General features: G+C 39.4%; 2 protein-coding genes and 1 pseudogene across 8 annotated transcripts in view; 2 read left to right on the top strand and 1 right to left on the bottom strand.

The window, feature by feature from the left end:
* Positions 1–7503: 7503 nt before the first annotated feature.
* On the top strand, positions 7504–82232 carry LOC140236852 (general transcription factor IIF subunit 1-like). 3 transcript variants are annotated; one of them, XR_011901800.1, is made up of 14 exons: positions 7504–7539; positions 14536–14612; positions 18329–18401; positions 26817–27022; positions 31795–31965; positions 33365–33476; positions 43077–43143; positions 45077–45260; positions 51183–51361; positions 64500–64585; positions 70106–70235; positions 73967–74072; positions 75440–75744; positions 81938–82232. XR_011901800.1 is itself a non-coding variant. In XM_072316787.1 (13 exons), the coding sequence occupies exons 1-13, from the start codon at positions 7528–7530 to the stop codon at positions 75651–75653; spliced, it is 1617 nt and encodes a 538-aa protein (XP_072172888.1). In that variant the 5' UTR covers positions 7504–7527; the 3' UTR covers positions 75654–77419. The 3 variants fall into 3 exon arrangements, 2 of the variants coding, with proteins under 2 accessions (XP_072172888.1, XP_072172889.1); XM_072316787.1 differs by lacking the exon at positions 81938–82232 and having other exon boundaries at positions 75440–77419; XM_072316788.1 differs by lacking the exon at positions 81938–82232 and having other exon boundaries at positions 64503–64585; positions 75440–77419.
* On the top strand, positions 55075–58071 carry LOC140236853 (ATP-dependent helicase wrn-1-like; annotated as a pseudogene).
* A 5546-nt stretch (positions 82233–87778) lies between the features above and the next one.
* The window catches only part of LOC140236943 (SET domain-containing protein 9-like), a 58875-nt gene continuing 2474 nt past the window's right edge, over positions 87779–144179 (bottom strand). For 2 of the 5 annotated variants that reach the window (XM_072316887.1, XM_072316883.1), the window contains exons 2-7: positions 132265–133100; positions 131725–131848; positions 127711–127826; positions 122450–122570; positions 110823–110969; positions 100487–100583 (exon numbers count right to left, since the gene is read on the bottom strand). In XM_072316887.1, coding sequence (XP_072172988.1) covers positions 110882–110969; positions 122450–122570; positions 127711–127826; positions 131725–131848; positions 132265–133063 — 1248 coding nt within the window. In that variant the 5' untranslated portion in view covers positions 133064–133100 and the 3' untranslated portion in view covers positions 100487–100583; positions 110823–110881. Of the gene's footprint in view, positions 88086–100486; positions 100584–107880; positions 108038–110822; positions 110970–122449; positions 122571–127710; positions 127827–131724; positions 131849–132264; positions 133101–144179 lie in introns of those variants that run through there. The other 3 variants (XM_072316884.1, XM_072316886.1, XM_072316888.1) reach the window with 3 other exon arrangements.

Below are 144179 nucleotides of genomic sequence, written 5' to 3' on the forward strand. Positions count from 1 at the left end.
TCAAGAACTATTATTTATTATCAATTTTTTATTCAAAACATTTTTTTTTCTTTGGATTTCAAAAAAAGGTCAAAATATTTCATATTACGCTTCTTAAATGTATTATGAATATAAATAATTATGAAGAATTTTTATCGTGATTTCATGAAGAATTAGAATTATTATGAATATATAAATACTAGACGGGCTGAACAATGAAGTCTAATTTTGCCCCAAGAATTTGCAGCCCACCGTACGTGCTGGTGGTGCATTCCTAGCGTTCTTGCCGCACTCTCCCAGCCACGTGCAAGCATGCATGCAGCAGTCACCAACAGTCACATAAGGGCTTTTTACACTTGTAAATTTTTGCTTAGCCCCGGACTATCGGTGGGGCTAAGGGGGGGCCTTAGCCCCACCGATAGTACGGGACTATCCTTAGCCCACTTTCTGTTTACACTCGTTTTTGCCAAAGTGGGCTAGCCCCACCGATAGTACGGTACTATCTGGCCCTGCAAAATAGCAGGGGTTAGCACCGCAATTGCGGTGCTAGCACCGCAATTGCGGTGCCAAGCAAGTGAGTGTAAACAGAACGAAAAAATAATCCTGGGCTAAGCGACGGAGACGAAGTGCGACCCTCACTGACCAATCAGAAACGAGGTAATCAAGTGCTGCCGGTGCGTGCGTGTACGTGTACAGTACACAGCGTAATTATGAATATTCATGTGGTTTGGAAAGTCCGGGGCTAAGAAAGACGAGTGTAAAAAGGTCAGTTTTCTCCTTAGCCCCGGACAAGAGATAGTACGGGACTAATTGGCGAGTGTAAAAAGCTGAAAAAATTGGTACGGGACTAACGATAGTCCTGGGTCAGAGAAAGTCCGGGGTTAAGAAACACAAGTGTAAAAAGCCCTATAGAGTACATGTTTAGCTACTTCACCGCTCTCACTCCTGATCTCTTGCAAAGAAAACCTTTACAAGTGTAGAAAATTCTCTCGAAACTAAGCCACACATGAATTTGGAACATACATTACAGTGTCAAGACCTTTTCAGTGGACTTTGTTTTCGCTATTTGTCTGTTTAGCTCTCGAATGTACGACTTCTTACGTCCGATTTGTTTTTTACCTCACCACGTGGTACTGTTTTTTCAGCCCCATGCTTCCTCCATATGCACACATGTTGTAAACACACACAAGCCACCGGCACCGCGATCGAAGTTTGAGCGATAGCGATAACATGTGTGGAGCAGACATGCGGATTTCAGCACAGATGAGTAGTTGAACGTATCACGATTGTAAAACAAATATTTTTCTATGTCTCTGCCAATTTGAATTAGGTTATCTAATCATAGATGGATTACGATTTTATTTTAAAATAGATTAGCTATGGCAAGAATTTGCTTACATGAGAGTTATTTGATAACATTGCAAAATAAAACCCCCGTCATTGAATGGAATGTTCCAGAGCTATCTCGGGGGGGGGGGGGGGGGGGGGGGAGGGGGAGGGGGTGGGAGCATGAATACCCTTCGCGTGTAGATCGCGCCGTAGGGAAGATCGCGCCCAAGTTCACTGCCGACTTACTAGGCAGGCACGAAGATTACTAGTACACAGAGGCCCGTACGTGGATGGGTTAATTAGCTGAAAAAAAAAAAAAAAGGTACTGGAAGCCCACGTAGTAGCAAGGCCTACACGTGGATGAGGTTAGAAATTGCCGCGCGCCTCCGGCTCACCAGCTCCTGGCCGCCTCTTATTGGCCGGCCTTGAGCGCGACGTTCGACAAGCCATACCATAGTCTTGAATATTCATTAGCACAGTAGCCAATAACAGACGCCGTCTCATGAAAACTGCCCCGTGTACAAAGTGAATGGCAAAAAAAGTGTGTCAGAAAGAGTGTGTCAGATAAAGTGGGTCAGGAAATGGCGTAACCCGAGAAGCGGCCCTGTAACGACTGAGGTCACTATGCCATTTCTGGCAACTTGGGAAAAATACGTCCCGCAGACATAAAACCTATAATCGGCTGGTTTTGATACCTTGCCTTTAATCACAATTTTCAGTGTAATGACGTCATCAAATTACAAAACAATGACATCGTCTTGAAAGACAATTGTTCAAAGTACAACACCTCAGTCGTCGTCATTACATACTATGATCGGTTTGACAAAGTCAACCTGCAAAATGTTGCTGCAGTCGAAGCAATGTGGTCTCCAACACACAAAAAAGAGGGATATGGCGTGTGTGTGTGTCTGTGTGTGTGTATAGGTGCGTTTATATACGAACGTGATTTCTACATGGACGAATATGTAATACAAAATTGAAGAAAAAAAAGTAAAATAAAAAAAAAATGTTTCGTGATCTTGTGGGGTTTGAACCCGCAATCTCACGTCTCTGAGACGGCGCCTTTAACCACTCGGCCATACCTCTCGACGAGAAAATATGGGGAACGTAAACTTATGTATGTGAAAGATACATGGGGAATCGTTTTGTCCACATTCCATTTTCATTTTCAGTTTTAAACTGCAAAATTGTCAATCTGATGAGGAGATTTAAAAGAATAAAATGCATGATTACTGCAGCTTATTGTCTCAGCTACAACATATTAAAGTTTCAGAGGAAATGAAGCAAAATCAGCTCAGATAAAGGTGCTTAAACGTTGTTAAGTCAATTGATGCTTTTAAAAAAAATCACCTCCCATAGACAATACACGTAAACTTGTCCGATTTTGCGTGTTTACCTTTAATCACAATTTAAGGTATGATGACGTCATCAAATATCAAAAGCATGACATGGACTTAAAAGGCAAATGTTCAAAGTACAACATATCTGAATTTGGGATAATATTGAGCTTAAACAACAGAGATACGAGCAAATGAATGTCAGAAACAGTACCTTAAAAAAATTAATTCCACTTTTTTGATTTCAGATGACGATATGATGACGTCATATTGTAATTATGGAAATAATGATACTTGAAACGTTATTTTCAATTCATATGCTTTTGTAATATGCAATAAAAACATAGGGTCACCTGACGTTTTAAAGAGCTATGGCGAAATAAACAAAGACATGTTTTTTCACTATATTTGCACATAGATGCGCTCGCGAAATTTCAACTTTGACGCCAGTGCATTGCTTTGTTATTTGTCAAAATCGATCAGAAATCAATGGATATTGTTACTCAAAGTATCAGGAATCCAGATCAGTCAAAAAATGTGCATTTTCATGTTACTGACGCGCTGTGCGCGCGAAAATGCGCGGACGGACGCGCACGCGCAAAATTGTTTGAAACGCTTAAAATTGTCTGAAACTTCGAGATTTCCCATTGGAAAGTTGTTTTGAGCCTTTTAAATGTTTGACGCGCGCTTACGCGTCCTAGATGACGTCCTAGGTAATTAGCATCAGAGAAAGAAAGATAGAGCGTGACCTGAACTTTATGTCCACAAAAACTGATACAGAAAGGACCTTTAGTTATGAAGTTATGATCGATCATGTAACATGGTCCGAAAATCACAAAATGGCGCCTAGATGACGTCATAGATACGTTACTGTCATGAAAACCTTATTGTGGCTAGATATTGTCATGAGACATGTTGACTGAAAATGTCATGTTACTCCGTAATGTCATTCTTGAGATATTGACGACACAAAATAGGCCAGAAAGAAAGAAGAATAAGAAAAAAGACAGATTTTGACAATCACAATAGGTGATACGCTAAAAGCGTATCACCTAATAAGAAACGAGACATGAAAACTCGTCACATTGAGGACGAGTTAGGTGATACGCTTGTGGTCATCAGATGGCGGTCATCTGTGATCGACAAGAAACGAATTTGATATAGGCACCTTGAAGTTATATTGAGCGTGCATGCGAAACTGTTTCTGTAACCACTCGGCCACGGGTCATCCACGGAAATGGTAAGACAAAAAACAACAACAATGTATAGATATAACAGGGGGAAAGTCAATGCCCACTCAACACAAAAAAGAAGGATATGGCGTGTGTGTGTGTGTCTGTGTGTGTGTATAGGTGCGTTTATATACGAACGTGATTTTTACATAGACGAATATGTAATACAAAATTGAAGAAAAAAGAACAGTAAAATAGCTAAGTATATTGTTTCGTGATCTTGTGAGGTTCGAACCCGCAACCTCACGTCTCTGAGACGTCGCCTTTAACCACTCGGCCATACGTCTCGACGAGAAAATATGGGGAACGTTATGGACTTGAAAGACAGTTGTTCAATATATAACACATTCATCGTACGTTGTCAGTTTGCTATTGACATGACGATCTATCGCACGATTATGAGGCAGATATTAGTACCTGTATGAAATTATTATAGGCATGGTTATCAAATTCCCCTAAAATTTCCTTATAATTGCCTTATTTTTACACACAGTTACGCTATCCCTTTAAACTCATCACAGTTTAATTAGAATCATTAACATCATACATTAGTACCATATTCAGTTCCATAGCTGATCACGTTTGCTAATTAATTAAGATTATTTGTCTAGAATGTGTCATATGGCCAACCTGTATACACACGTATATACACACACAATGCTAAATGCATGTATCAAACATCTGTAACACAACTTTGAACTAACTGTAGGAATTATCGCTGCACTTATCATCCATACTTTTTATCACTATCTGAAACTCCACAAAAACCACTAATTGACAAATAATCATCAATACAGAAGACTGACTTAAAGGAACAATGCAAATACCTTTTTTACAATGTATAGCTTGTTACATGTATAAATCAGCACAAAGTAACCACGACTACATTGTGTTACTGAATTGGTATGAACAAATTTCATTTTGTTACAATATACTATATCAGTTTGAAAAGCCCAGCCTCCAAAATTTTGCAGCAGTCGAAGTAATGCAGTCTCCAACGCAAAACAAAGGTATACTGTGTGAGTGTGTGCGTATAGGTGTGTTTACATGCAAATGTGATTTCTACATGGACGAAAAGTCCAGCCTGCAAAATTTTGCAGCAGTCGAAGTAATGCAGTCTCCAACGCAAAACAAAGGTATACTGTGTGAGTGTGTGCGTATAGGTGTGTTTACATGCAAATGTGATTTCTACATGGACGAAGGTGTAGTACTCCATTGAAGAAAAAAAAAGTAAAAAAAAAAATAATTATTTTCTTTCGTGCTCTTGTGAGGATCGAACCCGTACGTGTGCAACCTCACGTTTCTGAGACGACGCCTCTAACCACTCGGCCATATGTCTCGACGAGAAAATTAGAGGAACGTAAACTTATGTACGTGAAAGACGAATCAGGAATCATTTCGTCCGCATTCCATTCTCATTTTCAGTTTTAAATTGCAAAATTGTCAACCTCATGAGGAGATTTCAAAGAATAAAATGCATGATTACTGCAGCTTATTGTCACAGCTACAACATACTTAAGTTTCAGAGGAAATGAAGCAAAATCAGCTGAGATAAAGGTGCTTAAACGTTGTCAAGTCAATGCATGGTTTCTAAAAAAATCACCTCCCATAGACATAACACGTAAACTTGTCCGATTTTGCGTCTTTACATTTAAACACAATTTAAAGCATGATGACGTCATCAAGTTTCAAATCTATGACATGGACTTGAAAGGTAAATGTTCAAAGTACAACATATCTGAATTTGGGATAATATTGAGCTTAAACAACAGAGATACGAGCAAATGAATCTCAGAAACAGTACCTTAAAAAAATCAATTCCACTTTTTTGATTTCAGATGATGATATGATGACGTCATAATGTATTCATGGAGATATTGATACTTGAAACGTTATTTCCAATTCATATGTTTTTGTAATATGCAATAAAAACATAGGGTAACCAGACGTTTTAAAGAGCTATGGCGAAATAAACAAAGACATGTTTTTCGCTATATTTGCACATAGACGCGCACACGAAATTTCAACTTTGACGCCAACGCATTCCTTTGTTATAGGTCAAAATTGATCGGAAATCAAAGGATATTATTGCTTAATGTATCAGGAATCCAAATCTGTCAAAAAATGTGCATTTTCATTTTGTCTACGCGCACTACGCGCGAAAATGTGCGGACGGACGCGAACGCGCGAAACGCTTAAAATTGTCTGAAACTTCGAGATTTCCCATTGGTAAGTTGTTTTGAGCCTTTTAAAAGTTTGACGCGCGCGTACGCGCCCGTAATAATGTCCTAGGTAATTAGCATTAAAATGTAAGATAGAGCGTGACCTGAACTTAATGTCCACCGAAAATGATACAGAAATGACCTTTAGTTATGAAGTTATGATCGATCATGTAACATGGTCCGAAAATCACAAAATGGCGCCTAGATGACGTCATAGATATGTTACTGTCATGAAAACCTTATTGTGGCTAGATTTTGTCATGAGACATGTTCCCTGAAAATGTCATGTTATTCCGTAATGTCATTCTTGAGATATTGATGACACAAAATTGTCCAGAAAGAAAGAAGAATAAAAAGAAATAAAGAGAGATTTTGACAATCACAATAGGTGATACGCTGATAGCGTATCACCTAAAAAGACAGATTTTGACAATCACAATAGGTGATACGCTAAAAGCGTATCACCTAAAAAGAAATAAAGAGAGATTTTGACAATCACAATAGGTGATACGCTGATAGCGTATCACCTAAAAAGAAATAAAGAGAGATTTTGACAATCACAATAGGTGATACGCTGATAGCGTATCACCTAAAAATAAAGAGAGATTTTGACAATCACAAAAGGTGATACGCTGATAGCGTATCACCTAATAAGAGTAGAGGAAGTTTCAGTTATCCTAGTGGGTTTAGTTATTAAGGGCATAAGCGAGAAGGCCTCCATCAAGTTCAGAAAGTCATTACATTGATTATTCACATCACATTGTAATAAATCTATATTATAATCACCCATTAAAAATAGATCTTTATTACTAAGTAAAGGATTCAGCAACATATCTTGCAATTCACTCATGACAAGACTTAAATTTCCTTGGGGTGGTCTATGAATTACTCCTAGAACAATTATGAAACATTTCATCAAATATGCGCAAACAATGCGCAAAATTAAACTCCCTCGAAGATGAAATTAGTTATAGGTACCCTAAATATACTTTCATACATTATAAAACTGATAGTTTTACGGAGATTTACTGACAAAACGACAGCTAAAGTGGGCCGAGTTAGCTCATCGCGCAGAAATGAACGTGCGCCTATGGAGATTGCGAATCGCGAAAAAAACGTCTGAAATGTCAGTTTTACGTCGTAATACCCCCAAAAGTTAACCGAACACATTTTCATCAAAATTACGGTGAAAGAAAAGACGTCATAAAGACAAAATGAACATAAACAGAGACAAACAATATTGCTAGCACTATCAATACCAACGAGCGGGACAACTCGGCCCACCATCGACGGGTGGGACGAGTTGTCCCTTGGGCCGAGTTTGCCCGGATCTGATTCACAGCACACGTTGTTACGTACCACTAGCTAGCCACAGCCAGCTAGCTAGCACAGCTCAGGACTGATGAACCTGGAACGTGGAAGCAAATCATGGCGCAGCCGGTTAGTAGTCATCACTTCACCTGTTTCTCACCAAATTGCTCACCCTTTGATCTAGTCTAGATAGATAGAGAGTCTAAAATTTCCAAAATTACCCTTATCTTAGCCCGATCAGACGCCTTTTTACAGCGAATCGACTGGGCTGTGTAAAGTAGAGGCTAGAAACTTCGAGATCTAGACGAACGTTAACCATTGTTAACTACGACCAGCAGCCCCAACGTACAACGTACAGTGCCCGCCGCAAAGCGGCGGGTCTCCGGGGCGCGTAGACGAACGTTAGAACCCAAAAGAATGACCTGCCTAACCAACACACATAATAATGTATGGGACTACGCAATGTGCCAGTGAGCAACTCTTCTTCTGGGGGGCATTTCATGAACTTTCATGAAGCATTTTGTCCGACAACTTGTAGGACAAATTTGCTCTCAGCCAATCAGATGCATGGATTTCAGTAGCTTTTAACATTTTGTCAGACGGAATATCCGACAAAACGCTTCATGAAATGCCCCCCCTAGCCCTGTTCTGGACTAGTCAAGTATCTCTGGCTAGTTGAGTAAAATTTTAGCTAGACCTAGCTAGAACAATATAGATTTCTACCTATGCGTACCCCCTAGCTTGACAGCTTGACAGCTCGACAGCCCTGTCGCTGTAATTTACACAACTTGTGTTGCGACCTCGTTAAGTATAAGTAGTTGCAGAAATTAATATCTCAAAAAGTGTAATGCGTGCGCATGCGTGTAATGTATAGTGAAAATTTACTCGCCAACTTTAAATTAATGCCAGTAATGGACTAAAGAGGTCTATTTCACGTAACGGTAGGGCTTAGAGTCTAACGTTGGGGGGGGGGGGGGGGGTAGCCTGACCAGACCGCTGTGCAAACAGCAGTCTGACATGTATATTTACTAGTGAAGTGTTTAAACGTTCTTAACGACCGTCGCTTTTGACGGCAAGACCACAAAAATGTCTTTTATTTTGTTTGATTTAAACAGTAATACCACCCACCTATATCGTATTTTGTTGATGGTTGAGTTGAATTTGGTGTTTTGTTGGTATCCAAACCTTATTGTTGAATTTTTCGGAGTAGATTGTGCGATGATTCACAAAATCAACAAACTATCACGAACGCTCAACCCGAGGTACCATGGTAGCATTTACGTACGCCCGTGCGTTTCTTGTGTTACGTAAAGCTTGTCGTCTTCTACGTACATGTATTTCCGCGTGTGCTGCTCTCATGATTTGACGTCACTTCCGCTCTGACTAGCTCATCCACTTCCGCTCCGACTAGCTACGTTGTAGTATAGGAGAGTGATTGCTATTCAATAACACGCAGAAGATGAGGAGTGAAGCTATACGGACGCTTACAGACCTGATTTTAAGGACGGATTTCGGTGGGTTTTTGACGTAATTAAAAAAAATACGCATACCGATTATTGAATGATTATCATAGATTATGGGGATTCCTTGTATTTTAGTTTTCCACGATTAATAAAGATATTCATGAAGGAAACGTACACCCACCGCTGAAAATAACAACGTCTGCGAAGGAGTAGAGGTGCAGCCGCTGTCGCAAAGCGACAGCGGCTGCGTGTAGTTAGGGGGGGGGGGGGGACTATTACTCTGCCAGCGATTGATCCTAATTTTTGTGCATACTTTACTTTTTACAGCCAATTGTTTGTCGTAAAAAGTTTAAGCGATAATGCCATGTGGCATGTCATTTCCTTGCCTCCAGTCCAACACTAAGGCAAAATCATGCAATCTGCCCCACCGACACCGCAGTGCATGAGCATCCGTGGCCGTGCATTGCCATTAGGCTGCGTTCACATAGAAGTATTCGGTATTCAGTATTCGCTATTCGGTATTCGCTATTCGGGCCCCGAATACACCATCACCCGCGCCGTCAACTCACCATCCCATGCAGTGAGGATTTCTTCCTCCTACATCCTAGCAAATCTTATTAACAATTTTTAAACTGCATCAGAATGTCAGTCTACATGCCTATTTTTGCTAAAGGGCAAATCCAGACCAAAATTGTCATTATTTCATAAACGAGAGACGGTATACGCTGCAAGAAAATCGAACAAGTTCGATTCCCACTTTGCTATACTTTTCGCAGCTATTCGGTACTTTCGAATAGTGCCCTCCTATGTGAACCGGTGTGAGGAAATCCTATCGTTCGATTCAAGCTATTCGCATGCCCTCGAAAAACGAGCCCGAATACCCGAATAGTATACTTCTATGTGAACGCAGCCTAACGGCATTACTTAGCAAGCAAGGGTAGATCTAACAATTTATAATATCTATAGGTTAGGGTTAGGGTTAGGTTAGGATTGTTTACAGAGACTCCAACCCCAAGCACCTTTTGATCTGGAGATTCTCCCGCTTTCTAAACCCCTAGCAAACGAGAGACTGCATCTTGATGTGCGGGAATCGCACATCACAAGTGCAAAACGCGAAATTCATTGCGGCCGGGATCCAGGGCCCATTCAAGGGCCCTGGCAGCTCTAAAGTTCAAGATGGTCTTGCGAGTTGTCTAAGGCTTACATTTTAACATACGATGGCAATAAGTAAGAAATCATTTCAAGCGGGTGACACAAAGCCAGGGCAAAGTGCACATCATGAGCGCAAAATGCGAAATTCCTTTCGGCCGGGGTCCAGGGCCCACTCAAGGGCCCTGGCAGCTCTAGAGTTCTAGATGCTCTCTCGTGCTGTCTATAAAAAGGCTTATATTTCAACATACGATGGCAATAAGTAAGAAATCATTTCAAGCGGGAGACACAGAGCCAGGGCGAAGCGCACATCACGAGCGCAAAACACGGAATTCCTTGCGGCCGGGATCCAGGGCCCACTCAAGGGCCCTGGCAGCTCTAGAGTTCTAGATGCTCTCTCGTGCTGTCTATAAAAAGGCTTATATTTCATTATACGATGGCAATAAGTAAATCATTTCAAGCGGGAGACACAGAGCCAGGGCGGGAGAAATTAAATCTCAAGCGGGAGAACGGGAGATTTTGCAAAAATTGGCTTTCAATGGGAGATCTCCCGTTGAAAGCGGGAGAGTTGGAGTCTCTGATTGTATTTACGGCGGTTAAAGGTGCATGGTCCCGGTGTTTTAGTCAAATGCGTACGTGGGCGCATGGCGCAAGTTTCCTATAGAGACCTACGCTATTGACTCCTCTTTAGCGCTTACGCTTTGGCCCACTTCCCCGAGTCCGAAGAAGTCCGATCCACTGTAGTCAGTGGTCCGATCACAGTTCGGCTCATGATTCGGCTGAGGGGGATGACAGCTTTAGCAAACTTCTTTTGTTATGTCATAATAACAAGCACATATGCACGCACCCTGGCGTTACTACAGACTACGCGATGCGCAGAGAAGACCACGAAAGCAACGTTACTTAGCAACACCAGATGCACTTTACTCTTGACAGCTCAACTTCGGCAGTCTTCGTATCAGTGCTAACGGTGATCAGCAGTATCATCAACAGCGCCCTCTACACTACCGGGACTATGCCCCTTTAAATTAGTCGAGGGACATTAGACTCCAGGAATTCCTTCTGAGAATAAATAAGTTGAAGACAAAAAAAAAAACAACAAAAAAAAAACAACAAAAAAACGGGAGAAAGGGAGGAAGAAAGATGGTATCCTGGAAATCGGCCCCAAAAAGTTTCTTTTATTTATTATGTCATGTTTATCTTTACAGGTACGATGCAGGAACTGGAGATGGCGATCATCAAATGGAGAGACAGACAGAAGGAGACAGGGAAAGAGAGGAAGAGAGAGAGAGAGAGAGAGAGAAGGAAGCAACTAGAGAGGGGAGAAAATATTTTGTCAACATTATTTTTTTTCTTTTGTAAATAACCCCCTCCCCCCCCCCCCAAAAAAAAAATAAAATTTACTCAACCTCCATCAAAATTATCGCCCTCTTTTAGAATGTCAACCTTGAGCTATTTTCACACAATTTTAGCAGGGGGTACATAAGGAACTCTTTCCAAAATTTTAAAGACCGCAGTTTGCGTATTATAGTACTTGTGCTGGTCAAGTGTCCAGATGAAAACTCGCTGTCAGCCACTGATCGGTGAATTAATCAGTCCTATTTCTACATACAGTCGACAATGCTGTGTTCCCCTACTCCACACTGCCGCTACACTAACCGGCCCCAGGGTGCTCCGTGTCGACACAGACTCACTTATACCAAGGAGGTTCAAGAGAATGGAGTCACAACTGTCTTATTTCCTTTGCTAGATGTTCGATGCGGCTGCTCAAAAATATTTGAAGCATGTGCCAAACAGGATCTGCCCCGCAGATAGGAAGACAATTGACTCGTGTATCATTGCATAATCACTAGCCACTTTCTAAGGAAGATATGTCTTTGTGATGGTTATTACTTTTCTCTATCCCTTCTTATAAAAGGTAGGTGGTACAGACACGAGGATGCGCGAATAGAAATTGCGAAAAAAATGCTGAAATAAAGATGAAAATTACTCGACTGGGCATACCGGGCACTATTCTGATATATCTATCAATAAAGAATTATACTTGAAGATTATTCCATATTAGTTTTATTTGTGGAAATTAAGTGGAAAAGTGATAAAACTGGCTTTCCAGGATGGTACAGTTTGAAACATTTTCACATAATACATCTCTGATTTACACTTTTGCACAAATTTCTGGACATGATTGACTTTTGTTTACATGTTTTATCATTAAGTGAAATTTCATTTTGTTTGATAAATGAATAAGCAAAATATGGCCAACACTATGTTAACGTTCAAAATGAATCTTCAGATTGCTCAGCAAGACGGCGCCGTCGAACATTGATCATCAAAGGCACAAATGCACCTGTGAAATTCTTTTGTACATCAATAGAAAACAGACAACAGTTTGAATAATTACAGCCAGTTGGAACTCCCAACTCTTTTAAAGCCTTGGTTATATTGTGGATGGGAGCACCCCAAGTTGACAGAGTGCTGTCACTGAATGATGGAAGAGAAACCCACATTTTGCCCCTCTATAAGTTGTGTATTTCACCAGCAAAAGGCTTGCGGAAAGACTTCCATATGTACCCCCCCCCCCACTAAAATTGCATGAAAATTACAGTAGGTTGACATTCTAAAAGAGGGCAATAATTTTGATGGGGGTTGAGTAAAAAATGGGCATGGTATATGGGTGGGGGGTACTAATTGAACAAAAAAATATGCTCAAAAATTGTTCTCTCTTGCGTTCTCTCCTCTCTCTCCCTCTCTTTCTCTTCCTCCATCTTTCTGTCTCTCCTTCGACGATCTCCACCTCCAGCGGACTTTACTGCAATTAACCTGTAGAGATAAACATGACATAACTAATCGAAAAATGAACTTTTTGATGTAGCAAACTTGCCCAGTCCGGGTCTCAAACTCCATATGGGCAATTCCGCGGTTAGTAACGTTACATTTAAACAAATTTAGATATTTATTTTTACTACTAAATCACCATTTATTCATTTCAAGTCAAAATCATGTTAAAAACATGTTCATCCTTCCCAGGTTTATGATATAGAAAACAATGAATACAATCCAGTAGATATTAGAATTGCTATGGCAACTTAAAGGGCTTGTTAGTAAGGTTATGAAAAAAGGACATGACAAAAAAATCATTGTCTTGTAACAAAAAGTGTGCAAAAATTCAAGTTACTTCAAACAAAGTGTTGCATTAATTTCAATTATTGCATCATGACAAATGTTCACACAAATATTTTTAGCAGTTCGACCGATACTTTATTAGCTAGACCCCCAAAAGCATGGTTAGTAACGTTACATTTGTCCGGAGTAATTCCGCAGGTCATTTCACCCTTTTGTAATTGAAAAAAGGTCACATGACTTCTTGAGTATTTAAATGTATTCATCTTTTACCCTTTAGCAAAACTTTGAGAAAAATTTTCAAAGGAATCCACTGTAGTTTGCATTCAAGTGAATTTCAGCACCCCCAGTCCCACATGTACATTTTAAATGATGGTTTTAGATCTCGCAAAATCAATAAATACGAAAAATAAAATCTACTGAATTTGAAAGACCTTAATGATTGGTGAACATCCATGGTATTAGTTGATACCCAAATTAAAGAGTAAGATAAAGAGGCACATTTCTTTTATCCATGTCATGTCCACCTAACTGTGGAATTGCCCATATCATGAATTTACGAGCCCAGTGCGCTCACGATCTTGCTGTACGAGGAGTTGTGAGGCAGTGCTAATCCAAAAGTAATATATGATGCATCAACTGTACTATGCTCATCATAAATGGCGCTATTTAAAAGGTCAATGAATTTTCATTGAATGAACTTACATTGAAAGACACTCTACTCACAAATTATGTTTGCAGACGAAACATCGCTTGGTGTTTGCCTTCTTTTTGTATTTTTAGCAGATTTGTGCCATAGCATATGTGTATCGGGTGCGTTGGTCTACTTTTTTTCCCCTTCTTACCCCAAGATGTTTTTGGTATATTTTTCTCTTGCCCTGAGGCTCCATGCTAAGTGTAGATTTTCTTGTGATGGTGGTCTTGCGTGATTTATTTCTGTTTTTCGTAATCTAAAAAAAAAAAGGAAAAAATCTTTGTGATATTGTAAAAGGACTGAAGAATTCATATCATGAAGGGAGGAATCGTGAATTCAGGTAAATACTGCTTTATATCCATATAATCACAACACCGTTGTGTGTGTCCTTTCATTATGTTTGTGTTCATGTTTATTGAGGAAAAAAACAGAAATCACGGCCTGTACAATTCAACCTTTGCTTTCCATGCATGTTCCAATATGCACAGTTTCATTTGTCTCACTATATGGAGATGAAACCAACAGCAACAGGAATGTAATCATATACCACAGTTGCATTGTTCTGTCCCAATAAAAGCTGAGATGAGAATGATGCTCAAGTTATTTCTTGCATTTTCTGAACAAAATCAAGTCATCTTCCACGAAGGTATAGATCTTCTTTTCCCAAATAGAATTAATTGATAATTGTTTGTTTTCTAGAACACAGCATCACCTGCTCCAGGTACATCAAGACAGAGCGTGATGGAGGTCAAGGAGTACCCTTTCAGACTGCCTCAGTGAGTTCTACTTTAGTTGTTTCTTTCTAAGATAACAAGACTCGTATTAACCCTAATTGTATCTATCAATCAGCATTTCATTCCATATTAGATTTTGTTGTTTGTTGTTGGTTTTTAACTTTGCTTGCTTAGCCTTGGCTGAGGTAAGCTGTTGCAAGTGTTATTGTTTCTTACCTATTCTCTATTTAATAAACTTTATGTTTGTCAGTCTTCTTGGAAACTATATTTTTATGACTCCGCCACGAAGTGGTGCCGGAGGCATTATGTTTTCGGGTTGTCCGTCCGTCCGTCCGTCCGTCTGTTTTCGTTTTCGCTTTCGTTTACGCGATAACTTGAGTAATATTGACTGGAATTTTACCAAACTTGGTCCAAGTATAAAGTTTGATGGGGCAATTACTTGATTAGATTTTGGGCGAAATTGGTTAAAGGCCAAAGGTCAAGGTCAAATCGTGAAATTGTACCCGTTTACGTGAAAACTCAAGACTGGATCAAGCAAATTTCACCAAACTTTGTCCGAGGATGATGTATGATGGGACAATTACTTGATTAGTTTTTGAGTGAAATCGGACAGAGGTCAAAGGTCAAAGATCAAGGTCAAATCCTAAAATGTATCTGTTTATGTGATAACTCAACACTGGATGAAGCAACTTTCACCAAACTTGGTCCAAGGATGATGTAAGATGGAGCAATTAGTTGAGCAGTTTTTTAGTGAAATTGGCAAGAGGTCAAAGGTCAAAAGGTCAAGGTCAAATGCTAAAAATGTTGCTATTTCCCCCATGTCTATGCAATGTCCGAAGGTATTTTCTTGAAACTTAGAGTAGACATGTACTATGCGTAAAGATTCTCCAGAGAGAGTTTCATGTCATAAGGTCTAAGGTCAAAGGTCAAAGGTCAGGTGAAAATGTTACAATTTCACTTTTCTCGCAAGTGGTTCAATGTATCTTCATGGAACGTGGTACATACGCATGTACTGACTGGCAGGGATTATCTAGGGAATTTAGGGGTCATGAGTCAATAGTTAGGGGTCAAAGGTCAAGGTCAACTCCTCAAAATTTTACTATTTTCCTCATATACAAGTATATGTAGGCAATGCTTGCAGGATTATTTTTAAGACTTAATATATACATGTGTTACCTAATGGAGATTCTCTGGGAAATTCCTGCCCGAAGGTCAAAGGTTAAGGGTCAAAGACCAGGATTAAATGCAAAAAAAGAAAAATTCTATTTTATACTGTAATTACACTCTTTCTTCATACCTTGAAAATTACTCAGTGCATAAACTTATAAAAGGGTCGGTCAAAAGTCAAGTGAAAATCCTCAATTCCCCAAATACATGTACCTGCACTCTTAGACTATTATAGCAAACCTAGTTCAAGGAAAGTGAACATTCAAGACATTTCTGACAAACCTGTCATTTCATTATTTTGCCAGTTATGTGAAACTGTCATCACACATTGTGAAGACATTGTACTATACACCTATTGGGAGAATCATGCATTATGACGGAGGCATCAGTCGCCATAGCGACATTTCTGGTTTCTTTTTTTTTTTAGCAAGTGTGGCAAGAATCACTTAGGGGTAGAGGATACAAAGTTGGTTGTATGGGAGTGATACTCCTGGAACTTATTAGGCTAAAAAGAAAACATACAAATATACATTTCAAATATTTTCTCTCAAGTACATAGCACATGTACATCAATGTTATGTTACAAAAGTCATGTGACAGCTCAAAATTTGGCACCTTCTGTAATATACGTATATATGAGCTTTGGTAATGACCACTGCATAGCAGCAGTAAAATCTCAAATAGTGGCAAGCATGGCATCAAAGAATTCTTTGAAATTAATACTTTTTTTCATTTTCAGCATCCCAATTTGTATCAAGTATACACCTGTAGATACTCACTGTGGACAAAAGTGGTGCATGTACATTGTACGTGTTCATGAGGCCCTATGAAAATTAAGTCTCAGTGCCATGTAATTGACCTACATACCCACAACAGGCAGCACAAGGAAGTTGATCAATGGTTAAGGTTGAATTTGTCTTAGAACTCGGGTAAAAATCAAGTCCCCTAGGACTCATCTTCAAAATCCATCAGGTTTGCAGAAATGTTGGGAATGCAGAGTGAATGAAATGCACGTGAGAGCCATAAAACAGGGCTTCTGAAGGCTGACACACTGACAATTTCAATCTTTAATAGGTCCATTCACATATAAGAAATATAAGTTTTTAGCTCACCTGAGCCAAAGGCTTCAGGTGAACTATTGTGATCATTCATAATCCAGCATACGTCATGTGTCTTGCAATGCGTGTCAAGCATGAGACCCCGTGACAGATTTTCACCAAACTAGGTACGTAGCATCCCTTTGGTAATAAGATCTAATTTTGTGCTGCTTGAAGGTTGGCACAGTGATATACACATTAACTGTAGAAGAGAGATTTGTGATAACACAATTAGTTTGTTCAAATTTTTAAGGAATCTTGAAAAATCTTCTTTTCAAGAAACAGAGAAGGTAGAGGGATCATATAGTTTTGGTTAGGAACTTCATGTTTCTAACTTTTTTTGTGTGTGTGAGATAACAAGAAACCTCTCATGAAATATGAAAGAGCATATGATTTCAAGGGAAATTCACCATTTATTTGATGAAAATTGGTTTTGAAATGGCTGAGATATCCAAAACAGAGCACTCCTAATAAAAGGTTGGACCCACCTTTTATTACAATCACTTTGTTTTACTTTGTTTTTAGATGTCTTAGCCATTCCAAAACCGATTTTCATCAAATAAACTTTGAATTCCTCTTAGAATGGTATGCTCCACTATTTCATAAGTGGTTTCTTGGTATCCCGCCAAAAAGTTAAAAGCACAATCCTCATCTCCACCAATACTATACCATCCCGTTAGTTGGTACTATGTGTACACCCATTGGTGGCTGCAACTTTGCAAGTTTGTGTATGATGGATCTTGAAGGCTTTAAATAAAGATCCTTGTGAATCAGAAGGGACCAAGGGGTTGGGGGGGGGGGGGGTTCCCCCCTCTAACATGAATGAGCTCTTGCATTTTTGGAATAGTTATTCAGCAATCTGGTGTACACCTCTGGTAGAATTATTTTGAACATTTTCAATCAAAATTTGTTTGCTTGTTGAGGTTTGCATATCAAACTATCAAAAATCAACCCTATTCAGGCTGAGATTTTGTTGTTGTTTGTTTGTTGTTGTTTGTTTCTTTGTTTCTTTGTTATGCTATTTTAACCATAAAATGCCACATGGTGCAATAAATTTTAGTCTGAATTGTGAAAATTTGATATCAAAAGATCATGAAAAGTCATGACAGGCCAAAGCACAAATTTTCTCAGGTTCAGAAATGATTGCCGAAATTAAACCACCAGGGAATCCCCCCTCCCATTAGGGGGTTAAGCTTTAAAAATTGAGAGTAGGAAGATTCCCATGTAAACTTCTAGGAGGGACATGTCTCCCGTTTCCTCCGAGATCGCTGCCTATTGCCGAAATTAAACCACCAGGGAATCCCCCCTCCCATTAGGGGGTTAAGCTTTAAAAATTGAGAGTAGGAAGGTTCCCATGTAAACTTCTAGGAGGGACATGTCTCCCGTTCCCTCCCAGATCGCTGCCTATAACATGCAGTACACCAGTTAGTTAAGTGGCTACTGGTGTCTTCTTCTACATTCTATGACATATAACTATATAATCTGTTTCTGCAGGAATCAAAGGAAAAAATACAGTGTCATGCAGTTCAAGAGATCTGACAATGTGGATATGACCAAATGGAAACAGGTATCCTGCTTTTCTTGTTTTTTTTTTTCCCCCATGGACACTTTATACACTCTCATTCCATTGTTGTTATTTTTTTTTTGGTCGAGCCCACCGGAGGTGAGGGGAGACTAAGGGATCGCCTGCGGCGTCGTCGTCTGTCCATCCGTCGTCCGTCCGTCCGTCGTCTGTCCGTACTGCTACAAAAAACTTCAATAACTCTTTACTCTGGGCTTCAATTGCAATCAAACTTTAAGGGAAGAGGGGTCATTCAAAGTTTCACATTTTACCATATATGAAGGTCACCTCAAGGTCAAAGCTCACAGGCAGGGATCAATGAACTTTAGGGCCCAATGTTAAGTTGTTATGGCGCGTTTCTATTATGGGTCATAACTTTTGATCTATATCTCCATTTGTGACCAAACTCGTATGGTAGATGTCCCTTGGGGAGTGGATGATCACCACAAGGTCAATGGCCACAAGCATGGGTCAACAAACTTTTAGAGCCCAATGTTAAGTTTTTATGGCGCGTTTCTATTATGGGTCATAACTTTTGATCCATGGTCCGTTTGTGACTAAACTTGGATGGTAGATGTCCCTTGGGGAGTGGATGATCACCACAAGGTCAAAGGTCACAAGCATGGGTTAACGAACTTTTAGAGCCCAATGTTAAATTTTTATAGCGTGTTTCTATTACGTGTATGGGTCATAACTTTTTATCCATAACTCCGTTTGTGACCAAACTTGGATGGTAGATGTCCCTTGGGGAGTGGATGGTCACCACAAGGTCAAAGATCACATGCAGGGTCAACGAACTTTAAGGGCCCAATGTTAAATTTTTATGGCACATTTCTTTTTTGCCATAAATTTTTACCCTTTTATATCTCTTTTTATCTGTTATATCTCTGTTTTTACATGTATCTGTTATATCCCATTCGCGTATAATTTCTTGTAGGCGAATGGGCGAGACACATTATGGCACTTAATTGCCTTGTATTCTCTGAGGAAGGGGAGCCAAGAACTGATAACCAATTACAGTCTGGCCTCTCCTATCCGGACATGTTGGGACCAGTGCTCATCAGAATATTAAAAGGGATTTGGCTGGATATGGGAGACTCAATGTTCAATACATGTAGCCGATTACCCAATATTGGTAGCTACACATGTACACTGTAAATATGCATGATAGCTATTGCAGGTACAGTAGCATACACTGAAATTCTTTCTTTGACGTCAGCACAAAACTATAAGCTTTTTGGTTTTACCAAAATGAAATCAATTTGTTGTCAAATTTACCTGTCAAAATATTGAGAAATGTATCAAGCAGGTCTTGGAAAGAAACAGAATGAGTCGACAAAACTACAAAATGTCAAAATTCAGTCATCACTGCTCAGTGAAGTTGACCATTGTTGGACTGATGCTCAAACATGGTAAACACCTACTGTACCGGGCCTGGTGTTTGGAGCATTTGAAATGTGGCAAAACTTGTGTGTGATGAAAAGTGTGTGTACAAATAGTGAATGTTAATGTCATTCATCCCCCAGCCAATGAACTTGAACTAATGCAAGTCTAGTCATATCGATGGGCATGTGGCAGTGAGAATGAGAGGAACACATAGGCTGTACAGCGTATCAATTTTGTTGTGAACACGCCACGTCCTCATGTGATCACCAGCTGGTGTGCGTTTTTTTGTTTTTTTTATGTGAATGTATGTTAATTATGTTGGGAAGAATATGTAGTATACAAGTGTGTTTGTGTGGGAATATTGTTCTAGTTTGAAATCCCCTCTTCCCCATAATTATTAGATTGAAGAAAAAAAAAAACACACACTGAGATTGCATCCAGAGAATAGTGAGATCCAGATAGAGGGAGGCCGGATAGGAGATGATGGACTGTATGAGTGTCCCATTGCAAATTTCCCAGAGCAGTCCTCTGCAGTGTACTGGAGCTAACCACAAACCGGTAGTACATTCATGTTTTTAAGTTTTATAGTGGAATCTCATTATAGCGAGATCGGATTCAGTGATAATTTGCATTATGTGACAAGATAATTGTTCGGTTCCAACTAACTATTCATGTTATTACCTGTGGGAGTTGAAAGTTGATTTTATTGCAAGATAGATTTCCACCCTAAAAAAAAGCAAAAAAGAATTTGTGCAGATGTAACATTTTTTGTTTTTTTTTTAACTGAACCAAACAGTGGGCAAAGGCATGCATTGTGTCAAAACCAGAAAACTGTTGAATGTAACCTTTCCCCATACTTGTACTTGTCTGCATTATCGATACATGCTTGCAGTGACCATATATGTACTGTTAGTTCCAAACAGACCGCAAACAAGCAAGAAGTGCCTCAACTTCATAAATTCTCTTTCCATAGGCTGTGATGTGAACAGCATCAGAATATCTAAACGTTAAAGCCTTCTGTAAAGAATATGTACCATGATCACACATGCTACAGTTTGATTTGTTGTGTGATTTTTTGGAAGGGGTGGAGGGGGCTTAAACAAGGAAAAAAAAATGGTCTATTTATATGTAGAATATTTAGTTAAGCTTTCAGAAGCTTACATATCAAATGATGGGAAGAACTGAAATTTATGTCAAAAGTGAAATATGATGAGGTTGTATGGCAAAATTTGAATCAACTGTATCAAATATAAATGCTATCCTAGGGGATTTTGCAATATATTCTCCTATAAGCGGTGCTTTGTACACTTCGCCAGGTAGTCCAGTAGACGGTCTCATTGGCCATGTACATGGCCCAAAATATTGTTAAGTACAAGGTTTTTTTTGGGTTTTTTTTTTTTTGTTTTTTTGAGGGGGGTGATTTATGTCTTGATGTAAATTTAGCTTTGTTGCCACCTGGGCAACTTTAGGCAACTTTTTTATTAGCGTAATCTTTATTATGATTAGCATGTGTACAATATGTAATAAATTGCTCATTTTAAACCAGGAAGCCAGAAAACAAGGATAATGCAACATTACAAGGGTTTTCTATGAGGAATCCATTTGTAGCAACAGTTTTCATTTTGAAAAATATGGATCTTAATCATGCAAATTTAACATAATGAGCTAATTTGAGTATGTACAATAGTCAAGAGAGAAGATAGGGTATCAGGCCTCGAATTAACCGACGGCCACCGACGGCCATGGCCGTCGGTGCCCCTCTCGTTGGCCGCAATGCCCTTTCTTCCGTGATCAAAGTTACGGCCAAAAAAAATGTGCCCTTTTTCTTGTGGCCGTGGTGCCCTTTTAGAATGAAAGTTGTTGTTTATGACGTATAATATGCCCTTTCTCAAAGTCTACACTTCAATAAGCTTGAACAAATTTCCTCATCTCAAATATCATACCTTCTGTTCAGTTCACTCGCGTCCCAATGTATCTGCTGATTCAAACTCAACGAGACAACGTGTACGTACACTTGTACTTATGTACGTACGGTACGGCCGACCGGCTTTGACCGTTCCGACTGCCTCCGAGTCCGCAGCGCAGCGGCCATAGAGTTACTAGCTAGGTAGTGTGTTCGTAGTGTGCCCGCGCGTACATACGGAAGTACGTTGATGGTGTCTGTACGTCGAGTGTCGCAATCAGCGGTTGAGCGCGTTGGGTGGGTGCAGTATGTGCATGCGTGTGTTACTGTGGGGAATGCGGCTATTAATCGTCTGGAGCAAAATTAGTGGTCGCAAGCCATGTGCCAGGCATGTCGGACGGCTACGAGAATTGCCATCTCTCTCGCTCTGTTCATGCCCGCATGCTCAAAGTAAATGTGATCGAGGGCACGCATGCGAAAAAAAGTGAAATGAAATGTAAAAAAAAATTGTGCAGATCCCCCACCCCCGTAACACTGTATGTGAACACGGGTTGGTTGGTTAGTTGAAAGTGTTCCTCAAAGTGCGCTTTTTGTTCCTCAAAGTGCCCTTTTTGTTCCTCAAAGTGCCCTTTTGTTCCTCAAAGTACCCTTTTTGTTCCTCAAAGTGCCCTTTTTGTTCCTCAAAGTGCCCTTTTTGTTCCTCAAAGTGCCCTTTTGTTCCTCAAAGTGCCCTTTTTGTTCTTCAAAGTGCCCTTTTTGTTCCTCAAAGTGCCATTTTCGTTCATCAAAGTGCCCTTTTCGTTCCTCAAAGTGCCCTTTTCGTTCCTCAAAGTGCCCTATTTGTTCCTCAAAGTGCCCTTTTTGTTCTTAAAACTGCCCCTTAGGAAAAAGTGTGCCCGCCTTTACAGGAAAAAAGGGGCACCTTCAAAGAAAAAAGGGCACATTTAGTTGATCCTCCAAAAGGTGGAGGGGCACTGTGTACCCCTGCCCCCCCCCCCCCCCGAGAGCTGCCCCTGTGCTCCTTCCAGGCCCTTTTTGTACTTTCAGTTGCCCTTTCTAGTGCAAAATCGGTCCCATTCTCCTAAAAAGGGGCATATTCCAGAAAAGGGGGCACATTTTGATGGTGCCCCAAAAAGTATGGGGGGGGGGGGGTATGTGCCCCCTGCCCCTGTTTTTGTAAATCTGAATATTCTAACGTTGATTATTCCGAAGCGGTATGCAGGGCCCTTTCTAAAAAGATTTATTACAATGCAACTAATGATGCAACTAAAAAATCAAATGCAGGTGATATCAAATCACACGCAACTTTTGCATTTAAACGTAATTGCGTTGCTGAAAAGACTTGCGTTTGATAATCATATGAAACTAGAAAATAATTGTTACGAACCTGAAACTCAATTGCGTTTAAACGCAACTCTAAAAATCAAATGCAAGTCTATCAAATCACACGCAACGATGTATTTAAACGCAAGAGCGTTGCAGAGAAGACTTGCGGTTTTTGAACGAAACTAGAAACTGCGTTGAAATAAATCTCTATACATCTACGGAAATGACGGAAGTGCGTTATTGTTGAAAAGACTTGCATTATTTTTTTCATTTCGTAAGCAAAATTAAAGATTAAACGCAACTCTGAAAATCAAATGCAAGTCCATCAAAACACATGGCACGCTAAAAAGACTTGCGTTTGATAATCGCACGAAACTAGAAAATTATAGGAAACTTAAACTCAATTGCGTTTAAACGCAACACTAAAAATCAAATGCAAGTCCATCAAATCGCACGGAACGCTGAAAGACTTGCGTTTGATAATCATACGAAACTAGAAAATTGTAGGGAACTGTTTTTTAAACTCAATTGCGTTTAAACGCAACTCTAAAAATCAAATGCAAGTCCATCATATCACACGTAACGCTGTATTTAAACGCAAGTGCGTTGCAGAGAAGACTTGCGGTTTTTGTACGAAACTATAAGAAACTGTGTTTAAACGCATCTCTAAACATCTACGGAAGTGTGTTATTGTTTAAAAGACTTGCATTATTTTTTATTTCGTAAACAAAATTACAAATTAAATGCAACTCTATGCAAATTGTAGGGAACTTTTTTTTTTTTAACTCGCGTTTAAACGCAACTCTGAAAATCAAATGCAAGTCCATCAAAACACATGGCACGCTGAAAAGACTTGCGTTTGATAATCAGACGAAACTAGAAAATTGTAGGAAACTTAAACTCAATTGCGTTTAAACGCAACACTAAAAATCAAATGCAAGTCCATCAAATCACACGGAACGCTGAAAGACTTGCGTTTGATAATCACACGATACTAGAAAATTGAAGGGAACTTTTTTTTAACTCAATTGCGTTTAAACGCAACTCTAAAAATCAAATGCAAGTCCATCAAATCACGTAACGCTGTATTCAAACGTGAGAGCGTTGCAGAGAAGACTTGCGGTTTTTGTACGAAACTATAAGAAATTGCGTTTAAACGCATCTCTAAACATCTACGGAAGTGTGTTATTGTTTAAAAGACTTATCGTAAGCAAAATTAAAAATTAAACGCAATTCTGAAAATCAAATACAAGTCCATCAAATCACACGGAACGCTGAAAAGACTTGCGTTTGATAATAACACAAAACTAGAAAATTGTATGAAATTTAAACTCAATTGCGTTTAAACGCAACTCTAAAAATCAAATGCAAATCTGTTTTTAAAACGCAAGAGCGTTGCAGAAAAGACTTGCGGTTCTTGTCCGGAACTAGAAACTGCGTTTAAACGCATAAAAATGTACGGAAGTGCGTTATTGTTGAAAAGGCTCGCATTATTTTTTATTTCGTAACGGAACTTTCGCCGTGACCGAACTTAGTCTGCACTTGCAGGGGAAAGACATCGCAACATTTACACGTTTCAAACTACCGAAACGCATGCTGCTTCACAAAATGTCAATGAAAAAAATGATAACGAATTATTGTTAAAGTTCGTTATGCCGAAGTTTTAAATCTCAGTCCAAAGTTAAATTAGTCCGACAATGGTAAGAGGTTTGTTTTTACGAAGGTTATAGTAGTCCGAAAGATGTCGTTTTCGGATGAACAAACTTTTCTTCTTCTTATTTCAGACAGGCCCGCGCCGTACAGAGCGGTAGTTATAATGTTGCGAATTGGAGCGCGAGAACAATTCATTTTCAGAGTATGGCAATACAAATTTAAGCAGAACAAATATGGCGACTTAGGGAAGGAAAATCACACATATTTCAACTCAGTCGGCACTGAAAAATAATCTCGACAGAATCATGCGAAATCACACTCATATCTTCCCAGCAACGCACATGAATTTAAATCGCAAAGTTTAATTCAATTTTGGGGAATTTGCCTTTGATATTTCAAATCAAGTTTAAAACGTTAAGTGTCTAGAAATGGGCCTCTATAGGTTTCCGATCCCGCTCCCAAAATCTCTCTAGAGATTTGGGAATTGTGCGTTGTCATTACTAACCCGCGCAAGATTTATGCATGAACTAAAACATTATTGTTGCTCATGTCAGTAGGCATGTTTTGGCGGCAAAAGGAGTAAGATATATGGGTAGCGATCCGCATCGTGATCCAAATCTTACTCTGTACAGAGGAAATTAATTTTCATTTATAAGTCGACAAAATGTCGACTTACGCGTAAGTCGACATTCGCGTAAGTCGACGTGTTTTGCTCAGTCCCGATTATGTCGACTTACGCGAGGTTGACTGTATATATATTATGTATTTGGGGGGGGGGGTTGTTGTTAGAATATGAAAAAACAAACAAAATTCTTGCAACGTGGCAAAAATCACCCTTTAAAAAAACACCCAACATGCCCTTTTCAATGTGGCCTCGGTGCCCCTCTGACTGACCTAAGTGCCCTTTCATGGCTGGCCTCTTGGAAAAAGTGCCCTTTTCTAAATGGCCTTGCCCCTCCAAAATCCTATTTCAAGCCCTGGGGTATACTATACTATGTATATGACTTGGAAAAGTTGTTAAGTTGAAGCTTGAAGGTCCTTTTGTTGATTCAGATCCTAGATAGGGTATTGAAGTATTAAAATTAAGCTGGGTTGCCACCTTGGCAGCCTTGGGATATTAACTATGTTGGTCTAATCAGCATGAATTCAGCTCATTAACCTACTAGTAATACACTGTACATAATAAGTTGATAATTTGCTCCAGGAAGCCTAAAAATATGGATGATACAAATTTCCAAGGGTTTTACACACAGACATTCCATTTTGAAGTGATGCAAGTGTCCTATATGTCATCATTGACATAATGAGCTAATTTGCATGTACATACAATGGTCTCGTAGATGGTACCATATGAAATTGTCATGATCTGCAAAAGTTGTTTCGCACAAATTTTTTGCTAATTTGAGTTTAATTACTGAAGTATATTATGCTTGAAGATGTAAGCTTTAAGATTGAATTTCAATTGAATTTCAATTCCAACAATACCCAGACAAACACTTTTGAATTAAAAATTACAATGACCCCGTTTACAGTGCAGGCTGGGCTGCGGCTTGGCCGTGGCCGAGCCCTCCTTCATTTCAGTGTAAACGCGCAAAAGGCCAAATGCGGGGCCAAAATTGGCCACGTATTTGGCCATGCTCTGGAGGTGGTCTCGGCCGCGGCCGAGCTGCGGCCGAGCCTGGCCTTTACTCAGTGTAAATGCAAACTGGGCCAAATGCGCGGCCAATTTTAGTCTGGCTTCCAGACCCTCTGCTCGTACTATTTCGCCATTCAGGATATTAACCCCCTCAATGTCGAAAACTAGTATAGTTTAAGGTGGTTTTGTCCTGCAAAGGATTTTTCCTTTGGCAAAGGCCTTTGCCGGAACGGTGACTTCGTCGCCACGGAATCCAGTGGGCAAAGGGTCTGAAAACCAGACTATACCAAATTGCATTTGTTTACAAGCAGAGCGCCACTATGACAAAATATTGAAAGGTTTGAATTAAAAGCGCGGCCGAGCCCGGCAGTGTAAATGGACAAAATTGCCGTGCTCGGCCCTGCAATTGAGGCTAGGCTCGGCCGTGGCTTGGCCCAGCCTCGCACTGTAAATGGGGTCAATTGTACCTTTACAAGGATTAATACCGGGTCATCACTTGTAACATTCACATCATCAGGCTTGTATGGAAAGAGAGAACAATAAAATGCAATACAAGACAGACCTGGATGACCTACCAAAGTTTGGGGCAGGCAGTGAGTTCGGCAGAGAGCGTAGGGAAGAAGCACGACAGAAAAAGTATGGTATCACAGCCCAGAAGTACAAAGAAGAGGACCAGCCATGGATACTGAAACAAGGTGGAGGGGACAACCAATCAGCAAAGAAGTAAGTCAATTCTTGGGCTTCATAACTTATGAAACTTCATACAGGGATTAGCATGACTAGTTCATACAAGTTGATGGATATAAATTTAGTGTTGTATGGTGCTAATCTTGTATGGTGAGACAGGCAATGCACACCCAGGCAATTTGGCATTTTTAATTCTTTCCTTTAGTCTCAACTCATGAGGTAGAGTACCTGTTCAGTGGATGTTTAAAGAACTTCACAATTTTATGTCTCTGCAAGAAGAACATTTTGTGTTGACCTTATATTTACACACATGTGGTCACTGAAAGTGAAATCACATTTTGTGTAAATTGGATTTTTTCTTCTTTTTTTTTAGGTGAAAGGGCACATTTTTAGGGCTCCTACACATTTGTAGCCTCAGTAAGGCCATTCTTGTTTATGAGTGTTGCAACATGAACACTTGCGATGTATTACACTTCATGTACACACTACTCAAAAAAATTGTGATGTTAGCTCCAACTAAAAAAAATCACAAAGTTTCAGGAAGAACTGTTTACTTTGCACTCTGACTAGCAAATTTGTGAGCAAAGTGGTTGAATTTGGTATTAATGCGTGCTGGGAACTTTTACTGTGTAACTTCATGAGTTTCCTACACTTACAGTGGTGAGTTCTAGAGTTCACTAACAATGGCCCTGTTGTTAAAAAAATGCTCAGGACCAGATTTTATGGGCACTCATGGATTTCTACCTGCTTCTCAGACATACCAAACATATTTACAATTGCATCACATGCAAAGCACCCTGAATTTTTTTATTTTTTTATTTTTTTTTGGTTTTTTTTTTTTTTTCCTTAGCTACCAAGTTCAAGGGCCATCCTTCATCCCATTTAAAGTACATGAAGCAGGTACTGTCTGGCAGTGATCTTTTGGGACTTTTTGGGTTAAAGGTCAGGTTGAAATGCTAAAGCTCTACTACGTAATGCTGAAATGAAACTATTTTTCCATACCTTGATTACTCGATACACTTTATAAAACTATATACATGCACACATTGCTGCACTATGATTCCGTAGGGAAAGATTTTTGCCGTAAGGTCAGACGTCAAGGGAAGATGTTCAGTGTCAAAATATTACCCAAGTTTTGACCTACTTAAGTAATTTAGCCATCCATCCAAATGAAACCCATTTCAAGGAAAGTAAACACTCAACACATTTAAGACAACCACATCATTTCAATTTTTTGCCAGTTGCACACGTGTGTATGTGAAATTGTCATCTTACATTGTCAAGACGTACTCTGGACCTGTTGGGAGAACCATACATTATGACAGAGGCATACCAGTTGCCATAGCAGCATTTCTAGTTAAGAAATGAAAAGGAGACTCTGCAACACAGCAAATCACACTATTCTACCAAAAAGTGTTAAGAAAAACTGCTAAAATCACAATTACCCATTTGTCTTTTATCCCAAACTTTAGAATAATGTAGGAGAATTGCTCTTTCAGAGAATATGAAAAACTCAAGATTGGCTAATTTGACCCATTTCCCCTATTTTGAGTCCTCACACAAAATCTGTGAGTTTGACTTTCTGTTGGTTTTGTGATGTACAATCACATGCTGTGTGTAAAGTATACATACATAATTTTATATATATGTATATATATGTATATATATATATATATATATATATATATATATATATACATACAGTCAAACCTGCCTTAGCGGCCACCTGTCTATAGCGGCCACTGCAAAATCCCCCCGAGAGAAAAGCCCTGTTAAAGACCCTGTGTATAGCGGCCACCTCTCTAACGCGGCCAGCGGCCACAAATTTTGTTTCCCGCGGGAGATATCAACCTGTCTATAGCGGCCAAAAACCCAATGGAGCCGTAGCCAAGCCGATAATTCAGCGTATTTTTCTGTTTGGTAGCCGTGCGAGCAACGTTCAGTGATCGCCACCGCTGCATTCATCCCTCATTCAGTCATAATAATGCACGATTCTTCACGACAATAAACATGCTACTGTGCAACAATATCATATACACCGGCATGGTTAAATGCATGAAACACGGTGTATGCATACGTACACACATACACTGTGCATGTACATGTAAGGATACAACGATGATACATGTACATGTAAGCAATGCACACAAAGTTGGATTACCTGTCTATAGCGGCCACCTGTCTATAACGGCCACTTTTTCCGTCTCCCCTGGGTGGCCGCTATAGACAGGTTTGACTGTATATATATATATATATATATATATATATACTTTTTTTTTTCTGGATTTCCCTTTGATGTGTAAAACCAGCTCCCAACAACTCAGGTGCCCTGTATAATACTGGATGTTGCTTGGATGTTGACTAAATCCAGTAATATTGCAATTGATGTAAAACTTACACAGATAACAGCTTCTCCATCCTGGATCTCATCCAGTCCCACCAGTTGTACTTAGTGCCGGTGCAGATTACTGTAAAACACAATATTTTCACAGTATGAAATTTTTGTGAATTGGAGCCGACGGCTTTTTTTCGCGGCATGACATTTTCGCGAGTTGCCTCTAACATTCAATGCATATAGTGTAGACATGAACTTTTGCATACATAGAAAAGCGTAAGATGGGGTGATTGGAGTGAGAAGGTTTGAAGATGATTTTTTAGAAACATGTTAGTGTGACTGTGATTATGAGGTTGCTGCCTAAAGTACAGTTTTCTTGGTCCCATATGTTACCACATTCAAGGTGGTTGTGGTGGGGGCTGGGGAGGGCCAACAGGGCCTGATGCACTGCTTCTTGTGCAGTGCTGCAGATGCGCTCTCTTACCTCGACTGAATTGCTAGCTGATGATGAGCATGAGGTCAACTCCATGTCTATACATGTACGTCATCACAAATTATGCCTGAAAGTACACCACAGGTAGTTAAGATATTAGACTCTTTTCTTAAATCATGGAAATTGCCTCTTAGATAATTATCAAAATAGTGCATAATTCCAACAACCCAAGAAGTTCTCACAAAATAAACATTTCTCAGGAATGAACACTTTGTATTATCAGATTACTAAGAAAATAAAATGAAACGGAACAAAACTTCAACTATTTTGATAGGTCATTCAGTCATTGGATATTATAGCATTGCTCATTGGTGTATTACGTGTACATGCCAGTAATCCAATATACACATTTTGTATGATTTTTAGCTCACCGGAGCCAAAGGCTCAAGTGAGCTATTGCGATTGCCCTTCGTCTGGCGTCCGTCGTGCGTCGTGCGTCGTCTGTCGTCCGTTGTCCGTCGTGCGTAAACTTTTTACATTTTCATCTTCTTCTTGAAAACCCCAAGACCGATTTTCATCAAACTTGGCAGGTAGCATCCCTAGGGGGTTAGGAACTCCATTTGTTCAAATGGGCACCATGCCCCACCCAGGGGGCCCCCAGGGGGGCCCAAACCCCTCAAAATTAAGGAATCTGTAAAAATCTTCTTCTCTAGAACCAGAAGTGATAGAGCTAAGTTAATACTATGAGTTAGTACATTGATGACTGTAGTTTCAAGTTTGTTCATGGCAGAATGAGAGGTGCCCCCCTTGGGACCCAGGGGAGGGGGGTGGGGTGGGGTCCTAATGGGGCCTAAATTATACATTTTCATCTTCTTCTTGAAAACCCCAAGACCGATTTTCATCAAACTTGGCAGGTAGCATCCCTAGGGGGTTAGGAACTCCATTTGTTCAAATGGGCACCATGCCCCACCCAGGGGGCCCCCAGGGGGGCCCAAACCCCTCAAAATTAAGGAATCTGTAAAAATCTTCTTCTCTAGAACCAGAAGTGATAGAGCTAAGTTAATACTATGAGTTAGTACATTGATGACTGTAGTTTCAAGTTTGTTCATGGCAGAATGAGAGGTGCCCCCCTTGGGACCCAGGGGAGGGGGGTGGGGTGGGGTCCTAATGGGGCCTAAATTATACATTTTCATCTTATTCTTGAGAACCCCATGACCAATTTTCACCAAACTTGGCAGGTAGCATCCCTAGGGGGTTAGGAGCTCATTTGTTAAAATGGGCACCATGCCCCACCCAGGGGCCCCAGGGGGGGGGGGGGGGGGGGCAAACCCCCCAAAATGAAGGAATCTTTAAAAATCTTCTCTAGAATCAGAAGTTATAGAGCTAAGATAATACTATGAGTGAGTACATTAATGACTAGTTTCAAGTTTGTTCATAGCAAATCCAGGGGTGCCCCTCTTGGGGGCCGGGGGGGCCATCCCCTTTAAACACCCCCTTTAAACACCCCCTTTTAAACCCTTTTAAACCACCCCCTTTTAAACCCGTTACTAGCCATCCCCTTTAAACAGGTATTTCACTTGGTTAGAAAGATTGTACTTGGTTGTGGTACAACGTAGCATAATGAGGCCAGAACCATGTTGACTATTTCCTTTTAAAAATGGTACATCATTATTGCCTACAAATGCAGTAATCAAACTTGTACACTGTATGTGGATGTGTGGACACCCTTCATAACATCACAATGTGAACACATGTTAGAATCAGTATAGCTACTTGTACATCCATGTACCTGTAAATCCTGGTCAGTAAAATCCTGGTCAACACTTGTTGATTATATACCATCAGTTTTGCTGTTGCTAGTTATGTAAATTTAATTTTTTATACAGTGCTATTTGGTGATTAAAAGTCCAAAATATCTTCTTTTTTGGATATTGTCAGTTGAAATCAAAGTTTGTAGCAAGCGTTATGAGCAACCAACATGTGCTAAAGTGAGAAAAATGTGATAACTGAATAGTTGTTATCAACATTTCTCCATTAAAGATTCAAGGGCAGAAAGGAAGGCAGAGTGAATGAGAACTCCAGCTACTTCATACTTGTTCAACTGGCTGATGGGACCTTTGAGGCATACCCTGTTGACTCGTGGTACAATTTTACAACCATGCAGACCTACAGGACTCTCAATGCTGAGGAAGCTGAAGAAGAGTATGGAAGGTAATCTTGTGCTTAACTTGGAGCCACAGAGATCAGTTTGTCTAAAAAGCATAGAAAATAAATGATTCAATATTTTTTTGAATAAAATTATAACACTAGAAATGCGGAGGCAAGAAGTTTACAAAATTCCATTATAATAAATGTAGTATACTTCATCAGATGAGCTTTTCACAATCTTTTTTCTTTAAAATACACATCTAATCTGAGATATTTTGTGTACAGTATCCACCACATAATTAGGCACCTGATAACTGGGAGCACTGGCTAAATGATGTATGTCTCCCAGAAATATTTCCAGTGCACGCTGTATTCACTGTATAATCGGATGCAGACCTCAGATAAACAGGACACTATTTTTTCAAGCAATATCTTTTTTTGTGGCATATTTTACACAAAAAAAAAGATTGAAAAAACAGCACAACTTTACAAAGATTCCTTATCAGTTTCAAACTAGTGAGTTTTGCAACCTCCATCCAGCTTCACTATGTGCCTTTTGCAAGCTAATTTGATGAACCTTCAATCAAACATTGACAACATACTACATGGTCGATTGTACACACAAGCGCTAGTCTGTTAGCGCCCAGTAGCATTATCAAAGTTATGATCAAATGCAATCTGGAAAATCAAAAGCTTACCAGATTTCATTGTAAAATATGTTTATTTTTCTTTCACCTGTATTTGATGGTAGCTTTTCATGATCCAACAGGGCTGAGCTTTTGCTTGTTACCGATACATATTAGTCATGGTGATTGAAAGAACATTCATTTGACGTTCCCACATCAATTTTGGCTAATTATTGCCCATAGATACAGATTATATGGCACGTCCTACATGCCCAATGTATGAATCATCTTTGTACAGAAATAAATACAGTTTGGTAAAGGCATATGAGAAAAAAATTAAAATGGCCCTTTTTTATGTCTCTACAGCAAAGTGCCATGATCCGTAGTAATCTTCTGGTCCAGCGGTCTCATCACCAAATTTCAAAAATTCGTAACTTTTGAATGGATTGTCCGATTTTCCTCAAACATTCACTGATGTATTCTACTAATATTGCTACATTCACTCAATCAACATTAAAGTGATTACAACCACATGTAACCGGTAACTTGGCACCAAACTTTGTGCTAATCCAAGAGGTGACTTTGAGGTCTTAAATCTACTTTATCACCAGAACGTGCCCAAAATTGTCCATGACCCCTTCAAGGTAAAAGCAGGTGAAGTGGTATTGAATGAAACTGCATCCACATTGAGAATATACTATACTCTTTGTGTGTCTTGTTTATGATTGCCTAAATGTTCAAGCTAAGAAGTCTTTATTGGAATCATTGTGTAGCTGCAAAGAGAGTCTGAAGTCACAAGAAAATTTATATCGATTAACTTTTGTCCTTCTTTTCAGGAGAGACAAGACAGTGAATTACTTTTCGCTGATGGTCCAGAAGAAGCTTCGAGATCTAAAAGATGAAGAGGAGAAGGAGGAGGAAACATCAAAATCAAGGACCTCAGATTTGGTATGGATAAGAGTGATAGCCATTGCAGTTTTAAACAAATGTGGTATGTCCATTACTTTTTTTGTCTTTGTAGTGTGAATATCAAGAAAGGTAAGCAAAGATAAATAAAAAGGAGTGAGCTTTTTCTTTATAATTGTATTGACAAGGATGAGAAGGCCGGGTGATAGGCCAACTAGAGTTTTTGTCGAGCCCCCCGGAGGTGAGGGGAGACTAAGGGATCGTCTGCGGCGTCTCTCCATCTGTCGTCCATTCGTGGTCCGTCCGCCATCTGTCCGTCGTCGGTCCGTAACACTACAAAAACTTAAATTACTTTGTACTGAGTGCTTAAATGTCAATCAAACTTGGAGTGAAGAGTGTTTATGCAAAGTTCTAAATGTTACCAAACAGGAAGGTCACCTTGATGTCATAGGTCATAGGCAGGGTCAACGAACTTTAAGGAGATAATGCTCAGTTTTTACGGCACGTTCCGATTATGGCTCATAACGTTTGATTGGTATGTCCATTTGTGACCAAACTTAAATGGTAGGTGTCCCTTTAGGAGTTGAAGGTCACCACAAGGTCAAAGGTCACAGTATTGGGTCAACAAACTTTTAGGGTCCATTGGCAAGCTTTTACAGCATGTTTTGATTATGGCTTATAACTTTTGCTGGGTAGGAGTGTTTGCGACCAAGCTTTGGTGGTAGATGTCTCTTGGGGAGTTGAAGATCACCACAAGATCAAAGGTCACGGACAGGGGTCAACAAACTTTTAGGGGCCAATGTTGAGATTTATGGCATGTTTCGATTATGGCTTATAACTTTTGCTGGGTAGGACTGTTTGTGACCAAACTTTGGTGGTAGATGTCTCTTGGGGAGTTTAAGATCACTACAAGGTCAACGGTTACAGACAGGTCAACAAACTTTCAGGGGCCAATGTTAAGTTTTTATGGCGCTTTTCAATTATGGCTTATAACTTTTGCTCGGTAGGACTGTTTGGAACCAAACTTTGGTGGTAGATGTCTCTTGAGAAGTTGAAGATCACCACAAGGTCAAAGGTCACAGACAGGGGTCAACAAACTTTCAAGGGCCAATGTTAAGTTTTTACAGCGCTTTTCAATTATGGCTTAACTTTTGCTCAGTAGGACTGTTTGCTACCAAACTTTGGTGGTAGATGTATCTTGAGAAGTTGAAGATCACCACAAGGTCAAAGGTCACGGACAGGGGTCGACAAACTTTCAGGGGCCAGTATTAAGTTTAACTGTGTTTATACCTAATAAAGTATTTTTTCTCTTTTTTTTCCATCATGTTCTCTCTTACAATCAAATTGTATGTACACCATTTTTCGTCAACTATATGACATTTTCACAATTATTGAAATATACTGTTCCATGTTCTTTTTGGAGCCATTTTCTTTGCAAATAATTCTTGTTTTACAAAGCTCTTGCTGTACTGACACTTTTGCCTTGATTCCACGTTATAGCAATCAAAGTTAAAAGATTTTTACAAATGTGTTGTGGTACATTTGTGGGCGAGACACATTTGGGCACGTGCCCTGTTTAGAAACCTCTCCACTAGCTAGACTCATGTTGACAGTCCTGGCAATCACAGGTGCAACTACAGGAGCACACTCCTTGAGCAGCATCATTGGCACGGGGTTGAGTTCCCTTGACGTTGCCACTGTATTAAAGTGATGTAATGTTGTTAAACATGGTTGGCTCAAAGACTAAAAAAGTTAATATGCTAGCAGAGATCATTAAGAGACATCTGGAGATAGGCTGTGTTGGATTGTGTTAACCTTATCAACAAACAAATGAGTGTATTTGCAAATGACTTGTTACAGGTGATGGATGGAGGTGGAGACGATAGCTTCTGATTAAGAAGTTGATTAGCTTTCTAGAGTCATTGACACAATCATTGATAAGTATGTAGTATGTTACTTGAGTTTTTCTGATTTTTTTTTTCTGCATTTTCACTAGTTTCTGATAGTTGTTGTTGAAGAAGTACTATGAACGCAATGTTCAACAATAGGAAGTGTACACAGTTTTTTTTTAATGTAAAATTTGACAGTTTAAAAATCTGACACGGTATCCACGGCAATCACAAACTGTGACATTTCCCCATCCTGTCCCCCTGCAATGTCTCACATCCATTCTGTTTTGTCCACGGGGGCCTGAAACGTGACTGTTATGGCTGTCGGGAGCATGGTGTAAATGCAGCACTAGGGTGAAATGCATAGGAGCTAAAAGCACACTGTAAGGACAAAGCTCCACTCCAGCACGTCCTTCCTCTGGCACCTCCCAAAATTACTCTCCAAACAGTCATCAGAGATGTTGCTCAACTTTACATCCCTCGCAAAAGATGCTCTATCAATTACCTTGATGTTATGCACAATACATATATTTTCTATCAAGTGGGGGTTTGTCCAAGTTGAGAGAAGGCTTTGTAGGAGAATAGTTGAAAATGCCAGGAATTACTTTGAGATCTGCCATATTTGGCTGTCAGATAATTCTGTTCTACAAAAATTGGTGTATGGACACATTTGTAGGTGGGTGATGTTACCAACTGATCAAGACAACAACTGGCCAGCAAGTCGTTGAACTTTTATTGTGTTGGGAAATGTCGGATTGTTAAAATGTGTCTATGTTTGGGTCTACTCTCCCGTAATAGCTAGGGGAACTTGTCTTACAGTATTCTCTAGGATTACTGGGAATTCTTCAATGAAAATTGAGAAGGTAACATGAGTCCCAGGGGGCCAATATTATACAAATAGTGAATGATCACAAATGCAATGGTACGAGATTTCCCACACGGTGAAAGATAGAGGCACTTTATTCAACGAGGCGAAGCCAAGTTAAATAGTATGTCTCATCTTTCACCAAGTGCGGAATTTCATGGCACGAGTAAACTAAAAAGACTGTACACTTTTTGTTTTATACGACACCTTGGACATCAACAGATGTCCACACAAATCCTTGAATTACAGCACAGAAATTGTAAACAATCTCCTTGAAAGGGGACAGTGTCAATTTTCCATCAAGCATGGCTTGATATGAGTTCCTGATGTGTTCCCAAATTCCACTCAAATTGCACTCAAAATTAAATGTTTACCTACTGACAGCTTGGTTTTTAGTAACACTATGTGACTGCCTTGAATCTGTATTCCTTCGCTGGAGGTCTGTTTGGTGCAATATTCAGCAAAATGATGTGAGTTATCCCTGTGATTTTTGTTGCTGGGTCTGTCTATTTGAGGGATGTCTTCTGACCAGTCCCAACTATTGATTACCATGTGAGTACTCAACCCAATGCATCTCTTCTTGTCTCTAGCCTGCCCTTCTCGCTGGTTCTACGTTCCAACTGGATTACCGGTATGTCATTTGGGTCCTGTTACGTAGTGAAATGGCAACTTCAATGCCAAAGCCGGGTTTAAAATTGAAACAAACAGTGGACAGAGCAAGCTCACGTGACGCAGCAGCTGCTGTCATTAACAGGTGACTCTGCTCCCTCGCCCCCATCTAGAGCGATTGATGACCTCTTGCAAAGTTCAGCTTTTCTCCAGCACATCGATCATGTGATACAGAAAATCATGGAGAGAGAAATGACGAAATATGTTCGAGATATGGCAAAGCGTGAGACCAAATTATCAAACATGATAGAAGAAAAGCTTTCTTGTCTTCATGATGTAGAAATCTCCATGACGCCAAGTTACGAGAGTTTGAATCAGTGAAGGAGTCTGTTGAGAGGGTAAAGGATGAGGTCAAGATGATTAAGTGTGAGGTTGATCACATCAAACAATACTCTCGTAGGGACAACGTTTGCATTCTTGACATCAAAGAAACAGGGAATAAAAGCCGTACGATCCAGTGATACCCGTCCACGCCCAATAATTCTCGCTATCGCCAATGACGTAAAAAGTACCCAGCTGTTGATTTAAGTGTCATTTACGGTGCATTTTGGGGTAGTTCGGGAGCCAAGTCACTACCGTTCGTACGGGCGTGATACGCGACTAATGCTCTTTACATAAACAACCGACTGTATTCTTATGTGTACTTACTGTTTCCTCGACTTGAATTTTAGATTTTATATGATTTGAAATTTCTCCATTCTAGAGAAATTGCTGTAAATATGACTGTATGGGTCATTACTGTGAAGCTGCCATGTGTTGGTCACACGACAATAAACAAACAAATCTACAGAAATATCCCTGGCATGCGAGACGTGACGTGGGTGAAGTTTCCGGGTGACTCCACAGCGCGTGCGACGTGCTTGGACGAAATTGTTTCGGAGACGGGATAAGTTCGATATCATGGTTCGTTCCCGATTGTGTTCGCGGCACTTCGACAGAGAACAAATAAAAAAAAGATGGGCATTCCATTGACGATATCCAGGTGGGTGAAATTTTCCAGTATTATTTTCAGCATATGCAGAGATGACTGATGTGCAAGTCGATCGCAATGATCAAGCAGTACTGGTATGTCTAGTTTGTATGCGTGCGCTGCATGCTATACGCAAGGCATAGACTAGGGCAATGTGGGGTCTATAGCTACAGTAGGTATCACAGGCCTGGCTGGCTCGGGTACAGCCGCCTATCCGTGGCCAGCGCGGCGCTAGGTAAGGTACATGTACGGGCAAGCTAGCTATGTGCAAAATATGCCCCCCCACCGGAAGTGCACTAAATCTTGACAAAAAGGCCACATCTGGGGACTTTTTACGTCATTGGCGATAGCGAGAATTCACTGTCGTCTTACAGGCACAAACAGGCTTTGATGAAGAACAAGCATAAACTGAAGGGAACTCATCGAGTGATTGTCGAGGACCTCACTGGGAAAGAAATTAAAAAAAAAAATGATTTCCTCTATGTCTGACTTGAACACCTTAAAATGGTGTACAATATAATGCTGGGAATTCTCATTAAATGTTTGTTAAGAACAGCCTCCAGTTATATTTTGAATTCATAGTATATCTCATTTTTGTGTGTCTATGTTTATGTTATTTTCTACTCTTTTGATACCTTGGTAGTTGCATGAATGTAATATGTCTCTTTGTCATTTGTATCAATGTGCATTTTTGTATCAATGTGCATTTGATGATCTTGATTTGAATTCAATCTCTCACAGTCTATCTCCCTTGAATGAAACCCCTAATGAAGATGGCATTAATGAGTCATATTATTCTCCTGATGAATTTAACAATGATATCTGAAAATAGATTCTAAAACTTTCTCAATGGTGCATATGAATTGTTGAAGTATTATTAAATAGAATATTGTGTCATTTTTAGCGTATTTATCGTTACAGTTCTCTATGATAGGGGGTACTGAAACCTGGCTGAAAGATGATATGACTGGTAGGTGCAATATAAGGGGATGTTCATTTCTTAAAAGTAATCGAAAGGATTGAAGGGGTGGAGGAGTAGGAATATTCACAGGAGAATTATTGTATCCCCCGAACAGAGTTCGGAGGATACTATGGATTTGGCCTCGTTGCGCCGCGTCCGCCGCAGAGATTTTCTTGTGAGTGCTCTACTGGCTGCAGTTCTTCTTCGATCATTGTCAAATTTGGCATGAAGGTGTATTATGGTAAGACGAAGAAGCCTATTGTTTTTGGTGATGGCACCCTCACTTGTTCCGTCTTTATACATGAAAAGGTAAATTTAACAGGGTCTGCTTGTGTGTGCGACGCTGGCCTCTTTTCTCGACCGATTTTTTGTTTCAAATTTGGTATGTAAATGTATCATAGTCAAATCTGTACACCTAAACCTATTGATAATGCTGCCCTCACTGTTCCACCTTTTACAGGGTCAAAGGTCACCCTGATCATGTCAAAATTTGCAGAAGTGCTTATTTATGCAATAACTTGATTGTTACTCCAAGGATTTTATTCAGACTTGCTAAGGTGATGTATGGGTGTTCATTCTTCATGGAGGACACAACATTTTGTGGTGACGGCGCCCTCAGTGTACTGTTCCAACTTGGATGCCAATGGACATTTCTTGTGTGTGCTCTATCAGCCACATTTCTCATCAGATTTTCTTCAAATTTGGCAAAAAGGTGCATTATAGTGAAATGAAGATGCCTCTATTGTTTTTGGTGGTGGCGTCTGCGCTTGTTCCGTCGTTATACATGAAAAGGTAAATTTAACAGGGTCTACTTGTGTGTGCGACGCTGGCCTTGTTTCTTGACCGATTTTTTTCAAATTTGGTATGTGAATGCATCATAGTCAAGTCTATGCACCTATACCTATTGATAATGCTGCCCTCGCTGTTCCACCTTTTACTGGGTCAAAGGTCACCCTGATCATGTCAAAATTTGCAGAAGTGTTTATTTATGCAATAACTTGATTGTTACTCAATGGATTTTATTCAGACTTGCTAAGGAGATGTATGGGTGGTCATTTTACATGAAGGACAAAACAGTTTGTGGTGACAGTGCCCTCAGTGTTCCGACTTGGATGCCAATGGACATTTCTTGTGTGTGCTCTATCAGCCATATTTAAGCGCTTAGAGAATTTTATTGATAAGCGCTATATAAATACTGAGTTATTATTATTATTATTATTATTTCTCATCAGATTTTCATCAAATTTGGCAAAAAGATGCATTATAGTGAAATGAAGATGCCTATGTTGTTTTTGGTGGTGGCACCCTCGCTTGTTCTGTCTTTATACGTGAAAAGGTTAATTTAATAGGGTCTGCTTGTGTGTGCGATGCTGGCCTTGTTTCTTTCAATTTTTTTCAAATTTGGTATGTAAATGCATCATAGTCAAATCTGTACACCTACACTATTGATAATGCTGCTTTCACTGTTCCACCTTTAACAGGGTCAGAGGTCACCCTGATCTTGTCAAAATTTGTAAAAATACGTGATTATTTAGGCATTGATTGTTATTGGATTTTACTCAGACTTGCTAAAGAGGTGTATGGGTGGTCATTCTACATGAAGGACACAACAGTTTGTGGTGACGGCGCCCTCAGTGTTCCAACTTGGAGGCATGTCACATTTCTTGTATGCTCTATAAGCCACATTTCTCGTCGGACTTTATTCAAACTTGCTATGGAGGTTTATGGAGAGTTATGCTAGGTAACAAAAGTTTTCATTGCCAGCGCTCTCATTGTTCAAACTTTTATAGGATGACATGTCATATTCCTTGTATGTGCTATTATACTAGCCTCATTTCTTGTCGCATTTTATTGTATCCTGCGACAGTTGCCATATTATACAACATTCTGGCCTAAAAAGTAATCCAGATGGGGTATGGGAGATGGGTTCGGGGGATACATGTGCTCGATTGCGAGTGCTCTAGTTTTCATATGTGGAGAAGGGATTTGGATATCCATAATGATTTTGTTGAAAGCATTTTTATTGAAATCAGGAATGACCGTGGGAAGAATGATATTGTAGGGGTTATATATAGGCCACCTGACCAACCGGTGCAATATTTTTATGAGTCTCTTCATTCAATTCTTAAGATTGTAATAATGAGACAAAAAAATGATTTATTTTTGTGGAGATTTTAATATCAATGTATTATCCATTTCTTCCTGTCAATATGCGAATGAATTTTTAGATATGTTCATGTCATTCTCTATGTATCCGCTCATTCACCATCTAACATGTATGGTATGGGTCATCATTCATCTTATTGCCTCGCAACTTTCATCTATATTTGATGTTTTTGTGTCTAATGGTGTTTTTCCTTATAGGCTAAAAATTGTGAAGGCCGTTCCTGTACATAAGAGTGGGAAAGTTGATGATTTAACAAACTATCTTCTGATTTCTGTATTGTCATTGCTTTCTAATGTGAAATGTCTTTATAATAAATTATATGATTTTTTTGTCTTCGTGCAATATTCTGTCAGATAACCAATACGGTTTCAGGAAGGGCACTCCGCTTCGATGGCCCTTCTTGATTCCATTCATAAAGTTTCTTTAGCTTGAGATGATAAAGAATATTTCATTGAATTATTTCTTGATTTAAGTAAAGCTTTTGATATATTAGATCATTGAATTTTGTTGTGTAAATTATATGATTATGGAATATGCAGAAATTTATGGCATTTGTTTGAGAATTATCCTAATCGATATCAGTTTGTAAAGTCTGTTGGAAATCACTGTTCTTTCTACAAACCTATTTGTTGCTGATGCCTCAAGATTAAATATTGGGACCATTTTTATTTTTGATTTACATCAATGATATTTGTGATTCATCTCAGTTTTTAAGTTTTATACTTTTTGCCGATGACACCAGCTTGTTCATGTCAAATAGTGGTATAACTATTTTATTTGATTCATTTAATGAGGAATTGAGAAAATTGAATAAATGGTTGGTTGATAATAGATTAGTTTTGAATAGTAAAAAAAAAAAGAAATATGTTATTCAGTAATAAAAAGGTATATATTGATGGTATAACTATCAATTTCAATGATAACAATATTTCACATGCTGTTCCTACAAAGTTTTTAGGTGTATATATTGATAATAAATTAACACGGCCTGAACACGTCAATGTCGTCTGCAACCACGTAGCAAAATGTGTTGATGTGCTCTATCGTCTTCTGTAAAGACATTTTCCAAAACGCGTATTATGATATATTATGCTTTGATATTTTCTCATATTAATTAATGTATTGTAGCATGGTCTAATTGTTCAGATTGTTTTATGAAAAGGTTTGTATTACAGAAAAAAAAGCAATCCAATTAATTTCAAATGCCCCTTTTATTGCCCATACATTGCCAATTTTCTGTGAATTACAATTATTGAACATATGAAATTAATACATATGTATGTTGAACCATGTTTCTGTACTTATGTTCCACAGGTTTGCTGCCTGTAGTTATGTTCAAAAAAGTTTAACATTGGAGTCAAAGGAAATTGGTGAAGTCAGCCATGCCATGTCCATTTTTGCTGGCAAAAAAATGTCAGCCAGGGTGTGATGCTACTTTGAACTGAATATTACGTGATGGTCAATCAACCAGTCAAATAGCTGCTTTGTGTTATATAAACTGTGATAATGTCAATGGTCATGTTGTTTCTAGATGGTTAAGTGGCAGACATGAACCCAAAGTTCTTTATTTCAGACAAATTCTTGACAGATACCGTCCATCCATCGTGGCCAAGAATGGCAAGCCTACCATCTCTTTTGTCTGCTTTACATTTGTACCTGAAAGTGTTAGCCTTGAAGAAGAAGGTTGACAATAATGCATCTTCGGATGACATTAACCAAGACTCACAGATGCTCACAATGTTATAACTGTGCTCTAACACATAATCTTGGAATTCATCAGTTTTACTCCGTAGGGATTGGGCATTCAACATGCTTGTTGACAGCTGTCTCTAGGTGGAGTCCTTAGGTTGAGGCTGGGGACTTGAGGTGCCCCAAACCTCCCCAAATTTGCTATGTTCTTCTTAGATAATAGTCTGCAAGAATGCATCAATAGTGAACTTGCGATACTCAGATGAACTGAGACCCCCTAGTCTCTTGTTAATGATAGTGTGACTGCAACATAAGGTCATTTGTGTGATGAAACGGTCATAGTAATATGTTACCATTAGAGTGACAATCCAGAATGTGTTTCTTTTGACTCTAATTTTGCTCAACATTGAATGTGTCTTTTTTCTGTTGCAGAGGCTTATGGAGGATGATCTTTACTTGATGTCAGATGAAGAGATGGAAAGTGATGACAGTGATCAAGGTAAAGACAAAATCAACTGAATGTGTGTCGGGGGAGGGGTGCCATTTGCCAAACTTGTGAAACCTGCAAAGAATTTGTCACAATATACTGTGGTGTGATTGAGATCAAATTCAATGATCTTTAGATATTCATCTGTTGTACAGAGTATAGGTCGGAAGCATCTTTTGCGCACATTGGCGAGACCGAAAGTACTGCATGTGATATAACATGTACTCAAGGGGCCTTCATCCAGCAAGCTTAAATTATATATGAAATTGTACATTTCCTCGGAACTCAGCGTAAGGATTATGTTTCCTGTTGCTTATCTTTTTCTTCAAGCATGTGTTGCTTTGTGCAAAGTTGTTTATCATATATAAAAAAAAAATACAAACACAAACAAACAAACAAACACGGCTATAGATTGGTGCAATCTTGACGTTTTGGTACTGGTATATGTTGTATTTTAATATTGTGTCATTTATAACCGCAGACTCTCCTTTCCTCTCCTCTCTTGTCCTTTGAGTTAACCTGTTGTTTTATTTACTATTATGTCATTTTGCCGCATTTGACAGGTGAGTTTCTGATCCCATTGCATGATTTGCCAACTGCAGCCCCCCAAAGAAGTTATGGATTTTACTTGCACTCTATGTATATATGTTGTAAATACACTACTTGTGGAATTTGATTGGTGGAGCCAATCCACAGACGATCTTGACACGATTGCATGCAAACTCTACATTTACAAATTTGAACATTTACTAAGAAACACATTCTTGATATCGTATTTCATTGGCAAAAAAACCCAAACAAACTAATTCCCTCACACACATTGCCAGGTTATCAGTATCAATTGAAACATGATATGTAGTCCTCCATGTACAAATGAATGTCTTTATGTTATGCTTTTTTCATGCCTACTGATGTAACAAGGTATCGGCTACAACAAGGAAAACGACTCAGTCCCACCTCTTTCTCGTATCGAGTTTCCCCTGTATCAGATTGCTTAAAGTACAACTTTTTTAACTGAATGAAAATGCATGCAAATTCATATGCAACGACAAGCGCAACACACTTAGACTTTTACGTCATTAGAATTAACAAACTGATGTCATCAGTTGAGTAGCTGAATTCTAGATGAATTCCAAGGCCAGGAATGATGGAAAATCAACACATGTTGCAAACTTTCAAAAATAATATGTTTAGATGTTAGACTGAAAACCCCCCACAAATTTGTATTCGGTATAACTACTTCTTGCTATTGTCAAGACTAAACAAAATTGGCATGGTAAAAAGTCAGTGCATAGGATGTTAAAGTTGACTAGCTGCAGCTGCTCCTTTTCATTGGACTATTTTGTCATGTCTGAACACTTGAAACCCGTGTATGCTAGAATGTTGATAATTTTCAAATTGATAAAGGCTAAGGAATTAAAAATGGACATCAAATTCTCAGAAGACACTCTAAGTAAAACAGCAAGAAGTAATATATTTTATCTAAATTGGCTAAAGCAGTCATTGAGTTATTTTTTGTTTTTTTTTTTTGCATAAGATAATGATATGATGAATATGTGGTCACCTAAAGCTTCTTATGTATAGTTCACTCATTGTGCCCAAACATTTCCCTGACTTTGGCTAAGGTCATGTGAAGTGTGATTGCACTGTATACCACAAAAGTGAGTTCAGTTGGTCTTTCAGTCAGTTGCATGAAAAAAATCTTGTTACACGTAGTGGCCTGTAATGTAGATGTACAAGACCATCCTACCAGTATGAAATGTAGGGCACTTCTTGTCAATATCAAAGCTGAGTTTGTTTAGACTCTGAGTTGATTTTTGAAGGTCACTATAAATTGCTTGTAATTTCATTTATTCTACCACACTTGCAGTATGATCTGGAACATAACAGCCACATCCTGTGAGTCAAGTGCATGAACACATTTTGTTTCTTTCCAATATCACAGGCAAGGCTAAATCAAAGAAGGGGAAAGGTCATGGTACTAAGCAGAAGGGGAAAGGTCATAGTACTAAGCAGAATGAGAAGGTGCGACGTCCAAAGAAGAAAGCCTCTGACAGTGAGGCAGAGGAGGAGAGTGATGAAGGAGACTTTGATGGTAGAGAGTTTGACTACATCTCTGAGCAGTCCAGGTATGTGAAGGAAGGAATGCCAACATGTAGGTATTATGTGTTCATTGATGTTGTGTATGTCGTATGATCAAAATGTCCTGTAATACTACAATTCTCAGTAACGAGCTGACATTTGAGTTGCATATTCAAGTCAAATCTAGCCTGGAAAGAATTGTTTTGGATCAACACTGTTAACTTCAATTATATCATGCAGCTCTCACTGTGTACGTACATAGTAGATCTCTGACCAGATTGAGATAGTTCACATGTGTAAATATGGTATTGAGGTAAACCTTTCTGATAATGGGAACCAAGCGTGTCTGAGCAGGGTGACTTTTCACTTTTACTCACAAGGGCCCAAGATTATGCATGGTTGCACACCTTCTGCAGAGTGTTTTTATTTCCATTATGCTTTAAAATCATGATCAGCAAAGATGAACTTCATTTAGAATTAAGTGTTCTTCTACCATGTACTTGCCATAAAGGGATTTTTAAGATTCAAGAGGACCCTGCTTCACCAAACATACTAGTGTAACAGTTTTTGCCATAGATAATGGTAAAAGCAATCCACTATTATATGTGTCTGAGAAGCGTTATTCAATATTGTATGGGTTATTCAAATGTTACATTGTAATTGAATATTGCAAGGCATAATTACATGATACAGCTGCAGAAGATCATGTTCTCCTATGTGCAGGACATCCTTGGGATTTTCTCCTTTCTGGGTGAATTTTTTCATGTAAACAAAGGGCAAACAATACTCACTGTTAGAACATGTAAAGTTGCAAAGTGGTGAACAAGTATGGTGAACAAGTATGGTGAACATGTGTAGGAGTATGTGATATAAGAGAGTAGTAAAAATTAAGTACATAAATATGGGTATACACTGTGCCTGAAGTGCAAAAACACTGATGTGAAGTGCTAATTCCTTATGGAAAGCTTGCTCTGTGCTTGTTGCTGATGCTGAAAAAAAAATGGCTACCATGGAAAATTCAAGTTAAAGGTATGATTTACTCTCAAATTACTTTGAATAACCAGAAATTATGATTTTTGTTGTCAGCAATATACAGTGTTCTGACCTCATGATCTTTGGGGAGATTGCATTTGTAGCTTTGCAACCTTCCTCAACAGCCTTTCAAACCATTGAAATTGATTATTTGATATCCTCAGTCTCTCATGCCATGCATCACATACAGCAGTGTTATTATTCAAATGTCGTTCAGGGGCCTGTTTCAAAAAAACTTGTCACATTTCTATGACAAATATGCTCTCAGCCAATCAGATGCAAGGATTTCTGTAGCTTGTCACATCTATGACAATTTGTCCAGGGCCCCTGGTCTTATGCAGCCTTGATAACATGCAGATGTGGTGTTAACATTTAACAGAACATACTACTGTATACGCCATATATTTCGCGAGTCTAAATTTTTGCGAATCGGGAATTCCCGACGATTTCGCGAGTGGTTAAATTCGCGATTGCGGAGTCCTGCGCTGAACGGAAAAATGTAGACGCGTACACAGTCAATATTTTCGCGTGTTTTTAATTTCGCGAATAACATCTGACTCGCGAAATTTGCGAAAATAAAAACCTCGCGAAATATTTGGCGTATACAGTAAAGGTCTTTGTGAATGTTACAAGATACTGAAACAGCTTTTATATGATGGCATGATTTTTGTGAAATAGTCAGTGGCAGTTCCTATTAGTTGACTTTGCAGGAGAGTATTTCATTATACCCCCGCCACACGTAGTGTGAAGGGGGTATATAGGAATCACTGCGATGTTGGTCGGGCGGGCGGTCGGTCGGTCGGTCTGTTGCAAAATCTTGCGTCGCGAACTCCTTCTACAGTTATGAAGCAATTTAAATGAAACTTAGGGTAAATGATGATATTGAGGTATACACATATAGATGTGCAAGACATTTTTTTTGTGTGTTTGTCGGACAATGCGTTGCCATGGTAACCATAATTTTACCAAAACCTTGTGGATTGCATAACTTCCATAGTATTTAAACAGTCAATTTCAAAATTGGTATCTATGATGATCTATAGGTGTAGTTATGCAAGACACTCTTTGTGTTTGTACTTGACAAAGCATTGCCATGGTAACCGCATGTTTTCTTCGAAATCTTGTGGAGTGAACAACTTCCACAGTTTTGAAGCAATTGAAATCAAATTTGGTTGTTGTTGTTGTTGTTCATTATACCCCCGCCAAACGAAGTTTGAAGGGGGTATATAGGAATCAGCGGACGGTCGGGCGGTCGGTCGGGCAGTCAGGCGGGCGGTCGGTCCGTTGCAAATCTTGCGTCGCGAACTACTTCCTCAGTTTTCAACTGATTCCCATAAAACTTGGCACAGATGTGTGCTTTGGGTTGTAGATGTGCAAGACGTATTTTTTGACAGTACCCTAGCCCGACCAGACACTGTTACGCTATGCGAAAACAGCGTCTGACGAGCACGGCATGCAGCCTCGAAGTGAGGAACCTCAACACAACTACAAAACTTAGGAACATGTATACTTTTCTCCTTTAAACAGAATACTTTACTCACGTTAAATGCATGTTTCTATTACAGAAGAATAGTTCGCCACACTGGGTCCATGGAGACCACTTGCGATAAGTCCATGGAACAAATAAATGACACTTTCTGGCGCAATTCCTGACCGTCGGGCTTCGTCGTTGCAGGATTCAAAATGGCGCCTTGACTTATGCGCATGCGTGACCGGATTTGCTCCAGAGCGAGCGCGTGTGCGTTGAAAGTGTCGAACAAACCTTGGCGTCTGCTACACAATAACCGTGGTATGGAGCTCAATGTTCCTCGCCCGACCAGACGCCAGCCGCCGCCAAGCCCAGTACAGTTTATAGCTGTATACTAGTAACCGTGCGTACGCTGCTTGAATGTAGCAGCACGGTCGACAGCGCGACCTTTTGAAAGGGCATTCACATCACGTGACCACCCGATATCTAAACTTGGCCTGGCGTGAAAGATTGTGTACGGTGTGGACATGCTGGATATGATGATCAATTTCGGTAAGTTTCATTACGTACATTTGAATATATATAGCATCAGATGTAGAGTAAATATTGAAGAGTATACTCGATGAGTTTGAGGTGACAAAAATGATCGTAAGTATCAAAAGTCAAAGCTATCGTGATACGATTACGTCGCTCTCCTAGTGATTGGTGGTCGCGCGCGTACAGCCCTGTCGCGACGTACCATGTACAGCGACTGGGCTGTGTATAGTTAACAGTACCCAAAAGTACGTTGCCATGGTAACGGCATATTATGGGCAAAAATGGGTACAAATCTTGCGTCGCGAACTCCTCCCACAGTTTTTGATCAATTTTTATGAAATTAGGTACAGATGTTCATCTGAATTTGTTAATGTGCAAGACACATATTTCCGCAGTGGCAAAAAGTGCGTTGCCATGGTAACGGCATGTTATTGGTAAAATATAGGGCAAAATGCTTCATGGCAAAACTGCTTCATCAGTGTTCTTCCAATTCTCATGGAATTCATATTGAATGTTTGTCTTAGGATATAGGTCAGCATGACATTTCTTGACAGTGACAAAAAGTATGTTGCCATGGTAACAGCTCACATATTATGAGCCAAAATGATGGAAAATTTTGTGTTGCAAACTGCTTCCTCAGTTTTTGCCCAATTTCCATGAAACTTGGTACAGATGTGTGCCTTTGGTTGTAGATGTGCAAGACGCATTTTTTGACAGTACCCGAAAGTACGTTGCCATGGTAATGGCATATTAATGGCAGAAGATCAAGGAAAGATCTTGCGGATTTAACTACTTCCTCAGTTTTTTGACCAAAGCTTATGAAATGTGGCACACACCTTGATCTTGGTGGGAAGATGTGGAAGACATATTTTTCGGACGTGTCGGAAGCTGCGTTGCCATGGTAACAGCATATAAATGGCAAAAGATCAAGGAAAGATCTTGCGGATTGAACTACTTCCTCTGTATTCGACTGAAGCTCATGAAATGTGGCACACACATTGGTCTTGGTGGGAAGATGTGCAAGACATATTTTTTGGACGTGTCGGAAGCTGCGTTGCCATGGTAATGGCATATTAATGGCGGAAGATCAAGGAAAGATCTTGTGGATTGAACTACTTCCTCAGTTTTTGACAAAAGCTTATGAAATGTGGCACACACAATAGTCTTGGTAGGAAGATGTGCAAGACATATTTTTCGGACGTGTCGGAAGCTGCGTTGCCATGGTAACGGCATTTAAATGGCAGAAGATCAAGGAAAGATCATTCCTTGGGTAAGACTGTCGTCACGGGGCGGGGGTATTAATCACCTTCACTGATATTTTTCCATCTATGAAGGTGGCTGGGTAGCCCATATTCAGCTACAATAAGCTGGTCTTCCATGGGGTCCAGTTGGATGTGGGGTGGGACCACTTCACCGGGTTAGACACCCTGCACTTTGCGATGAATGAATGAAGCGGGATCTTTTACGTGCATGAGCTGTGACTCTCTCATACTCGGGACCTCCATTTTATGTCCTATCCGAGGGACAGAGTGTTTTGCCTCTTGCTAGAGGGGACGGTATGTTTACACACAACATTGCTCAGTCCAGACTCGGGTTCGAACCCGGGCCGCGTGATCGTGAGGCAGACGCGCTACCGACTGAGCCAACTCACCGCATTATGTAGGCATTATGGCCTTGAGGCATAGATGTGCAACACATAATTTTTGTGTTTGTCGGACAAAGCGTTGCCATGGCAACCATAATTTTACCAAAACCTTGTAGATTGAATAACTTCCACATCATTCAAGCAATTAAGGTCAAATTTAGTATGTATGATGATCGGGAGGTGTAGTTATGCAAGACACTAGTGTGTTAATATAAGAAAAATGTGTTGCCATGGTAACCACTCATTTTTGTATCATATTGAACCATTTAATCTATGAAGGTGAAATTTGGTGTGTACATGTATGATGCTCTTTAAGCGTATTTTTGCAAAATGTCCTATTTGTATTTGTATCGGACAATGCGTTGCCATGGTAAGCGCATTTTTAAAAAAAAATCCTGTGGAGTGAACTTCTTCCACAGTTTTCAAGCAATTGAAACCAAATTTGGACGGGCATTATGGCCCTGAGGTATAGATGTGCAACACATAATTTTTGTGTTTGTCACACAAACCGTTGCCATAGTAACCACAATTTTACCAAAACCCTGCAGATCGAACAACTTTTCCATCATTCAAGCAATTGAAGTCAAATTTAGTATGTATCATGATCTAGAAGTGTAGTTTTGCAAGACACCAATGTGTTAATTTAAGGAAAATATGTTGCCATGGTAACCACTCATTTTTGTATCAAAATAAACCATTCAAGCTATGAAGGTCAAATTTGGTGTGTATGATGGTCTTTGAGTGTAGTGATGCTGGGGGAAAGCATGTTTCCATTTGCTGTAAGTTTTATACTCGGTGTCAACTCTGTAATTGTACAGTAAACTAAAATTATTCGGTTTCCAATTCGACAAGTGCACAAACTTGGTATTAACGTCATTGCCCTCATAAAGCGACACTAGGGGCGGGGTTATTAATCACCTTCAGTGATAATTCTAGTTCATACTGTGCTCACTACATGTAGGTGTGCACCAGTGTAGGGTTGTCAGAGGAGAGTGGTAGGGTCATGTACTAAAATAGTTGCATTGAATACAATTCAGTTAAAATTCTCAACGACTCAGGTGATAAGATATCAACAGATTTCTTGATAATTGTTTGATTCAAAAAGTAGTATCCTGGTATTTTATCACGAAGGATTGAAGGAATATAGAATGAGTCAGTGGATCACAAGTTATGAGAGTGATCAAAGGTTCTCATTGTCATGAGTCAGACCATATGATTAGCATAATTAATTAGTGTCTTATAGCTTGAATGTGCCCAGAGCCTTGACCAGTAGTATTTCCTCCACAGTGATGACGATGAGGTTGAGTTGGCCAAGACAGACATCAAAGGACTGGATCAGGAACTTCAACAGTTGGAAGAAGAGGAAACAGAGGAGACAGAAGACCTTTCACGAGATGATGATGATGAGACCAAAGACAGAGAAAAACTTGATGACTCTAAAGATGAAAAGGAAAAGAAAAATGATGGTAAATGCCTTCCCATACGTTGCTTTGTTTACTACCCTAACATTCACTCTAAGGGGCAAAGAAAACTTCAGTTACGTTGCACAGTTTAAGAATCACCTGTTTCCTCTTTTCAATTCAACCCTTTTTTGTTGGTAGAGCACCGGGCTAGCAATCCGAAGGTCTCGGGTTTGAATACCAATGGAATCCAATTTTCTTTACTCATTTTTCCATGGTGAATTATATTCATTTCTGGTCAGTTTTCTTCTGTTTCCAATTGTTACACACTCATAAAGCTGCATCACTTTGGTGATCCTTTGCATTTATCCCCAAGTTGAATTATCCTTCAGGTTTTTACCAGGTTTCATTGTGTGCAAGTGTGTCTCACACTATCACATCGCTACAGCTTCTGACAATTCGAGCATTGAGAATTAAAGGTTTCTGGAACAAACTCTGAACTAGGGCTTTCTGTAGCTTAGTGGGTAGAGCACCGGGCTAGCAATCCGGAGCTCTCAGGTTCGAATCCCGATGGAATTCCATTTTCTTTGCTCATTTTTTCACTCATCTTTAACTTAGGTAACACCTAATACCATTTACGTTCAGAAATCATAGAGGTCTTTTTATATCAGGTTATTTAATGAGGTTTATGTTAAAGCTCACATAACTAATAGTCAAGTATAATACATCTCAATGAACTGTGCTGTGTGTAGTGAATGGGACCAAAGAAAAAAAAAAGACAAGATGTATAACTCTGTAGCAAACACATTGAAGGCACTATTAACTTAGATTTAAATTCTACACTTTCTTTGAGCAAATTATAATCATGATTAAAAAGTATTTCAGAAAAACTGTAAATACACACGCACATATACACACACAATATTCCATTCTTTTAGGATTACAAGGCTTAGAATAATGTAGAGGAAGAATGTGCACTCCTAAAGGCCCTGTCACACCTTTCAGGGCAAGCCAGGCGGGCTTGTTGCGTGTGGGGATTTTCCAGCATGCAGGACAATTTTTGCAGGCGGACAAGGCTTTGGGCAAGTTTTTAATGCCGTCTTACCTGCTGGCCCCGTGCTACTTACGTTCTACTTTCATGTGACCTGCGAGTCAGGCGCACGAGGGCTGACAACTCGAAGGAATCCCTCTGAAGGAATGGCAGAAGTCCCACAGAATGTGATTATCTTGGCCACATACGGAGACTGCGAAGTACCTGCGTGGGAGTTGCCTGCGAGGTGCTGCCACTGAGGGCCTCTCCTGGCGTTCTGCGTGGACCTCTGTAAGCAATCCCCACGACTCATCCGGAAAAAGTTTTGGTTGTGCGTGCCACCTTCGGGCAACTACGGGCGAGATACGTGCAAGGTACTGTCAGATGCAGACCAACTGCTGGGCGATCCCGGTAGCAAAAATTTTCCCCTGCAGGTCAACCTGCAACCGGCTTCCCCAGACATGCTGTGACAAGGCCTTGAGCAAGCTCAAAACTCGTTCCTGGTGAGTCGCGGGGGTATGCCCGCAGAGGTTCATGCAGAACACCAGTAGGAGGCCCTTATCACCAGCACCGCGCATACAACTCCCACGCAGGTACTTCGCAGTCCTCGTATGTGGCTCGTAGCTGAAAATGGATCGGTTTCAAAGTTCTCATGCAAGTCACACGGAATACACGCAAGTAATAGGTAAATAGCACACCTCTAGCAGTAAGAATCAAGTATGGAACTCGCCAACATCCTTGTCTGCTCGCAGAAAATTATCCTGCGTGCTGGAAAATCCCTACTCGCAACAAACCCGTGTAGCTTAATACCCGGAAAGGTGTGACAGGGCCTTAACAAATACTGTCAACCATGCCTAGGTCATCCTTGCACAAGTTGAAAACTCCACCAAGTCAAAGGTTCAGAAAAGTCCCAATTTCTCCTTACTTATGTAATCTTTCACTATCGGAAAGTCTACACGTACAAGTCGAATTTTGGCTATGTCGAAGCTGATTTCATGTCCAGATTTGTATGAGTACATATCCCATTGCACATGTCAAAGTTTTTTCCCCCGTACATCGTTCAACCATGGAAATATAGCATTCTTACATTCTTTCATAAATAGACAAATGAAAATACATTATTTTTGTAATAAACACTCCAGACGGTTCAGTCCATGTTAACCCTAATTTTCCCTCTATCCTTGATGTCTTGCTGAGCAGAACAAAATTACATGTACCAGGACAGAGGCAAGCTATGTGTGGGCAGCGCAGCGCGGATTAGGGAAGAAAAAAAACCTCACAATCACTTAATGGCACCAAGAGAAATGTGCACTCTGTGGGAAGGACGTTCAGACACAGCGCTGTAATATCTTATCAAACCGGAACTTTTCGGAAAGCTATACTTAATTTGATCCTAAAATGTGCAACCCTTTCCTCTCAACAAACAAGAACCAAGTAACACAAACCTCAAGCTTAAAACTTCTAGTTTCAGAAACTGCCCAAAGAAAATTGACCCCACACTCCACTAGAATTTGGCTTGCCTTCGATCGTACACCAAGCCTCAAAAATCAGGGAAAATAGCAAAGCTGAAAACATGAACATTGTTATGCCAATTTTGCACCTCTTTCTTCTCATAGAATGATATCAATTTAAGTATCATTGTATGCATTTTAACTAGGATTTGCGTGCGCACCTCCGGGCAACTACATGGGCGAAATACGTGCTAGGTACTGTCATATGCAGGCCATCTGCGGGGACCTCCAGCTAGCAAAAATTGTCCCCCGCTAGTCACAAGCAAGGCTTGCCTGGAAAGGTGCGACAGGCCATTGAGCATACTCGAAATCTCTTCCAGGTGAGTCGTGGGGATTTCCCGCAGAGGTTCATGCAGAACACCAGAAGGAAGTTTGTAGTGGCAGCACCTCACAGGCAACTCTAGTCCACTGCCTGGACTGTTTTGTGTGATCATTTACTGTGCGCGCACACCACTACAGCATGACGTGTATGCTCCACCGTAGGCTCGTGTATTAACTTACCGCGCACGCGCGTATCTCGACCTCCAAAACAGTCCAGTCTGGTTGCCAATGCTTCAAGTTTCCCCAAAAATTTTCGGGGAGAGTTGGCTCCGCCTATATTCATTTAGAGCATCCTGATTGGTCGATGAGATCGCGTCAATCATTTCCACAAGGCAATTTGCGGGATCGAAAAAGTAAATCGTTCTGTAATCTTGTAGTCTTATTGCAAAACAGGTATATTGCATTTAGCAATATAATATACGTATTTTACGCCAACATTTGTATTAATCTCAACATAAATTAATGGAATATCCAAATTATATTTCTTTCAATAGAAAATTGTTCAAATAATATATCTTAGAGATCATAAGAAGAGAATGAAATTAGAACGTGCATAAACCATGCATAAGATTAAGACTAAATTATACTCGTTCCATAACTGTTATGTATTAAATTATAAATATCGCAATTATTAATGTTTTAAATCTATTTTTCAGCAAAAAAATAATAATGTGGAAATTACAAATAAAAAATCTGATAAATACGAATAGAACAGATATTTGCACATTTAAAGCATCGTGACCTTTCGTACATATGTCAATTTCGAGGTGGCTTTTACTTCTCGATCGGGGATCCCCGGATCGTGCGTACAGCTTGTGCAATGTGCTTTTCCTATTGATTCCGAGTTTTGCGTTTTCCGACCAAAATCTGTGCAGTATTTCAAATATTTCCTCCAAATCTTTTTTACATGATCAATGATGTCAACATCAGCGTCTCCGCGTCGCTTTTCTGACAGTGATATTGAAAATAGCATTCAATGTGCTGCTGAGAAGCTTGGATTCATTGACGGTTTCAGGGAGCAGCAGCAGAAGTCCCTACACTCGTTCATCCGTGCGTGGTCATGATTTGTTTATCTCCCTGCCGACTTGTTTTGGCAAGAGTGTGGTGTTCCAAGCTGCACCATTATGCGTTGATTTTCTATGCAAACCAGATCTACATGATGGACCAGACTCTCCGAAAGCTGTGGCTCTTGTTGTCATGCCTTTGAAGTCTTTAATTTCGGACCAGATGAGCAGGGCTATGGATCTTGGCCTGATTGCTGGAGATCTTTCATCAGGTTTGAATGACCCCCTCAGTGAAGGCATGGCGTCTGGCCGATATTCGATACTTTTTGCAAGCCCGGAGAGTTTGCTGGAAGACGACTCAAGAAATCTTCACCTTGCTGAAAGATCAAATCTGTTGCATTTTTGTCGACGAAAGTCACTGCGTGACAAAGTGGTAAGCTAATCATTAATCCAGTTTCTAAAAATGATTTGTCATGACAACTTTCATTGAGTGTCCCTTGTCTTGAATTACAAACTGTAACTGTAGACCCCTAGTTGAATAATAATAATAATAAAAAAAAAAAGGATTGTAAAACTAAATGTAGTTAAATGTCTGGCCTCTGGGCCGGGTAGGGTACAAACATGTCAGGCTTTTACTCTTGTGAGTGTTCCTAGGTGTACTGAGTTAAATCCTGTGTAATTGTGATAAATTGTTAACACCGTCACTGCACTGGTTTAATTGTTTTGTACAGTACAGTAACTACTGTAACTTTCTCGCATACAAATACAATTACACATACCGCATTAGTCTGTGAGCCACAGCCTGTTTCTTGGTCACTATGCTCCTCTACACAGAGGAGCGACCGAGACACAGGCTGTGGCCAACAGACTAATTCTTCATGTGCATGTACATTGAGAAACACTCAAATAGGAACATGCTTCAGTATTCAAATGTACTCATACTTGTTCATAGATTAAAATTATGCAGTCTTATGGCTATGCGGTATGCATTGTAGAGACTGCAGGCATTATTAAAATCACATGTGCAATGTAGAAAATGTTTTCTTATCTTACTTTTTTTTCCCTTATTTTTCAAAGAGGGGGACTGCATCTGGAGACACCAAAGCATTTCGAGCAGCGTATGGAAAATTGGGCGAATTACGATCGAAACTCAAGTCGTCAGTTCCCGCTGTTGCCCTGACACTGCAACCAGAGATGTGCATAGCGGTATCATCGAAAACCTTGGTCTTCGCAATTATGTGTGGGTAAATCAGTCGCCGGACAAGCAAAATATAAAACATGTTGTAATCAAGTCTGCTACAAGAGATTTAGATACAATGTTCAAGTGGCTGGCAGATGACTTGAAGATCCATGGTGTAAGTTGTGAAAGGATGATAAGAAAAATGTGCAGTGATGTGTACGTGACCTTTATGGCACTGCTTCCAGAAGGTTGCCACAGGTATGTTAATATGTACCACCGGAACACGGAAACTGATATCCAAAAGGAAATTGTGGACAGCATGTCGGCACCAGATGGTGAAATCAGAGTTCTGATAGCAATCGTTGCGTATGGCCTGGGCGTTGATGTAAGCAACGTACACAGTACAGTTTTGTGTGGATGCCCAAGTGATCTAGACGATTATATCCAGCTGAGTGGGAGGATCGGACGAGATAGCAAACAAAGTACTGTACTGCTGTAACATTGTGTTACCCCAGGGACAGTGCTGGCAGAAAAATAACTTCTCCCATGCAAGATTTTCTACGTGGAAAAGAATGTAGACGTGCTACAATAAAGGCAGCCTTTGGTGACACCCAACCAAACAGCATTTCACACAACTGCTGTGATGTACAATTATGCCAAGTGGGGATGGGCTGTGTGTTTTGGGGGTTTGGGGTGGGTGTTTGAAAATTGAACTGTTATGCCGGTTGTCTGCACATAGCTTAGTAAGCACATGTAATTGTACATCGCATGTTCATCTATGCATACGTACAAGTGTACACATGTGTAGAATATGTTTGTGAGTTGTATTACCAAGAATTTGTTTACATAGACTTTCTTTACATACAAAGTCATTCATGAGAAGTACAGTAATGTTCTTTGGCCCATATGGATAAAAATAAAACTAGTTCTGTTTATGCACATGAACATTTGTACAGTTTGAACTGGGAAGCAATGAATTTATTTTCTTTTTTGAACTTCGAAGCAATTATTTTTTTTTTCACCAAGAATTGTTGTAAAAGACAAATTAAAAAACAAAATCTGCTTTGGTACCAGGAAGATTTCTTTGTCATAACTTGTAACCACTTTGTGTTAATTCTGTGTTTTTTGATGTGTAATGAGAGTCTACTACATGTAATCAGACTGAAATGTTACATATGAAAATATTTCTCAGACATCAAGATTCAGAGTCAAACAATTTATTTTGTTTGAAATAATGCACTGTTGGGGAACAGTGATCATGAACTATCATGAATATAAATGTATATTACAGTAATTGTACATGTACAAATGAAAGTGTACATGTATAACGAAGGAGTTTCAAGAGCATGGAGAAACAAGTGAAGTATGCCCAATATTTTATTAACTATAGAAAATTTAATTTCAGTTTCTAATGAGTAGTTGGTGGCATAGAATATCCAACTTTAAAGACACTAATAAACCTGAGGAATTATTTTGAACGTCCTTCCCAGAGTGACAACTGTTTGAATTCATTATTGACAGTTGGGAGTGGGACGCTAGCTTTGGAACTTCCGTGGTAGTTGGTACAACATTAACAGTTTGACCATCATGGCCAAATTTTTATAATAAAGGCATAAAAATTATGTGATTAAAAAATGTACAAATTATACATATGTTCAACTTAGACTCTCTGCAGTCCATTTGTTTTCACTTTGCTGTCTGCACTTACTGTACATGAAATGATGAAGACTACACAGTGTATTTAACGGTACATGTATTGCACATGTACACTTCAAAGTACAATAGTGATAAATTAATGATGTATTTCCTGACCACACCTCAACACTGCCAAAAAAAAAAAAAATCAAAACTTATTTACCAATAATCAGCTGCCCTAAACATGGAAACAAGTAAAGTCTACTACACTGTATGAACAATGTACATGTACAATGTTTTAATTTGGATGTGATTTGGACCAATACTGGTTTTATAGGGGGTTTAATTAAATGTGAGTGTATGTGTGTGTGTGTGTGCATGCACATGCACATGTGTGTTGTGTGTAGGTGTGTGTGTATGTGTGTGTGTGTGTGTGTGTACATGTGTGCACATGCATATATGCATTTGTGTTTGTTGTGTGGCCCACACATTTCCCAAGCATAATTTCATGCTGATATCCCCTTAAATGTTTGTGAATTAGCAACAAACAAGTTGCTCTGTCAGACTGTCTTTTGATATGAATACTATAATAATTTATACATGTAGCTACCATTTTAGGCAAATACAGGTATGGTTAAAAAAAAGAAGATATACAATCCATATATATATATATATGTATATAATATATATATATATATATATATATATATATATATATATATATATATATATATATATATATATATATATATATATATATATATATATATATATATACTTATATATACATATGCAGAAGGGCAATTCAACCAAAACGGTTCACTTCTGTAATGCCAGAGACAAATGGACCAATATCTCTGTAGCAAGAGTTGCACATCACAAATCATACATTGGTGAGCTGGCGATTTGTAGCTCGCCATTTTCAATCTCAAGAATATTATTCAAGTCATCGTCGAATCCGGGCACAACGAAGTCCAAAACACCACGTGAAAGTAGGTCCTACAGAATGATGACTCCAAACATAACTTTTAGCCAGTCAAAAATGTTGCATGAATCAGCTGTGCAACTTTAGGTGTTTTCACATCAGCCCGATAAAAATCCAAGCTCGCGATATTTTTCGCTATTGCAAATTAGTGCGCTATTTCATTTTTTATTTACATCAGCCCAAACATTATCAAATAAAAGTCAGAAAGTAGCGCGCTATTTCGAAACATCGGGCTGATGTGAAAATACCTAATAATGCATACAGATTCACTGAAGTATCGCATTGCATTGTGATAATGTGCAGAAATGCAGGTGCAGGCATTTCTGTACTATGTGCACATGTTGTAGATCGCACTGTATTTACGGTGCAATGCACACAGCTGGCTGCAGATCGATCCTACAGAACTCTTTTCTGTGATCGATCCCTCAGTTTTCATGCATACGTAATGAGCTTGCCAGAGATAGGGCATTACATCAGCATACCTAATGTGAACTTTTGACCCTACGCACTGTCAAACCATTCTGGACTTTTTTTTTTTTGGGGGGGGCGTACAGATTTGTGGGCATCGAGTGGTTCTTCTTCTTGCTTATGAGGCAGCAGCATCTAAGTAATGTCCCTCAATTGTTGTAGCCAAGTTACAGTCTGTGGAGTAGGGTGTGTCAGGTCCATGTTGTCAGGAGGTTGGAGATCAGGGCACTCACTCAAGATGTGTTGAGCAGTCTGTTCTGGTGCACCACACTGGCAAGCTGCTGACGGCGTAGACCCCAACGATGCATGACTGCATTGGAACGCCCAACTCCCGTTCGAATCCGATTTAGAGACACCCACTCACTCCTTGGGAGGTTTGCTCCTGGGGGGACAGATGTATCGGGCGTGACAACGAGTTGGGCAGGTCGTTGGGTGTCTTCCCAGCTTGTTCTCCATGTCTGACAGATGTTGAAGTCTGATCCTCTCAGCGTTGCTGCATGGCGGGAGAAAGGGCGGCGAGACTTCAGTCGCTGATGCCGCTGACCCAGAGTTACAGAGCCCTCAACTACGTCGTGGAGGAGGTCGTCTGGGTTGCTGGAGGCCTTGGTTACCAGCCTATGTGTGTGATGTTCTCGGCGCATGGGGGCAGGAGCGATGCCTGAGAGAACAGGTAGGAATTCTGTTGGTGTAGGCCGGAGACATCCTGTTATTAATCTCATGGTGTCATTCAGAACTGAGTCAAGTTTCTTGGTGTGAGAGCTCCTACACCACGCAGGGGAGGCGTATTCCGCGGCACTGTATACCAGTGCTAGCGCACTAGTGCGGAGAGTGGTTGCACTGGCACCCCATTTTGAGCCTGCAAGTCGGTGAAGGAGGTTGTTCCTTGAAGACACTTTTGCACTTATGGCCTTGAGTTGTACCTTGTAGGTCAGCTGCCTATCCAACTTCACTCCAAGGTAGGTTGGTGTAGCATTGTATGGAAGAGGTGTTCCATCAAGAATGACACTGAGTTGCCGATTAGCCTCCTTGGTGTTCAGGTGGAAGGCTGTTACCGTTGTCTTGGACATTCTAATCTTGAGTCTCCAGATCCTGAAGTACTTCGCGATTTGCGACATATCTGCAGTGAGGGTATTCTCTACATTTGACCAGGCTCTGTCAGAGTGAAGAAGGGCAAGGTCATCTGCATAGCCATACTGTCGTGAGGTTGTGAAGGGGATGTCACTGATGTATATGTTGAAGAGCAAGGGGGATAGTACAGAGCCTTGAGGAACTCCATTCCGCAGTTGGTGTGGTCTGCTGGACTGTCCATCAGAACGAACCTCCTGTTGGCTAGAATGTTGCAGAGGAACCTCACCATGTGGCGATCAGGGATTGTCTTTAATAATTTCAGAGTCAGACCCTGGTGCCACACAGTGTCGTAGGCTGCAGTGAGGTCGACAAAGATGGCACCAGCTTTGTGATTCTTCTCAAAGCTGTCTTCGATGTCATTGGTCAGCTTTACAATGTGGTGGACTGTACTCCGACCATGGCGGAAGCCCGCTTGTTCACCTGGTAATTGTGGGTCAACCACAGGTTCTATCCTCGCCAGAAGGAGACGTTCCAGAAGCTTGTAAGGGACACAGAGAAGGGAGATTGGTCTGTAGCTCTTGGGGTCATCAACTGGTTTGTTTGGTTTTGGGAGAGCAATTACAGTGGCTTTTCTCCATATCTTAGGGATGACTTGGTTGGTGAAACAGCAAGAATAGAAATCTGTTAACCACTTCTGACATTTGACCCCGCAATGAATAAGGAATTCCGGTGGGATGTTGTCCGGACCTTGGGCCTTTCCACTCCTCAGTAGGGCTAAAGCATTAGCTAACTCCTCCTGAGAGAAGGGGGCCGACAACCATCCATCCACTCCCGGGGCCTGCCATAGGTTGGTAGTCTCCTGTTTCACAGATCGAGTGTGGGCCTTGTCACAGTCCTTGAATCGCCCATTGCTAACAAGTTGTTCCGCGATGGAGTTGGCTGACACAGGACATGTTCTAGGTTTGGTACTGTTTCCAGTGAGGCGTTTGAGAGTCTTCCAAGCAACTCTGCTAGAGTGAGTGAAGTCTATCCCTTGCACGGTTTCTTCCCAACGTTTACGACGCTTCCTGTCTAGACAATCAGTCAGTTCTGAGGCTTTGGTGGAAGCCAAGTCTCCAGGTTCAGATCGCAAGAACTGGTTGTAGATAGCATCACATTCTTCGTCCCAGGTGGGGATGTAGTGTCGGCGAAAACCGCGCGGGATGGAATTCGTTGCTGCCTTGATAAGTATATTGCAGAAGTCTGAGTAGGCTTGGTCGGTGCCACGGGGAGTTGATGGAGGGAGTGGTTACAGCAGGGAGGTGGGTCTCTTACCACCTCCCTGGTTACAGGGGATAGCGCGATAAGCTATGGAGCGGCGCACTGAGGTGGATGTGTAATGATAAAAAACGTCCAGAATCTGGACTAAGGCAACTCCCATGCAGGTAACACGCAGTTTTAAGGCAGGTACAGTACTTCACAGTGCCTTTATGTCGCCCGTTACTAGAACATAAGTAGAATATAAGTATATAGCATGCTTGCAGCAGGTAAGATGCACATGAAACTCGCCCAAATCCTTGTCTGCCCACAGAAAATTATCCTGCGTGCTGGAAATCCCTACACACAACAAACCTGCATAGCTTGCCTGGAAAGGTGTGACAGGGCCTTAAATAATTACAGTCATTTCATCAAAAAGCACTACTGGTATTTTTGATGTTCATTTTATATAAACATGATTCAATGGGGCGTATGGAGCAAAATGCGTGCAACTTTTTCATATGTGCTAATTTAAACAGTAGCTATAGCAGTTCAGGCTGTGAAGCTGCATGAAATGAACACAAGATCTTGATTGTGTCGATGTGAGTTAATGAGTACAAAACCAACTCAAAACCAGTACAAGGTTCATGTTCACTTGTATACTGTAACTTAATTCTGTCCTCTGCACTTTTTTTGCACACCCGAGCCGAAGGCTGAAGTGAGCTACAGTTGTATTGCGATCGCTCTTCGTCCGGCATCCAATGTGCGTAAACTTTTTACATTTTCATCTTCTTCCTGAGGACCCCATGGCCAATTATCACCAAACATGGCAGGTAGCATCCCTTGGGGGATAGGATCTCAATATGTTCAAATGGGCACCATGCCCCTCCTGGGGGCCCCCAGGGAGCCCAAACCCCCCAAAATTAAGGAATCTTTAAAAATCTTCTTCTCTAGAACTAGAAGTGATAGAGCTAAGTTAATACTATGAGGTAGTACATGTACATTGATGACTATTTAAAGTTTGTTCATGGCAGACTCAGGGGTGCCCCCCTCCCCTTGGGACCAAGGTGAGAGGGGTGGGATGGGTCCAAATGGGGACGTAAATTGTACATATGCTCATATTCTTCTTGAAAACCCCTTGATGAATACTCCACCAAACTTAGCAGGTAGAATGCTAGGGGGTTAACATCTCAATTTGTTCAACTAGGCACCATGCTCTCCTTGGGAGCCCCTAGGGGGCCCAATTCCCCCACCCCCAACATTATGGAATATTTACAAATCTACTTCTCTAGAACAAGAAGTAATAAAGCAAAGTTAATACCATGAGTGTGTATATTGAAGATGTGATGGAATATGCAAATGGACACTATGCCCCCAGCTCTCAAAGCTGCCCCCGCCTCAAGAGTCCAATGTTCTCAGGTAAGAGTCTGCAAGAATGCTTGGAAAGTGAACTTGTGACATTCAGGTAGGCGTGAGACCTCCAGGCCTCTTGTTATTTTATTATACAAGTATTATTGCAGATGAATGAAGTGATTGATGATGATCACGAGTTATCAGAGTGAAGAATTAAGATAAATTGGTCCTACGTGAATTCCCTCGCACTCTTACTTGTCATGATGGTTGTGAACGTGTAAGAAATATTACATGGAACGCATATCAATTAGCGCAGTCCAATGATTTAGCATCACAACTTTTGTACAAACTGAAACAAAACACAAACACTACATAAAAGATATTGCTACCGTAGGATGCAAACATAAAAAGACATTGCATAATGAAAATTCTTCAGGAAATCGGGAAAAAAAAATCAACTTCAAAGTCAAAGTGTTTTCATCAGTCCCAAATGATTCGACGTAGGCAAGGTTTACTGTATTAGAATAAAAAAGTAAAGATATATTGGGTTGACCGATTTCAATCATTTTCAGTTGTCATGTTGAATTGGAGCATGCAACTGCTTGTTGGTTTTGTGATGCATGGTCACATGTGATCCATGGTCACATGTGACCATCCTTAATCTGGAAACTTTCTACTCAACTGTCTTCCTGACTTTCTTTCATCATTTGGGGGTTTGATTTGTTGTTTTTCCTTCAGTATTACCTTTTTCATAGTGTTATATTTTGTTTCACTGCACTCTGGGCCCATTTTGTAGAACTACAACAATCAATATGGGTGCTGTTCATTATTCCGAAGGTTTGTTTATCCGAAACACACAAATTCCCTATACCTAGAGGTTCATTAATCCAAGAATGAAAAAGAGTTCATTAATCCGAACATTTGTGGCATTATTCCGAAGGTTCATTAATCCGAAAATGAAATGGGGTTCGCTATTCCGAAGGCTCGTTTATCCGAAAATGAAATAGGGTTTGTTATTCCGAAGGTTCGTCAATGCGAAAATGAAATAGGGTTCGTTATTCCGAAGGTCCGTTGATCCGAAAATGAAATAGGGTCTGTAACGAACCTTTAATAATGAGCTTTGTTTCATTTTCGGATTAATGAACCTTCGGAATAACGAACCTTATTTCATTTTTGGATTAATGAACCTTCGGAATAACAAAACTTATCACATTTTGGGATTAACGAACCTTCGGAATAACGAACTGTAACCATCAAATATCAGGTGACTTCATTTTTCTATCTATATAACAGGTAATCATTTGCTGTTTACTACCTGGGTATTGATGTCTTTGTTGATGCTCCTCCCAACCCTGCATGTGATTAACAAATGAGATTTTTTTTTTTTTTTTCATTTGCTACTGTTTATTCCAGCAGACAGCAACTCGGACAGCTCTGGCTCTGAAAGTGACATTGATGAGAAGAACATCCAGTCTGCAATGCTTCTCCAGGTGCGATCAGTAAGTGTTTACACAATCTGTGGATCAGTTTTAAACTGCTAAATAACTGTCTCAAGGGAGATGTTCTGATTCCTTTTTTTTTCTTTCTTTTTTTACCTAAAAGCTTGACCAGTATGATGAAATGAATGAAAATTCATTTATTGTGAGATTATCCCATTATACAAAGCAGTAGTATAAAAGATGACTGGATTGCTTGGTACCAACAATTATCAACAAACCAATTAATTGTGTGGAATAGTGAAGGTTATAATGATATCCATGCAAAGTCCATAGTGCATTTCACACAATATTTCTAAACCCTCAATTCTGTTGAGCACCGACAAGTGATCACAACGTTTATAAGAATCACTTCATAATATTGTGTCTCTTTGTCTGATCCTGAAATCCTATGCCTCCACCCAAAGGATACCTGATGCATTTAATTCATCTGAGCCCAAAGGTTCAGTGTTCATCACGCACCTTGCGTCATTTGTTGTGCGTAAACTTTTTTTTAACATTTTCAGCTTCTTGATAACCCCAAACTTGGCAGGTAGCATTCAAAGGGTGTCGCGATATTCATTCATACAAATGAGCTACACTGTATATGCCCCCTTCCCCCTTTGGGTTGTATATTGACTCCTGGGGTACATTTCAAGAAGCAGTTTGGTCGGATATTTTTCTGACAAACTGTTACAAGCTACTAAAATCCTTGCGTCTGATTGGCTGAGAGCAAATTTGTCCAACAACTGTGTCAGACAAAATGCTTCATGAAATGTCCCCCTGGAAAAAGTCCTTAATTTGGGGGCCCAATTGTCCTCGGATGAAGGAATCTTTTAAAAATCTTCAGCAAACCTGGGAGTGATAGAGCTTAATAAGTGCTATGATAAAGCATTGTTCAGTGGTGACTGCGGTTTTAAGTTTGTTCAGGAAGGATTGGGGGGGGGGGCAATTTTCACAATTTTCATTTCCTTGAAAATGCATGGTCAAATTTTTACCAAGCTTGGCAGGTACCTTGCTAGGATGGTAGAATACATGTATTTGTACAAATGGGCACCATTCCCCACTTTTGTGCCCTCATTCATAATAATAATACAGGGTACTTATAATGCGCCAGTTCCACATAGTTAACGTGCTCAAGGCGCAGACTTTAATCCTCAAATTAGAGAATTTTATCTCCTATAAACCAGAACTACTCCGAGATTATACAATACACAGTACCAAAGTGTTTCGGGTTTTGTTTTAGGTTTGTTTGTTTGTTTGTTTTTTCCAGGTTTATTTTGACAAATCCAGGGGTGGCCTCCTTGAGGCCAGGACCAAGATGAGGGCCAGTTTCACATCTGTTTAATTAAACACACACACACACACACAAAAAAAAAAAAAGATTGTCACCAAACTTGGCAGGTATTAATCCCGGTGTGATAGAATAGATGGACATCATGCCCTCATGGAGATCCCCAAAGCTTCCCAAGTTTGCTGCGATTTCTTGGTTAATACGTAGTCTAAAAGGATTGTATGGAAGGTGAACTTGGGAAATTCAGGTGAGCATGAGACCTCCTGGTCTCATGTTGAATTATACTTTGTTCCCTTATCCCACAGTCCAATCCACTTTTTTCTTTTATAACGATACAAGGAAAAAGAAAATCCAGAGGACTTGGCACAGGATTGTTAGGAGGTATAGATGTGTTGATGATATTTTGGCCAAGCCCTGATTTTTTTATTTTTTTATTTTTTTTTTTATTTTCTGGTTTTGTTCTATTTTTTGTCTCATCTGAGGATTTATTCAGGATTCCATTCAAAATGCACAATGAAAGCCATATACTCGCACTATATACGTAACATAACATGAGAGCGATACAAACACAATGAAGCACTATAGGTTCAACAGTTCTGTTGGTAATGTTTGTTCATGTTTGTTCCTAGTGTTCTATATTTTTCTTGACATTTTATTTCTATTCTAATTTCTTCATACAAATGTAAATACACATTTTAAAGAGCAGCTTCTTTTATCATGACTGGTTGTGCTTCTTTTTGAAATTATCTTATAAATACTCCAAAATGCTCTTGTCAAAAGCAGACTACTAGTATAGTGGCTTCAGCGCTCTATTTTCAACAAATATAAAGTGCTTAGTATTTGTTTCTAGTGCCAGTTTCTTGTAAGAAACTCCTTAAGGCCGTGTCACACCTTTCTGGGCAAGCTACGCTGGCTTGTGGCGAGGAGATATTTTTCAGCACGCAGGAGATTTTCTGCGGGAGGATAAGAATGTTTGCAAATTTCGCACTTGTTTCTTACCTACAAGACTCGTGCTACTTAGCTTCTACTTGCGTGCATTCTGTGTGACCTTCGTGAGAGCTTTGAAACCGATCCGTTTTCTGTTACGAGCGACTTACATTGTATGGGTACTGAGAAGTACCTGCATTGGAGTTACCTGCGAGGTGCTGCCGGTAAGGGTCTCCTACTGGTGTTCTGCTTGTACCTCTGCGAGCGAACCCCCACGACTCACTCGGAACAAGTTTTGAGCATGCTCAAGGCCTTGTCATACCGTATCTGGGGAAGTTTTCCGTAGGACTTTGCCATTCCTTCAGAGGAATTCCTTCACAGAGTTGTCAGCCCCTACGTGACTGGTGCACAGGTCACACAGTGTACCCGCAAGCGGAAACAAATTTGCTACCCTGAGCTCTCCGCAGTTGGTCTGCACCTGACAGTACCTAGCGCGTATCTCTCCTGTAGTTGAAGGGAGGTGTGCACGCAAGTCCGATTTAACCGCAGCCAAGTTTTGAGCATGACCAAAACTTTTTCCGGGTGAGTCGTGGGGATGCCCAGAGAGGTCGACGCAGAACACCAGTAGGAAGTCCTTAGTGGCAGCACTTCGCAGGCAACCCCCACACAGGTACTTCGCAGTCCCTGTATGCAGCCAAGATAATGACATTCCGTGGGACTTTGCCATTCCTTCAGAGGAATTCCTTCACTGAGTTGTCAGCCCCCATGCGACTGGTACATAGGTCACACAGTATACCTGCAAGTAGAATTTAAGTAGAACACGTCCAGCAAGTAAGACACATGCACTGACTTGCCCAAATCCTTGTCCGCCCTCAGAAATTGTCCGGTATGCTGGAAAATCCCTTCACGCAACAAGCCCGTGTAGCTTGCCCAGAAAGGTGTGACAGGGCCTAAACATGGTTGCAGGTAAAAAGATTTGCGTGTGCACCTCCGGGCGACTATGGGTGAGATACGTGCTAGGTACCTTCATGTGCGGCTCATCCATTCTGCTCATCCATTCTGTGGGACCTCTGCCAAATAGATAGCCTTCAGAGGAATTCATTCACTGATTGTCAGCCCCCACGCACCTGGCATGCAGGTCACACACAATACCCGCAAGTAGAACTTTAGTAGCATGCATCCAGTAGGTAAGACGCACGCAAAATGCACCCAAATTCTTGTTTCGCTCTCAGAAATTGTCCTGTATGCTGGAAAATCCCCACACGCAAAAAGCCCGCATAGGTTGCCCGGAAAGGTGTGACAGAGCCTAAACATGGCTGCAGGTAGACTGGATTTGCGAATGCACCTCCAGGCAACTACCGGTGAGATACATGCTACTAGGTACTGTCATGTGTCCAGATAGCAAAAAATGCTCTCCACGAATCACATGCAAGGCTTGCCTGGAAAGGCGTGACAGGGCCTTAGAATATGCCTTTCCATTGATGGTTTCTAAGCTGGGCACTGGTAAAAGTAGTGTTCTCTGTGCCACCTTTTCTTTCGATTAGTGTAATTCAATGGAATTTAACCTCTTCTTCAGTAGCAATGAATGTACTTATGATTTATGTTGCTGTCTGCTGCTGTTAGATTGGTCCATTTTTAGCTCACCTGAGCCAAAGGCTCAAGTGAGCTATTGCGATCGCCCTTTGTCCGGCGTGCGTCGTGCGTCGTGCGTCGTGCGTAAACTTTTTACATTTTCATCTTCTTCTTGAGAACCCCAAGACCGATTTTCATCAAACTTGGCAGGTAGCATCCCTAGGGGGTTAGGAACTCAATTTGTTAAAATGGGCACCATGCCCCACCCAGGGGGCCCCCAGGGGGGCCCAAACCCCCCAAAATTAAGGAATCTGTAAAAATCTTCTCTAGAATCAGAAGTTATAGAGCTAAGATAATACTATGAGTGAGTACATTAATGACTGTAGTTTCAAGTTTGTTCATAGCAGATCCAGGGGTGCCCCTCTTTGGGGCGGGGGGAGGGGGGGGGGAGGGTTGGGAAGGTCCAAATGGGGGCCTGAATTGTACATTTTCATCTTCTTCCTGAAAACCTCATGATGGATTTTCGTCAAACTTGGCAGGTAGCATCCCTAGGGGGTCAGGATCTCAATTTATCAAAATGGGCACCATGCCCCACCCAGAGGGCCCCAGGGGGCCCCAATCCCCCCAAATTAAGGAATCTTACAAAAATTTGGGCCCTTATTGTACATTTTCATCTTCTACTTGAGAATGCCTGGTCAAATTTTAGTAGAGCTGTGAATAATTTAGATTAGTGACTGCGTGAAAGGTGAACTTGCGATACTCAGGTGAGCGCTAGACCCGTGGGTCTCTTGTTGACATCTGTAATACCTTCTCTGAATTTCCCCGAATTCATCCGAAGTGCTTGCATTACAGCAGATCTTTGCTCTTGTTGCATTCCCCATTGTGAAAGGAGCAAGTCTTACATTTTGTCCTTAACAAGATTCTAGCATAAACACAGCATATTAATTTGTGCCAAATGGTAATTGTCTTGAATATTCACTTTAATGTATTTGTCATCTCAACAGTCTGTGTCTCTGTGCAAATGCTCATCGGACGTTCAGTATTCACTTTTATATCTATTTATTGCTTGGTCCATGGCTTTTCAATATGAATACCAAATACAGACAAGCTACTGTATTTTTGTGGGTTCACTGGGTGAACTGACATGTAATTATGCAGGAGGGGACACATCTCTATGTAAAAGGTCATGTGACATCAGTCTTCATACCTGCTGTTGCTAATCAAATGACGACACTACCTCAAACTTTCCAACCCCTCATATCATTGTAGTGATTTCGTTCTCTAAACTTGCATGACTGGCTATGCTTCTTTTTATCAACGATATAATTAATCACTGATAGTCTTTCACATTTACAAATAACACCCTTTGGTCTATTCATCTGTTCAATAGAAATTTACTGTAAAAGTGGATATTTTTGTGTGACTAATTTTTCGCGCTCGGCCAGGCAAGATGAGTTTTGCGTTTTTTTAATTCCGCGGAATCAAGACATCAACGACTGCAACATGTGGCAAGCTAATATAATCATGTGCTTTTATTTTTGTGCTAGTTTCTGGTTTGCGCGAAATGCATGAAAATTTCCACTTTTACAGTATTCTCTGAATTGACAATTTGAAACACAATCTGGCAGAGACCTTTGGGTTTTATTTTATTTTTTTTTTTCAAAAGTTACACACCTTGCTTTTTTTAAAAATCACAATACCTTTACCATTTTGTTTGATTTGTTGTTGTTGTTGTTGTTGTTTTTTTACAGAAGAAGAACACCAAGAAGGTTTCTGTGCCTTGCAATGGAGGTCAGAGTAAGTCTGAGACATCAAGTATTCCAGAAGCTTCATCTGCTGGCAGAGATGCTACTTTACCAGATGCAGGACAGAAGCTAGAAAGTAAGAATGTTATTCTCCACTATTACATCCAGAAATATTAGGTCATTGCTGACATTATGCATCTGAAGAGCAAGTAGCACTAGGTGCTTATGTTTCACTGTTCATCTGTTTGTGTGTGTTAATGCTAAATCTTTCAAGGAATATCCCAACAGAACGTGGTACAAGTTGTACCTTTATAGGGCAGGAGTACAACACACAAACAAACAAGATATAATGTTAATTGCCAAGGAGATCATGACACTATCAGTTATGTTGCAAAAATGCACAATGCTGCTTTATAACAAACTTCTATGTCAACACCATGGATCTTTTTCAAATATAGATACAAGACATCACTTTGTAGACAGAACATCCTCACCCCAGCATGCAAATGTTTGCAAGAGGAGTTGTATTTTTAAAGATGTGTTTATGACTGGGCAAGTCCAAACTGATGTCCCCTCAGATGCTCAAACTCATCTTGATCTAATTGAACAATTATTGATATGCTGTAGCTAAAGAGTTAAATTATATGATTCCAATAAAGAAAATATTGAATTTTGCAAATTTATGCAAGAATACTGCCTCAATTTGTATAAATCAAAAACAAACCTTACGTATGGGACAAATAAGATATATTCATCTAAATTCAGGTCAAATTCAAGCCATTTTTTACAGAGAGCTCCCTCAAAGATGGCAAAAAAAGAGAGAAAAATATGTAAAGTTTAAGGTCAGTGTCACCTTTGTGCCACCTAGGAATGGCATTATTTTTTGTGTAATGATAGACATTTACATGATATTATCTTGGGTTACCAAAGAAATTTTGTCCTCAAATGTTCGATGACTAATTTACACCACCGAACATGATTGTAAACAGCCAAAATGCCTATGTAATATCACATATGTGAATTAGAAGACATTCCCATTTCCACACCTTCCAGATGAAAAGCCTTAGCCATGTGATATTTGCAATAGAGATTTGTAACATCAGGAATGGAGAATGATATACAGAAAATATAAATAAAATTTCATTTTTCATAAAAAGTACACATTCCCCTCATATTGTTACTAAACATATGTGTATGTTAAAGGTAATATTATTCCCTGTGTTTTCTAGGAGAGGTAAATCAAGGGCCTTTTCATAATGCTAGAAAAGTGAAAATATGTGGAATTTCTTTGTTTTCTTTATATCATTCCTCATACATGACATTACAAAAACTATAGTAGACTTCTCATCCAGCAGTGGCTTTGAACAGATTATTTGATTACTTTGAACTTTCCTTAAACTTTTGTTTAACTAATATTGCTGCATTCACTTAATCATCATGTGTACTGGGTTTCATTCCCCTTTAAAGAGGAATCAAGCACCAGTAATACACACGTGAATTGAGTGAATGCAGCAATATTAGTTGGACATATCAGTGAAAGTTTGAGGAAAATCAGACAATCTCTTGTGTCTACACAGCTAATGTCTTATGTTGACAGTAATCATCTGCTTCCTACAAACCAGTCAGCATACCGCAACCTCCACTCAATAGAAACTGCCTTGTTGAAAGTGCTCAACAATCTCCTTCTTGCTGTCGACAAGGGCAATGATGCTGCTCTTCTTCTTCTTGACTATTCGGCTGCGTTTGACACGCTCGACCACACGTTGCTACTACAACGACTTAGTGATGACTGTTCCATCACAGGCACTGCCATCCAATGGATCAAGTCATATCTTCAAGATCGCACACAGAGGTTGATAATCAATAGGACCTGTTCACGTCCCAGTTCTATCAGCTGCGGAGTTCCGCAAGGATCCGTTGCCGGCCCCCTTCTTTTTCTCCTCTATACAGGTCCACTCACCAAAATCATCAGTTGTCATCCTGGAGTCAACTATGCTATGTATGCCGACGACACTCAAATTTACATAACTATGTCACCTGGTGATAGGATTGCTGCTGTTAACTCACTGAGAGAATGTCTCAATGACATCAAAGCCTGGTCCACTGCCAACAGACTCTGTCTGAACGAAGACAAGTCTGAACTCATCCATTTCTCATCACAGTTTAGGAGCACAGTTCCTCTACCAGATCTAACTACTCGGGATGGGGTTATAAAGGCCTCTGACTGTGTTAGAGACCTTGGCTTTACTTTGGACAAACACTTAACTCTTAAACACCATATCACAAACATCTGTAAGTCTGCATCTTGGGGTATTTTCAAAATAGGGAAAATCAGGCATCTGCTTGATCAATCATCAGCTGAGCGGCTCATCCATGCCTTCGTCTCCTCTTATCTGGACTACTGCAACTCCCTCCTTGCCGGCCTCCCTCTTTCTCACATATCCCCTCTCCAACGTATCCAAAATTCAGCCGCTAGATTAGTCTCCCTTAGTAGGATACATGACCATATATCTCCTGTTCTCCGCTCACTCCATTGGCTTCCAGTCCATTCCCGTATTACTTTCAAGATCCTACTTCTGATGTACAAAATCACACGTAATCTTGCACCCACATATCTTCAAAACCTAGTCTCTCTTTGCTCCTCTTCTTCTGCCAGACCCCTCCGTTCATCTTCCTCTCTCCAATTAATTCATGGCCCACGTACAAAAACCTGTTATGGTGACCGAGCCTACTCTTCCATTGCCCCCACTTTTTGGAATAAACTCCCTCTTTATATTCAGAATGCCCCATCTGTTGAATCATTTAAAATTCTTCTCAAAACTCACCTGTTTAATCAGTTGTAATTTTTTTTTTCCTGGAGGCGCACACAGTCAGTTATTAATTAGTGTATCATCATTGTATCATATGTATATTTTTTTTTCTTCTTCTTTTGTTACCGTTAATATGCTGGTTTTGTTAATGTTATTCTGTTTTCTAGTTTTCTAGTCTTTTTGTATGAATAGCACAAGAAACACCAGTATGAAGCACCATATAAATGCAATTATTATTATTATTATTATTTATGAAGTTTTGGTGCAGTCATCGCTAATGGAGGCAAATGCTGCAGCTTGTGAAGACACATATGGAAAAAAATGTAATACAGAGATAATTCTACAAAATTGTATATTCCTAATAAAAAGTACACCTTCCCACGACTTACTAGGGAAATATGGGTAATATTCCCTGTCTTCTGTAAGAGGTAAAGTCAAGTGTTCTTGCATTCAGCTAGAAAAGTGAAAAGTTGAATTTTCTATATCCTTTTTCATACATGACGTCCCAAAGTGTTGTAGTCTTCTCATCCAGTGATGGTAGCACATAAACTTTAAAAATTCGAAACTGTGGAATAGATTGCCCCACTTTCCTCAGACCTTTTCTGATGTCTTCTACTATTTAAATATCACAGCAAAATATTATGTACAGTGTATGTTGAATTTTCTCTATATTTTCTTTCTATATCCTTTTCTATACATGATGTCACAAAGTGTTGTAGTCTACTCATCCGGCAATGGCAGCACGTAGACTTTAAAATTCATAACTTTTAAACAGAACTTCTGCTAACATTATTACAATCCCACAATTTATGTGATATTTGGGTATCATTCTCCTTTCAGGGAAAGAAGTTCAAAGGTTATCAAACTCAGAAAATTAACAATATCAGCATACTCACTGTCATTTCATGGTAAAGCCTTTTCTCTAGTCCTGTTCATGTCAACGTATGTGAGGTTTACTCTATTTTCAATAGTGAACATACACATTTATTATTAAATGACTGAATTCTCAAATTACGCTCTTTATGTGCTTTTGTTTCTCCTTTGTGTTTGTGTCAAGGCTCTTCTATGAAGAAACGCCCCATACCAGCAGATTCACCTGCTAACAAGAGGATACGTACAGAAAGCCCTGTCCAAGGAGGTTCATCAAATAGGACATCCTCAGGGTAAGTTGTCAAAGATACTGGGAGATCAGATACATATCGTCGCTGGGGCGACAAGACCTCGTATCTACAAAATGTAAAATGTTCAGGAGAGCCAAAAAACATGGCGGCCAAAGCATTGTGGCGAATGGGATAGCCTTTCCTTTGACATGCCGTGGTGGCTTCATTTCTGGAGTACTGGGTAAGACAGTTGGGATTTGGACAGGATATCACTTAATCCATTATTTGACCATTAATCCAAAAAAGTCATTTTCACCAAAATTGCAGATACAAGGTCTTGTCACATCAGCGACGATATGTGTACAGCTTGTCTTATGAAACAAGTAGAACCGTACAGTAAAGCCAGGGTGTGGTAAGTTTACAAAGAGTGTGATCAGACATTCATATGATGATAAAATCTATGATGATAATGATAATCACGATAAAAGTAATGCTAGCAGTAACTAGAAAAGCACTCTGAGAGCGCACACCTCTGCCAAGCATGCAGCTCATTTCCACCACTGATCTTGTTCTTCCATAAAGATATCAGTGATTTCCACCCATACGTACTTATAGCATTGTGTGCTGAAAGTTGCCTGATTTCCCAATATAGAAGCCTTTGTTACGTCATAAACCCTCAGCTGCACGGCACGCCTCGCCCTAGCAGCATGCACTTTAGTGTGCGCATGCAAACCTTAAATACGCGCAGCCTGAACTCCCAATATCATTGACCCTACCTGCCAAAATATAAAAAATCCTTCATAGATTCCCCCAAAATTCTCGGATCACTACCAAAAGTTGATTGTTTGTTACTTGTGTCATTCTCAACCTTTCCTGCAAGTTTCACCCCAATCCATTAACTACTTTTTGAGTTATTTTGCACAAGGACAAACTAACTAACTAACGAACACACAAACCAACGGTAACGAAAACATAACCTCCTCCTTTGGCGGAGGTAATAATAGTGTTTTGTCTAGGAGGTATCTGTAGAGATTATTTTTTTTTGTTGTTGTTCAGCAGAACTTGACCTAGTCTTGATAGTACTTGCACAAAATCATAGTGGTTTTGTTTTGAGTGTAATTTGGGTGGTGGTGTTGGGTTTTTGTGTTGATTTTTTTGCTGTTTGTTTCATGATTCACTGTTTCTTGATAGAGATTTTATCATTGTATCTACTCAAAAACAACTGAAATTTACATGTAGGCCCCTATATTAGTGGTTATGTTTTAGAACGTTTATACAAACATTTTTTGTCCATGTACATTTTGTATGTCTGCAAATCTGTTGATCTTTGCATTATGGTTATGTGTAAGATATCTAACTCTGACAAATTAGTAAATTTATGAGTGGAAGTATCATGTGTCTGTCATTTCTTGTATCATACTTTGTGGCAGACATGTGCCTCTTACTGAGGAGGAGGTCAAGCGATATCTTATGAGGAGACCAATGACCACCAAGGATCTTCTTGTGAAGCTCAATCCTCGGAGGACAGGCTTACCCAAGGAGACCATTGAGACAAGGCTGGCAGAAATTCTTGACAAACTCAACCCAGAGAAGAGGAAAAAGGACAGCAAGATCTATTGGTTTATCAGAGAACATCGTATGTAGATGGAAACAGCAGCCAGTGGTTTTCCATCTTCCATAGTGCAAAGGAAACCAATGGACAAAGAACACATTTGCATAGCTTTGGAAAAAAAAAGTATGTAAAATTTTTGGGAAAAAAAATAGATTATAATATATTCCCTCAACCAAAAAAGTATGTTCACCTGGCATTTTTTAATATATCTCAAAAAGTATTTTACTGATTTTCATGATTCAAACGGGAATGGATAGGGAATTTTATTATACCCCGCCACACAAAGGGGGTATATAGGAATCACTGTGATGTTGGTCAGGCGGTCGGGCGGTCGGTCGGTCTGTTGCAAAATCTTGCGTCGCGAACTCCTTCTACAGTTTTGAAGTAATTTAAATGAAACTTAGGGTAAATGATGATATTGAGGTATAGATGTGCAAGACATATTTTTTGTGTTTGTCGGACAATGCGTTGCCATGGTAACCATAATTTTACCAAAACCTTGTGGATTGAATATTAACTTCCATAGTATTTAAGCAAAATTGGTATCTATGATGATCTATAGGTGTAGTTATGCAAGACACTCTTTGTGTTCGTACTTGACAAAGCGTTGCCATGGTAACCGCATGTTTTCTTCAAAATCTTGTGGAGTGAACAACTTCCACAGTTTTGAAGCAATTGAAATCAAATTTGGTAGGCATTATGGCCTTGAGGCATAGATGTGGAACACATAATTTTTGTGTTTGTCGGACAAAGCGTTGCCATGGTAACCATAATTTTACCAAAACCTTGTGGATTGAATAACTTCCACATCAAGCAATTAAAGTCAAATATAGTATGTATCATGATCTAGAAGTGTAGTTTTGCAAGACACCAATGTGTTAGTTTGAGAAAAATGTGTTGCCATGGTAACCACTCATTTTTGTATCAAAATAAACCATTCATGTTATGAAGGTCAAATCTGGTGTGTATGATGGTCTTTAAGTGTAGTTATGCAAAATGTCCCTTGTGATTGTATCAGACAATGCATTGCCATAGTAACCACATTTTTTACCCAAACCTTGTGGAACTCAGTGACCTGTTTACAGTGAGGGGCTGGGCCGAGCCGCGGCCGAGCCCAGCCTCAATTGCGGGGCCGAGCCCCGCAATGTTGTCTGTTTACATTGCCGGGCTCGGCCGCGCTTTTAATTCAAACCTTTTAATATTTTGTCGTAGTGGTGCTCTGCTTGTAAACGAACGCAATTTGGTATAGTCTGGTTTTCAGTCCCTTTGCCAACTGGATTCCGTAGCGACGAAGTCGCCGTTCGGGCAAAGGCCTTTGCCGAAGGAAAAATCCTTTGCAGGACAAAACCACCTTAAACTATACTAGTTTTCGACGTTGAGGGGGTTAATATCCTGAATAGCGAAATAGTACGGGCAGAGGGTTTGGAAGCCAGACTAAAATTGGCCGCGCATTTGGCCCAGTTAGCGTTTACACTGAGAAAAGGCCAGGCTCGGCCACGGCCGAGACCACCTCCAGAGCGTGGCCAAATGCGTGACTAATTTTTGCCCCACGTTTGGCCTTTTGCACGTTTACACTGAAATAAAGACGGGCTCGGCACTGTAAACGGGGTCTAAGTCAACTCTGTAATTGTACAGTAAACTAAAATTATTCTGTTTCCAATTCGACAAGTGCACAAACTTGGTATTAACGTCATTGCCCTCGTGACATCACATACTATAAAGCAACACTAGGGGCGGGGGTATTAATCACCTTCAGTGATAATTCTAGTCACTCATGACATGAATGGCATATCATTGCCACCAGATATCATTATTGGTGTGAAAAAAAAAAGCATTTTATGTCAAAATGCTTGGAAAAAATGCACTTTAGTGATTTGCATTGACTTTTACACAAATAATCAAACAATCACTCATTATTCTGAACTTTTAAGCATGGTTTATTGCATATTTCTCTACCTCTTTCTTTTCACGAGCATACAGTGAAGTAATTGATATGTCCACCATCGGCTTCAATGACCAGCTGGCATCTCTTCCTAATACTGTTAACTTAAGTTTGTACTTGGCACTGCTCAATGTTGTCCCATGCTCTCTGCAAGATGTGCTGAAATTCTTGCAGTGAAGTGTCATCTTTCACCTTCTTGCTGAAATTTTGCTCTAAGTTTCCCCGATGGCATTGGGTGAAACCCCTAGTCTCCTGGCCACCTCCTTAACCGGAACCCCAGCTTCAAGGAAAGCTGTAACTGTCCCTCTTTCAATAATTTGCAGATACAGAATGATGCAAAATGGCCATAAGCACATTTATGTGATCCACCCAAATTGGAATTAAAAAGCGCATGGCTTCGACCAACATTTTCATATTGAAAAAGCCTATTGTTTAAAAAGTATGCATAACATCTGTTTAATAGGGAAGCACATTTTACCTGAAGAAATTCCTGAGAATTGCATAACAATTTAAAAAGGTCATTTGCTAACTTGCATAGGAAATGTACACAATATGCTTCATATAACCTTCAGTGCAACTTTTTATGCCTCCGCCAACGAAGTGGCCGGAGGCATTATGTTTTCGGGTCGTCCGTCTGTCCGTAGGTACGTCCGTCCCGTTTTGTTTTTGTCGATATCTCAAGAACCGTGTGGTGGTTTTACATCAAACTTGGTATGAGGGTATATCCTGGGGGGATAATACTTTGTTTGGATTGTAGGGTCACGGGGTCAAAGGTCAAAGGTCACAGGTTATTTTGTGAAAAAAAAAAGGTTGAAATTTATGTTTTTCTCCATATCTCGCAAATGGTTCAAGGTATCTTCATGGAACTTAGTATATATGCTTGTTCCAATGGACAGTGATTATCTAGGGAAGTTGGGGGTCATGGTTCAAAGGTCAAGGTCAAGGTCAACTCCTCAAAATATCACTACTTTCCTTATATTTATGCAATGCCTGAAGATTTTTTATTTTTTTTTAACTTGATGTTTGCATGTATTACCCAATATATATTCTGTGGGAAGTTTCTTGCCAAAAGGTCAAAGGTCAAAAGGTCAAAGGTCAAGTGAAAGTGCTGAATTGCACTTTTTCCTCCATATCTCAAAAGTAACTCAAGGTATCATCATGAAACTTACATATTTATGCATGTTCATCCTAACAGTGATTCTCTTTGGAACTGTGAGGTCAAAGGTCAAAGGCCAGGTTTAGATAATGCTATTTTCCCATTTGATACTGAAATTATACTTTTTCTCAATACCTTGAAAATTACTCAATGCATAAACTTATAAAAGGGTCAAAAGTCAAGTAAAAATCATCAGTTCCCCAAATACCTGCACTCTGACATTTTAATCATTCATCCAATTGAACCTAGTTCTAGGAAAGTGAACATTCAGCACATTTGTGGCAAACCTGTCATTTTAATATTTTGCCAATTGTGTGAAACTGTCATCACACATTGTCAAGACATTGTACTATAGACCTATTAGGAGAACCATGCATTATGGTGGAGGCATATCAGTTGCCGTGGCGATATATCTAGTTTTCCCATGCATTTTGACATAAAATGCATTTTTTTCACACCAATAATAATATCTGGTGGCAATGATATGCCATTCATGTTATTAGTAATAAAATTCCCTATCCATTCCCGTTTGAATCGGTAAAATACTTTTTGAGATGTATCCAAAAATGCTAGGGGGGAACTTACTTTTTTGGTTGAGTGTGTATATATAATATATATATGTGTGTGTGTGTGTGTGTTGAAATTTCACATTTTGACTCCACGAAGAAATTAAGAAACACTGGTAATGCATTTTTGGCCAATAAAGCATGACTTTATTCGACTCAAATTTTCGGCGTCCTACGCCTTCTTCAGGAGTCTTGACAATGACGGTATCAAAACAAAGCAAAACAAAAATTGAACACGTAGAACGTGCACTCATAGACAGACTTAGTTGCTATGAGACATGGCTGGGGGTGCGCACACTTTACAGTGATGTTGCCATGTAGAAGCAATGTAGTCATGGCACCCATAAGGAGGAGAGCATTGACAGGTTTGTTACGTAACAGTGGCGTTCAATTTATTTCATTTCATTTCATTTATTTCCACATTAAAAACAACAATCATTACATTTCAAGTCATAGTACAAACATATTCATTGTGGGGGACCAATTAAAGCCTTTCAGGCTTGTTGGGAATAGGCCCCAAAGTAGATACAAGACTTTCTCAACTTACAATACAAATGGGTACAACATATATAGAACACAATTGGTACACAGTCAAAGCAGGCTGAAGAAGGAAAAAAGAAAAGAGTAAAATACTGGCAGAATATACAAAACTATGTTGGTATTAAATACGGAAAGTGCGTCTAAAATTATTTATGAACTGCTGTTATGATTTGCAGTTCTTCAATTCCTTTCGTATAGTATTCCACAATTTGGGACCTTGATAAAAAATTGTTGACTTGGCTAATTCGGTTCGGTAGAGGGGAGGATGAAAATTTTGCTGGTTTCTTGTATTATAAGAATGAATATTGCTGTTGAGATGAAAACATTATTGCAAGGGGGCTGGTAATGCACCAAATAACTACTGTTGCATAAAAATTCCTGTTTGGAAGCAGATTATATCTTGAATTGGTAATATATTCATGTTTTGGAATAATGCAGAAGTTTGTGACAAATAATGTGAGTGGGTTATGATATGAATAGCTTTCTTCTGCAACAAATGAATACGTTTCACATTCTTTTTAGTTGAATGGCCCCAGACTAGAGTACAGTAACTCAAATGAGATGAAATGAAAGAATGATATAACAATTTCAACACATGTTTAGGTAAAAATTTCAGTTTTTGCAATATACCAATATTTCTCGACAGCATCGATATCACTTTGTATTATTACATGCTATGATGAGATACCATTAAGGTACCATAAGTTAAAGAATAATGGACAAATTCAGGAACAGGTTAAAGAGCGCTCCAACAATTGAGTTGTTTCATGATTTTCACTGATGGAGACTGTAGTATATAATAATCATCAATAGGACCAAATCGGATTAAGAATTCCTGTTGAGAAATAGATAAAATTATCAATTAAAAAAGCCACAATTCAGTGTCTCACTGTAATCTAATCAGATTTGAACATGCAAGTATGAAATTGATTGTATAGTACCAATCATTAATAGGATGGCAGTATGAAGCCATCTGTTGTATATAAAATATAACATAACCTGAGAAAATTGATTAAAAAACTTGAGACCTTAGATTATAATTTTTGCTTTAATACAAACCAATAATTTCACATAACATCAGTGTAAGTGAAACTATTATCAGTTAAAAAGATATTTTGAAAAATATCTTAGAATCGCGCCATGACTAAGTCCTCTAACGGAAGAATGAGTATATCTGTTTAGAATGGATAAATCCCTATTCAGCCCTTCCCCTTTAACCCTAACTAGGCCGGGGGCCTCTGAGGCCCCCCCTCGACGTTCCGCGCGATGTATTGCTATCGCGAAAAGCTATTGCCGCGACGTTTCATGACTTTTTTCTTTCATGTTTCATGACTTTTTTTTTCTTTCTATATATATATATATATATATATATATATATATATATATATATATATATATACATACACATACACACATATACACATACACACACATATCTCCCATTTGATACACATGTTATGACATAGAAAATGTTTGGTACGTTAAACCTACATAGTATTTATTCAGATTGCCACAGGCTTTATGTGCTACAGTATACTCCCGTTAAAACGTAGTCCTCGGTACCAGCGATTTTCTTTCATTATATCGATATTTCGTTATAACCAAACAGTCATAGTGTATAAATGTTTGGATAATTTGGGGGCCTGATTTTGATTTTGTTGGAATGAGAATTTCATTATAACTGTGTTTGTTACAATTAGTGAGTGCACTGTAGTTACTTCTCTGGTTGGGGATTTCTGAGAAACGACATATGTACAATGTATGTTGTTAAACAGCAACTTTTGTGAAAATTGAGTGAAGATCACAGATTAAAAAAAAAAAAAAAAGATTTTTGCATTCAAAACGTGACATATACTCAATGTTTTAAAACTGACATTGTAATCATGAGGGGGGGGGGTTCAAGTGGGGGCCAACATATTTTCCTTTTCTTGAAAATACACAGTCAAAAAGCACTGAATTGATCAGCGTTTTAGATCCATGATTTTTTATCATGGCTACTACTAAAACACTGATCAATTCAGTGCTTATTTACATTGATGTCGGGCAATTTGTCAATCATTTGCAATGAAAACACCTCGATGGAAGAATTTCATGATTCGAATAATTACACAGTACCTGCTGCATGCTATAAGGATTAGAACCAACACTTGCTGTTCGGGGAAAGCTCGGTGGTCTTGTGGAGATGACGCCTGTCCGGTTATCAGGAGATTGCAGGTTCGAAGTAGCTCCATGTTCGAATCCTGCTCGAGTATGTACGCCCATGATTTTTTTATCATGGCTACTACTAAAACACTGATCAATTCAGTGCTTATTTATGTCGATGTAGGGCAATTTGTCAATCAGTTGCAATGAAAACACCTCAACGGAAGAATTTCATGAATTTGAAAACAAAATTGTTTAAACCTGCAAATACTCTGAGAAAATACATTATTGAAAGCACTTTCAAGGTTATTTACACTAGATCAAGGTTTTTTTTTTTTAATTCATTTTTTTTTAGCTGCATAAATAAAATGGAATATACATATAGACACCAGCCACCATAACCCCTCAAAGCTGCTTCCCCCCCCCCCCCCAAGTTTGCAATGTTCCAGTAGTCTGCAAGAATGCGTGGAATGTGAACTTAGGCTACTCAGGTGAGCGCAAGACCCCTGGTCTCTTGTTTGTTTGTTTGTTATTTTGTTGTTGCAAGAAAAATTTTTAACATGTTCAAAATTTCCAACGAAACCAGGAATTCACTATGTTCGCAAACATTCACCCTTCAGCGAGGTACTCTCTTACACTTTTGGATACATTATTCATTATACATTATACATTTTGTTTTTTTGTTTTTGTTTTCCTTGTTTATTGAGGTAAAAAAAAACCCACTATAAGTTGTAGAGTTTGTGATAACGTATTCCTTGGCGAAGGCAGTAGCATTTAGATGTTCCGATGCTGTTCTGTCGTGGCCTCTTGGAAAGAGCTAGACTTCATGAACTTGTGATGCTTCTTGTATGCGTTCTGTTTGGCATTGGCAGTCACTGCCTGCACGCAACGATGATTCAGACAAATACACAGAAAATGGTTTATTCCTCAGTAGTTTCTGGTTTTGAAACAGCGCAAGATTTTGCCCGCTGTATAGTTGGGTTTAAAAAAGAAAGCATTACATCAAAAAAAAAAGAAAAAAAAGTCAAAATCCAGTTGTGTATGATACACATATAATACAAAGTGTTGTTGTAGATCACCCAAGTCAGGTTATTGCCAAACAGCCTTGTACAGGAGAATCCAGTTAAAAAGAGATCATCAGTTCCAGGTGATTTTTCTTGGGATTTTTCACCAAATTGGCAGGTAGCATCCATTGGGTGAAAGGATCTTAATTTTCTTCAAATGAGCACTATGCCCCACAGGGCCCTTAGGGGGCCCCCAAAAGCCCCCAAATCAAACAATCTTTAAAAATCTTCTCTTGAACCAGAAGGGATGGAGCGTACAAGGTGTAGTTAGTCCTATGAGTTAGTACATTGATGACTGTAGTTTGAATTTTGTTCAGGGGTGTCCTTTCATTAAACAGGTTACATTTTCATCTCCTTGAAAATGTATGGTCTAAGTTTCAATGGATTTAGGAGGAATTTTCACAGGGATGATAGAATGCGTATTGTACAAATGGGCACCATCCCCACTTCGGGCCCCCAGGGGTCCCAGAATTTCCAAATTAGAAAATCTAGTCAATAAAGCCAGAAATGTTCCAAGTGTTTACAATGTACATTTAGTGAGATTCAGGGGTCAACCCCTTGGGGAAATGTAGAATACACATTGTACAAATGGGCACCATCCCTACTTTGGGACCCCAGGGGGCCCAGCACTTCCAAATAAGAGAATCTTTCTAGTCATCTTCTATTATTAAACCAGAAATGTTCTGAGTGCTTACAATGTACGTTAAAGGACAAGTTCACCTTCATTAACATAAGGATCGAGAGAATGCAGCAATATTAGTAGAACACATCAGTGAAAGTTTGAGGAAAATTGGACAATCAATGCAAAAGTTATGAATTCTTTAAACTTTTGTGTTGGAAACGCTGGATGAGGAGACTATAGGCTCGTGATGTCATATGAGTACAACAGTATAAAGAAAATGTAAAGAAAATTCAACATATTTTCCCTTTTTTCGCATAATAAAAGAGCACTTGACTTGCCTCTTTCTAAAGGCAATGGGAATAATATTACCCATAACATAACATATATGTCAGTAAAGAGTCAAGGGAATGTATACTTTTTTCAAAAGATGAAATTTTGTGAAATTCTCTTTATATTTTCCTTATATTGTTGTACGCATGTGACATCATACACTGCAGTAGTCTTCTCATCCAGTGGTGACTGCACAAAAACTTCAAAAATTCATAACATTTGAACGGATTGTCCGATTTTCCTCACACTTTCAATGATGTGTTCTACTAATATTGCTACATTCTCTCAATCCTTATGTTAATGAAGGTGAACTTGTCCTTTAATGAGATCCAGGGGTCACCCCCTGGGGCAGGGACTAAATTGGAGGCCATGATCAAATTATCTAAAAACTCAGCAGGTTTTATTGCTAATGTGATAGCTATAGACTAGAAGAATGGACACCATGCCCTCCTGGAGGTCCCCCAAGCTCCCTAATTTTGCTGTGTTCTTCTTAGATTATAATCTGCAAGAATGCATGGATAGTGAACTTGTGATACTCGGGTGAGCATTTTGATAAACATCCATTCATTCACCAAAATTCATTGCTTGTATTGAGTTGTGTGTGTGGATGTACTGTGTATGTCAGGTCAGACCTAGACTTTAATGTTAAAGTCAAAGTTCTGAAACAGTGAGGTACAGTTCAAATGCAAATACAAATAAAATACATGTAACTTTGAACAAAGTCTGACAGCTTGTTCTACTGTTGTTTATTTGCTTGCTCTGGATTTGTTGGGTTTGGTTTGCTTGTTTTTACTCTAGTAAGATGTGATTGAGAGAGGTGTCAATATCATAATCCATATGTTATGCTACAATAAGCCACAAGTAATATCCAAGAAAAAACGTGCAGCCCAATACATGTTTAGATGACTCACAACCAGGCACACATCTTGTACATATCATTTTACACATATGTACACAAACGTGGCATGCATTGTACCTCCTCACACTGAAATGGAGAGAAAACAGGTACTATGCAGAAACAGTGTACTAACGTCGTAGCAAATGATTCTTCAGCTGATACTTCCTCTCCTGCATGGATGGGAGGCATCCTTAGAAAGATCGTCACTTGAAACATGTTGGATGTTACCCCCCCGCCCATATCACTCTCTCTCTCTCTCTCTCTCTCTCTTCATGATGTTTGCACTCGTAGACCCACAAATTGAATAGTGTATTCATATATTCATATTCCTGTATTCATACTGAACAGTAGGGTGGTTTCACTGTTCGCTTACTAATTTACATACATGTATGTGTATTAACAAATTTTCTGTTAAAAATACATGTACTTTGTATTTCATGCAAACATGCCAAATAGAACGACTTTCTATCCTGTGAGTGGTACTAAACATGTCATGACTTTAGACGCATTGTGTGTTTATGTGGCAACGTATGGGTGTCTGTTTTAACAAAATTTAGTTTTTTATAAAAGAAAATTATTGTGGTCCCCACTATTTCATGATGGGGTTCGTCTGTACATTGTTAAAATGCCGATGCCATATAAGATACATATACATGTATCGATGCTAAAGCTTATTAATGCATTTGTTGCACCTGTTGTACAATGATGAGTTCATTTAATTCTCTATTGAGATGTACAATCAGCGCTGCTAGGTCTCTCTAATTCTGCACAAGCCTCCCTGAAACCTGTATTTTTTTTTTTTTTTTTTATCCTTTCAAAAGAAAATACAAAAATCTGTCTGATTTGGGATTTGCTTTTGCCCATACAACACACAAGTGTCTCCATGACAGCTCTTGAATTTCCCTGATTTTGACGAGTGAATGTGAATATATTTTGTAGGGCAACCCAGCGAATTAGAGGCTAGCTTGTTACATCATGTTCAAAACGTGCAAAACTGTGGATGCAAGAGTATCTGCACACATTAAGAACTTAGAAGTTTCAGTTAGAAACAAAGTCTGTCTCTGGAAAAAAAAAGTGTCCTCAGTCTGAGCTGCTATGGCATGGCATGGCTATGGCATGTGAGTTTAAGCACATTATAACATTGTGATAAGGCAATATGTAAAAACTATCATGTGAACAATATAGGTGATGTTATAATCTGAGTCAAACAATCTAAGTCTCATCAGAGGATTTATTCAGGATTCCATTCAAAATACACAATCAAAATAATATAATCATAACGATGTCACATGAAAATGATACAAACATAATCGTGCATTCATTTGGTAATAATTGTTCATTTTTCCTTAATGTTCTTCTGTTTCATATAACATTGTATTTCTATTCTCGTTCTAATTTCTCTCATAAACATATGCTTCACAGAACAGCTTCTCCTATCAATACTGGTTTCATTCCGTTTCAAAATAAGCTTATAAATACTCCAAAATGCTATTGTCAAAACTAAACTATACTGACTCTTGCACTGTATTTTCAACAAGTGTAAGACATTGATATTTGTTACTGATGCATGGTATACATAGAAACAAACCGGCCTTTATGTATACAAAAAAAAAAAAAAAAAAAATATTTGTTAAGTTTGCATTCAATGAAGGCATGAATGATGTCCTCTCTTACATTGCAATTTAGACACAAATCATCATTACTTAAACGCCATTTGAACAGATTGCTTCTCACTGGAAATAAATTATACAACAGTTTCAAATTCTTGTAATTTGTTTTCTTTTATGTATGTGAATTTGCATAATTTATGCATTATCTGGATAATTTGAGCACAACTGATTGTCACATAAACCCAACAAGTAAGATTATTTGGTTATACTTCATCACTTACTGTCTGAAACTTTTGTTCAAAGTAAGTTTTTCATTTTTTTATTGCCCACTGGAAACTATGGTATATTCAGATATTGATATGCAAAATATGCTAATTAGGTAGTATTTGCAAAGAGACAGAATTTAAATTTTATAAACCATTTCCTTTTGATCCAAGAGGTACGCCTATGCATACAAAGTTGGTAGTTTTTATCATAAAACACAGTTCTTGAGCTGTTGAACTGTATAGAAAAACCTCAAAAATCTGTTTCCACTTTATTTTGAATATTTGAATAAAGAGGGCTTACTCACGATTTTGCCTAGTATGCTCATGGGTGAAATAGAACAGGCACCATTCATGTAACAAAACCACTGGATGATCGATAGAGGCGTATATTGCGTGACCCTAGAAGTGCCGTATACGGCACTGGGCCCAAGTACATGTATGTGGACTGATTTCTGTCTCCTTTTCATTTTTCCCCTTTTAGAGAGGCATACAGAGGAACAGATGTACTTAGGGCCTCATTTTGTCATGCAGATGTATTATTCCTCTCTAAGCATGAAATACAATTGAAGAAGTACCCTTTATTTTCCAATCTGCAGTCCCACAGAGTTAAGCTAACAACTAGTAATTACTGTAGGGCGCATTTCTATTTTATAAACCATCGTGTTTCATCAGTGTAGGCCTATCATTCTTGGTGTGCATGGCAGAGCTCAGAGAGCCCCAAGCTTTCCTTCTCCAAGCTTTCCTTCCCCCAGTACCCCCTCTCCCTCTCCCTCCTTTGCTGTCTTAAGCAGTAAAGGAATCTTAATTCCTGAATTCATTTTCTCTCCAAGTCCCCCACTTTTGCCCTCCTCTTTTGGAAATCTTAATTCCACCATTTGTTTCTTGGGGTAGTATGTTAAAGCTCTTTCTGTTTTGTTTTGTTTTAATGTTATAATTACATTGTATAATCATCATCATTGTTATTATTATTATCATCATCATTGTTATCATCATTATCATTATAATACTGTATCTAGGCATACATTTAACGATCGGGACAGAAAGAGAGATCAATGGCGTTTCGCTGAGTGACTACAGAATGAAAAGTAAATGACATTACTTCGTATTTTTTCAGTGTCTCGGGAGAAAAGATGCTTCTGGATGACATTTTCAGGTCTGATACAGAGTTATACCACTCTGCCTCTTTAAAATGGAAAAAATGAAAGGAAGGCAAGAGTTTGCTCCATAGGGGCATGTAATACACTCGTGGTCCAGTTCAATGTCCTCAATGGTTTGTTACCAAACTGACCGCAACTGGGCTCCATGTTGGGCTCCATGGTGTACTGCACCTGTTTGTGTGTGAAATCGCGAGAGTTCACCCTCTTAGTGCTTCTACTGTTTACTCTTTCGTTACAACTGAGCACATATTTTTATGCTGTATACATCTGCTTAGATATACACAGTTGTACAATCACATTTGACATACACAATGTTTTCCTTTACACATGTGTTCATGTACCATGGTCACATGATTTTCATGTACCCAGGGTATTCTAATTCCTAGTTAGTTTATATTGGACTTAGAAAATCTACACGTCTACGTGTTTTAATCATAGACATACTGCTTTTGTTGTCCAAAAATTGAGGTTCATGTCTCGTGTTTATGAAACATTTCTAATACTTAAAAATATACAGTCACATGGTATACTACAGGTACCGTACCTCCTTTAACACAGTCTAGCGGGCGACATATTTTTAGCCTAAAGCAGTCCTTGATTGCCAGTCAATAGAGGGCGCGACGGTGTGGAAGTCTAGTCGACTAAAAATATGTCTAGAAAGAAACCTCAGAATAGAGACGTGGAACCGGGCGTGGCAATACAGTTGCCAGTCTCCAATATCGAAGTTTCATTGGCCGAGCACCAATGTCAATCAAAACACATTGCAGAGCCAAAAGGAATTCTAGTCTACTCTCCTAGGTATAATACAGATTGTCTTTCAGTGAAAATAGAATTCCCCTGTGTCTTTCACATTATTATAGTATTTTGTCATTCTTTCCCATTCATTTTGAGGTATATAACATCTTACCTTACTTAAATAAGAGAATGATAGCAGTCAGTGCAACTACATGCATTTGAAAACATTCACCAGGGTTCTTCACGTGGAAACTACCCTAAAGTTACTGCCGAATGCAAACCTCTCACTGTTGTTGTAAAGTCTACGAGATATTCACTGTGAATGTCGGTTTTTAAAGTGTAATTTATGAGTTTCCCATCGGTAATTTTTATGCCTCCGCCACGAAGTGGTGCCGGAGGCATTATTTTCACTTTGAAATACTTTATATTTTCATATTAAATTTATCAAGACATTTGCTAAACATTAATAAAATCTGCCATCAAGATAACAATCTCTATTGCCAGCACCATCTACATTAAACAGGCATTTCGTGGGTGATCATACACTGTCACAGGAAAACCCGTCCGTGGTACATTTCCTGTGAAAGGGGAAAGAGAGGATCTGCGACACTAAAGGATTCCTGAAAAGCCAAAGGCCAGGGGAAATATGGTGCATTCTTTGCAATCACGAAATTACGAGACGCCAGTCTCACAGAAGGCTTAATGATGGCGGTACAGGTATACTAGTAATTGGAAGTCGATGCTGATTAACATTTTCCACACAAATAATTATGTAGATGAGGACATCTCTTCAATCTGTCCATTCGGAATGCATGCCTATGCAGAAAAATGTGAAGCTAAATTGAATAACACCAACCAGTATGTGGATGATGCACAAAAACGACATGTTAGGAAAGTGGGGCGCAACATGCAAAATCTATGACTGAGTCCAAAGCGCCAGTCAAGATCTGTGTGGCTCAACTGAAGCATCTGGCACCGTTTTCACCAGAAACATCTCGTTTAGAGGAAAGCTATTGTTGATTACATAGATACTTATTTGTTTAGTTCTGTCAGAAATAAACTCTTCCCATCTTTCTTGACAGGATTTTATTATGCCTCTGCAACGAAGTGGTGCTGGAGGCATTGTTTTCGGGTTGTCCATCCTTCCGTCTGTCCGTAATGAATTTTGTGGACAGCATAACTAAAAAACCTTTTGAGGTATCCTAATGAAACTTGGCATGTATGTGTATTAGGGGGTGAAGTTGTGCCTATCAACTTTTGGGTGCACACGCTCAAGGTCAAGGGTCAAAAGGTCAAGGTCAAATGCTTAAAATTTCACTATTTCCCCCATATCTATGCAATGCCTGAAGATATTGTCTTGAAACTTAGTGTATATATGTATTACCCAATTAAAATTATCTGGTGAAAGTTTGGGGTTATGAGGTCAAAGGTCAAAAGGCAAAGTAAAAATGTTAGAATTTCACTTTTTTCTCTGTATCTTGGAAATTGTTCAAGGTATCTTCATGGAACATAGTATATATGCAATATACTGATTGGCAGTGGCTATCTAGGGAATTTGGGGTTCATGGGGTCAAAGGTCAAGGGTAATACTTCAAAATTTTACTATTTCCCTTATATTTATGCAATGCCAGCAGGGTTATTCTTTTTAAAACTTGGTGTATGCATGTATAACCCAATAGAGATTCTCTGGGATTTTTTTTTTTTTGCCAAGGTCAAAGGTCAAAAGGTCAAAGATCAAGTGAAAGTGCTGAACTTACTTCTTTCTCCATGTCTCGGAAGTGGCTCAAGTTATCTTGAAATAGGCTTAGTACATATTTACGTATGTTCTGCCTGACAATGATTCTCTTATGAATCTTAGGGTCAAAGGCCAGATGAAAATAGTAACAATTTACTGTTCAATACAGAAATTGCACTTTTTTTCCATACCTTGAAAATTACTCATGCATAAACTTATGAAAGGGTCAAAGTCAAGTTAAAGTTCTTCAATCCCCAAATACATGCTCTCCTATTCATTCAATTAAACATAGGTCAAGGAGGGTGAACATTCAACACATTTGTGACACACATGTCATTTTATTATTTTGCCAATTTTGTGAAAATGTAATCACATATTGTCCACATGTACTGTAGACCTATTAGGAGAATCATGCATTATGGCGGAGGCATACCAGTCGCCATAGCGACATTTCTAGTTAATACTGTGTTCTTTCATTTTCTTTGTCGAAGGTATTTGAAAGATCGTTAATCCGAAAACGAAATAAAGTTCAAATTCCGAAAATGAAATGAACTTCTTTTAGAAACCGAAGACTGTAATATTTTGTTATTGTTACTCCAAGGTTCCACAATTATATTTTTCTCAATTTACTTAGTTTTGATTATGCAACCTTATTCTCTTTTACAAAAAAAAATGAAATGTTTGTTCTTTTTGAAAAATGAAATGAAATTTGAATTGAATTGAATATCAATAACAAAAGGTATGATATTACGCAGTAAAAATTGAATGAAAACAGGCATATACACCAGAAAAGAGAGAGAGAGAGAGAGAGAGAGAGAGAGAGATGTGGAAAATACATAAACACCCCATGCACTCACTGGCGAACTGAAATACAATGTACAATTGTACAATTTGCAAATATTATTGCATTGTTAATGGAAACATGAACAATTTCTCCCTCTCCGCTGTATGCTCCCATGACATCATTATGAGCCATGCATGACGTATAAATAGAAACAATTATTGCAAGAGGCCACCTAAGGGCTCCCCCCCCCCAAAAAAAAAAAGTCATGCATGCGTGTACTGATGATACCTTTTGAAAGACTACTGTGTACATCCTTGATCATTATCAGCCCCTTCCCACCCTCATATAAGTAATCTACAGGAACGATGATCCCCCCCTTCTCGATAGTCCCGACTTCTCCACAAATGGATATGATTATGTTCCTATGAAAGAACCTTCATTGTGTTATTGACGAGGCTTAATTCAGCTGGGATTCACAAACCTTATTACATTTTTGGATTAATGAATCACTGGAAAACCGGACCTTGTTTCATTTTCAGATTAATGAACCCTCGGAAAATGAAAGCAATTTCATTTTCAGGCAATCACACCTTCGGAATAACAACCCATATCTCATTTTAGATCAACAAACTTTAGGAATTATGAGCCTTATTTCATTTTCGGAATATTTAAAGGGTCTACTCTTTGTGTTATACACACATAACCCTGTTTGAACTCAAATCCTTCACATAAGGGTGACGAAATCAGTTTCATTCAGAATATTGCTATAATACACTTTTTTCCTGTACAGGTTTACCCAACTGCCATACCGCTAGCACCCCTTACCCCTGCACCCTCTCTTTCATCCCTTTATCCATCATCTTCAGTGTTTCCCATTTGTTCCCAATCATCATACCCTAACATACTAGTTCCTCCTCAATCTCAGGCTTCCCCTTCATCTTCCCGTCCTCCTTCACCTTCCTTTCAAACTACATGTATACCATTCGACAATGATCAAACTCATCCAGTTCATCTCCCTGTGTCTGTGTATGTATTTCATATCACTTTTCAGTTGTGTGAGGGGGAGAAGGAATGCCACAAGTACAATAAAACAAGAGACCAGCGGGTCTAGCGCTCACCTGAGTATTGCAAGTTCACCTTTCACGCAGTCACTAATCTAAATTATTCACAGCTCTACCAAAATTTGACCAGGCATTCTCAAGTAGAAGATGAAACTGTACAATAAGGGCCTAAATTTTTTAAGATTCCTTAATTTGGGGGGATAAGGGCCCCCTGGGGCCCTCTGGGTGGGGCATGGTGCCCATTTTGATAAATTGAGATCCTGACCCCCTAGGGATGCTACCTGTCAAGTTTGACGAAAATACATCATGAGGTTTTCAGGAAGAAGATGAAAATGCACAATTCAGGTCCCCATTTGGACCTTCCCAACCAACCCCTGCCCCCAAGAGGGGCATCCCTTGATCTCCTATGAACAAACTTGAAAATACAGTCATTAATGTACTCACTCATATTATTATCTTACCTCTATAACTTCTGATTCTAGAGAAGATTTTTAAAGATTCCTTCATTTTGGGGGTTTGGGCCCCCTGGGGGCCCCCTGGGTGGGGTATGGTGCCCATTTTAAGAAATTGAGATCCTAACCCCCTAGGGATGCTACCTGCCAAGTTTGGTGAAAATGGGTCATGGGGTTCTCAAGAAGAAGATAAAAATGTTCAATTTAGGCCCCATTAGGACCCTTCCTCACCCCCCTCCCCTGGGTCCCAAGGGGGGCACCCCTGATTCTGCCATGAACAAACTTGAAAGTACAGTCATCAATGTACAAACTCATAGTATTAACTTAGCTCTATCACTTCTGGTTCTGGAGAAGAAGATTTTTACAGATTCCTTAATTTTGGGGAGTTTGGGCCCCCTGGGGGCCCCCTGGGTGGGGCATGGTGCCCATTTTAAGAAATTGAGTTCCTAACCCCCTAGGGATGCTACCTGCCAAGTTTGGTGAAAATGGGTCATGGGGTTCTCAAGAAGAAGATGAAAATGTACAATTTAGGCCCCATAAGAACCCTTCCCCACCTCCCTCCCCTGGGTCCCAAGGGGGCTCCCCTGGGTCCCAAGGGGGCACCCCTGATTCTGCCATGAACAAACTTGAAACTACAGTCATCAATGTACAAACTCATAGTATTAACTTAGCTCTATCACTTCTGGTTCTGGAGAAGAAGATTTTTACAGATTCCTTAATTTTGGGGGGTTTGGGCCCCCTGGGGACCCCCTGGGTGGGGCATGGTGCCCATTTTAAGATATTGAGTTCCTAACCCCCTAGGGATGCTACCTGCCAAGTTTGATGAAAATCGGTCTTGGGGTTTTCAAGAAGAAGATGAAAATGTAAAAAGTTTACGCACGACGCACGATGGACGCCGGACGAAGGGCGATCGGAATAGCTCACTTGAGCCTTTGGCTCAGGTGAGCTAACAAGGGATAGAAAGGTAACAAATTTGGTGAGTAAAGTTTTCATTTTGAATCATCAAGGGCGCCATGTAAATCATGCCCTGTCGGAGTCTTTTGAGGTTTTTGTGTTTTGGTGTTGAATTCCCTTTTTTAGCCATGCACTATCTCGACTGTTACTTCATTTTTTGATCGAGACTTAGGTCAGGTGTGGCAAGTCTATGCATCTTTGATATTTTCCTTCATGTACTTCGTTGTTGTTGTTCTTTGAGTTACTTGGTGTGTAAATGCCTCTTTGCAATAGTTGCTGTTGATTTGTCTTTACATATGTCTGCTGTCTACCTTCTCTTGAAATATTTTCTGGTCTGTTTGTATTATTGTCATTCATTTCACTGTTCATTTGGATGTCCCTAACCAGGCCAGGGCGGGGGGAGGGCTGGGAGGCCCCCCTCGACGTTTCAGGCAATACATCCGCAACACAAAAATTTTTTGCTGTGACTTTCATGACTTTTTTTTTTTTTTTCAAATATCTTTTGAAACCAACTTCGCGATGCCCGGGGCATGCGGTTCCAAAGCTATGCCTGATTTTGTACTTGCACGTGGGACCAAAAATTTCCCCTAAACGTGATTTCTTGTACTATAGTGGAAGCTCTCAGTATAAAGAGATCTGATATCACAATATTCCTGATGTGATAGACCATTCCAGGTCCCAGCTCTTTATATTTTACTGTTTTTTAAACCTGATATAGCGAGATTCCTGCCATAATATGGTAATTTCGATGGTTCTAACGACCTCGTTATACCGAGTTAATTTCTACTGTATTTCAATTTCAGAGTTAACAGAATTGTATGATTAACTGTGTCAAATGTGGAAGATAACTCGAGGAGTCAAACAGAACAGTAGTCCTCCTATCATCCATGTCTCTCAATGATCGCAGAAATGTAAACTTGAACACTATGGAGTACGAGGAACAGCATTATTACGGTTTAAAAACTACTTGCTTAACCGCTCACAACATGTAGTGATTGATGGTGTCAAATCGCAGTCTGGTTCCATTCAGTATGGTGTGCCACAGGCATGGGCGTAAATCCCGGGGGGGATGGGGGGGGGATATATCCCCCCCTGAAATGGAGGAGGGGGGGATGGCCTGTACAATCATCCCCCCCCCCCCTGAATTTTGACAAAAAAAATGGAGGAAGCAGAAATGTGATTGTAACAATTTTGACATCATTATTGCATGACGTTTGTACGCCGGCCTTCAGACAGGTAACATAGCTGAACAGTATTCTATCTTGTAGGAAAATGTATACATAATTTTCTCAAGCGCTCGCTCGCTTTGCTCGCTCGCGAAGAAAGTAACATCGACATACAGTCACTGTAAGGTATGGCTCAGACGTTGACAACGTCAAATAGTATAGGTCTACATGTAAACATGCTATGACGCGAGTAACTGGGGACCATCTGCAAAATATGTACGAAAACAAACAAACAAACAAACAAACAATAACAAAAACTATATCGTCATAATTGAACCCCCTCCATTTCCTGATTCATTCCTGAGAAACGACAGTGACAAATCTATCTCGGGGGGGGGGGCAAAGGGGCATTTGCCCCGCCCCTTTGGAAGTGTTTAGGCAGACAAATCATTTATCCCCCAAGCAATTCCCGAGATGAGGACAAATCTCGAACTTTCTTAATGGAAAATTGTCCAAATATCCCCAGAACTATGCACCAGATCGTTGTATTGCAATCATAAGCATGCAAAAGCTCCGCTATACAGGATCCCTTTCGATAAACTTTGCACACTTTTGACATTGACGTATATATCCCTAATTCATCAAAGAGTGTGCAGCAGATCTTTCACTTAACAAAAGCACCCTCATATGCAGAGGCGTCGATCGGGGGGGGGGGGGGATGGTTCTCCCATAAAAGTGGGACAAACAAAAGCGAAAAATATAGCTACAAACGGCAGTTTTTGGAGTGTAAAATATCAAAATTTTAAAGCTCGCTCCCTCCGTTCGCTCGCATTCAACCATAATGCCATTCTCCTGATGTTGCTGCCAGTGACTGACAGCAGTTTTCGGCTGGTGCGCCCCCCTCAATTTCCAAAGCGAAAAATATAGCTACGAACGGCAGTTTTGGGACTGTAAAATGTGAAAATTTTGAAGCTCGCTCGCATTCAATCATTATGCCATTCTCCTGATGTTGCTGCCAGTGATTGACAGCAGTTGCGCCCGGTGCGCCCCCCTTAATTTCCAAAGCGAAAAATATAGCTACGAACGGCAGTTTTGGGACTGTAAAATGTGAAAATTTTGAAGCTCGCTCGCATTTAATCATTATGCCATTCTCCTGATGTTGCTGCCAGTAATTGCCAGCAGTTTTCGCCCGGTGCGCTCCCCTTTATTTCCAAAGTGAAATAATACAGCCACAAATGGCAGTCTTTGGACTGTAAAATGTCAAAATTTTCAAGTTCGCTCGCTCCGCTTGCTCGCATTTAACCGCTATGCCATTCTCCTGATGTTGCTGCCAGTGATTGCCAGCAGTTGCGCCCGGTGCGGCTCCCCTTAATTTTCAAAGCGAAAAAGTATAGCTACAAACGGCAGTTTTTAGACTCTAAAATGTGAAAATTTTCAAGCTCGCTCGCTTCGCTTGCTCGCATTTAATCATTATGCCATTCTCCTGATGTTGCTGCCAGTAATTGCCAGTAGTTTTCGCCCGGTGCGCTCCCCTTTATTTCCAAAGTGAAATAATACAGCCACAAATGGCAGTCTTTGGACTGTAAAATGTCAAAATTTTCAAGCTCGCTCGCTCCGCTCGCTCGCATTTAACCGCTATGCCATTCTCCTGATGTTGCTGCCAGTGATTGCCAGCAGTTGCGCCCGGTGCGGCTCCCCTTAACTTTCAAAGCGAAAAAGTATAGCTACAAACGGCAGTTTTTAGACTCTAAAATGTCAGAATTTTCAAGCTCGCTCGCTCCGCTCGCTCGCATTTAATCGCTATGCCATTCTCCTGATGTTGTTGCCAGTGATTGACAGCAGTTGCGCCCGGTGCGGTCCCCCTTAATTTCCAAAGCGAAAAATATAACTACGAACGGTAGTTTTGGGACTGTAAAATGTGAAAATTTTGAAGCTCACTCGCTTCGCTTGCTCGCATTTAATCATTATGCCATTCTCCTGATGTTGCTGCCAGTAATTGCCAGTAGTTTTCGCCCGGTGCTCTCCCCTTTATTTCCAAAGTGAAATAATACAGCCACAAATGGCAGTCTTTGGACTGTAAAATGTCAAAATTTTCAAGCTCGCTCGCTCCGCTCGCTCGCATTTAACCGCTATGCCATTCTCCTGATGTTGCTGCCAGTGATTGCCAGCAGTTGCGCCCGGTGCGGCTCCCCTTAATTTTCAAAGCGAAAAAGTATAGCTACAAACGGCAGTTTTTAGACTCTAAAATGTCAGAATTTTCAAGCTCGCTCGCTCCGCTCGCTCGCATTTAATCGCTATGCCATTCTCCTGATGTTGCTGCCAGTGACTGACAGCAGTTGCGCCCGGTGCGGTCCCCCTTAATTTCCAAAGCGAAAAATGATTATAACTACGAACGGTAGTTTTTGGACTGTAAAATGTGAAAATTTTGAAGCTCGCTCGCTTCGCTCGCTCGCATTTAATCATTATGCCATTCTCCTGATGTTGCTGCCAGTAATTGCAAGCAGTTTTCGCCCGGTGTGTCCCCCTTAATTTCCAAAGCGAAAAAATACAGCCACAAACGGCAGTCTTTGGACTGTAAAATGTCAAAACTTTCAAGCTCGCTCGCTCCGCTCGCTCGCATTTGACCGCTATGCCATTCTCCTGATGTTGCTGCCAGTGATTGACAACAGTTGCACCCGGTGTGCCCCCCCTTAATTTCCAAAGCGAAAATATAGCTACAAACGGCAGTTTTTTGGACTGTAAAATGTCAACATTTTCAATACAAAAAGATTTATACCCCCCCCCCCCCCCCGTTTGCTTCGCTCCCTCACATAACCGCTCCTCCTATAGGTCAAATCCTGTCTACGCCGGTGATAGGCCCCATTATTTAGTAGGCCTTCACAGTGATGTCGCACAGGCGGAGCAAGAGCTGAAATACCACGATTTAGTCTTTCAATAATATATTGTGAATATTTCATTTTCTTATTTTTCTTTTAAGAAAAGAAAAGAAAATTTTCACCAAAAGTGTGCACCAGATCGCTGAATTTCAGGTCTGAAAATGCAAAATCTTCCTCGTGTGGGAGAGGGATACCCCCCCCCCCCCACACACACCCTCCCCCGTTCGGTCGCTCCGCTCCCTCTCACAGATATTTAAAAAACAAAAAAATGTCTTCATACTTTTAAGGTCTGATTTCCGCCGAAAGTCATCTGATAAGCAAAAAAAAAAAAAGCAACAAGAACAAAAAGTCTTCATATTTTTGCTGCCACTTTCCTCCCACTTTATATTTCATGCAAAAGAGTGGGACATCCGGTCCCTGTAAAGTGTGTGTGTGTGTGTGTGTGTGGGGGGGGGGGGGCACCAAGCTTCTTCCCCCCCCCCCCCCCCAGTCCGGTTATGGGCTTGTAATCGTGGTGATGGTGACCATCCCCCCCACTCCTCAGTACGGATTTACGCCGTTGGCCACAGGGGTCAGTGCTTGGTCCTTTGTTATTTTCAATATATATCAACGATATCATTAACTCATCAAAAATATTTTCATATTCACTATTTGTTGACGACACTAGTTTACTACTCTCTAATAAAAACATTGTTACTCTGATGACGGTTGCAAATGCTGAAATTTAAAAATTATTTGCTTGGTTTTGTTGTAATAAGCTATTGCTAAATGTTCAAAAGACTAAATGTATTGATCTAGAGGTAAAATTATTCCGAATGATATTGATACTTTAAACATCAGGGGACACAATGTTGTCCTTAGCGAACATGTTCAATTCCTTGGAGTTATTGTCGATGAGCATCTGACTTGGAAACCCCATCTAGAATCTGTTTGCGCCAAGGTTTCTCGAAGTGTTGGCGTTATATGTAGATTAAGATATATATTGCCAGAGAGGATTTTAAGAACTTTATACAATAGCATTGTTCTTCCTTACCTGACTTATTATAATGTAACTTAATGTAACTTATAATGTTGCATGGGGCAATACGTTTAAGACCCACATTGATAAATTGAAAGTATTACAAAAGAAAGTAATACATGTAAGGCTTGTCACCAATTCCAACATCCGACAGCCGAGTAAGCCATTATTCCTTCAGTTAAAGTTACTACCAATTGATGAATTAGTATCGTTTCATTGTTTGGTTTTTGTGTTTAAACTTCAGTCTTGTCCACAATTCTGCCAGTTGAAAGGATTATTTGCCCTTAACTCACAGATTCATAATTACAACACACGTCAAAGAAACCTCTTCCATCGTCCTCATGTACAGACTAGTGACTGTTTCCTTGAATTCTTTCTGGACCACTTGTATTAAAGAGTGGAACCAACTACCTGTTGACATTAGGAACAGTACAGCATTTTCTAGGTTCAAAGTTCAGTGTAAAAAATATCTATTAGACAATTTGAAATGAATTTGTTACACTACATGTTAAACATTTATTTGATATTATGTAGATTGGCCAGCCTACTTTAGTTTTGAGTGCTCTGTGTGGTGTGGTTGTGTATGGGGGTGTGAGGGTGTGGGTATGTGTGTGTGTGTTAGTGTGTTTATGGTCTCCTTTTTTATGTAGGTTTATTTGTTGCCATTGTATAATATACATTATGATTGTTCTGATATACATCGTATACTTGCCATGTCGTAGTGTTAGTGTGCGAACTTACGTGGTACCTTGGTCTGCTGTCGGTGGTTTCAGTGACTGATCTGACTGTTCACTCAACTGATTATTATGATTTGGAATGTCACTTTACATCATTGGCGGTTGGCCTTTGTGCTGCTGAGGCCCAACTTATTTGTACCTTGCATAGGGCCCCACTCACAAGCCTTGCTTCTTTCGGGGTCCTAAAAAACCATGTAAATTTTTGTATCAGCGATTTGTGTTATCTTATTTATGTTTGGTTTTTGAATAAAACTGAATTGAATTGAATTGAATTGAAGGAGGGCTTGAGGCATTATGTATTAGGGTTGTCTGTTCATCCATCTGTCTGTCCATACTATTACCATGATCTCAGGAAAGCCAATGGGCACTCCAGGCAGATTTTGTTCATATTTAGCCCAGGGATGCTACATGTACATGAGGTTTAGATTAATGGAATAGTTTGGGGGCAAATATGCCCATGCTCAAAAGTCACAGGTTGCCAAACTTTTACTAAAATTCCAGTTTTCCAGCCATTACTTCAGTTAGAAATGTCTAGAGGTTATGAAATTTGGTAGGTATGATTTATATACGTATTAGAAAGACATTTTCAGGAGGCAAAAGGGTTGGAAAGTAATGGAACCCATTCCTGAAACTGTGACTGTGAGGTTTATTAAAAAGAAAAGGAAGAGTTTAGAACCACTGCTGACTATCTTTTTTAGATTAACACTTTTTACCATAGGAGGCTTGAGAATGATCAAAACTTTTTGTCATGTCATCCTTATCATGATTATAGTTCAGCAAATGTTCCCAATGAAGTTTATATAAAGATTCTTTGATTATTGAACTACATGTAAATATATATATATATATATATATATATATATATATATATATATAATGTGAAGCGGGCTTGGCCTCGTACGTGGTGGGTACTGCATCATTGGTATATGTGAGACGGAAGGAATACTTGCAGTATAGACGTTGCAGTGGTGTTCAGTCTTGCCTTTATTCCCCGAGCTTTCGGCTATTTTATATATATATATATATATATATATATATATATATAAAATATATGAATCGCGTTACTTGATTTGCAGGAAGAGCAGTGTTTGCTGGGAAGAATTTCCATAAAGGTGACTTCCTTCTGTGGTACAAAGGAATTTTATTGGATGCTGCAGAAGGGGAGAAGAGGGAGGAAAGGAAGGAGTCTGTCTTCAGATACTTCTTTAACTGGAAGGGGAAAAAGTGGTGGTAACTATTAATCTCTAAAATATCTCGTAAGAAATTTCAGTTAATACAGCCCGTTTAAAAAGAACCGAGCACTGTATGGAATGTGCATGTGTCACGCAAATCAGAGTCATGGTCATTGTACTGATCGCTCTCATCTCTGCGCTTGATGAACAGCTGTTGCTAGGGGCTGTTAGTATTTTAATGTTATTGCTTGTATGGTGGAAAACTTATCAAGGAAGTAAAACGTAACAAGCAATTTTCTTGTTAAAATGATTTCTAAAAACAATCCGCATGCTCTCTTTTGAAACCTCTGTCATGGATACATTGTCATTGTAGAGCAGGGTTCTTAATTAATTTGTCTTGCGGGCCAGAAATATTTCTGAAATAAAATCGTGGGCCACTGAGTAATAACAGTGTACACAGTAACGTAATTGGGACATCTCTTACCTGAATATTAACTGTTTGGATTCATGGTTGGGTTTCTAAATTGTTTGTGTTAGGGGGCGAAGCGAGCGAGCACAAATGTTGACAATTTATCATATTTTCTTCATTTAATGTGTATTACCATGACAAGACAGAACTAGAAATGTCGCTTTGGCGACTGGTATGCCTCCGCCATAATGCATGATTTTCCCAATAGGTCTTGATAGTACATGTGGACAATGTGTGATTACATTTTCACAAAATTGGCAAAATATTGGAATGACAAGTTTGTCACAAATGTGTTGAATGTTCACCTTCCTTGACGTAGGTTTAATTGGATGAATAGGAGAGCATGTATCTAGGGATTTAAGGACTTTAACTCGACTTTGACCCATTCATACATTTAGGCATTGAGTAATTTTCAAGGTACAGGTGTGGAGAAAAAGTGCAATTTCTGAATTGAATAGTAAATTGTTACCATTTTCATCTGGCCCTTGACCCTAAAATTCATAAGATAATCACTTTCAGGTAGAACATGCATAATATGTACTGAGTTTCAAGATAACTTGAGCCACTTCCGAGATATGGAGGAAAAAGTTAGTTCAGCACTTTCACTTGATCTTTGACCTTTTGACCTTTGAGGCAAAAAAAGAAGAAAAAAAAACTTTCCAGAGAATTTCTATTAGGTTACACATGTATGCATACACCAAGTGTAAAAAAAAAATAACCCTGCTGGCATTGCATGATAGGAGGGAAAAAGTAAAATTTTGAAGTGTTGCACTTGACCTTTGATCCCTGACCTTTGACCCCATGAACCCTACATTCTCTAGATAATCACTTCCAGTCAGTATATGTATATACTATGTTCCATGAAGATACCTTGAACAATTTTCCAAGGTATGGAGAAAAAAAAAGAAGTTTTAATATTTTTACTTGACCTTTTGACCTTTGACCTCATGACCCAAACTTTCACCAGAGAATCTTAATTGGGTAATACATGTATACACTAAGTTTCAAGAAAATATCTTCAGGCATTCAATAGATATGGTGGAAATAGTGAAATTTTATGTATTTGACACTGACCTTTTGACCTTTGACCACATGACCCAAACTTTCACCAGAGAGTCTTAATTGGGTAATACATGTATACACTAAGTTTCAAGAAAATATCTTCAGGCATTCAATAGATATGGTGGAAATAGTGAAATTTTATGTATTTGACCTTGACCTTTTGACCTTTGACCTTGAGCATGTGCACCCAAAAGTTGATAGGCACAACTTCACCCCCTAATACACATACATGCCAAGTTTCATTAGGATACCTCAACAGGTTTTGATAGTTACCTTGTCCACAAAATTCATTACGGACGGACGGAAGGACGGACGGAAGGACGGACGGACGGAAGGACGGACGGACGGACGGACGGACAACCCGAAAACATAATGCCTCCGGCACCACTTCGTGGCGGAGGCATAAAAACAAATTATGAATAGACACCCCACTGCGAGAAATGAACATGATGAAGTGGCGAGTGGCTCAATAATGGTTATTTAAAATTAAAGGATAAGTTCACCTTCATATAATTGTGAATGGAGTGAATGCAGCAATATAATAATAATAATAATAATAATAGTGGCTACTTGTATAGCGCACAGGTCCACTTTACAGTGCTCATGGCGCTTCAAAAATGAAAAAATATATATTTACATGCATATACATATTCAAACATTTCAACAAAGAAGAAAATGGTAAACAAAAGCAAATATATACCAAATAAAGAATACAACATATATCAATTAAAAATACAATATTGATCCAATATTAATGACATACAGCAATTACAGTCCTCAGTATGAAAGGAACAGATAAGTTTTAAGTTTCGATTTGAATGACTCTGTAGATGACAGTTCCCTTAACTGAAGAGGTAACTGATTACACAATTTTGGTCCCATAACGGAAAAAGCACGATCACCATACCCATGTTTTACTCTGGGTGTTTGGAGTAAGAATGCATCTGACGATGAACGTAGCCTTCGTGTCGGATTGTATTTTTGAACAGAATTACTTATGTATATTGGGGAAAAAGAATGAACTGAATGATGTAAACAGAATCTTGAAAATAATCCTTTTTCTACAGGTAACCAATGTAAGGAACGGAGAACTGGTGACATGGAATCAAACTTATTAGTAAAAGTTAACAATCGGGCAGCAGAATTTTGCAACCGTTGAAGTTTTGTGACATCTTTTTTTGAAAGATTACACAACAACGAATTCGAAAAATCCAACTGAGAAGAAATCAAAGCATGAATAAGTATCTCAGCTGCAGATTTAGACAAATATTTCCTTATGAAACTTAAATTACGCAACTGATATCGAACATTCCGCTGAATATGAGTTACATGACTTTGAAATGACATTTCCTGATCAAATATGACACCTAAATTACGGGCTGTTTTCGACGGAGTAATGCAAGTGCTACCGATGTTGACATGACTGATAATCAACTTTGCTTAACATATGCTTTGATCCCAATAACAGAACACATTGGTGAGAGTGTGAGGAAAATTGGACCATCCATTCAAAAGTTATTGATTTTTGCTGCCACTACTGGAGAAGAAGCCTACTACACTTGATGATGTCACATGCGTAGAACAAAATAAAGAAAATAAAAAGAAATTTCAACATATTTTCACTTTTCCAAAATAAGAAAAGAGCTTTTGACTTGCCTTTTTCAGAAGGTAGGGGTAATAATATTACCCTTAAACGTACCGGTACGCCTGTTACAAGTCAAGGGAATATGTACTGTTTAAATAATATGACACTTTGTGAAATTCTCTTTATATCCTCTTTATTTTCTTATATGCATGTGACATCATCAGGTGTAATAGTCTTCTCCTCCAGCGGTGGGGGAACTGAAATTTTAAAATTTATAACATTAAACCAATTTTCCGAGTTTTCTCAAACTTTCACTGATGGCTTGTATTAGTATTGCTGCATTCTCTCAGTTCATTTATATGAGGGTGAACTTATCCTTTAAAGGGATAAGGGGTTTACCCTTCCCTTCATCATTGCTCATATGTGTACAAATGGGGGAGGTGGTCAATTTCACACATTTCCTACGTTATATGGATAATTATCATCCTTATCCTCATTTTTGATGTTCTACAACACAAGTGGTTGGACAACAGAATAGATATCCATTATAACTATGCTTTTAGCTGGTGAGCGGAGCGAGCGAGCAAAAATTTTGAGACCTTTAGTCGATTATATGCATTTATAGCATTAAAAGATATTCCTTTTGTTTTTATTCGCGGGCCACAGTTTAAGAACACGGGTTGTAGAGGAGCTTGAGAAAAAGGTTGTGCCAGTATCTGAATATTAACCACTTCCGACTTTTGGCTCCTTTTGGCATGACAGGTCACATATCTCCTACACCTTCAGTTATCTTCATGAAATGTTATGTCTAGTTCTTTTTTATGCCTCCGCCACAAAGTGTCGCCGTAGTCATTATGTTTTCGGGTCGTCCGTCCTTCCGTCCGTCTGTAATCAATTTTGTGGACAGCATAACTAAAAAACCGTGTGAGGTATCATAATGAAACTTGGCAGGTATATGTATGAGGGGGTAAAGTTGTACCTATCAACTTTTGGGTCCAGATGCTCAAGGTCAAAGGTCAAGGTCAGATGCTCAAAATTTCCCTATTTCCCCCATATATCTGCTATTCCTGAAGGTATTTTCTTGAATTTTGGTTTATACAATGTCATGTATTGCCAGACAAAGATTCCTTGAGGAAAAATTTGGGCCATGAGGTCAAAGGTCAAGTGAAAGTTCTAAAATTTCAAATTTTTCTTCATATCTTTGAAATGGGTCAAGGTATCTGCATGAAACTTAGTGCATATACATGTACTGCCTGACAGTGATTCTCTTTGGGGCTTGGGGTCAAAGGTAAGGGTCAAAGGTGAGGTTAAAATGCAAAAATTCTATTCAATGTTGAAATGACACTTTTTCTCCATGTCTCTGAGAGCTCAATGCATAAACTTGATCAAACTAGGTGTAAATGAGCATTACTGTAAAATGATTCTGTTTGGAAAACGTTTGGCTGTGGAATCAAAGAACAAGGACCTACTATGAAAATGGAAATTTTCGCGTTATTGAAATTGTGCAACCAGAAACTAGCGTGAGAATAAAAGCACACTAATATTTTGCTTTTCCATATGTTGAAAGTGGCTCTAAATATACCCCTAAAACTATATAGTTACCAGATACATGTAATGTTTATTTGCCCATCATGTTTTATAACTTGTGGTCTCACGTTGGCAATATTCACTTTACTTATTAGAATAATGCGATATGGCAAAGGCATACGAGTTGCCACAGCGACATTTCTAGTTGTTCTTCTTACTTTGTTTGTTTGGTTTTTTTTTTTAATTAGCTCTGATGCAACAGAAGAACCAGAGTCAGGACCAAAACTTGCAAGGCTATGCAATCATGGATACAAGAATGAAAGAAACAGCACAATGAAGATAATTCTTGATCAACTACAATGTAAAGCAGCTGCAGCTAGTGTTATTTGCACTTCGGGACATCAGTGAAAACAAGGAAATACTTTGATTATGGAGTGGGAAATAGATATTGTTTCCCCTCACCACCATCACAAAGTTCTGCACTTGCTGCTCAATATCCAGAATGCCTCACTGGCAAGGACAGAGTTGGCCAAAGTGCCTGTGCAGGTGAGCAAACCCCACGAGCATCACAAAGTACTGCATCAACTGCTCAGTATCCACAGTACCTCACTGACAAGGACAGAGATGGTCATAGTGACTGTCCAAGACAGCAAACCTCACAAGCATCACAAAGTACTGCAATTGGTGCTCCAGTTCCAGAATGCCTCACTGACAAGGACAGAGTTGGCCAAAGTGACTGTGCGAGTGAGCAAACCTTACCAGCATCACAAAGTATTGCTCTTGGTGTTCCAGTTCCAGAATGCAGGAATAGCAAGGACAGAGATGGTGAAAGTGACTGTGCAAGTGATCAAACCCCACCAGCATCACAAAGTACTGCACATACTGCTCAGGATCCAGAATACCTCGCTGACAAGGACAGAGATGGTGAAAGTGACTGTGCAAGTGATCAAACCTCACCAACATCACAAAGTACTGCACATACTGTTCAGGATCCGGAATGCCTCGCTGACAAGGACAGAGATGGTCAAAGTGACTGCGTTATGTGATCATACCTCGCTAGCATCACAAAGTACTGCACATACTGCTCCAGTTCAAGAATGCATGAATAGCAAGGACAGAGATGGTGAAAGTGACTGTGCAAGTGATCAAACCCCACCAGTATCGCAAAGTACTGCACCTACTGCTGAGGATCCAGAATGTCTCATTGACAATTACAGAGGTGGTCAAAGTGACTGTGCAAGTGATCAAACCTCACCAGCATCACAAAGTACTGCACCTACTGCTCAGGATCCAGAATGCCTCATTGACAATTACAGAGGTGGTCAAAGTGACTGTGCATGTGATCAACCTCACCAGCATCACAAAGTACTGCACCTACTGCTCAGGATCCAGAATGCCTCATTGACAATTACAGAGATGGTGAAAGTGACTGTGCAAGTGATCAAACCTCACCAACATCACAAAGTACTGCACATACTGCTCAGGATGCAGAATGCCTCGCTGACAAGGACAGAGATGGTCAAAGTGACTGGGTATGTGATCATACCTCGCCAGCATCACAAAGTACTGCACATACTGCTCCAGTTCCAGAATGCATGAATAGCAAGGACAGAGATGGTGAAAGTGATTGTGCAAGTGATCAAACCCCACCAGCATCACAAAGTACTGCACCTACTGCTGAGGATCCAGAATGCCTCACTGACAATTACAGAGGTGGTCAAAGTGACTGTGCAAGTGATCAAACCTCACCAGCATCACAGAGTCCTGCACTTGCTGCTCCAGTTCCAGAATGCCTCGCTGACATGGACAGAGATGGTCAAAGTGCCTGTGAAAGCACACCTTCAGGATATGACAGTGATAAAGATGAAGACCCTGGTAACAATTGTGAAACTGAATGTGACAGTCCTGATATAGAGACAGCACGCCTCAGTGACAAGGACAGAGATGTTCAAAGTGACTGTGCAAGTAAGCAAACCCCACCAACATCACAAAGTACTGCACATGCTGCTCCAGTTCCAGAATACATGAATGACAAAGATAGATGTGATGAAAGTGACTGCGAAAGCACACCTTCAGGATACGACAGTGATAAAGATGAAGACCCTGATTACATCTTTGAAACTGAATCTGACAGTTCTGATGCTGAGACAGAAAATCTACCAGGAATGGAAATTCCTTTTGATAGAGTGAATAGTACGCACTATGATTCTTTTCTATAAATGTATGCCATATTGCAATGAACAGTAACTGATGACACGGTCTATACACACGGTGTGTCATGAACAGCCGAACTGATGACTCATATACACTCCGATGTCATCGGATTCAATGCAAAAAAATATATAAGTCCTAAAATTAAATAACATTTGAACAGATTTTGGGGTAATGAAATATATGTTTATAATTCAACAGAAATGAAAAAATCACATTTTGACACCATAGAGTAAAGATTTATAGTATCATCATTCAACAGGTTTTTTTTCATAGTCATCGTTTGGGTACCCGATACGTGTAAGTATGTGTGTGTGTGTGCACCATCCATATAGGTTAGCTCGTTAATGTTAGGCATGCATTTTGAATGGCCAGAAGACATGTCCGTATCTACATTTTAGTAGAAAATGTTAACCAAGTACCTTTATAATTGAGCCTTCTGTGAGACTGGCGTCTCGTAATTTCATGATTGCAAAGAATGCAACATATTCCCCTGGTGCTTTGGCTTTGCAGGAATCCTTATGTGTCGCAGATCTTCTCTTTCCCCTTTCACAGGAAATGTACCACGGACGGGTTTTCCTATGACAGTGTGATCACCCACGAAATGTCTGTTTAATGTAGACGGTGCTTGGCAATAGTTATCTTGACGGCAGATTTTATTAATGTTTAGCAAATATCTTAAAGGGGAAGTCCGGACGATTATCAGCCGTTTCCTGTGTAAAGAACAATATTTCATGAACCTATAACCTTTTCCCCGATGAGAAAAGACCATCAGATACATTTACTATGATTTTTTGAAAAAATAAGGTAATTCTTCGTGTTCGAATCCGTTGCAAGCAGCCCTTCGTACTATCTGTCCCAGGATGCATTGCGCGTGACGTATCAGGCTCAGTTTCCTCAGCTGAGAGCACCGCGAGCGCAGCCCAGCTACGCATCGATCTCCCATTGCACTGCTGACTGTGGCGCGGTATCTGCATGCCTGCCAAGGGCTGCCTAGTTGGCGCTACCGCAGGAGTCCGTACACCATTTAGGAGTAATGTTGCCAAGCGCTGTATTCCTTTATTCAAATCATCTTCGATATGTATATATTTAAAATCCGTCAAAGATTAATGTAAAATAGTGCAATTTTATGACATTTTCATTCTATTGAAATATTATATGTATTGTAATATTGCCGTACTTAATAGTGTCCATCCCATCACTTACATGTACATTCATCAGCTACTGTATTGTTGCCATCACAGTGATCAGGCATACATTTACAGAAGTACGTCTGCTGCTGCCAAATGCTATCACAATCCGCAATTGTTTTTTTTTTTTCCGACTTCTGAGTGTGAACAATCTGAGTTCAGTCTGTCAATTTCAGAATTATTGCCTCTCTTGTTGTCCGAGACTGTTGAGTATGTCTGACGGTGGTAAATTACGACCGTATACTCAGTAACCTTGAACCGTGGGAGAAACGCAAGTGCCAGTGCTGCTGCTGGTGTGGGGAGTATGACGAGGCTGCATCGAGTAGTATTTGTAAGTTTTGACGTCAAAGTTGTCAATTCTAATATTGGAGAGCCATCTGGCGCACCTTTCCCGCTCATTTTCTGGGTTCAGAATGGCAAAGAAACTCTTCTTCTGGCCAAACTCTTGACACATTGGCATTTTCGCGTGCGAAGTGAAGCAATAACATACACATGTAGATCATGCCGCGTGCATCCGCGGATCCGCTGCATGGCCGGAACCACGCGGTACGCTACTGCTTGCTCGACCCGTATCGCCGTTGCTCATGCAGGGCTCCCCGAGCCAACTGACGCTCCAAACACAGAGCAATGTGGGGCTAATACGTCACGCCGTCACGTGATCTTTCTAGCCGGCGTACAGAAATTGAACAGTTACGATTCAAAATTAGTGATGCGAAAAAATCGATTGTGACGAGTTGGGAGGGTTTTTTTTTAATGAAATTTAGTCATTTTGGTCTATGATTCATGTAGATTATGGTGAAATTTAATCAAAATCGTCCGGACTTCTCCTTTAATAGATTTAGTATAAAAAATATAGAGTATTTCAAAGTGAAAAAAATTACCGATGGGAAAAATTCATAAATTACACTTTCAAAACCGACAATCACAGTTAATATCTCATAGACTTTACAACAATAGTGAGAGGTTTGCATTCGGCAGTAATTTTGGAGTAGTTGCCACGTGCAGAACCCTGGTGAATATTTTCAAATGTATGTACAGTGCATTCCCGTTAAAACGAACACGGTTATAACGAAAATCCGGTTATAACGAAGTAAAAATTTGGGCTGCAATGTCATCCACTCTATGTATTTTTATTGTTTATTTGTTCGGTTATAACGAAATTCCGATATAACGAAAGAAAACTGCCGGTCCCGGGGACTTCGTTATAACGGGAGTCCACTGTAGTTGCATTGACTGCTATCATTCTCTTTTGAAGTAAGGTAAGATGTTATACACCTCAAAATGAATGGGAAAGAATGACAAAATACTAAATAATGTGAAAGAGAAAAGGAAATTCATTTTTACTGAAAGACAATCTGTATTATACCTAAGAGAGTAGACTAGAATTCCTTTGGGCTCTGCAATGTGTTTTGATTGACAGTGGTGCTCAGCCAATGAAACTTCGATATTGGAGACTGGCAGCTGTATTGCCACACCCGGTTCCACGTCTCTATGTGGAGGTTTCTTACTAGACGTATTTTTAGTCGACTAGACTTCCACACCATCGCGCCCTCTATTGACTGGCAATCAAGGACTGATTTAGGCTAAAAATATGTCGCCCGCTAGACTACCTTTAACAGTGCCTTTACTTGTCAGCATGATGAGCCTGCCATGACCTTCAACATTGGCCTACAACAACAGGGCTTGCACTCCAGGGCCAGAACATTGGCTGTATTGCAGAACTGACAGAATGATACATTCAAAATATGTGAAGTGTGTACATTTACTTGTTACTAACAGAAAGGAGAAATAACAAAGATATGTCTTTTAACATATGTTTGTGTGTTTTTGTTTGTTCGTTTTTGTGCATACAACTCCGTCTACTAACCACAAGCAGGTGCATAAGTATTACAGTAATGTTCAAATGTGTGCAAGTTAAAGCATCATGTGCAGGCCAAGGTATCAAGCTTTGTGAAGTGTACAGGTGACTTACAATGTAATATCTGACCTCTTTCAACTGGTACAGTCATTTATTCGAACAAAGGTCTCACTTCGGAGTCATCCCAATTTAGTTGTGGTAACTGTACATCGGTCCTCATTAAAGTTGCTATTACTTTTAAGTAATTTTGATTGTCATAGCCACATCAGGACACAGTACATTCAATGTTCTTATTGCTAGATTAAACAGAAAGTACCTTGTGATAGTTGATGCCTTCCTTGGTGTTTTCACTGGTGCAATTTGGAAAATTAGTCCCTAGTAGACAAGTGTAAAATAGGACGACAGCAGCTCCTCTCCACACTTGATATCCCTCAGAGAAACTAATGCCACAGTTCGCAATACTCTGAAATGAAAGAGAAAGAAGTCTTTCTACCTTTCTTACAGCAATTATGTGATCATTTATGTTCTTATTTCACATACTTTAAATCATTTTCAGACCATTGTACATTAAGTCATTCATGAATTTATGTGAACCCTATTTTGGGTGAGAGATGTGCACACAGTTTCATTACTTACATCAAACAGGAATATCTGCCTAAAATGATTAACTAACTGAAAACTATGAGGTCAGTTTCAATCTAGATAAGGCTTTATTTTGAAGTAATGCCATGTGGAATATTCTGCACATAAGTTCATAGAAATGCTTCTTTCTATAAAAAGGCACAATGTATAGTCCACCTATCTATAGCAGCCACCCTTGGGAAACAACAAAAGTGGCCGCTACAGACAGGGCAGTGGCTATTTTGAATTTCAACACTTGCCTCGTGTAATAGCATAAAATACGTTATTCTTAAAAAACAAAACAAAACAAAAAACCCCCCAGCAAAGAAGTTTTCATATATATGCAGATATATAATATGGGGATTTCTTTGTACAATAAACTCCATTTTTTTTTCTTCTCTTTTTTTGTCCACTTCTGTTCTTTTGATTTTTTAAAATAACATTTCAGGCCTAAGGAACTGCACTGGCTCGTAGTGGTTTGCATGAATGGGGTTCACAAGTGAGTTTGAGGGGATTGATAATGTGCGAAGATGGCAGAAACAACAAACAATACCCAGACAAATACCCTATTGTCCTTATAGAAAGGGACCTTAATCACAATTAAATTAGTCAGCATTTTGGTAACATTCTACGATATTATCAGGAGCTATTTTTGCCTTTGTTATACAAAGATGAACACAATGAGTGCACACATTTAATGTGGACTGAACATTAGCATTTATTCAGGGCCGCATTACTGGAGCCTAGATCTAGTCAAGTTAGTGTCACAGTGAAGAGCTGCATTAATTTTGTCATGTCTGTGTGATTCAGTAACTGAGCTAGGACTTTGTAGAATTCAGCCAACGTATTCATGGCTGGTTTAATGGTGCAGCTAAATTTTTGTGGCCACTAATGCAGGCAGATATTTACCACAGGATACAAAATAAGTGACTGCTGGCCACGTTAGGCAGGTGACCACTATATACAGGGTCTATAATACAGCAATTTCGTGCAGGGGATTTTTCGGTGGCCACTATAAGTAGGTGGCTGCGACAGACAGGCAGCTGCTAATAAGACAGGTTTGATTGTACTTGGTTGATATATTGTTCACTGACTATATAGCTCATCACTTGGGGTAAAATGCAAGAGTTTTGTATCATTTGGCTACAAATGTATTTGCAGCTTGTGGACAGACCAGTTTACCAGACCATTGTGACCTGCTGATAACACTAAGGAAATTTAATACTGTGCAGCTTTTGCTTTCCACAATGAAATAGCAGCTGTTCTGCAGACTTTGTTTAATTTGAATATGACATGTGCCACATTCTGTATGCGGTCAACATGTGACATACAATGTACACTGCTTTGAGCCCTTCAACATTTTGATGAGAATTGTATGAACATTACCAATATAATATACAGTCAACCTCGCCTAAGTCGAGTGTATTGGGACTGGCGAAAAAAATTCCACTTCCGCGGAAGTAGAATTTTTCTTCGACTTGCATTTCCTGACAAATTTTCATAACGCAGTGTCTTTCTAGGTTTTTATTGGCCGTGAAATTACAGTAAACGGTAGTAATATGTTGTAATTAGTGTTTTCGTTTTGTTTAAGTTAAAAACTAGAAATGTCGCTATGGCGACTGATGCCTCCGCCATAATGCATGATTCTCCCAATAGGTGTATAGTACAATGTCTTCACAATGTGTGATGACAGTTTCACCTAACTGGCAAAATACTGATATATGACAGGTTTGTCAGAAATGTATTGAATGTTCACTTTCCTTGAACTGGGTTTGCTATAATTGTCTAAGAGTGCAGGTACACATATTTGGGGAATTGAGGATTTTTACTTGACTTCTGACCGACCCTGTTATAAGTTTATGAATTGAGTAATTTTCAAGGTATGAAGAAAGAGTGTGATTACAGTACAAAATATTTTTTTTTTCATTTAAACCTGACCTTTGATCCTTAACCTTTGACCTTTGACCTTCTGGCTGGAAATTTCCCAGAGAATCTCCATTAGGTAATACAACATGTATATATTAAGTTTTAAAACTAATAATGCAAGCATTGAATATACACTAGTATATATGAGGGAAACAGTAAAATTTTGAGGAGTTGACCTTAACCTTTGACCCCTGACCCATGACCCCTAAATTCCCTAGATAATTCCTGCCAGTCAGTACATGCATATGTACCAAGTTCTATGAAGATATATTAAACCATTTGCGAGAAAAGTGAAATTGCAACATTTTTACCTAACCTTTGACCTTTTGACCTTTGACCTTATGACATGAAACTCTCTCTGGAGAATCTTTACGCAGTAATACATATCCACACCAAGTTTCAATAAAATACCTTTGGGCATTGCATAGATATGGGGTAAATAGCAACATTTTTAGCATTTGACCTTGACCTTTTGACCTTTGACCTCTTGCCAATGTCATTAAAATCTCCTCAACTAATTGCCCCATCATACATCATCCTTGGACCAAGTTTGGTGAAGCTACTTCATCCAGTTTTGAGTTATCACGTAAACAGATAAATTTTAGGATTTGACCTTGATCTTTAACCTTTGACCTCTGTCCGATTTCACTAAAAAAACTAATCATGTAATTGTCCCATCATACATCATCCTTGGACAAAGTTTGGTGAAATTTGCTCGATCCAGTCTTGAGTTATCGCGTAAACGGATACAATTTCATGATTTGACCTTGACCTTTGACCTTTGACCTTTGGCCGATTTCACCCAAAATCTAATGAAGTAATTGCCCCATCATACTTTATACTTGGACCAAGTTTGGTAAAATTCCAGTCAATATTTCTCAAGTTATCGCGTAAACGAATGCGGACGGACGTACGGACGGACGGACGTACGGACGTACGGACGTACGGACGTACGGACGTACAGACGTACGGACGTACGTACGGACGGACGGACAACCCGAAAACATAATGCCTCCGGCACCACTTCGTGGCGGAGGCATAAAAAAGAATCCTGGAGCTCAATTATTGGACTGCGATAATCAAAATGCGTTGCATGTAATGTCTGCAAAAGCTCGCAAAACGAACACGGGAGTTTGGGGGCACCGTCATTTGTTTGGGGATGTTTTTACTTCGGCAAGAATTTCAAAACAATTAGATTTGTGTGTGTGTGAACCTTTTCAGCACAATGAGTCACGATTTGTTTTCGAAAATGTCTTTAATGTCTCTTCATAGCGCAAGATCCTCGCCAGACGTGCGCGATGTTCACGGAATCTTTGTGAAACCCCGAACAGACCCCGAAGCTTCGGAGAATGTCTTGCGCATGTTTCGCGATATTTCTGATGAATTTTTATAATCGATAATGCAGTGTCTTTTTATGTTTTTATTGGCTGTTGAAATACAGTAGAAAGTAGCAATATGTAGTATTTAGTGTTTTTGTTTTGTTTTGAGTTAAAAAAAATGGTGAAGCTTAGTTATTGGACTGCAATAATCGAAATGTGTTGCCTGTAATATGCATTTTTTACGTGGTCACGTCGGGAGTGGCAAAATCTAACATTGCTATTTTAGTCTGCAAAAACTGCCAAACGGACGGTGGAGTACGGAGGCGTCGTCAATTGTTTGGGGATGTCGTTACTTCAGCAAGAATTTCAAACTATTCGGGGTTTTTTTTGCGAACCTTTTCCGCACAATGAGTCATGATTTGGTTGTGATTTGGTCTCGAAAATGTCTCTAAAGTCTTGTCATAATAATGTGTGAGACCTTCGCCAGATGTGCGCTATGTTCGCAAAGTCTTGGTGAAACCCCAAACAGACCCTGAAACTTTGAAGAATGTCTCATGTATGTTTTGCGAAATCCGCGAAGTTCTTCCGATCATTTTACGACATAACTACAATATCTGTTCATGTACCTTTTGAAAGATTCTCATGAACGATTGGCGCATGTTTGATGTATGACCTCTTTAATGCTCTTCGTCTTCTGAAAAACAAAATCATAACACACTAGTACATCCAAACATCAAGCAACTATATACAGTGTATATGAAAACGCAATTTTTGATATGAAAAAATCCCCAAATACACTTTAAATTACTCCAATGCACGCGGAAATTATATTTGAAACTTAAGATAATGTGTGGGGGAACCTAAAAAAAAAAGATGCTTGTGAATTGTGGGGTTGCACACACGGTCTGCACACACATACGCAACGGAGAAATAAAAGGGAAAGAAAGGAGAAATACAGGAAAGAGAAATCTTCAACTCAAGACAGCTATCAATCTCCTTGGAAACATTATTCTCCAATTATTAATGAAAAATGTGCATGGTTGCATTTCCATCGCATGTTTTTCGTTTGTGTAACTGGCTGTATTTTAGCAAAAGTACACGCGACATTTACACATACAACATGAGAACTTAGCACAATCTCAACTGCTCAAGAATGCATGTTTTTGTTTTGTTTTGTTTTTTGCTTCATTGTCGGAACACATTAAAAACTTCTGAATGTTGGATTTTGCCTATGGTGTCCTTCGCAAATTGTTCCATGAAATCTCACTGAGCTGCAAATTTATGCGAGTGTAGCACATACTAGGGAATTTCAGGATTCTTCAACAGTTGCAATCAAATTCGTAAACAATTGCAGTCAAACTCGCAAACTGTCGGAAACGGTTTTTGTTGTCGCATAGAAATTTTGAACACGCTACACTCGCAAACATTCGCCACTCAGCGAGATTGGTGGCTTGTACCGGATTGTGATGGTTTTTTCTTCTTTCTTTTTTTTCCCCCAAACCCTGTTGCGCCGCCCGCACATGGCTCGCCTCTCACCTGGTACATGTGATTTATGTTCTTCTCAGCTGGACACCAAGGATACAAGGGATATTGGGTTAACTTGTATTCTACCCTTGGGAGTATTTTATTACAAAAGTAGTGTGTTTTTTCCTTGTTTATTTATCAGAGAATAAAAGAATGCTTCACTTCCATGATTGAGTGACGTACAGGGAAAAAAAACTTCGACTTGTGCGATGTAAATAACATGTATTTACACAAATCTTGACTCGAAATTATCTTTGATATAGGTGAAATTCAACTTGTAAAACTTTGGCTTGTGAAAGATTATTTCAAAGAGATAAGTAAAGAGAAAATCAGGACTTTTCTGGAGCTTCGACTTGGCCGAGTTTTCGACTTGTGCGAGGTCGACTTAGGCGAGGTTGATTGTAATTGCTTGTCTCCAGCTTTGTAATATTAAAGTGTATCTCTGGCCAAAAAATTATTTTGGATATGTGAAAGAGACACATTTCAGTAATCCACTGCACCATCTTTCAGAGAAAATTGGTCATTAATTAGTGAAATAATGCATCTCAAAGTTTCCAAACACACTGTGTCTGGGAGATTCAGGAACCGCTGTGGTTCCGTAACCCACTGCAAACAATAGGGTTTGCTGTAGTCTTACCTCCCAGACCCATTATGTTTAGAAACTTTCAGATGCATTATTTCACTAATTAATGACCCCTTTTCTCTGAAAGTTGGTGCAATGGACTACTGAAATGTGTCTCTTTCACATATCAAAAATAATTTTTTGGCCAAAGATACACTTTAAGACAATGTACATAATTGTAGGAACACGTGTCTACAACATAAAATGTTTTGTTTTCCATGTTTCATTTTCCCTGAAAATCCTTACAGACAAATCCTTTAAAAGACAAGTTCACCTTCATAGACATGTGGGTTTTGTGAATGCAGCAATGTTAGTAGAACACATCAATGAAAGTTTGAGGAATTAACGTCGGACAATCAGTTCAAAACAATGGCGTAAATCCATACTGAGGAGTGGGGGGGATGGTCACCATCACCACGATTACAAGCCCAGAACCGGACCTGCGCAGCCTTTTTTTTTTTTTTGGGGGGGGGGGGGGGAAAGCTTTGTGCCCCCCTCCTCCCCCCCCACACACACACTTTACAGGGATCGGATGCCCCACTCTTTTGCATGAAATATAAAGTGGGAGAAAAGTGGCAGCAACAACATAAAGACTTTTTGTTCTTGTTGCTTTTTTTGTTGCTTGTCAGACGACTTTCGGCGGAAAATCAGACCTTAAAAGTATGAAAACATTTTTTTTTTTTGGGAAATATCTGTGAGAGGGACCGGAACGACCGAACGGGAGAAGGGTGTGTATGGGGGGGGGGGGGGTTATCCCTCTCCCACACGAGGAAGATTTTGCATTTTCAGACCTGAAATTCAGCGATCTGGTGCTCACTTGTGGTGAAAATTTTGTTTTCTTTTCTTTTAAAAAACAAAAAGAAAATGAAACATTCACAATATATTATTGAATGACAAAATCGTGGTATTTCAGCTTTTGCTGTGCGACATCACTGTGAAGGCCTACTAAATAATGGGGCCTATAATCGGCGTAGACAGGATATGATCTTAGGAGGGTGAGGGAACGAATCAAGTGAGGGGGGAGGGTATGGTAGGGGGGTTTCCCCCTCCTACGGTGAAATCTCTTTGCGTTTAAAATTTTGACATTTTTCAGTCCAAAAACTGCCGTTTGTAGCTATATTCTTCGCTTTGGAAATTAAGGGGGGGGGGGCACACCAGGCGCAACTGCTGTCAATCACTGGCAGCAACATCAGGAGAATGGCATAGCAGCTAAATGCGAGCGAGCGGGGCGAGCGAGCTTGAAAATTTTGACACTTTACAGTCCAAAGACTGCCGTTTGTGGCTGTATTTTTTCGCTTTGGAAATTATGGGGGCACATCGGGCGCAACTGCCAGCAATCGGGCAGCAACATCAGAATGGCATAACGATTAAATGCGAGCGAGCGAAGCGAGTGAGCTTGAAAATTTTGATATTTTACAGTCCCACATGTCCTTTGTGGCTGTACTAGTATTTTTTCGCTTTGGAAATTAAGGGGGGGGGGGGCGCACCGGGCGAAAACTGCTGGCAATTACTGCTAGCAACATCAGGAGAATGGCATAATGATTAAATGTGAGCGAGCGAAGCAAATGAGCTTGAAAATTTTGACATTTTCCAGTCTCAAAAACTGTCGTTTGTGGCTGTATTTTTTCGCATTGGAAATTAAGGGGGCGCACCGGGCAAAAACTGTTGGCAATTACTGGCAGCAACATCAGGAGAATGGCATAATGATTAACTGCGAGCGAGCGAAGCGAGCGAGCTTCAAAATTTTGACATTTGACAGTCCAAAAACTGCCGTTTGTAGCTATATTTTTCGCTTTGGAAATTAAGGGGGGCGCACCTGCTGTCAATCACTGGCAGCAACATCACGAGAATGGCATAGCGATTAAATGCGAGCGAGCGGAGCGAGCGAGCTTGAAAATTTTGACATTTTACAGTCTAAAAACTGCCGTTTGTAGCTATACTTTTTCGCTTTGGAAATTTAGGGGGCACACCGAGTGCAAATGCCGGCAATTACTGGCAGCAACATCAGGAGAATGGCATAGCGGTTAAGTGCGAGTGAGCGGAGCGAGCGAGCTTGAAAATTTTGACATTTTACAGTCCAAAGACTGCCGTGTGTGGCTGTATTTTTTCGCTTTGGAAATTAAGGGGGCGCACCGGGTGTACCTGCTGTCAATCACTGGCAGCAACATCAGGAGAATGGCATAGCGATTAAATGCGAGCGAGCGGAGCGAGCGAGCTTGAAAATTTTGACATTTTACAGTCTAAAAACTGCCGTTTGTAGCTATACTTTTTCGCTTTGGAAATTTAGGGGGCACACCGAGTGCAAATGCCGGCAATTACTGGCAGCAACATCAGGAGAATGGCATAGCGGTTAAATGCGAGCGAGCGGAGCGAGCGAGCTTAAAAATTTTGACATTTTACAGTCCAAAGACTGCCGTGTGTGGCTGTATTTTTTCGCTTTGGAAATTAAGGGGGCAAACCGGGCGCAACTGCCGGCAATTACTGGCAGCAACATCAGGAGAATAGCATACTGATTTAAATGCTAGCGAGCGAAGCGAGTGAGCTTGAAAATTTTGACATTTTCCAGTCCTAAAAACTGTCGTTTGTAGCTATATTTTCGCTTTGGAAATTAAGGGGGCGCACCGGATGTACCTGCTGTCAATCACTGGCAGCAACATCAGGAGAATGGCATAGCGATTAACCCGTTGAGGACGGACTGATTTTGTTACAACACACATTTCCCATAGACACCTGCCCGAGTATACTCGGGACTCGTCCTCAACGGGTTAAATGCGAGCGAGCGGAGCGAGCTAGCTTGAAAATTTTGACATTTTACAGTCTAAAAACTGCCGTTTGTAGCTATACTTTTTCGCTTTGGAAATTTAGGGGGCACACCGAGTGCAACTGCCGGCAATTACTGGCAGCAACATCAGGAGAATGGCATAGCGGTTAAATGCGAGCGAGCGGAGCGAGCGAGCTTGAAAATTTTGACATTTTACAGTCCAAAGACTGCCGTTTGTGGCTGTATTTTTTCGCTTTGGAAATTAAGGGGGCACACCGGGCGCAACTGCCGGCAATTACTGGCAGCAACATCAGGAGAATGGCATACTGATTAAATGCTAGCGAGCGAAGCGAGTGAGCTTGAAAATTTTGACATTTTCCAGTCCTAAAAACTGTCGTTTGTAGCTATATTTTCGCTTTGGAAATTAAGGGGGGCGCACCGGGTGTACCTGCTGTCAATCACTGGCAGCAACATCAGGAGAATGGCATAGCGGTTAAATGCGAGCGAGCGGAGCGAGCGAGCTTTAAAATTTTAAAATTTTACACTCCAAAAACTGCCGTTTGTAGCTATATTTTTCGCTTTTGTTTGTCCCACTTTTATTTGAGAACCATCCCCCCCCCATCGACGCCTCTATACATATTAGGTTGCTTTTGTTAAGTGAAAGATCTGCTGCACACTCTTTGATAAATTAGGGAATATACGTCTATGTCAAAAGTGTACAAAGTTTATCCCATATCCTGTATAGCGGACCTTTTGCATGTTCATGATTGCAATACAACGATCTGGTGCATAGTTCTGGCGATATTTGGACAATTTTTCATTAAGAAAGTTCGAGATTTGTCCTCATCTCGGAAATTGCTTGGGGGATAAATGATTTGTCTGTCTAAACACTTCCTTTGGGGTGGGGCAAATGCCCCTTTGCCCCCCATAGATTCGACGTCCCTGATCTTTCCTTGGTATGCCCATAGATGTATCCTGACTGAGTCATCAGTCACTGTCGTTTCTCAAGAATGATTCAGGAAATGGAGGGCATTCAATTATGGCGATAAAGTTGTTGTTATTGTTTGTTTGTATGTTTTCGTACATATTTTGCTGATGGTCCCCAGTTACTCGCGTCATAGCATGTTTACATGTAGACCTATACTATTTGACGTTGTCAACGCCTGAGCCATACCTTACAGTGTATGTCGATGTTACTTTCTTCGCGAGCGAGCGAAGCGAGCGAGCGCTTGAGAAAATTATATATTTTCCTACAAGATTTGTAAGATTTGTAAGATTTTATTGACTCTATCGACCCCCTCTCGGGGTATGAGAGTACAAACATATTTACAATATATGAATACAAAAATATAAGTGATAATGTACATGTACGTGTGAAAATAACAGATATAAATAAATATGTTTACAAAACAAGGCGTAAAGGACGTTTAACTACTCTACCACTACATGTACAAACATTCACATCTACTTTACTTTCTACAAAAATACTGTCTTTCTTCTTTGGTATTGAAGAGAACTGAAACATAATAATTCTGACAAATTTGGCTAGTTTTTTTCAAATGGCAAGCATTAGTTGAATTGAATAATTTGGCCATATGTAATGCACTTGGTCTACTGGCCGTCAAGCTACTTGGTAAATACAATAATCTCTCTTTGTTGAAAAAGGGACAAACAAAAATATAATGAAATGGAATACTGTTCAGCTCTGTTACCTGTCTGAAGGCCGGCTTATAAACGTCATGCAATGTGCCAAAATTGATACAATCACATTTCTGCTTCTTCCATTCTTTCCCCTCAAAATTCAGGGGGGGATGATTGTACAGGCCATCCCCCCCTCCTCCATTTCAGGGGGGGATATATCCCCCCCCATCCCCCCCCCGGGATTTACGCCCATGGTTCATAAGGTTTTTTTGAAGTTTCTGCTCAGTCACGGCTGGATGAGAAGACTGCTATGGCTTGTGATGTCACATGTGTGCAACGAAATAAAGAAAGAATAAAGAAACTGAACACATTTTCACTTTTCTCGCATAACAAAAGAAAACTGGACTTCTCTCTTTCAGAAAGCAGGGGGAATAATATAACCCTTAAAGGGTGTGTAGGCCTACAGTCCTGGTTGAGGTGAGGATTTAGCTTTTAATGTTTTGCGAGATATTCAGAAACCACTCTTTGAGATGTCAAAGACCATGCAATTGTAAGGGGTATCAAAAGTTCAAAGTTTATTTGATGAAAATCGGTTTTGAAATGGCTGAGATATCCAAAAACAAGGTGAAACAGAGATCCTAAAAAAAGGCTTGGCCTGTCGCCTTTTATCATTATCACTCTTTTGGATATGTCAGCCATTTGAAAACCAATTTTCATCAAATAAACGTTGAATCCTTCTTAAAATTACATGCTCTTTCATATTTCATACGAGGTTTCTCATTTAATAGGAATGTTCAAAACATGAATCCCCACCTCAACCAGTACTGTACAGTCCCTTTAACATAAGTCAGTAACAAGTCGAAGAAATGTGCTCTTCAATACATACACTGTGGTAGTCTTCTCATCCAGTAGTGACTGCGCAGATACTTAAAAAAAAAATCATAACTTTTGAAGGGATTGTCCGATTTTCCCCAAACTTTCACTGCTGTGTTTTACCGATATTGTTGCTTTCACTCAATCCACATGTATATGAAGGTGGACTTGTCCTTTATTTTTTTATTTCATTGTATATTACACTTTGTCCCTGTAGGAAAACTGAACATCAGAAAATTAATACTGTATAAGCTGTTATTTTTGCGAGGGTTTAATTTTCACGAATTTCGTAAATCTCAGTTGGACCGCAAATATAACATGCGAAAATGTCACCATACATTGTACATTAAGGTAGTAATGCGCTGATGTAGGCCTTTGTGTCAATTCGCGAAAACAACATCTTGTAAAAATGTCCCTGACCTCCTCATTCACGAAAATATCTGTACGCGAAAATAACAGCATATACAGTACATATAAAAAGAAATAAATAATAATCCTGACAGACCATACCATAAAGATCACCAACAATTTACAATAGTTTTAGAGCTGAAACCCAACAAAAAATGACATTTTCAGACATTTAGAAATCATAAGCATCAATTAATGGATAAAACTACAATTCCATGTATCAAGCCAGAAACTAGTTTGTTACAAACCTTCCAATGTTGCCTGTATCTTGCAATGTTCCATAAAAATTATTTGGGATGAATTTTCGTAGATTAACTGGAAAGTTGACAGGCACATCAAATTCTTGGTAGCACACATTTGCAGGAGCTCCTTTATTAACAAATTATGAGACATCAAAAGAAAATTGACATGATGATCTGTAAAGACTTACTACATTTCAACAAAAAAAAACAACAACTAGAAATTTCGCTATGGCGACTGGTATGCCTCCGCCATAATGCATGATTCTCCTAATAGGTCTATATTACATGTGGACAATGTGTGATTACATTTTCACAAAATTGGCAGAATATTAAAATGACAAGTTTGTCACAAATGTGTTGAATGTTCACCTTCCTTGACCTAGGTTTAATTGGATGAATAGAACATGTATTTGGGGATTTAAGGACTTTAACTTGACTTTGACCCATTCATAAGTTTATGCATTGAGCAATTTTCAAGGTATGGAGAACAAGTGCAATTTCTGTATTGAATAGTAAATTGTTACCATTTTCATTTGGCCTTTGACCATAAAATTCATAAGATAATCACTGTCAGGCAGAACATGCATAAATATGTAGTAAGTTTCAAGATAACTTGAGCCACTTCCGAGATATGGAGGAAAAAGTTAGTTCAGCACTTTCACTTGATCTTTGAGGTAAAAAAGAAAAGAAAAAACTTTTCAGAGAATCTCTATTAGGTTATACATGCATACACCAAGTGTAAAAAAAATAATCCTGCTGACATTGCATAAATATGAGGGAAATAGTAAAATTTTGAAGTGTTGCCCTTGACCTTTGACCCCATGAACCCTAATTCTCTAGATAATCACTGCCAGTCAGTACATGTATATATACTATGTTCCATGAAGATACCTTGAACAATTTCCAAGGTATGGAGAAAAAAGTGAAGTTTTAATATTTTTTCTTGACCTTTTGACCTTTGACCTTTGACATCATGACCCCAAACTTTCACCAGAGAATCTTAATTGGGTAATACATGTATACACTAAGTTTCAAGAAAATATCTTCAGGCATTGCATAGATATGGTGGAAATAGTGAAACTTTACGTATTTGACCTTGACCTTTGACCTTGAGCATGTGCACCCAAAAGTAAATAGGAACAACTTCACCCCCTAATACACATACATGCCAAGTTTCATTAGGATACTTCAAAAGGTTTTTTAGTTACGCTGTCCACAAAAATCATTACGGACGGACGGAAGGACGGATGGATGGACGGACGGACAACCCGAAATCATAATGCCTCCGGCACCACTTCGTGGCGGAGGCATAAAAAGACAGCCTATTGCATAACTACATCCATTCCTTTGATAATCGATAAGGTTTGTTTTGTGTGAAAGAACGCTAATGGTGGTGAATATGCCACATCTTAATTCATTAAGTGTTCTTTACAGTCCTGGTGCTAGAGGCCAAACCTTCATTTACCATATGCCTAATGTTTTCTTATAGTGATCCAAACATGGATGATGCAACTCTTGCATTCTTGAGGGTTTTGAGCTATTCAAAATGGCCACCTGAGATGGAAATTCCAGTGCATTTCCTTATACCCCTTCTCACTAGAAAGGCAATTATGGCTGTGAATATTGCTGTGGGTAGTTAAGTCATCTATAGATTCGAATGAAAGTCCTAGGGTGAAATGTATGTATAGGACCTCCTGAAGAACCGGCCTAAGAGCAAACTACAAATCGTATCTGACAATGAGCCAATTTTACGAAGGTACATTGTATATCTGCAATGATTGCAACTTACAGTAATTTCATTGAGTAGCAATAATAACTGAAAAACAAACAATTTAATAGACACAGAAGATTCATGCTGCATGTATGTGGAGAAAGAAATTTATTACGCTTTTCTCCATTTCCACCTCCCTAATCTAGTGCATAAATTTCTTTCATTGACGATGGGTTCCCGTTATGTAATACTGTAAAAGTAGGCATTTTCATGGGTGATAGGGGCCACTTCCAATGCGCCCGGGGTATGCTTTACACGTTGCTACCACCTTAGACCTACAAATATTTCAGGTTTAATATGCTCATGAGCCAATTGTGATGCCCTCTAAAACCACCGCACTGTCGCTACAAAAGTTTTGGACAAGTTCAAAACTTGGTGCTGACCATGGCGATGTGGCGACCCTCCGCCCTTCCGAAATGCTCAAGATACAATAGAGAAGTTTTGAAGTAATCAAGCCACGATATGCCGTGCTTGGTCAATTTTTGAGGATCGTAGCGGAATCACCATCTAGTGAGATGGGGGTATTATGAAAGGTCAAAACTTGAAAAGATTTGATGGTTTAACCTCTTTCAAGGGTACTGAATCTGCTTCTGGATGTGGCAAATCTTGCATTCCTGAGGGTTTTTGAGATACAAATGGCAGCCAAAAATTTAAATTCAAGTTTAAGTATTTCCTCATAAATGGTTTAAAAAAAAAACTGAAAATGAATGAATGGTTTTAACCAATTTCAAGGATGCTGAGCCTGAATCTGGTTGATGCAACCCTTCATCCTTGTCTGGTTTTGATATATGCGACCCTGCATCACAAAACCAACAAAAAGTCGCCAGACATGGATTTTTAGTTAAGGGCAGATTCTGGAAGAGCAGACTCTAAGCTTTAAAGGGTGCGTACAGTTCTGGTTGAGGTGAGGATTTAGCTTTTAACATTTTGCGAGATATTCAGAAACCACTCTATGAGATGCCAAAAAACATGCAAATCTAAGGGGTATCAAAAGTTTATTTGATGAAAATTGGTTTTGAACTGGCCGAGATATCCAAAAACAAGGTGAAACAAAGAGATCCTAATAAAGTTGTGGCCTGTAGTCTTTTATTATTATCACTTTTTTGGATATCTCAGCCATTTGAAAACCAATTTTCATCAAATAAACATTGAATCCTTCCTAAAATTACATGCTCTTTCATATTTAATGAGGTTTCTCATTATCTCACTTAGGAATGTAAAAAACATGAATCCCTACCTCAACCAGTACTGTACAGCCCCTTTAAAATGATGTATAACTTAGCTCAAATGGACACTCCTAACCTATCTAAATACTGGAAAGAAAGCACACACTCTAGAAAAGTGTGAACTGAAAAAGTGGCTCTGAAGTACAGGGTCTATTCAAGCGCTTGATCTTTACCAAGCCATGCAAGCTGTGCGATGAATGTGACAAAAACAGGATGTAAACCGTCGGAGCAACAACAATGAAGGGATTACCAAATTAAGCTGAAATTGGGCATGCCTTATTAACACCCTTTGTCTATGATTACTGCCAAGTTTCAAAGTAGTAGCATTATCTGTTCTTAAAGGCATAATTTACCATTTGCAGATGAAACAAAAACCCAGCATTAGTGCTTTAAAATAGTTCTAAAATGTGAGTTAGGGATAGAAACGACCACTGTCAAAATTTGAATCCGTATAATCGATGTTAAGTGTTGTTTAATACACAAAATGTGAACAATAGTTATAATAAAGATGTTTCCAGACTAAACCGTATACAGTTACGGTTTATGAAGAAAAACCCTGATATCTCCTTATATTTTAGGTTTCATTGCAAATATTTCATATGGTAGGATGTTTTATGATACAGCAGACCTACACATATGCATCAAATGTGATATCTTGAACATTTTTGAAATCACTGCTCCCAAAGGTAAACTGGACCTTTAAGTAAGCAGAGTTGAAAGTTAACCCATTCCATACGGGAACCTGGTGGCCTGTGTATTAAGTCTATGGGAATTACAGAATTCAGTATCGAACGGGTTAAAAGTGTGCAAAGGGTTTTTAAGAAATGAAAAGGGGACTCTTTATGACACACCTTATCACAGTGTTACATCAAAAAGTGCTCAAGAAAAACTGATAAAAACACAATTTCCTGTCTGTTTTATTATCCCAAACTTTAGCACAATAAAGAAGAAGATTTGCTCTTTCAAAAAATATGAAAAACTCAAAACTGGCTAGGTTAACCCATTTCACCTATTTTCAGTCCTTACACAAAATCAATGCGTGCGACTTTTTGTTCGTTTTGTGATGCACGGTAACATATATATACTGTAAAAGTGGAAATTTTCGCGGTGTTAAAATTTTCCTGTATTTCGCGCAACCAGAAGCAAGCGCGAAAATAAAAGCACACGAATATTTTTGCGTGCCACATGTTCCAGTATGTGATGTCTTGATTCTGCGGAATTAAACACACGCAAAAGTCTTCTTACATGGCCAAGTGCGAAAAATTAGTCGCGCGAAAATATCCACTTTTACAGTATGCAAGATGAATGCCAAAATGACCGACAAAAACCTTGAATATCTCAAAACCGTCAATAATTACAAATTAAATGAAGGTGCTGTCACCAAATGCATCAGCCAGGTAGCCTTTTTCATGATATACTTATATACACCAACAACTCTCCATCCCCTCATCTTCCGGAAGTCTTCAGCAGATTTACTGTTAAAAAGGTCCAGAAACATGGCAGCATGTGTATGAAACATCATCGCGCCTGAAATATTTGTATTGCTACAAGTATACGATTAAATAGTCAACACTGATATAATCAACTCAGACGACAATTCGATGGGTAGTGCTTTTCACATTCTTAACAGTTAGGATGAAATTAATACAATACATAAATGACTAAGTTGGTCTTTGTGCAACATGGCTAAGTATTTATGTCACCTACTTCATTATACCAGATGAATGATTTTACTTCCGAATCAGTACCTAACAAGAGGTAGAGTAACCAAATAAGTGATATTCTTATAATCATATAAGTATAGTATATTCTTTCTCATTAGAAAAGTAACATGTTTATTTGACAAGACCTTAATTTTCATTGATAACATATTATTCTTAAGTTTCCTGTATCATTTAATGTGTCATGTCAAGTTCATGTCAAACCATTGTAACATTTATCTTTGCCTATACTCTAAATTATATCTAATAGTACTCAACAAGTATACAAACATTTAGCTTTACCTATATTCCAAATTATCTCTAACAGTACTCGACAGGTATACTGACCTGGGGTCTGTTTCATGAAGTCATTACATTTAAAGTCTTTACATTAATCTCAGAATGGCCAAAGTGGCTCATTATATGTAGCTATGAGAAACTTTCAAAGACAAGTAAAATCCCTTTCATGAAGTCTGTTATGAGTGTGTTCTATGAGCGAAAAGTCTTTCATAAAACTTTCATGAAACAGACTCCAGGTTATTACTGTGATCTGTCAGAAACTAACAATACCTTTGTATTGATTGTTGACATATTGTCCAACAGCCATGGGGTTCAGAAGACAAGGAGTCAACCAGGAAATGTCACAGAACACATGCGGGCCAAGTCTGTCTCTCTGAGCACATGATCTGTGTGATGTCCATACAAAGTACTTCTGCATCATGAAACCTGGCCATGGCACAAATCATTGTTTGAATGCTTACAATTCAATTGACCTCGCTTTGAGGGTACTACGTAAATTTTCTATAAACTGGGTTTCGGTATATTATGACAATCTATTGCTGATTTTCTGTCACGTGACTATGACATCAATAAAAACTGTCAATTTGCGAGACTGATCTGTGATTTATGATAGTAAGTACATATCTATTCAAACAGACCCTAAAAACCTTACAGGATAAATATTAATGGAAGTATGTAATACACACGCATATTGACTGTTGTTGATTCATGATACCCCAACATCACTTATGTGGCCAAACAAATGTCTAAATATGCCTTCCCCAACAGACAAAGCTTAACTTGCATGTTTCTCTGCAATGCCTTTTGTCAGTCACATTAGTGATATACTGTAAAAGTGGAAATTTTCGCAGTGTTGAAATTTTCGCGCATTTCACGCAACCAGAAACTAGCGCGAAAATAAAATCCCGCGAATATTTTTGCTTGCCATATGTTCCTGTGGGTGATGTCTAGATTCCGCGGAATTAAAAACAGGCGAAACTCTTCTGACCCGGCCAAGCGCGAAAAATTAGTCGCGTGAAAATATCCACTTTTACAGTAGAAACATGCATGTTATGCTCAGTCTTGGACCCCGTTTACAGTGCGAGGCTCGGCCGCGGCCGAGTCCACCTTCATTTCAGTGTAAACGCGCAAAAGGCCAAATGCGAGGCCAAAATTGGCCTCGCATTTGGCCTCGCTCTGGAGGTGGTCTCGGCCGTGGCTGAGCCGCAGCCGAGCCGCGGCCGAGCCCGGCCTTTTCTCAGTGTAAACGCAAACTGGGCCAAATGCGCGGCCAATTTTAGTCTGGCTTCCAAACCCTCTGCCTGTATATTTCGCTATTCAGGATATTAACCCCCTCAACGTCGGAAACTAAGTATAGTTTAAGGTGGTTTTGTCCTGCAAAGGATTTTTTTCCTTCGGCAAAGGCCTTTGCCTGAACGGCGACTTTGTCGCCACGGAATCCAGTTGGCAAAGGGTCTGAAAACCAGGCTATACCAAATTGCGTTTGTTTACAAGCAGAGCGCCACTACGACAAAATATTGAAAGGTTTGAATTAAAAGCGTGGCCGAGCCCAGCAGTGTAAACGGACAAAATTGCGAGGCTCGGTCATGCAATTTGAGGCCGGGGTCGGCCGCGGCCAAACCCGGCCCCGCACTGTAAACGGGGTCTTGAAGAAGGTGCATTCCAATGCCGTTTATTAATAATAGTACTTTAGCAATGCCTGAAAGATGAGGCCACAAGCAGAATTTCTCTGTATGAAAGGTTTTTCCTTTTTTCTGTGTGTGTGTGGATGTATCCAAGTAATCTGAGGAAAAAAAAAAATCATTATAAAATATATGGAACATACTTTAGATATTCATTTTGCCACATTAGCAATGTTAAAGATATCATTAATCAACACAAGTCAAGTATTTGCTCTGCATAGGTCCTTTAATCTCACAATATATTGCACTTCATCAGTGAAAGATTTTGTTATTAGCTACATGTAAGTTAGACTCAAGGAGGGTTGTTTTGTTTTATTTCGTTTTGTTTTTCTATTCTCATGGCATCTCAAATGGGTGAGTTCAACCATTGTACAATATATCATCAAAATATCTTGTGTGTCTTACTATTATTGACACTATGATTTTTCTAATACTAAGTATTTTTCCTCAGATTGGGATGGTGAATTGCTCAGTCAGAAGTGCTTCTGCCTCCAGATCCAAAGGACATGGGTTCAATTCCCAGGTCAAGCTGAGCAGTGTTGTGTGTAATCATACCATCCCCTCCAGTAAGGGGCAAAACACTCTGTCCCTCAGATACAACATAAACTGGAGGTCCTGTTTGTTGAGAGTCACAACTAATGCACAGTATACACTCGTAAAAAGATCCCGCTTCATTCAGTCATTAAAAAGAGCAGAGCGCATAACTCAATGAAGCGGTCCATGAAAGACCAGCTAGTGCAACCAGGGGTATACGGGCTATCCAGCCATCTTTTCAGATTGAAAAATGAAACAAACACAATGTTTTTATAATACCATATGGTACAGAACATGACCAACAGGACACTTTATTCATTTAAGAGGATGGTGACATAGAGTAATCAGACTTAACTGATAGTAAGACACACAATTTGCCACTGATGATTTCGTGCCAGACCAAAAAACAAAATGGTGTAACTCTCTCGATGTGTTTGAAAGAGCTGTCCTGTCACTCAACTTTTGCATCACATCACTGCTTAGAAAGGACTCTCATCCCATGTTAGCACAGATCTCATATGTAACTGAAATACAATTATGGGTGATTTTAAGTTCAGTGCTAGTGATGGTGTTACTGCTATCTCAACATTAGCACTGGCAATAATCCTGAACTTGAAATCAGTTGGAGTTTAAATAGCAGGTTTACCTTATACACATAGTATGATGTAGTTCTGGTACATTGTGTTGGGCTTGGTGTTGAATGTTGTCTGCTGAACCAAGCTCCACTATAATTCTTGTCAGCAATGTATGTACTTTATCCAGCAATAACAGCTCCCAGGGATTATCAAATTTGTCATTTCAAATGTCAATGCTCACATTGCTACAGTTGTATGTGTGAGACCCAGGGGCAGGTCCAGGAATTCCATAAAGTAGAGGTACCTTTGCAAAATTAAAGGGGGGCACACATACTCCCCCATTTTTTCTTTTTATTTCTTTTGTTTTAACCAAAACTAAAGAGGGGACATGCACCCGGTGCGCCCCGTCTGGATCCACCACTGAGACCCATATTCATGCCCGCGGATACACACTCTTCCTATATTCAGACACATATGTGCAGTCTATGCTAATGAAATGGTCACCTGTGGAACGTGTAAAACACTTTAAATAGCCCCTATACTCATAAATCTTTGCCTGGGAGCAAAATTAAGATTGTACTTTGGAGAGAGGATAATCGTAGAAGCATTTTGATCTGTTTTCCCCAATCATGTGTCTGAAACTCAGCAGTCATGACTACGGTACACATTTTAATATTTGACACGAACCCAGCACCATCACTTTTATCATTTGTGCAATTCCTGCAAGTCCTTGGAGTGGTGTGAAGATACCACTAGAGTTGGGGATCGATAATCATGACCTGTATTGCTTGCACTAATTTGACCATTGGTGGCAGAGCTCAATAACATCAGCACCAGCACAGGCACCAAACTTGAAATCGACCAATGTTGAACCTTTATCTCAGACCTCCAAACCCATTCACTGTACGTAAGTCAGTTGAATAAGTGATTTCTTGCCTATTTCTGTATATAAATCACATATACAGTACATGTGACGCACACAATGGTTAATTTATCATGCCACATGGTGGTCTTTATAGATCTTAAGTGGCACTCAGAGTGCTTTAAATTTTTACTTTTAAATCTCAATGATCTCCGCCCCGCTTTCACGTTGAAATCAAATAGTCCAATGCATTTTTCTCCGGAATAATAATAAAAAAAAAAAAAAAAGATAGAGAAAATAAAAAAAGAAAAAGAAGAAATATTACATCCTTGCCTGAAAATCATTCGGGTAAGACACTTTTCTGTATACTTTTCTGTATACTTTTCTGTATATAAATCACATATACAGTACATGTGACGCACACAATGGTTAATTCATCATGCCACATGGTGGTCTTTATATATCTTAAGTGGCACTCAGAGTGCTTTAAATTTTTACTTTTAAATCTCAATGATCTCCCGCTTTCATGTTGAAATCAAATAGTCCAATGCATTTTTCTCCGTAATAAAAAAAAAAAAAAAAAAAGATAGAGAAAATAAAAAAAGAAAAAGAAGAAATATTACATCCTTGCCTGAAAATCATTCGGGAAAGATACTTGTCATGTCCATCGATGTGAATTCCATCCAAGCACCTGAATATAAATGGGTTTCCAAGGGACTGAAGCAGCATTGGTTCTGAGTGCATGTATATGGTACCTGTATGGAGTAATTAAAAAAGATTTAACTAGAAATGTCGCTGTGGCAACTGATAAGCCTCCACCATAATGTGTGGTTTTCCCAACAGGTCTCTAGTACGTCTTCACAATGTGTGATGACAGTTTCACATAATTGCCAAAAAGTTAAAACAATGTGTGTCATCTAAATGAAACATACAATGAATGTTTCTACCGAGCTCATTGTTCACTAATCATGCATAGATACCCTGTTAATTTGGGGCAAAGTCCCTCTCATTCAAAGGTCTATTGATTTCATTTTCAATTAGATTTGTAAGATAGAAACAGACCACAGAAACAGACAAATGATGTAGCGGTGAAAAAAGACAATGTCAAAATACAACAAGTAAAAACACACGTTCTCAGTATGACCATAAAGATCACATACAGTTGTTTTACCTGGATATACTGCTACCACTGTACCCTTAGGCACCACTCCTTTGGTGACGTACACTCCAAGTCCTCCATCTCTTATTTGACTAGGTCGACGTTTAATGGAGAAACCAAGGACATCATACATGATACAAGATGGGTCTCCTGCACTGTGCCTTCCAAAGCCTGGTTCTTTATGACAGTCCGCGTTTTGATTTGAGAGAATTTTGTTGTTACCTATGTCAACATACTGTGATGGCCGTCCTCTATGAGGGTCATCACAATGTGCAAGAGTTACATCGGGCTTGTGGGGACTCATTGGCTCATCTGGTAGAGGGACTATTTCAGAAACTATAGCTTCCACTCTTTCATCGAGTTCAGTCTTATGTAAAGAATCTTTGGACAAGGTTCCATGTGATAGTGGCTTCTTCACCATAGTTTCACACAAGTGATTTCTACCACGGGATGTTGCCCTCCTGTCACATTGAGCACTTACAGACATGTTCTGGCAATCTCTGGTATTTTCTTGTTTTCTTGTCAGCAAAGTTTCAGAGTGCTTCCATTTCCTGCAAGCTGCAAAAGACTCAGGACAAAAGTTATTATGCACAGTTTTATTTTCACACGATTTTAATGTTCCTGTATGTATACCAGTAGCTAGATGTCGTTTGCCCTCTGTACAGCAATGGTCAGATTCAAAGCCAGTTTCAACATTTTTGACCATCATTACATCTTGCTCTTTGTCACTCCACCACACTTGCTTCTGATGCTTTTCCAAGGCTGTAAATAGTCTCAAATAGGTTTGCTCAACAAAATCATCAGACACCATCTTGTCATGTCTGGTATCCTGCACTGATCTTACAGTCCTGAATTTAGATAAAGAAAATAGAGATGATTTGACAATTGATAAAGATTGACTGAGATTGATCTCCTCTACATTATGGTTCAATTTTAAATTATTTTCATTTCAGTAAAATGTTAAAAAGCAAAACCACAAGGTTGTTACTTTTGGTTGAATAAACTTTCCATTTCGAGAAAATTGTTTTGTTTTTATTTTCATTCAAATCTTAGAGCATGAGAGCACCCTTGTTTTTCAGCTGACAATATAAAGGTTGTGCTTTTTGGCAGCTTAATATCATGGCGCTACTGTTTAGTAGCTCCATGTAGTGAGAGCATGCATAAAATGTTAAACTAATTTGAAGTTCAATATCACAAGAAATATTGGAGTAGCCACATGCTAAGGGATCAATCAACAGAGGCACTATATCGAGTGTACAAGCATACAATCAGAAAAGCAAAAAAAAAAGTAAAATAAAAAGTTCAGAATATCAGAAAATAAAGATTACAAATGAGTAAATTATAAGGAATCTCCTCATAATTGTTATCAATGCTTCCAGATGGAACTGTGTATAATCAGAATAGTCCCTTCATCCACTTTGAATTATGATTTTGACATGTCAACCTAAGGGTTATATATCTCCATAACAGATATGAGTCATTCAAGAACTCCAATGGGAAATGGATCTTCATGTGAGACACAACACATATCTTTATTGCATTGTTTAAACAAAGATCCCCATTATATTTGCGATCTCAATCTTTATCTATATGCTAATAGATCTATCATTTGTGAATTCAGTACCGTACTCATTTTTTGACAGTTTACTTTTGCACAATTCCTTTCAAATTTCCGTTTCTTTTTTCCTGATTAAAGTTAATTGCCCAAGGAATAATACATGGCGTCAAATCATTGCTTGCCGGCCAGTAATGGATATCAAATGGACACTGTGTTCGATGTGTCTTCGTGAAGACACCATACAACACTTAAGGGGGCTAATTTCGCCCCAACAAGCCTAGTCTGGGCTCCGTCCTTTTTTCCTTGGTGCAATATTTTGCCAATTGTGACTGACCAAGAGAGGGCACAAATTTTCTGATTGCGATTTAAACGTGAGATTGCATGCCCAACGTTTTTCGCGTATCGCAGTTCTTGGCATATTGCAATCCTCAGATGTCTTGCCCTCTTACGGCTTGTCACATACACCGAATCACTGCTACGAGTATAAAGAGTCCAGAAGCTAGACTACAGCAAGCCAAGTTGCCGCGCTTGCTGCACCCGCGCAACCTGTGTAGCAGTGGAGAGCGCCTCCCCCATTTCGGGAGCAAAAGTCAACCAATCAGCATGTCTGTCTGCTCGAACCCGATTTGAATATAGCGAATGCACGCCACAGACCTCCGCGGGTTGTCAGTGATGCATGCGAACAGGCATGACAACACCAAGGCTAAGGATGTAGGGAGCGCACCATTGCATTGGTCGACCGCAACCTGTTAATATGAATATTCAGTAGGATTCACATGTCATGAATAATAATGTGTGAAGCAGATCTCAAAAGGCCCTCATGCTGTCGTACTCAGCTAGGCTCGCTTTGCTCGCCCATTACAGCGAGAGGGCCTTGACAAAAGGCTAGGGCCAGCCAGGAATGAGTGCCTCTTTTCATGCTGAGCAGCTCCCCCAAAATGTGAAGCGCGATCTATTTTTAAGATGAGATCTGTGGTCGCTCAGCCAATATCCTCCATCTATGTTTACCAAAATTTAATGGTCGTCTTTAGGGGTGTACTGCTCTCTTCCTGTTCAGTGTTTACATGTACGTGGTCTCAAGGTTATGTGTGTATGGTACCTTGCGTCGTGTTTCGTCTGTGATGTATTACTACTAGTTTTTGTCGTATAAAATGTACCAGTACATGCTTACATATGAGCAAACTCGTTTCACATCAGGTTATATTACTTGTATGTGAATAGGCGACTGCAATGTTCTTTTTCGCACCGTACCAGTTTTTCATGCACCTCATGCGCTAAGACTGATCTCTACATAACAACAGAGCAGCAGCATGCATGCGAGTGACTCATAACTTTAACCAGCCTCGTTCGTGTCTGTGTTTATTTGCCCTTTTTTTGTATCGCCTCAATGTGCGAAAACTCCACAAGCAACAACAATCGCTACAGAAAGTGTAGTGTAGTGTACTACATACCAACCTCGTTCAGAATCTACAAAGTTCCCCTCTAAAGAATCTGCTGATCTGTACACAACTATAACTGTGTGCAGATATTTTAATTTTGTGTACATTCTCATTAGTGTTCCAATGGGAGGCAAGTAACTCCAAGAGGAGGCGGCCACCACGGGTAAGGGCAGGACGCGCAACACTGGGGGGGTGGGCACTTTCCACTGCTACACTAGCCAACTGTTTAAACTTTAGGGTGTAATATGTGAGATCAAGGTCAAACCTAACTGTGACCAGCTTGAACTGTGTGAACTGTGTGAAGGAGCACCCCAAGGTTGGATCAAACCTTGCGTGGGAGTAACCACAACAGCGAACTAGTTACAGCGCCCCGCAACACAGTTTGCCCGGGGTTGTTTCACGAAGAAATTAAGTCAAACTTAAAATCTAAAATTGACTAAAAAAATATGGTATGCTGTGTGTCTCCAATGTTGCTCAACTTTGCAATGAAAATGAAGACTTTGGAGACTTTTTTCATGTAACCATTGGGCACTGATAAATGGCACGTACGACATGTACGGCCCGGGAATACAAGATAATATAAAATAATAGAAATAATATAAATACAGAATAAATAATAGAGTTCTAGTTCTCTACCTGGTTAGGTTTAACAATGGAATTCTTCTTCTTCTTGGTTACTGTTTAACATCCCAGCAGGGGCCAACCGGACAGGGGGTGCGTTGGTGTTTATTGCGCAGAGAGGGAAGTTTGGAATCTAGTTGCTTTGCTCTTGGATGTAATGAAGGATTTGTTTGTTTAGGTGACCAAACACTCAAATACACCTAATTTATCAGGAGGCACAAATCACACAACCACACTGTTAGCTGACATTACTCAGAGTCAGCTCTTTTGTATATTAGAACCACAGATCCTTTATACATTATACTGTAATCTTTAAACGTGAAACTGCCGCAGATGGCGCTGTGTATAATTGACATACACTGTATACCCAGTAGTTCAGTTGAACTACTTGTACACATCTTCTTACACCCTTCCTTCTTTAAAGAAGTTGACACAAATTTGGGTTCTCTATAATTTGAACACTAAAAATGACACATCCTAAACAAGTTACATTTTCTCTCTGATACTTAGCCTTTAACACAGAATTCGGCTTTCATAAAAACAAAATAAACTCAAACATAATCATTAACATTAAGCAATGCAACTTGTCTATAAACATGATTATGTTCACAAACCTTAGTTCCACAGCAGCATGCAGATAATATACATATTAAGCAGTTCCAGGTATGTCTAAAATCATTTGAGTTACTTGTACATTTAAATTGTTTCTGTGTTTGTATCCTGCTATAATGAAAATCTTGTAGCACATGTATATATAACAAAAAGTAAATTGTGAAACTTTTCCATGTGCATATTCTTTCAAATAAACTTCTCAATCGAAATCGGGTAAGAAATGGCGAAGGAGTAGCATTTTGTAGCAAAATGTACAATATGGGTCAAAAATCAAGGTCAAAGGTCAAAGAAGTCAAAGGTCAAAATTCTGTGTAGAAGTTTTGAAGCCCTCACCTAGTGCCATCACATAAAGCAAATGGAATCGAAATCGGGTTAGAAATGGCCAAGGAGTAGCATTTTGTAGCAAAATGTACAATATAGGTAAAAAATCAAGGTCAAAGGTCAAAGAAGTCAAAGGTCAAAATTCTGTGAAGAAGTTTTGAAGCCCTCACCTAGTGCCATCACTAAAGCAAACAGAATCGAAATCGGGTTAGAAATGGCGAAGGAGTAGCATTTTATAGCCAATGTACAATATGGGTCAAAGGTCAAGGTCAAAGGTCACAACTGAAATTCTGTGTAGAAGTTTGAAAGCTCCCATGTAGTGCTATCATATAAAGCAAACAGAATCAAAATTGGCTCATAAATGACAGAGAAGTAGCAAATTGAAGATTTTGATCACACACGGACACACATACGGACAGACGGACACACGGACACACACACGTACGGAGCCCGTTTCATAGTCCCCTGCTCGAACTTGTTCGGCGGGGACATAAAAACAACACACACACAGCAGGGCTGCCAACCTTGAGTGAGAGTTTGGCGTGAGACACTGCGAGGGAGCGGAGCGACCTCCTGGCTAGCGCCTAGCGGCCTGCTGTGCGGCCGTATGTATGTATGTACTACGTACACAGTCAGTGTACCGGTATGTAAAGCGATGTAAAGCACACGTCATAGCCATACATGTATTGCAATTTGCCAAAAGTACTAAGCTACGCTCACGTGGAAGAAATAGGTAGAAACCAATCGTAATCCAATAGCTCGTCTTTGCGCGCGAACCGAAAACGATTATTATTGGTTAAGCTTTACACCCGAGCGGGAAAATCTCGAAATTTGGGCTTGGGTATATCGATATTCAGAATATCATTGAATTTAGAGATATATAAATTTATTTTTGTAGACACATGTACATTCCATTTTGGGGGTTTAGCGTGAGATTTCATTTATCAGAGTGAGACAGTCGAATTGGTTGAATTGCGTGAGTCTCACGCTCAATGCGTGAGAGTTGGCAGCCCTGACACAGACATTCATAAGCACATACACACGGACACAAAATAGAATAAAGACAACTTAACACACAAAAACAAAATTCAACCTGTCATTTGAAGTTAATTGTTACAAGTGATTAAAAAAAACATGCATGTATAGACGTTGGCGATTATATTGTCGTTATATCGTACTAAATGATTAGATTCTGAGCGATGAAAATAGACATCAAAATGAAGGTGGACTATTTGAGCTCATACGTGTATTTAATATGAATTAAGCTCCTTGTATTACAGTACTAGTAGTTAACATGAAGCATGTCGAACATCCCTGACTACAGTAACTCATTTGGTTATTCTGTTCAAGACGATTCAAAGCAGAGAGAGGTTGGCATGACCAACGTCATATCCTGCATGTACTGTATCGTCTAAATAACAAACTTGAAACGTTTCAAGAACGTTTAGAAAACGTCCAAATGTTAGCTGGGAACAAAATTTGTATCAGGGTTGTACCTTGAGGTGCTCACAGGCGCCTTATTAGATCTTAAAATGAAATACTGATTAACCAACCGGCCACGACCTTAAAATGACGTCAAAATCACGCCCATTTTCCTTGTTTAATTTTCGTGAAAAAAAGGTGTCTTTGAGACATTTTCTTGTTTTCTTTACCAACATGTATAACATTAAAGGACAAGTTCACCTTCATAAACATAAGGATTGAGAGAATGCAGCAATATTAGTAGAACAGCAGTGAAAGTTTGAGGAAAATTGGACAATCGATGCAAAAGTTATAAATTTTTAAAGTTTTTGTACCGAACCGCTGGATGAGGAGACTACTAAGGCTCGTGATGTCATATGAGTACAACAGTATAAAGAAAATGTAAAGAAAATTCAACATATTTTCACTTTTTTTGCATAATAAAAGAGCACTTGACTTGCCTCTTTCTAAAGGCAATGGGAATAATATTACCCATAACGTATGTCAGTGACGAGTCAAGGGAATGTGTACTTTTTTCAAAAGATGAAATTATGTGAAATTCTCTTTATATTTTCCTTATATTGTTGTACGCATGTGACATCATACACTGCAGTAGTCTTCTCATCCAGCGGTGACTGCACAAAAACTTCAGAAATTCATAACTTTTGAACAGATTGTCTGATTTTCCTCAAACTTTCAATGATGTGTTCTACTAATATTGCTATACATTCTCTTCAATCCTTATGTTAATGAAGGTGAACTTGTCCTTTAAAAAGTCATGAATTGACGTGTTAACGACATGCTCATGACGTTATTCTGACGTACATCTTGTCTTTAGAATTGAGATTTACACGTCATTAAGACGACTCTATGACCACCAATGACATCTTCGGGACAACTTCCATTTGATAAAAAAAATACGACATATTGACGTCAGTTTGAAAAATACGACGTATTCACGTCAGTTTAAAACGTTAATGACGTCAAGTATCTTTGTTTATTTACTTTGAATTAGTAATTTACACGTCTTTACGACATCTTTGTATAACCAGCCAGGCGTCAGAAAGACGCCACAAATATGACGTCTTTTAGATGTTTATTCCATTTGAGCAGAAATACGACTTTCTGGCATCAGTTTGAGACCTCTAAATGGCGTCTGTTTTCTTTGTAAGACGTCGCAAAACTGACATACATTTAACGTCATTAATACATCATTAATATGACGTGGTAAATAGTTTGCAAAGCAACATAGATTTTACTTCACTAATACGTCGTACAGTTATGACGTGAATAATAGGTCACAAAGCTGACTTGAATTTTACGTCTTTAGTACGTCACTGATATGACGTCATAAATGCGTTGCAAAACAAAGTAGGCCTAAATGTTACGGTATGCAAAACGTAATTTAAATAACGCTATGAATGCATTGCAAAGCAACATAGATTTTACGTCATTAATACGTCTTTATGACGTAAAAATACGTCGCAAAATTGACATAAATTTTACGTCATTAAAATGTCACTAATATTGGGTAATAAATATGTCGGAAAACTGACGTAGAATTCATGTCAGGAGGTCCATAACGTGACGTGATAAATTTGTTTCAAAAAGACGTTGAAATCACGTCATTTCCTGGTCATTATCAGATGTGCTACCACTTTGACCAGTTGCGACCTCCGTCTGCTAGCTGGGATGTTCATAAAGTTTGTTCCATTCCTTTCTGACGATTCAACCGCTCACATGACTACAGCGTATAGTATTAGTGCTATTTTTTTCTCTCAGCCAATTTCTGTGCATTTTCTGCATTCATCCTACACTGCATCCAGGCTATAGGAATCGACAACTTTTGCTAAGCTGAGATACAACGTCAAACGTTGAAATAGATGAATTCACAGGTCTGTGTGTGAAACCTAAAGGGGATGTTCACCCTAAAAGATAACTTGTTCTTTAAAGAAAAAACTGACAATAGTAAGAAAATATGATTAGCTAAAGTTTGAGGAAAACGTTCTTAAGAAAGGTATCATTCTAATTTTCAACAAATTATAATCGATCAAGAAAATCAAGAAATCTATGACGTTTCCAGCGACTTCCTATACATGAGAATAGAAAAAAAAGTAAATGTATGCAAAATATAACATTCTTTAACTTAAAGGCATAATTTACCATTTGCAAATGAAACTAAAACCCAGCATTGTGCTTAGAAATAATTCTAAAATGTGCGCCGTATGGATAGAAACAACCAATATAAATATTTGAACCATTATCATCGATGTTGAATATCGTTAGATATGCAAAATGTGAACAATAGTTTTAATAAAAATGTTTCCAGATTAAACCGTCTACAGTTACAAGGTATGGTTTAATAAGAAAAACTGTGATATCTCCTTATATTTTATGCTTTATTGAAAACATTTTATATGGTAGGATGTTTTGTGATACAACTGACCTACACATAATATGCATCATAAGTAATAATCTTGAACATTTTCTGAATCACAGCACTCTCTCAGTAATCACTCCAAATATTTTACAAATAACCTCTGTGATGACAGTTTTATTACTTCATCAAAACATCACGGAAAATACAATTCAAATAAATTTCTCAATGATATCTCTACAATGCCTATACGAAGGAGAAATTATCAATATACTCTTAAATGCATGGTTAAATTAAGTGATGAGCACATCAAAACACCACTTTTCTGCGGGGGGTGGGGGGCAGAATGAATTTTTGAAAACTGTGTAGGTGATCAGTAATTTCTAGTGGAGTCAACATCTTCTTGGTTTCAATCCTTTTAACATCTTAATTGGGCTTACACCCATAAATATTTCCCCATAGGGATGTGTGTTAAAAATCAAACTTAAAAAAAAAATCTGTAAAATATCTCATACAAATGGCGTCTTTCATATCGCATGTCAAAATAAAGTAAGATGAGCCCTTTCACTCATCAAAATATCAAGGGGGGTTATTCAGCTCAAACTCTGTCAAAAGGTCGGCAAAGTCAGACTACGTGTCTTTTTAACTCAAAAAGGCTCAGATTTTCTGTGCGTGCGCCGAGTTAAATTAGTCCCTTTAAATTCCACAAAGAAAAGCTATCCACCTGCCAAGCAGAATATATTTTGTAGAGGAATTCATTTTCATCAACTTGAGCTAAAAACTTTTCTTCTACCTTCATTTCCTGATTTTTTTTTTCTGAATTAATTTTGGTATCTTTGGTACAAATTTATGATCACGCCGGGAAGAATCCATTATAATTACGGGTGTGAGCCCAATACCATAGATCAAACATTTGAACAATCAATTTCATGTCATACAAATGCGATCCTACACTAACCCTTCACAGACACTTGTTAACGCCATCCTAACACTTGAATAGCAAATTAATATCATACAGTATAGCTGTTGTAAAACAAACAAAAAAGAATCATATGGATGCAAATGCAATTTCTTTTCCCCTCACGGCCTATGTACACATCATTACAGGCACGGTGGAGCACCCCAATTTGCATCTCATTATCGCCCCGTTCTATTTGAATTTCCAACGGGCATCCACGGCTGCCCGAAACTGTGTGCATGAAAAAGTCAAATCTTTACCTTCTTCTTGTGCCGCTATGCGTGCCGCTAGTCAACTCAAACTTCCCACACTATCTAAGTTTTTAAAAACCTTCCTTTTGACGAAAAAATTATGAAATTTGCTGCACTAGAACTTGAGATATTAAAGCGTTTTGAAAATCACCTCTCGCAAAACATGCTCTCTGTTTTTTTCCGACTGGACTATGGCCGGGCTCCAATGTGTCCGAAATTGGCAACATAAGTTCATCAGGCCTCAATCCATATACGGTGAAAGTTTTCGCTTGGTTCCACCTGTACTTTTGGAGAAATCAACTTGTTTCTACAGGGTTTGGAATAGAAAATTGTAGTCAGCGAACCAATTGAAAATGACGTCATTTCTTTTCCCGTAATATTGGGCATGCGTGGTACGTGAGATTCAGGATTTCGTGCTCATTGTTGGTTTGCATGTACAAATGTGACGCAGTCAATTTTGCTGAGTGTCGCACGGCGGTGACTGCTGAGCTGCTGCCGCGCACGTTGCATGCAGCAATGCGTTGTGTGTGCTGTGACATGCAACGCTACAGTGACGCGATTATATATACATGGGACCGACCTGTACGCTTTGCGTTCGTGTCATTTTTGACATCACCTTCTGTTTTTTTCCGACACAACCACGGCCGGGAATATTACGGTATGAAATTTAAAATGCAAGCAGATAAATAAATTTCGGTGTACTTTGTTTGAATGGCGCTTTGGTTCCGCAATCACACTTCGTGAATTTTAGGATGATTTTCGAGGCATATTTTTGGTAATTTTGCTCGTCAGGTTTTTCGCTAAAATTTCACATTTTATCATTGTCAAATCCTTTAATGTTATATGTGCATATTCGGACATGTTCTCAAATTTAAACTAACTCAATTTTAATCCGAAAATAGGTTTCCTTAAATTGTTATCAGCTTGAGAAGTTGTTTACTTTTTCTCATCTACGCGAGTACGTGTTGTTTACTTTATGCAAATGAGGCTCCGCTGCCGATGGATTTCTGCGAGATAATTGGGGTGCTCCACCGCGCCTGATTACATCATGCAGCACTAACTCCCCCCTCCCCACATAAAAAATATTTTTTTAAAAAATCATTCGTGGCTTGTCAATGGACACTACCTGACGTTAACTCCACTATTAAAATCGCCGCGGTTAATGTGTAAAAGTAAGACAGCCCATAAATATATTGTAATCTGAAAACAAAGTGATCGCTGTCAGTGAAAGTGACCAGTAATGTGAACTTTGATTGAAAAAGGCACCCTTTCGTTTCTATCGGCCTAATACCAAGGAGGTGACCTCCCTGCTAATACCAGCGAGGCGAGTCACCTCCCTGCTGATGTTGTACACGTATACTGACTGCTGAGTTTTGTAAACGACGACTTGCTAAATGACTTGCCCGTGTGAATTAAGCATCTTCGAATAATGCATACGTCTTGTGTTCTTACGTCTCATTTTCCTCTGTAACTTCGATTAGTGGGAACGTGTTACTGTTGTTTGTATACTTGCGCTGCGAGCAGAACAATACACCAAACACTTTTTTTAATGATATTTTTTTATTAGAGATTTCATCGATATCAGGCCCATGTTTACAATGAAATTATGTAATTCGAACAAAAATAAGCAGCTGAATTCTCATCTCTTGTGCTCCTAAATAATATTTTTCTTAACATACAATACAATATAGGCCTACTGTACATATAATACAAATCGTACCATGCATAAAACATTTGCATAGAATTCTGCATGAATCTCAGAAAGAGATTTCTCCATACTATAGTAACTTAACCAGGCCAATCCATATACGGAAACACTTATATTGTGCTGCTGAATCACCTTCTTTTTTTTAACACTAACTTTTTTTTGTTTTTCAATTATATTTTATTGATTTCATTCAAATCATTCATAAATCAACCCATTCTGGGTGTAACATGAACATAAAAACAGTACAAATGCCATTCAAAAGACAAATCCATTACCAACTTATACTGCCAATCATCTCCCTAGGGACATTCCAGACGATTTTCATAATTTCACATCATGTAGTACATAAATCGACAACTCAATGTATAGATTTGTGGAATTTATTGTGGTTCTTGAGCAGAGAAACAATAGTTTGAAAAACCTTAAACAAATTACACTGAACAAGGATGATGACATAGGAGGTTCACATATTTCAGAAATGTAGCAGTGTAATTCCATTACAATACCGCTTCCTTGCGAGTTCACCTGTGTATAATCTATGCATGCCTTTTTCTTTTGTTCTGCTTCCTTGAGCCCCAACTCATGCATTCTTATGGTGACTCTGCCATGTCATCATCCTTG

The sequence above is a fragment of the Diadema setosum genome, chromosome 13 (genome assembly GCF_964275005.1).
Source record: "Diadema setosum chromosome 13, eeDiaSeto1, whole genome shotgun sequence".
NCBI classification, from domain to species: domain Eukaryota; kingdom Metazoa; phylum Echinodermata; class Echinoidea; order Diadematoida; family Diadematidae; genus Diadema; species Diadema setosum.

Coding starts and splice junctions, on each gene's coding strand:
- LOC140236852 (XM_072316787.1), top strand. Junction 31,966..33,364: donor GCTGAAGAAGAGTATGGAAG/GTAATCTTGTGC, acceptor CCTTCTTTTCAG/GAGAGACAAGACAGTGAATT. Junction 74,073..75,439: donor TCAAATAGGACATCCTCAGG/GTAAGTTGTCAA, acceptor ACTTTGTGGCAG/ACATGTGCCTCTTACTGAGG.